Raw genomic sequence first — 144,179 nt, forward strand, 5'->3', positions numbered from 1 at the left:
TGGTCAATAGATTCCAATATGTTGTATTTACATTTTTATTTAAATGAAGAAACTCTTATTGTTTTTTCAATTTTTCTGTGACCCATTTGTTATTCAGAAGTGTGCTGTTCAATTTTCATGTGTTATGTAATTCTTGCAGTTTCTTTGGTTATGGATCTCCAATTTCATCGCACTGTGGTCTGATAATATACAGGGGATAACTTCAATTCCATTGCACTTACTTAAACATGTTCTGTGAACTAGTATGTGGTCTACTTTGGAGAAGGACCTGTGTACAGCTGAAAAGAAAGTGCCTTCTGATTTCGTGGGTGGGACACCGTAAGCACCTGTTAAATTCATGTGTCCAAGAGTTTGATTGAGTGCAGTATTTCATTATTTTCTGTTTAGTAGATGTATCTATTTGTGACAGTGGACTATTAAGTTCCCCGACTACTATTGTATTAGTGTGTACTTAATTTTTCATGTCTGTCTGTATTTGTTTCATTTTGGGGGTGCACTAGTATTTGGTGCATAGATATTTATGATTGTCATCCCTTCCTCTTGGATTGGTCCATTTACAAGGATGTAGTGGCCTTCTTTGTCTCTCTTACTCAGTGTTTGTTTGAAATCCACTTGATCTGCAAAGAGGTTAGTCACTCCTGATTTTTTTCAGTTTCCTATCACATGGAGTATGGTTTTCCACCCTTTAACTTTCAGTCTACAAGTTTCTCTTTTTATAAAGCGTGTTTTTTGTATGCAGCATATCGTTAGATTTTGCTTCTTGAACCATTCTGCCAGTGTATTTCTTTGATTGGTGAATTGAGACCATTAACATTGATGGTTATAACTGACATGTATTCACTTATCCTTGTCATGATTCTTTTTTAATCTCTCATTTTGCATTTAATTTTTTCACATCCCCAATAGATTCATTCTTCTGGACTTCTAAGGGTGATGATCCTCATTATCTTTTCCTAGGGCATTGTTTAAAATTTTTGTAGTGCTGGTTTGGTATTCATGAAGTTTATCAGCTGCTCTTTTTTATGCAAGTATCATGCCTCCATCAATTTTTAAAGATAGTTTTGCAGGGTACATAAATCTGGGTTGGAGGTTGTTTTCCTTTAGAATTTGAAATCTTTCACTGCAGACTCTTCTTGACTTGAGGGTTTCTGTTGAGGTGATTCTGATGATCTCTCCTTTCTATGTGACTCTTTTTTCTTTTTTCTAACTGCTAGTAGAAGTTTGTTCTTCTGTTGGGTTTCTGGAATCTTAACTATTATATGCCTAGGTGTAGATTTGTTTTGTCATGGCTAGTTGGATTCCTATATGTATCACTTATCTGTATTCCAAGTTCTTTTCCCCTGCTTGTGAAATTTTCTGCCATTTCTTCTGTGAACAGTTTTTTTATGTTATCTGCACTCTCCTGTTTCCTCATAGACTCCAATCAGACTTATTTTATTTTTTTATTAACCTTAAACATTTATTGACTGATAGAGAAAATGAACCATTTCTACAGCCCATCACTTAAAAACCTAAGCACACAAAATTTGCTTGGTTGTATTGCATGTGGTGTATCAGATGGCACTAGTGTGCTGGCCAGGGCAGAAGCTGTGGAGAACGGTGGCCATGAGGGCTGAAGGGCACAGGAAATAAAGTGGAGGGAGATATGGGAGAGAGGGTTGGGCATGGGCTGGACAGCAGTGAACAGCTCACACCTGAGCCTCTATATGTGGCGAGTCCAGGCGCAAGACCCAAGGCAGAGCCTGGTAAGCTGGGTGCCACGTGCCAGGGCTTGGGGTGGGGTGGGTGCAGGGCATTGACTGGGGCTGGAAGAGGCATCAGCAGTTCCTGCAGGGTTGCCTACCAGGGCCAAGGGGCTGGGGCTCAGGGTCTAGGACAGAGGACTGGGGTCAGAGTCTAGGATGGGGGACTGGGGCTCAGGGTCTAGGATGGGGGGCTGGGGCTCCAACTCAGGATCTAGCATGGGGACCTGGGGTTCAGGCTCAGGATCTAGCATGGGGGGCTGGGGCTCAGGCTCAGGATCTAGCATGGGGGTCTGGGGCTCAGGCTCCGGATCTAGCATGGGGGACTGGGGCTCAGGCTCCAGATCTAGCATGGTGGGCTGGGGCTCAGGATCTAGCAGGGGGGCTGGGGCTCAGGCTCAGGATCTAGCATGGGGGTCTGGGGCTCAGGCTCCGGATCTAGCATGGGGGACTGGGGCTCAGGCTCCAGATCTAGCATGGTGGGCTGGGGCTCAGGATCTAGCAGGGGGGGCTGGGGCTCAGGCTCAGGATCTAGCATGGGGGGCTGGGGCTCAGGCTCAGGATCTAGCATGGGGGCTGGGGCTCAGGCTCAGGATCTAGCATGTGAGGCTCGGGATCCAGCTCAGGATCTGGCATGGGGGCCAGGAGCAGAGGGCAGAGTTGAGAGCTGGAGGACAGCAGGAGCACCTGTGTGTGTAAGCTGGAGGCCTGGCCCAAGGGACAGCTTTGGGGCCACCTCCAGATTGGAGCACTTCGGGTTGGGCCCCCCACTGCAGCCCAGGGGGCTGAGCTGGCTGGGTCCTGGGCCCTCACCAGGGGACAGTAGGTGGTGTTCCTGACCAGAGCTGGAGAGGGTGGGGAGGATCCGGATCCCCAGGAATGAGGAAGTACGCTGTGGCCCAGGGCAGTCGGGTGCCGGCCGCATGTGTAGGGATTAAAGCTAGAGGTGCCCCTACACCAATCTACAGGCACCGAGGCAGCCAGCAGTGGATGCCCCGTCCAGATACCACCACCCCAGGGCATCCACACATGAGCCCAAGGGTTGAGATAGGGATGTGGCGTGGGCCCCAGGCATGAGTGGAGGGCGTGGGGAGGCCCCAGGACTCCCCCACACAGGGTGGAGTCAGTTACTGGCTGGCAGGTGCAGTGGCCCCATACAGAGCCCTGGACAGGCCAGGGGTGAGGACAGCCCCAGCACACACAGGAGACCTTGGCCACTTCTTCTTTGGGTGCTTCCATGCCCATGTTCATGCTGTCGGGTCTTCCAAGCCTTACGCTGTCCTCGGGTGGATCCTTGGTGTCAGCTTGGTGTGATGAGGATGCCATCAGTAATCCCAGCAGTCTAGGAGGCTGAGGCAGGAGGGTTGCAACTCTGAGTTCCAAGGGCAATTTAGTGACTTCGCAAGACTCCGCTTGGTTTTCCCGGAATGATTCTCTCGAGCAAAGTCTGGGAACACTTGAGGTTTAGGCAACAGCAGCTGAAATGCTCTCCGAGGATGTCTCAGCTTCTGCAGGCCTGGTTGGGTCACAGGGCAGGTTGCTCGCACCCGAGCTGCATGGTGTCCTGGTCACGGCTGATCCCAGCCCCTCCAATCAGTCTTATATTATTCTCCTTTGCATCATGTAGTACCTGCTGGATTGATTCTCATGGTCCCTTGGAATTCTAAAGAAATTTTTCTTTTCCTGGTCACTATTGAAAGTTTGACTTCTATATGTGAAATTCTGTCCCCACACTGGCTCACTCTGCAGCATCAATTTTCAATGAAGTATTTCTTCTGCTGTGTTTTTGTTGAGGTGGTTTTGCTCACACAGTGGTCTTCGATTTTCTGCAAGCCACCTGAAGCCTTATTTCTGTTGTTTTCCCTGATGGCATCCGGGTGGCTTGTGGGGTTCTGGCTGATGCTTGTGCCACTGTGCAGCTCTTTTCCAGGTGGGCCTTTGCCTGGCCCTGTGGGTCCCAGCTGCTGGGATGGGGAAAGGACCCTGGGTAAGGCCTGGCCAAAACCACGCTCCTCTGGTCCCTGTGGGCTTCTCCCTCATATCAGTAGACACTTCATGATGGTGTCAGGGCAGGCCTCTGGCTGTTCCTTGTGATTCGGTGCACTTCTTTCAGGGGACAATGTGCAATCTTTTAAAAATACTGTTAATAGCCTCAATATTAGTTCTTCTATATGTTAGATCCATATTACAATTTTCATGTTAGGAAATGTTAGGAGTAGGCATCACCACAAGAAAAATTTTGCCATCTATTCTCGGAATGAAATAGTGCAGTCTTATTTGTGCACAGGATAGTTGTACCATGTTAGGTGTAATTATGAACTTGTTATTATATTTGGAGATTAAGGTTTAAGCAAATATATCTAGTTGTCAAGTTTTTAAGGCATGGATTGTGATAGTTATCTGTGGGGTCAACTTGACTGAGAAATATCCAGCTGATTGGTTTAGCATTGTTGTGACTGTGCCTCAATGGTGGACTTATTGCAGAGGGAAGTCTCATTCTGGGAAAGAAGGAATTCTTATTTCTGTTTCTTCAGAGAAGCTTCAGTCTTTTCCATCACCTTTAGACATACATCTCCAGGCTTCCAGAGCAGACTCTTAGTGTTGCAACACAGACCTTTCAGCTTCCTAATAATGACTTGCTTGGACCTCTGCAGTGAGCACGAGGTCTTCAATTTTGACAGAATTCTTCAGATTTCCAGAGTGCAGAAGGCCATTTTGCCTTCCTCAGAAACTCACTCTGCAGACAGCTATTGTAAGTTAACCTTTTAAACACACACACACACACACACACACACATATATATATACATATATATATGTATGTATAGATATATAATCTTCTATTAAATCTCTTTTTCTAGTGAACACTGACTGATACAAACTTGGACATCTATGGTGCATTAGCAACTAGGAAAATTCATAGAATTGATAAGTATTACTAAATTTCATAAATTATAGACATGTATAGTGGAAATATATTTTGGAACAGTATTATCCTTTACTAGTTTAGAAGAAACAAGTCACTGCAGGGGAAATTTGTTGCATTTGACTTGATGGAAGAACTATCTTTGTAAAAGAGAAGCTAGAGTGCTTCTTCAGAATGTATAGCAAGGAGAAGCAAGTAGGTTCTGTGTAAGTAAGCACCCCATGTAGAGAAAGTTCTTCCAGAGTGCTAGATCTTTTCAAAGATTTATTTCATGGTCACTGAGAATCATGGTGGCAGTTTGATGCATTGGAAGCTGTGCTGGAGATCTGTGTAATGTCTCCAGTTTCTTGTGCTTGGAGTCTAGAGTCCTGAAAAATGAGGCTTGGTGGCAGCTTCAAAAAATGCCCAATGATCCTTAGTTCCTATTGTTCACGTCCTTGTATAATCTCCTCCTTCTTGACCAAGGGCTGCACTTTGTGATAGTTCGCAATGAAGAGAACACAGAGACTTTAGATTTGAAAAACTTCTCCTAAAAATTTTATGTATTGAAGGCTTGGCCCTCAGGATGGTTCTATTGGGAGGTAATGGAACTTTGAAGAGGTGGAGCCTAGTGTGAGGTCTTCAGGTCACTGGACGAAAGATCCTTGAGAGGATCTGTGGGAACCCATCTCTTCCAACTTCCACGTTATAATCTCCCTTCCAAGGGGGAACAAATTGAAGAAGCCAATAACACATGAGACCTGAAGCCTGTGAAAAGCCACGTGAGTTTGGTTGCAAGTAGATTCTCTTCCAGGGAAGCGCTGAGATGAGTTTAGTCTGGCTTTGATTGGAACCAACTGAAAGGAACCTGTGGATTTCAGTGAAGTATAAAGTTATCAAATATGTAAAAATCAATGCTTTTACAATATTCTAACCTAATCAATCAGATAAAGAAAGTGCAAACTAGATTTTCATTCAAAGTAGTGTAAAACATTAGATCTCCAACCTATCAACCTATCAACAAGAAAGACATATTGGAAGGATAACAAGAACTTGTCCTTAGAAAAAAATAATCAGACAATAGAATATGCTGATTCTTGATACAAACATAATTCTCAAATTTCTTGATAATTTGAATGCTTTAATGATATTGAACTCATATTTTCTTTTGAAAACGTTTTATTTATTTGTGTATGTTTGAAATACATGATAGTCACATTCATTTTGGGGAAGTTGACAGACAAATATAAGATATCTTGTTTATTTTTGATGCCTTTATTTTCCCCCCTACCATCTCAATTTCCCTGTCCCCTTTCCATATCTCAAAAAAAAAAAATCTTGGTTTTTTTTTTTTTCATGCTCCCTCTCTTTATTTTATTATCTTATTTATTTATGATTCAGGTTTTTCACATAGGGAAGCCATACAGTGTCTGATTTATTTCACTTAACATTATAATTGCAATTTCCTCAATTTTCCACAACTGACATGATGCCATTTTTCTTGAAGGCTAAATTATATTCCATGGTGTATACCACTTTTTTAACCAGCCATTCTTGTTGGGAAGTATTTCAAAGTGAGTTGAACCTATACACACTGTATGCATGTACTGAAATATCACAATGAACCTCAGAAATATATGTACAATTAAACATGTTAATACAAATAAGCTTTGAGTGTATGTCTGCACTCCCAGCTACTTGGGAGGCCAAGTCAGGAGGACTGCTATTTTGAGGCTGGCTTGGGCAACTCAGAGAGATCCTGTATCAAATTAAAAAATAAAAAAGGATTTGGTACAGCTCACTGGTGGAGCACATGCCTAGTATCCATTAACCCCTAGTTATAAAAAAATAGATTATGAAAACTGAAAATCAGAAGAGAGGAATGTAGCTGAATAGGCTCTGGGTAAGTAGAAAGTCCCAGACATGACAAAGGGTGCTGACTTTTTCCATGTTCTTATTCCATCAATGTTAACAAGTCCTTACAGACTGAGATATTGTGAACAAATTTATTTAATTATGAGCTGTGCACACTGGGCTCTCGCACACACAGAACTGTGAATAACCAGCCTGTATCCTCCAGGATTTCAGTTTGCTCATCCTTTCCAGTGGGGTGCATGTGTCTTCTCATCATTTGCTTCAGTGGGTCCATGTCTGCATCTGCCTTCCTGCCGTCTCTGAGGACAGAGTCCAACTCTATTGCTCTTCAGGCAGGGGACAGGCAATGATGGATCATTACTCCTTCATCATGCTCCAGTACAGAGGTAGCACAGGCTGCTGAGTGGTGTGGGAGAAACCAGATGCAGGAGGGACTCAGAGAACACTGCTTCTTCCCCGTCAAGCCAAGCAGCTGGAGTAGCTAGATGGGAAGACTCCAAATTGCAAAGGTCTGATTCAGGGTTAAAGGGACATTTTTAACAAATTATCTTTAATTTTAAAAATTAATTGAGATATAAGTATATATTTATGGGGCACACAGTGATAATTTTTGATACCAGGGATCAAACTCAGGACCTTTTGCTTGGCAGGCAGGCATGGCACCATTAAGCTAAATCCTTCCCCCACACAGTGATAATTGTCACACGTGTACAGCATGTAATGATCAGATTAGGGAAATTAGCAGTCCCAGTTCTTTAAATCTATGCCATTTCTTGCATTTGAAACATTCAAACTAATCTCTTGTAGTTATAATAACATACACAGTTAATTGTTATAACTTATTGTCACCCTTGTCTGCTGGAATATATAACACTGGAATATGTTCCCCCATCTAAGTGGATTTTGATCTCTGCTATCCAGGCCCTTCCTCCTCCTATCCATCACTTTCCACCCTATAGTGACCATGATTCTACTTTGCAGTCTTGGATCTGTTGAAGATGCAAGAACCCTCAGTCAGAGCTCTGCTTTCTTCACACACTGGTTCTAGCTTCCTTGGGAATATCTCTTAACAGAGTAGAAAATTAGTCCCCCTAAACTGTCCACTAATTGGTTCAAAATGATCATGAGTGGTGATAAAGATGAAGAGGATTAGGATGATGACATGTCTATAACCATAATATCATCAACATTTATCAAATTTTCCCAAGTGCCAGTCTCAATGTAGTTTATTTAATTTCATCTGCGTAACTGCTTCCAGGCTATAAGTGCACATATTGTTATTCTTTTTCATAAGTAAACCATAGTGCTTTCTCATATAACTTGGTCCATGTCCTGGGATGGAACTGGGGTGAAGACAGGTTTGAACTGAACATTCTTACTGCAGACACAAGGTAGCTGGGCAAGGTTCTCCTGTGACAACACCATCAGCAATTTCTCTTCTCTGTCACCCCAGCAGATACTCTCTGCTCACTGTGCTCTTTTGAGGGCTTCCTGGTACAACTCTGGGGAGAAAAGTTACTGCTCCTTTATACTCTAAACATGGGCAGGAGGGCTGAGATCACAGACAGGAATCACAGAATGAGCTCACAACAATGCAGGGCATATGCCTTCTCATACCTGTTGTGAGTTTCCCTTCAATTGTCCATTTCCTCTCTCATTCTTGAAATTTAGCCTTTCTCCATCTCAAAGGAAGACCTGTAGATCCCTACTTTTAACTTTCTCAAGTTTAGCAAACAGAATAAAAAAGTTTATTTTATGTGTCTCTGTGAATAAAATATGTAAATTTGAAACCTTCACTCTACTTATTCTGTCATTATTTTTGAGCCTCGGTATTATCATCAGAGTTGATTCCTAGTTGATCATATGCCAATGAGTCAGGATTAAAGAGATAATCAAAACTACTTCTGTGAGCAAGTGTGTGTGAACATATCTAAAGGAAAATTAATTATTATTGTTATAATATCAAACTAAAAGTTTTTGTGATGTGAAGATTTGGATTTTTTATTAATACACGTTTTTAGTACATAATGTTTACGTTCATCGTGGGAAAGTGGTACATGTACATAAAGCGTCTTAATTCCTTTTTTCATTCTGTTTTCCTTTTCTCCCTCTCCTATCCATCCATCTCTTTTTAATAGATTCCTGAAAAAAATCATTTTATGTTTTTCCTTATTTCTAATATTTGTATAAGCCGATATAGGAATTTGGAGGAAAATGACTGAGTCACATTCTTTCCCAGAGTGTGTGACACAGAGTTACCTACACAAATAATAAATTCTCTGGTAAATATTGAACACACACACTTCTTTGGCTCACAGAATAAGTGCCATCTGGGTAGCTTGCACACCTTGAGATCTTTTTCTACATCTGCTTACTGGTTTCAGGGATGTTCCATAGGACAAGACACAAGATCCAAGTCTGTTTTATGAATTGTCTTCAGAATTTGTACTTTTCCATGTTGTCATGAAATTGACAGCACTTACATTTTCAAGAATCTTTTCAGATATTTTCATAAACATGAAAAAAGAGTCAGAAAGAGAAAAGGTGTGTGTATGTGTGTGTGTGTGTGTATGTGTGTGTGTGTGTACTGCAGATTGAGCACAGTCTTTGCAGTAACCTATATCCCCAGTCATATTTAAACTTAATTTTATTTTTATGCACTACTAAGCCTTGAACCCACGGTCTTCACATCGAACTATATCCCCAGCACCTTTTAATTTAAAAAATTGGCACAGGGCTCCGCAAGTTGCTAAATTGCCCTGGCTGAGCTTGGACTTTCGATCTTCCTGCCTCAGCCTCTCAGAGTGCTGGGATTACAGACATGCGCTATCATAACTAGCAGAATGGGTAAAAGCTTTTCATGGATTGAGAAATATTTTAAGATTCCAAATCATTCTGTGCCCCAGAGCCCAGAGACGAGAAAAACCTGTTGTCTCAGCCACATAATCAATCACATTGAAGGGGATTATAATTGTTATGCGATTGTATTTCATTAATTAACTTGGAATAAATTCCAATAATGATTCAAGTCTCATTACAAAACAATGCGCAAACATTTATCTTCACCTTCCTTAGGTGCCCTACATGTCTAGAGATAAATATTTCTAGATAAGGAAATTTAGCACAGAGAGGCAGAGTGGCTCACCCATCCTGCATAGGAAATGTTTGAACAATGTGGGACCCAGACTTTGTCTGCTGACTGTATTCTCAGGCTGTGACACATCAAGCAGAGCTGAATGATTGTTTCATTTGTAAAATTTGCCTTACTACCACTGAATGAACCAAAGCAGACTGTTTATTCTTCCTCTTAAGATTCAGTAAGTTGATCTGTGAAGGAGGAGAATGAATCAGTGGTTAGTGGGAGCTTTTATGACATATTAGTTGTAAGAGATTATGTTAATGATAATGGATTTTACAGCCAAGTTTTGATCTCTAACTGGAACTATTACTACTCATATGAATATTTTTATATTGTCCTACCATGGAACAATTGTTAGATAAACTTCAGGAATATTTGTCACTTGATAAGACAGTGTCATTGATAAAAACAGCCATTTCTCTATTGAGAAAACAAATATAGGGAATAAATAGTATCACTGAACATGCACTGGATTTTACCACCCCAACCCCTACAAAATGCACACATACCATGCAGGAAGTCTCTCTTCTGTGACAGGAGAGAAAAGCTCAGAATTTTGGTTGATCATTGCCTAAGAAATTTCTCACTTATGTGATGAGAGAAAAGCTCAGAATTTTGATTGACTATTGCCATAAGAAATTGTATTGGAAAAGTTGTTTAATAAAAAGAAGTCTAATCTTCGGGAATTAGAGTATTGCGCATCAGTTAGAGGAAGATGTTTCAATATGTACACCACAGAAAGGCTTTAATTCAATGTTTAAGTAAAGAAGAAAGTTTTAGATATAATACATATAGTTGTCTACTAGTTACACAAATTTTCAAGAAAACTTACAAATAATTATATTAATTCCCATGTTATGGGATCATTGACAGAAAACACACTCAACAATTTAACAACAGTTGTTGCATCTGAGAGACAGACACATAGAGGAATGGAATTATCCAAGGGTGTAAGAAAACTAAAATATTACTCGTTAATATTTCTAATATCCATAAAATATTAGTTCTGAAACAAATAGTAAACGATAAAAATGCACATGTGCTCTTATCACTTGTTTATTTTTATAAGCCCAAAATATAAATGAAGAGCAAAATAAAAGATAGATAACAGGGTGTAGGGAGATAGTTTCCTCAAATGGGAAGGGGACCAATGATGGAGGGAGGGGGTAAAGAGGGAAGGGGATGAAAAAGGAATTCTGATGTGTTATGTATGTGAACCAAGTCCTCACAAAGAATGCAACCTTTATGGACTGTAAACTTATACTAGGAATGGAGTATTTTCTAGTGCACAACAATATTCGAAAGAGTTGGTGATCAATGCTGAACTACTATAAAACCCTCAAGTAGGGAACATTGTTTAACTGGTTCTAAGCTGGCTAGGACATTGGTGTATTTTCAATACCCACAGGTAAGTATAATGATCAACTAGGACTGATGATGACTGTTCTAAGCATTTTATGCATTTTACTTAATTTAATGTCTTAAGAATACCTCTGTAAGGTAAGGTTATTTATGATTTCCATTTTATTGATGTGGGAACTCCCTGGATATTTGTTAAATTAGGCTCTCTGTACTTTTCTTTTTCTGTTTTCCCCAAAATTAAACTGTATTGACATGTTAAAGAGAAAGGAGAATTGATTGTAGCCTTCAGGGAGATGATTGGAGGACAGAAATCCCTCCCTCAGGAAAGATAGCAGTCTGGTGACTTAGATATAAGAAGGCTAGGTGTCAGGCCTGGCTTTGAGGCTCCCCCTTCTTAATTCCTCAACTGTCAACACGAGGGTTTCATTTGTGGAGGATACAACACTTCCAATTGTCTAAGATTAGAATCAACTTAAGGTGATCTGGTCACTCTACACTATGTACACAAAACTTAAGCTCACTCTTTATCTCACAACTATATATTTATTAAAATTTGTCAATAAAATAAAAGAAATAGATTTAAGCACTTTAACTGAGCCATACAACAACTAAAGTGACAGACAAGTGTCAGATACCAAATGTTTCCTTGGCACTGTGAGATGTGGATATAAGTTAATACTGAGTAAAATGGAAATTAGAAAGAAAATATTTCTACTTTTAATTTTCTTTTCTTTTCTTTTCTTTTTTTTTTTTTGGAGAAAGAGTGTCACTCTGTACCCCTGGATGGCCTTGAACTCATGGTGATCCTCTTGCATCAGCCTCCTGATTGCTGTAATGAAACATATATGCTATCATACCTAGAATCAAAAAATATTTCTTAAATGCTAATTATTATTTAATGACTCATATGTGCAGTATCAATGCCATCTATGGGGTCAGCAATGACGCTATACAGCTTTGTGCATTAAATCAAATTTCAATTTTTGTTAAAATTTGAAGCCCATATGAACAAGGGTAGCTGTTATGTTTGAGGAGCCTTTAAAAAGATAATCTACATTTTTGACTGAGCACTAATTTTCTTTAAAAAACAAAATAAAAACCAAAAAGATAAAAATTCATGAAGATAATTGGCACATAAAAGGCTTTATGGTTATGAACATTTGACTTTAATTCAGAATCCAGATATTATAGCTTTAGCAATTATAAAACTTGTCAATATTCTATAATGGATACTTTGTTTCATATGTGAATAAAATAGGGCTGCATCTTACTGCATTTGAATTAAAATTTTTTCTTATTAATAAGAGACTATTATTCCATTTCATCTATTTTTATTAGTATATCTTTGCCATACAATGACCACATTAATCATGGGGAGTTTGTACCTGTACACAACACATCTGGATTCTTTTTTCCTACTCCCCTCCCCAATTCAACCGTTTTCCCTTCCTCATTTTCAAAAGCTCTGTTTCCATTTTTTTCTTTCCATTCTCCCTTTTTATTTTTATTTTTATTTATTTATTTTTTTTGGTACCAGGGATCGAAGTCAGGACCTTGCGCTTCCGGGGCAGGTGCTGAAACCACTAAGTTAAATCCCCGGCCCTCCAGTCTCTCTTTTTAAAAAGTCTCTTTTCCTCCCTTCTCTTCCACCTCCCTTGTTTCCTTTATCACTTGAATATGTGTTTCCCACTCCCCAATATCTAGCTTCTAAAAGGATAATTTACTGTTATCAAAAATATATCCCTAATGTTTTACCATTTTAAATATACCTTAGTTGATTTTCTCTAGAGTAGATGTATTGAATGAGGTGACCAGTTCAAATATCAATGGTTAAACAATTCTGATAAGATTGAGTTTCTCACATGTGAGAAATGTTAAGCGCACAGGCCTCAAAAGTTAGAACTGTTACCAATGAGGTGTTTTCATCCAACAGATAGACACAGTGCTGGGTACTGTTTAACCTCTTAGCAATCCAATTCTTTAAATATTGGATGATCCAAAATTGCTTATTTTCCCTTATTTTTTATGATAATATAACAGAAAATATAAAAATTACAATTTTATTAAATGTATTCAATAATTTTCTGTATAAGTTATATCTTAAAATAGTTTGTACATAACTCAAAGTTACAATCGGGACAGTAGGAGATAGTCTCTTTCTGAATTCTTTTTACATTAATATATTTCTTTGAACAACTCACTTTACACTGTTGTGTTGGTCTTTCCTTTTTTTCTGTGAGTGATATCATTTCAATAAAACATCTATCCACTAAATGTAATGGTGAAGACATTGATAATGGATGCCGTGGTTGGCATTTTACTATTCCGTATTTTTCAATTACTTGGTCTATTAGACCTAATCTAAACTGTAAATGATTTCTGAACCTCCTTGTTTGGAATAAATAAAAAGCAAGTTTCATATTGTTTGGTCCAGGGGTGCACAAATATTTTATAATAGTATATTCCTCACTTTCTATTTAGAGGAGAGCCTGTTACATGTTGGCTAGCACTGTCAATACCACTCATAAAATTATTATAATCATTGCACACTATTGATATTTTTAAAGTTTTAATTCTTCTCTCAAGTCTATAATTTCTATTATATGAATAGTAAGTTGATAAGGAGAAGTCTTTTTGTCTTCCCATTTCAAAACATAGACTTTTCCTCTCTCATCTGTTACATTCCTACCTTTGTACATTTTTTCTTTTGCAGATACTTTGGCACTTCCTTCCTATTCAGTCTCAGTGTCCCACCATTTTGTACTGTAAAAGACTATCACTGAGTTCTGGGGAAATATAAAACTTAAATCTAATGTACATATGATAAGAGTTTTTATAGATTGTAACAAAAATTTATACATTATTTTTCATGAATAAAATCAAATATCTCAAAAACACCTCAAATTGTTGACATATAATTTTATTATATGAATCAGAAAAATGACACTGAGTAGGGAAGATGCTAATATGAATCAAGAAAGATGCACTTGCCTGAAGAAAGTGGCAGTAATTACTTAATTACATATAACAGTCCATTTCTTTAGCATCATGTGAGAGAAAACAATCATGGCTCTATTTATGGGACCACACAGAAGCTCATCTCCAGATATCAGTGCAGAATTTATTCAGTTCAACTACTCCAACATTACCTCTCAGAAACTGATGCATAAAGAATTGTTAAAATGGAGGACTCAATTCATTTTTCCTTTGAGTGAGTCAGAGCAAAACAACAGCATTTAAAGGTTGAAATCATTTGTCAAACATCACAAAATTGGATAATCAAAGAAAAGCACAAAGTACAAGTTGAAATGTGCTTAGACATCATACTGTGTGGGCACTTTGGAGGATCTTAGTGAGACAGAGCTAGGCTTCTGTCCATCTTCTATTTTTCCCATTTTTTTGCTATTCTACAAACATTAACTCAAAGCTCATGACCCCACCATATAAAAGGCTCCCAAGTAATGAGATGATGCCTCAGAGCTGTATTCATTTCCTTGTTCCTCAAACTATAGATAAAAAGATTCATTTCTTGAAGGATCACAATGTACATCACTAAAGCCACTGTATTCATATTGGAAGAGTTACTAAATGTAGAACTCAAGTGCACACCAAAACCTGTCCCATAGGAAAAGGAAACAACAAAGAGGTGAGACCCAGAGGTAGAAAAAGCCTTATACCTTCCCCCAACTGATGGCATTCTCAAAATACAGGAGACAATTTTAACATAAGAGAAAAAAATTCCAATGAGAAGAACACCAGAAAATGTGTTTCAAGCTGAATATGTCAGCATAGCACTGGTAAAGGTATCAGAACAGGCTAGGTTTAGGATCTGATCAAGTTCACAGAAGTGTGGGGTTTCCACATTTGTGCAAAAGGACAGTGGCAGGGCCACCAGACTGGGGTTTAAACAGTGCACAATGCTCATGAGCAGGGAGAGTAGAACCAGCAAGACACAGAGGTGGGGGTGCATGGTGACCATGTACCCCAGTGGATGACAAATGGCCACATAGTGGTCATGAACCATGATCACAAGGAGACAATTTTCTAAACACGCAGAAACTAATAAAAACAAAGCAGAGAGAAGCAGCCTGTGTAATTGATTCTCCGATCCTGTGTATGGGTGTTCACTAGCATCTTTAAGATCATGCTAGTGCTTATACAGATGTCAGTGAAGAACAGGTTGGAGAGGAAGAAGTACATGGGAGTGTGGAGATGGGAGTCAGAGGTGAAAGCCAGGATGATGAGCAGGTTTTCCAGGATGGTGACCAGGTAGATAACCAGAAATAGTTTGAAGATGAGTGGCTGCATTTCTGGATCATCTGTCAGTCCCAGGAGAAAGAATTCCAAAACAGATGTTTGGTTTTTGAATTTCATGTTGTTGTTGAATCTATCAAAAGGATAGGGTAAAAACAAAATGAAACAAATGGTTTCTGGCTGAGTAACAGACTCTCTTGGGCATGATAGGAATGAAAATTCTTGATACCACTATGGATGTCTGTTGTATACACTCTGGGAATAAGGACCAGCATTCCATGATTAGCATATATTTTCCATGAATTTAATATTTCTGAAGTGTTTGTAACACTTCTTAAAATAAAGAACAAGTAAGAATTCACATTGCAAACCCAAGTGAATATACAGATATTTCTCTTCTGCCTTATTCCTCTACTTTTCTTCTCTCTCTTCTAACCCTGACTTCCTTTATTGAACCCATGGTTTTTCAGAATGGTGGCAAAACATGGGAACAAAATTAAGCATAAGACATGGAGTTTTCTTTCTATCCATGCATTGAAACAAAAAGAAATGTGAGAATAAAAATCAAATTTATCTTGCAAAACAGCAGTCCCCATCCTTTTTGTTAAGAGGGACCAATTTTATAGAAGACATTATTTCTACAGACCGTGGGAGAAGGAGAAGGTTGGGATGATTCAAATGCAATAACTTCTGCTCTGCTTTTTATTTCCATTATTATTAAAATGAAATAATTATGAGTCATTGTAATGCAGAATCAAGTAAATAAAATAATGGGAAGAACTCATGCAAACTGAAATTAGGGTTGGATTCTGACCTAAACCCTGCCACCAGATATAGTTGTACCATTTAAATACATCAACTCACTTCCCACAGTATTCTAGGCTACTGGATACAGCATAATTGCTATGTGTCATGCACTGATAGAGATTTGGTATGTCTGAAAGCACTTGATTTATTATTGTCTCTGAGCAAACATCTCTGCTACTTTTAATCACTATTTATATCCATTTTCCAGCATTAGCATCAGCACATGTGCTCCATCATAGATTATCAGTCCTTACACTGTCTTAAGGAGCATGGACCTAGATTGTTTGCATGCACAGTTCAGGATTGTGTTTGAGCTCCTGTGAGAACCTAAAGCTACTGCTCATCAGACAGGAGGCAGAGCTCAGGCAGTAATGTAAGACATGCTGAGTGGCAGTAAATACAGACAAAGCTTTGATCACCTGCCTGCTGCTTACCTCCTGCTGTGTGGCCTGCCTCCTAACAGGCCATGAACCAGTCCACAGCCCAGGTTTAAGGAGCAATGGTGTACTGTGAAGCAACGGTCTCTTATTTTGGGAAGTCCCAGTATCACCTGATTGTCTTTTCAATTTACAGATGAGACAGTTTATGTTTTAGACCCATGGACCTATCAGCACATGTCATGGAAAAGCCTACACACAGTTTGGCAAATGCTATGTTAAAGATCTCATTGTCAGACTACCTAGCTGATCCTCTTGACTCATCTCTGCAAATCCCCTGGATAATACAGAATCAGCATTTCTAAATATTTCTGTGTTTCTGATTAATTTCCTTTACAATTGCAAGTTTCTTGTTGAAATAGATCCCAAAATTTCCTTGCTTTCAAAGTGTGCCATCTGTTATGCATTAAGTGAGCTGTAGGATGTGGAAGACAGCCATGCTGGTGGACATGAGCAGTGATTGGAAAACACTAGCTTTAGAATTGGAGCTGGTAAGACCCTCCCTTGGAAACACAACCAATGTGCTTAACAATTACTTCTAGGAGAAGCTAGGTAACTATGGGAAACACGTCCCTTAATGAGTCAGAAAACAAATAATTACATAAAATTAAAAAGTAAATGAACTAATAACTAAATTTAAGAAAAATAAAACGCAGAGCCTCTTATGAAAAAAAGATAAAAATAAAAATGAATTATTCCTTTCTAGAAGATAGAGACAAAAAAATTACATGGACTCTGATATTCAGGCATACTAATAGGAGAGTCCCTTGTGAGCATTGCTGTTTCTCCTCCCCCTGGTGAAAACAAAAACAACTACATTAGCAATGATCATTTGGTGATAAATGAGAGTTACAGGCTCTGAATTTATTCTATCCTCTAGCAGTTGCTTTTGGAATGGGAAGAAACTCTTTAACTGGATGTTTTTCATTTGTATAAAGGAAACTGCTCAATGGATGTTTTCACTGGCTGCAGCATGGAGATGTTTTCCAGAGTATGCTTCAGTATGCACTGTATATATGTTAAATGCATAATCTTTATTTTGCAATTATACACCCAATTCTGAGGGTTAAAATCCTCTCAGAGATATTTTAAAGTTATGATAATTAAATTGAGTAAAAGCAGCCTATGTAGTTCTAAGTAAGTTCATCCCTCAATGGACTTTTCCAAACTTTTGTGTCTGTGTATGTGTGAACATGTGTCTGTGTGTGTCTTTCATGAGCAATATCTTACTGCACTTTTCACCAAACAGAAGTAAGTGATGGCTTGGTGTAGTTAAAGAAACAAAAAAGGGAAGACAGGAAAACTATAGCATGAACAATGCAATTATCAATGAAGAATATACATGTTCAAATTACTTTTTGGAATCTTGCTTAAGTAAAAATGTGAGAAAAGAAATTTCAATGATATCAATATTCATTTGGGATCAATATATGATAATATATGTTTGCAAAAAAAACAAATTAAACATTAAAAGAATTAGATATATCACTCACAAAGGTTATGTATAATTTATGAATATATTATCAGAAAAATGCTACCTGAGAAAAAATGTACATTTAACTGAAACTCAACAAGTGTGTACACTTTTCTTAAGGATTATCCATGCATTAAAGAAGCTGAAGAAAATCTTGAAGGGCTGGCACTCCATAGAAATCAACCAAAACGCCACACACTTCACCCTGGCTTTTTTAGATATGTTTATTGTGAGAAATAATAAGGGCATGTTTGAAGCAGTTTCCAGCACATTCTTTTACGAATTTGATTTTTTCCCACAGGGGAAACTTCACTTTAAGTTGGCATACATTACTCTCTTTGAATTTTCAATGAACTTAGCCTTATTCTGCAAAACTACTTCCTGTTGTTGTATTTTAAAATCTTCATATAACAGGACCCTACTGTATATGTGTATCATTTACAATCAGTACACTCAGATAATTTCAATTTCTGATAAGGTTGTAAGTAGTCCTCCTATTTTGATGTTAATTACTAGATTGTTCCACTATATTTACAGCACAATTTACTTGAATATTCTTTTTTTCCCCATTAAGTTTATTGGTACATTTTAGGTATAAAATACAGTTACATATATCATTGGGATCTTGTTGCATTACATGAGTATCTTGGTTCTTATTTTTTTCCCCTTCCCCTGCCCTCCCTTCACCCTCTCCACCCTTCCCTATTTGCAAAGACTTTGTTTCCATGTTTTTCCTTTTCTCAATTTTTTTTTCTTTTCCCTTCTTTCCTTTCCCCTATGCCTCCCACTTTCCCTGTTCATTTAGACCTTTACTTCCTATTATGCAATATCAATTATACATTTTTAAAATTACAATATCAAGGTTTAGAAGACATTACCACAGATTTTACAGAATTTAAAAGGATATAGAAAGCATATTACAAAAATATCTTTTGAAATAAATTTGACAACTTCAAAGAAATACCTTAGAAGACAAATTAATGAAACTAACTCTGGAGGAAATATAAAATTTGAATAGTACCTATTAAAGAAAGTATATTCCTAGCTTGAAAACCTTCCTATATGACAACAGGCTAGTATACATTTTAACTGACAAATTATATCAAACAATTAAAGCAAAAAAAAAGGAACACTTCTCCCCTCATTTTAGGAAATCAACATTGTGCTAATCCTAAAACTGGATAAAGATAATAGAAGAAAAATTATGAACATAGATAGAAATTTGTTTAACAAAACGAACTAATAGAAGTCAGATCTGGCAGCATGTAGACAGTGGTTTTATTATGGGGATCACAGTATTGATTCAGCATTGGAAGATTCACCCTTAAAAGTCATCATTTTAACAGAGGAAAGGGAAAAGCCATATGATCCTGTCATTAGTTGGAGAAAATTCTACAGCTGTGCATGGTAAAAGCTAACAGGAGAGTAGAAGTAGAACAGAACTTTCTCAACAGATTAAAGACATGTACTCCATACTTCCAGCAAATCACCTTATATGAATGGGCAAGATACAATGCTTTCTCCCTAAGGTCGGGAACAAGGGAATATATGCCTACTGTTCATCTATCTATTAAACGTTGAATCATAGGCCTAAACCAAAATAGTCTGGCAATAAAATGACACAATTAGGATAGGATTGGCAAGGTAGAAGCAAAATCTTTATATATAGATGAAATGGTCATCTACGGAGAAAATACTAAGCAATCTCTAGGAGCCCCTAGAATATGTATTTGAATTTAGCAGGATTAGAAAACACAAGGTATATATAAAAATTCAGGTCTCTATATACTTGCTATAAATAAAGAATAAGATATTGAAATTTAAAAGTTATGTAGGAGTACAAAGGACCTAGAAAAGTAAAAGAAAAAGTAAAAAAACAGTGTTGGAAGACATTTAGTACCTAATTTTAAGACTTCTTCTAAAGCTACATCAATCAAGGCAGTGTTCGTGTAAGGAAAGACATATAGATCATTGGAATAAAACAGAGAATCTAGCAATAGAAGCACACATATATGGGCCACTGAGTTTTGAAAGATTATTTAACATTAATATTTTATAGAATATAAACTCAATTCAAGAGCTGAGGCAAAGACAGTGTTTTCAGCAAATAGTACTAGAACACCTGGTATCCGTATATAAAAAATTAACTTCAACCCTTTATTTCCATACATAAAAATAACTTGAAAGGATCTTTGAACCTAAATATGAATGACTAAAATTATAAAATGTTAAGAAGAAATTATAAGGTAAAATGTTTATGAATTCAGGGTAGGCAAGAACTTCCTAGGATACAAAAAACCTGATGTGTAAAAGGAAAAAATTGACAAATGAGATTCCATCAAAACTTAGTAGTTTAAATGACATTGTTAAAATGAAAAGTAGTCCTTAAACAAATCATATTTATAATACATATAACTTATGACTGGAATATATAAAGAACAATTAGAGCTCATTAATATACAACCAAATTAAAAAGTAGACACAAGAAGATGATAAACAGCCAGTACAGCACAAGGAAAGATGTGTAACACTAGAATCAGAAAAATACTAATCAGTACAACAACAAGATTGAACTATACACTCATTAGGGAGATGAAGTTTAAAGTTTTAAAAGCCTTGTCATGACTTTTTCTTTTGGTTGGAATCTCCCCCTTTGCATTTAATTTTCATGCCCAACAGATTAATTCTGCTGGGCTTCCTGGGGTTGTGATCCTCATTGTCTTTTCCTAGGATATTGTCTAAACTTTTTTGGAATTTTGGTTAGGTATTCATGAAGTTCCTAAGGTTCTCTTTATCATGAAAGTATCTTATTTCTCAATCAATTTTGAATGATAGTTTTGCAGGATACATCAATCTGGCTTGGAGGCTGTTTTCCTTTAGGCCTTGAAATACATCACTCAAAGCTCTTCTTGCCTTGAGGGTTTGCATTGAAAAGTCTGCTGTGATTCTGATGGGCTTTCTTTTGTATGTGATTTGTTTTCTTTCTCTCATTGCTTGTAGAATTTTGTTCTTCTATTGGGTTTCTGGAATCCTAACTGTTATTTGCCTATGTGTAGATTTTTTTTGACCAAAACTAGTTGGAGTCCTATATGCCTCACTTATCTGTATGTCAAGTTCTTTTCCTTTGCTTCGGAAGTTTTCTGCCATCACTTCTGTGAACAGTTTTTTTTAATGTTATCTGCACTCTCTGCTGTTTCTTCATTAACTCCAATCAGTCTTATGTTATTCCTCTTTGCATCATCTAGCAGCTGCTGGATTGATTTCTCATGGTCCCTTACACTCTGCTGCATAGACTTTCAATGGAGTTTTTTAATCTCCTGGAAATCCTTTTACATCTATTTTATGGATTCCATTTGTTTCCTATGTTGATATTCCATCATGTTCCTCAAATCCTCTATTTTTTATCTGTGTCCTCTCTGGATTTATTAATCATGTCTTGCACTAAGGGCAAAATCTTTGCTGTTATCTTAGAAATTATTTCTGATTTTATCTTTTCCAGATCCTCTTTTGTTGCCAGTTCTGGGAGTCCAGGTGGTTGAGCATCAGACTGTTCCATCTCGTTTCCCTTTGGAGTTTCTCCAGGTGATCTGCAAGTCTGTTTTTGAGACTTGTTTACATGCCTTCTCATTTCCCTGGGGCAGGGTTCGTGCTGCTGGTGCCCCCTCAGCTCACCTCCTCTGCCTTAGGAGTGGTGGAATGTCAGCAGGGAGCCTCCTCCTTGGTGCTGTGATTATCTCACCCCCTCTGCCCTAAGAGTGGTGGCATGGCAGTGGGGGAGCCTCCTCCTAGGTGCTGGGATTGGCTCACCTCCTTTGCCCTTGGAGCAGTGGAATGGCAGTGGGGGAGCTTCCTCCTGGTTGCTGGGATTGGCTCACTTCCTCTGCCCTAGGAGTGGTGGAATGGCGGTGTGGAGTCTCCTCCTGGGCACTGGGATTGGCTCACCTCCTTTGACCTTGGAGCAGTGGAATGGCAGTAGGGGAGCCTCCTCCTGGATGCTGGGATTGGCTCAGTTCCTCTGCCCTAGGAGTGTTTGAACGGCCTACTTGAATTTTCTTTATCTGATAGATGCTACAGTTACTGCCTCTTGCTTATGACTGCACATCCAATTAAGAGCCATCCATGCAGGACACCATGCCATTCAAGAGGGCTCCTTTGGGGAAAATAGAACAGTGAAAGAGATCATTAAGTTGGTGACTTGCGTATACTTTGCATTTTATTACTCCATTTAATGATACATGAAACAACACAGCATTGTAATAACATTGGTTAAGGGTAGGAGAAAGATGTAAGGTTGTGTTGCAGGTGTTGTTATTTAGGTCATTTCTTCCTATTGGTGTGAAACATGAGGACCGTGAAAGTGCTCAATGAGCTACTCTTTCTCCACCACCTCATCCAAAGAACTTACACTCCTACCTTACTTAAATGTCCAAGAGATTTCTGTAAGGAGGTGAAATTGTACTGCAATAGCTGCACTCATTTCCAAATAATAAAGGAAGAGACTTTGGCTTACCTGGAGAGTTTCTTTGAGAATGGTGCTCAGAAAGTCACCTGCATGTGAAAGTCAAAAAGATCTGTCCTCAGGAGGGGTGGACACATGGACTTACTCAATACTTCGGCACCAAGATCTTTCTCTGGAGAGAGCACAGCTACTGCTGGCTGACTGGGGAGGGTTTTTGAGTGAGGTTGCAGAGCCTGAATTCTAAAGTTTCCATATCCCTCAAGGGTCAATTCCAAAGCTCCTCATTAACCTGATAGTTACCGGAATCACTACTGCCATTCTGATCCCAGGAGCATAGATCCTTAAACATCAACTCTATGGAGGGGAGGAATTCAACACTAGTGATTTTCTCACTCCTGATGCCAGCTATGCATCATCCAGGTCTCTCCACCATTACTGATCAATTTCATTAGACACATAATCCATTGAACTTCTCTAATAAATCCTTACTTTCCACTTTAGCTATGTCAATCCATTTCAACATCTCAGGAAGCTGAACGGAATTTTTATTATAAAAAACATTTACATACATGTTTTTGTATATACAGACTCTGCCAAAAAATGTATACCCATTACAGGAAAAGAAAGCCAATAAGCGTCCGGGAGCTAATGGCCACCACTTTGAGCAATTTTGTAATTGTAGAGCCCAAAGGTAATTTGTGTTAATTTCATGATGCCTCAATAAATTTAGTTTTAGAATATTTATACTGTTTTTCTTTTTGAAGTGTGTAGACATTTTTGGCAGACTCTGTGTATACATAAAATTATGATAATATTGCTAGCATATGGTAAAATTGAAAACACTAAGAAAAATTCTTCATAAATATATTAATGGCAGAATAGTACTCCATTCTATATAAATACTACATTATTTTTTATTCGTTTATTTCTTGATGAGTATATAGTCTATTTCCAAGGTTTTATAAATTGTGTAGCTATAAACATAGGTATGCATATATAACTGTGATATGATGCTATTAACTTTTGGGGGGAGACACCTAGAAGTGGAATAGCTGAGTCAAATAGAACCTTTATTTTTAATTTTTTGAGGAATTTCCATACTGATTTCCATAGTAGTTGTACCAATTCACACACCTACCAACAATGGAAAAGGGTTCTTTTTTTCCTCACATCCTCACCAGCATTTCTTATATATAATAAATAATCCATAAACAATAGAATACTACTTTAGCACAAAGAAGGATAAACTTCAGACAGTTTTAGGTAAATAGATGCATCTCAAGACCTAGGATAGGGTACAACAATGATGTACCTTCAGTTATTTGGAATTGATGGATCAAGTCATAAATTGTTCCTGGGAGAATAATCATTCTGAAGAGACTGAATCAATAATTAAAAACGTTCTAATAGGCAATAAACTCAAGATCTGTGAGCCTTGCCAATGAATTCTACCAAACATTTAAAGAAATTTTATTGACCTTTTGTTTTTTTTAACAGTACTAGGGATCAAACTCAGGATTTTCACATTGAATTCAATCCAGCATTTTAAATTTTGAGACAGGGTCTTTGCAACTTAAATAGGTTTCCCAGATTGTGCTTGAATTTGTGATTCTACTACCATAGCTTTCCAGAGTGCTGGGATTACAGACATACACTAGCTAAGAATTTGTATCAATTATTCTCAAAGTCCTGATAAATGGGAAGCGGAGTGAATGCATCCAAACTCCACTCAGAACGCTGTCTTTATACTCTTATGAAAGCAAGAAAAGACAATAAACTTGAGAAAATTGCAAGCCTGTGTCTTTGAAGAACAAAATGTAAATTCCTTAACAAATATAGCCAACCAAGTTTTTAAAAAATTCTGCAGAGCAAGCAAAACAACCAAACCTGGATTGTCTGTCTCATGGAAGGACTGTTCAACATATGTACTAAATGGATACAAATCAATGAATTGATACACCGCATTTTTCCTTGCGAATTTTCCAAAATCACAAGCTAACAGGAAAACCACAACTTAAAATATTATTTCTGAGTTTCATGATAGTGATTCTCATCTCGCATATTGCATGAGAATCGGCTGGAGGACTTAGAAAAATTGCAGTGTTGAGCTTCATATCTAGAGTGTTAGATTCAGAAAGCTGGACATAGGTTCAAGTTTTCTCTTCTAAAATACTCTGAAAAGCTTCTTCTGCTGGTTTTGATACAACACTTGAAGTCCACCATTCTAAAACATTGACCATTGTGTTCTAAACAAAATTCAAAAATGTAGAATCACCAATGACTTATTTTTTCACCATTTATTTTCTTTTGAGTAAAGAAGATTTCGTATATATTATCTCAGGAGAGTAATGTCTTATCTTCATGTAATCGGTAAGATGTAATATCTTCTAAAATCATGGGCATTGTAAATGGAGTGTCCAGGAAATATATTATCATGTTCTGAATATGCTGCTTTTAAAACAGACCATTCTTAAACCCACTGTAGAACATAGACTCTTTTGTGGCATGGTTAATTAATTTTTCCACAGTTGAAACAGAATCTGAAACTTTCTGAAGAGTGACCCAGCTGGATAATAGCCTGCAAATGGGACTGAGGGGAATCTAAAAGCATGATTCAATATACTATGTTCTGCAAGAGCCAGCCCTCCAAAATGACTAAAATATCCCATGGAACTTCACACTTCCATCACTGGAATATACCTAATTTTTGGAACTAATGAGAATGTTACCATAAATCATAATAAGAAATACAATATTTAAGATAAATGGCTATGATCATCAACACTAACACTAAGAAAATTCTGTTACTAGGTACAGTTTTCAGCACTTTAAAAATATCAACTGATTTTATTTTCAAAACTATTATGAATTACGTATGTTGCTGGCCTCTCACAATCTTATGGAAAAAATATAAAGTGGTAAATTTATGGATATACAAATATATTGACACATGAGACTCTCATATGTCTTGTGTTGATAAAGGGAGTGGAATTTGGAAGTTGGGGCTCCAGAATTGACCATTAACCATAGGAGGTGACCTCAGATTTTATAGGACTAGCCAGCCTAATGAGTTAGTGTTATCATACCATGTGGGGTTTGAAAACTGCCACCAAACTGAAGCCACAGGGGGTTGCTTCTATTTCCAAGGTCTAAAATTTTTGACAGCTCTGAATCAAGTTACAGCTTCAACACAGGACCCACACCTAATGCTGAGAATGTGCTTCCCAGTACCTCCATCTGTAAGGTCTGTTGTGTTGATATTACTTTCACCTGATACTACAAGATGAAATATTACTCACCTGAGATAATATGCAGTAAATCTTCCTTTCCAAAAACAAAAAAAAAAGAGAAAGAAATTAAAGGAAAACAGGATGAGTTGCATGGAATTTTTACAGCAGTAAGTAAAAGAAAAATGTTATTGTATCCTAAGCTGAATCTTATGATGATATAGACAATCAGTCTCTCAACATTAATATTTAGGCTACCTGTGAGGTGTTAGGAGGAGGAGGTGGGGGAATAATAAATGGCAAAATAGGACATTGAATAAACTGTGCTTGGATACTTCAATAACTTATCATTGAGAGACTTCAAAGATTTAAGGCATATAAAAAGCTGAGTACCAAATTCACATGTCAAGTGTAAAGTCCTTCTATGTAATATTATTGATATAATTAGTTGAAGAAATGAGACATAATTTTAGAATTTTCTTTCATTTCACATCTTGCTGCTGTATATCCTTCTCCCTGGGAAACCATGCTTATGATTTCCTTTCTCCCCTCCCCTGTCTTCCTGTTCCCATTCATCACAAATATCTTCAAACATCAACACAGTTCTGTTCTGTAGTGGACTCTGGGTTTCTTTTCTTAGGAACCTCAACAGTCACAACTATGCTAGCCAACAATACCAGGAAGAAGGAAGTCAGTTTAACTCAAAATGAAGATTAGCTCAAAATAGAGGATAGGTTTACTTATCATCTATCTATGTAAATATATCTTCATCTACCTACCTAATACCAGTGATAATGAATGAATGTACCACAAACCCTGCAAATATTTAAGGCAAATTCTATGTAAATTCTCTGACTCTCATTTGCATATTAGAAACAAGTTTCTAATATATTCTTTATAATTTACATGGACTACTTAACAAGTATCTAAAAAGTATTTCTTTTTAGACTTTATCTACCAAGTTTTCCAAACTTCACAGTAGTAACCTAACTTCCTGTATTCCTATATATGTATGAATAATGAAATATATTGTATATATAGTAAGCCACTCCTAAAAAAAATACTAAGCATAACGTATAGTAATACCTCGGTACATGAATGCTGCTGTTTGTCAACAATTTGGCTCACAAACTGAAGTGTTCAGCAAAATTTTTTTAGTATATGTGCTGCCAAAGCAAGCAATGTTCAAAATTTGACTCTGTTTGTGAACTCCATCTCATGTGACAACATGACTACAGCCATCTTCCCCACAGGAACACAAATATGGCCTTCTCTTCCAGAATCATGGAATGAATTGTTTGTGAAATATACATGTGTGTGTGTGTGTGTATACAAATATATATACATATATATATGTGTGTGTGTGTTATGTATAACCTGTCATATATAGATTTAAATTAAATGTTCTGATTGTCAATATTGTTCCATAAAATTGTAAATTAATAGAAAAACATTAATCATATGAACCTGGTAACTACAGGATTGTAAGTACATGTTTCCAGAAAGCTACCATAGTTTAGCTGGAAGATGAGGTACAGTTATTAAAGCATAAATATTTGTGTTGAGATACCACAATTCTAAGTGTTTAGAAAAAAGGATTACAGAAAATGTAAACAGTGAAATGAAATGCTTTGTTAATTGCTGAGCTGGCACTAGAGTAAATGAATAGATTATCCAGTAAAAAGTGCTAAGTAATAAAAATTAATTTTATTTATTTTCCACATGAAAGGCAAAAAATAAATTTTGCATGATAAGCTTCAGCTAAGCCAAGAGCATAAATCCTTCATGGAGCAAAGTAAGGGTTTCAATATTAAGACCTACTTAGTATAGACCATGAGGAAAATAACAAATTTAACCACCTTAAAACTAAGCACTTGAAGAAATCTATTAAATAATGTAACACGAATGCTAAAGGAGACACAGGTCTAAAACTCATTTGCCATATAGATAGCAGTCTTTAATATATACATAAATATATAATATTTAATATAGACTACTATTACAAGTGGATAAAAACTATTAGGAATCGATTTTAAAAAGATAAGGTCAGTGGAAATACCATAAATATGCATATTTCATAAATGGTCCATAATATATGAAGTAATTCTAAACATCACAAGAAAAATGAAAACTAATTAAATGATAGTTTATAATTATTACATTGTCAGGATAACAGAAAATGCTTTGGGCTGGAGTAGTGGGGCTATTTAATGGGAATTTAAAATGGTTCTGTCACTTAGAAAATCTCTTGGGAACTACCCAAAATGTGAACTACCCGAAAAATGTAAAGTTACTCTGCTATAGCCAGTTATTCCAACCCAACTATATAACTATCTTCTTTTTCTTTGGAAGACAAGGAGAAGAATGCTGAAGCAGTTTTATTCACAATGGCTGAAACAGATAACATTGTTTTGTTATCAGGAGTGCATATCATTTTTAAATCACAATACAAAACTTGAAACTATGGACATTGGGCCAGGGATGTAGCTCAGTGGTGATACTCTTGCATGGCAAGACCAAGGTGCTGAATTCAATCTCTGCTACGGGGGAAATTAATGGAGATTGAATAAGAATGCATAACTACTAAGCACACCGTGACTGACTTGGAGATCCTGGAGGAGGGTCACAATAGTACATGAAGTTCATTCACTAAATTTGAACATTAACAAGGTCAAAACGAATCACCTTTATACTGTAAATTGTATAGGGATATCACCAGGGGTGATAAAAAGAATTTGAGTTATATGAAAATGACAGTTTTTTAAGGGCAAAAATGGTTGACTACTGGTAGTCAGACACTTGCTGCAACAATGCAATTTCTGTCTGCATGGTTACGATGTCTCCTTTTTCTCTGTGTGTTCTTGCTCCCCTTCTGTTTTATTCAGAAGGAAACATATGCTTGTACTTAAGACCTACTCTGATAATCCAGGAAAAACATTTTCTCAGCAAATTATTTTCTCTCAAACAAGTAACAGGCACCTATTTAATGTTTAAATTAATCAGAACTTAGTATAAAAGGAACTGGACATATTTTGAGGGCCACAATTCAAAGAATTATGGAGGTACAGTCTACATGATATATGGAAAATGAGTCATCTAAACTGGCCCCAGGAAGGGACCTCCCATTTCTGTCTCTGGCATCATGTCCAGGACAACAGCTGAATTTGTCCCTATCATCTGGTGACCTGGATAAGACAAGGCTTAGGAAGCCGCCACCTCATGGAGGACAGATCGAAGCCCTGCATTGTTACATTCCCTACCTGGGATGTCCTTGTAATGAAAGGTATCACTCTATTATTGGAATATATTGATGGTAGAAATTATTTTCTTACTGGGGCTAAAAGTAGTACCTGTACTAAGGAGTTTCAACAATATAACAATTATCTCAACAAACTGATTATCTCATCATGCAAATTTTTTAAATTAATTTTTTGGCATAGTTTAGGGATACACTATAATGACATTCATCACTGGAAATTTGTACCATTTCATAATATACATGGGTTCTTAATTTTCCCCCATTCCCCTGCCCTCCCTTCAACCGTTCTACCCCTCCCTATTTACAAAGACTTTGTATATACCTATTTGCTTTAGGTATTTTTATTGCAAGAAATAATGAAGGCTAATTTAAGGCCTTTCACTGTGTTTACTTATATGATTTTCAATTTATTCTTTCACAAGGGAAATTACCATACTACCATGATATACATTATTCTCTCATAATTTTTATTATGTTTGGTAATATTTTTCTTAATACATAAAATATATTGCCTTTTAAATGTTTCTATACACAGGGCATATATATATGATTATGCATATATATGTATATATATGCTATTTATATTTGACATTATTTACTAAATGTTGTTATATTTAATGTTGATATATCCTCCCTCGCAAATCTTAACTACCAGATTATTCCACTATATTGTTACAAAATAATTTGTTTTTCATTCCTTATTCAGTGGATGCTATGGCTTCTGCTTTATATTAATGACAAATTTACAATGTACAGTCAAGCATAGGAATAATCCCATATTCATATCATGCCATTGGGAAGGATGAGGCGGAACAAAGAGGATACTGAGGGGGTGAATTCTATATGCTTATTTCATTAATTCATTTTTAAAAACCTGAAATAAATATGACAAAATGTCCACATTCTTCGTATTGGAGAGTGGAGACACATGGTCAAGCTGTTGTTGTTGTTGTTGTTGCTGTTGTCATTGTTGTTAATGACACTAAATCTGCTGCTCTTGCTTAAAGTATTTGGTAATTTTAATAAGTAAATCTTGGGGACTAGGAAGCTACTGAGTGATCCTCTCTGCATCTCTACCTCCTCTCCAGGGTCCTCATTTCCCCCTTTCATGATTGAAACAAAAATTTCTGCATATTATACCTAGAACCAGCATATGGAAGAAGATAAGAATAAATTATAATGGGGTGAAATCTGTCTCCTTCAAAATTCATATGCTCAAGTCCTAATCCCCAATATAGTAGAACATGACTGCAGTTGGAGGTCTATCTTTGGAAAATTTTGAACATGTGCCATCTCCCTAAGATGAATGTAATCATTATGTACTGAAAATATGTACTAAAAAAAATAAAAATTAAGAAATTTAAATCTGGATATTAGACATTAGTAGCTCTATCTTGCTTATGTAAATGCTAACATTATTAGTTACAGAAATAAAGGCAAAATTGCCTTGAAAAAAGAAAAGTTATTTAATTAAGAATGTGATCATTAGAGTGAACACCAATCAAATATGATTGGGTTTCTTTTTTGAAGAGAAAAATTAGGACACGGACACCCACAGAAGGAAGAGCACAGTGAAGACAGCCATCCACATCCCAGGGAGAGAGACCTCAGGAAAAGCCAGCTCTCTCTGTATCCTAATTATTCACCTTTGGCCTCCAGAACTGTGACAAAATAAATTTCTGTTCTTATACTACCCAGTCTGATACTTTGTTAGAGCAGCTTTATGCAAATAATAGGCTCATCAATACACTCCCATCACCACCAAAATAATTCAAATAAACATGAGAATATTTTATGAAACTCATAATTTGAGATGGAAAAGATTTCTGTTCAGGAGGAAAACAGCCCCTGCTGCTGTGAAGAGAGAGCAGGTGTCTTTCAGAATGAGAACTGGGTGAGTAATGGTGAAAATGAAAGTGAGAATGTGTCAGGAAAATGACAGTCAAGTGGGCTCCTGAGGCACCTGCTCCTCATCATCTTTTCTTAAAAAATTCTTTTGTTGGTACATTTTAGGTATACAATACATTTACATTTATCATTAGGTCCTTGTACCTGTACATAATGTATCTTAGTTCTTATTTTTTCCCCATTACCTGTGCACCCTTCACCCCCTCCACCCTTCCCTATTTACATAGATTTCATTTTCATTTTTTTCTATTCTCATAATTTTTCCATTCTCTTCTTCCCTTTCCCCTTCCCCTCCCACCACTCCTACACCTTTGGATCTTTTCCTAGTTCAAATTATCAATTAATCATTTTAATCCTTCTTTACACTTTCAGTTACACTAAAGTAACTATTAGGTATTTACACGTGTGTGCTATTTATTTCACTTAAGAGAATGGCCTCAACATGCACCCATTTAGCTATAAATGTCTCTAGTTTCTCGTTCTTTATGGCTGAGTAGTACTCCATTTTATTTAAAAAAAAACAAAAAACACCACATCTTCTTCATCCAGTTTCCAGTTGATGGGCACTTGGTCTGTTTCCAAGCTTTAGCTATTACAAATTGTGCCTCTATAAACATAGTTGCACATATATCACTGTGGTATGATTCTTTTAAATCTTTTGGGAAGGTACCCAGCAGGAGAATAGCTGGGTCAAATGGGACCTTTAGTCCTAGTTCTTTGATGTGTCTCCTTACTGGTTTCCACAGTGTTTGCACCAGTCTGCACTCCCACCAACAATGGAGAAGGGTTCCTCTCTCCCCAAACCCTTGCCGGCATTTGTTATTTGTTGATTTCTTGAGAGCAGCCATTCTTTCTGGGGTGAGGTGGAATCTCAGGGTTGTTTTCATCTGCCTGACTCAAATGACCAGTGATTTTGAACACTTTTTCATATATTTATTTGCTGCTTTTACTTCTTTGTCTGAGAAATGTCTATTCATTTCAGATGCCCATTTTGAATTGGGTCTTTGAATTTGAGGGGTCTGAATTTTTTCAATTCTTTATGTATTCTAGATGGTAGATCTTTGTCTGAGGTACAGCTGCTAAATTTTTTCCCATATTGTAGGTTGGCTCTTAGCTTTGTTGGTGGTTTCTCTTGCAGTGCAGAAGCTTTTTAATAAGATGAGATCCCAGTTGTTGATTTTTTGTGCTAATTCCCGTGCTACTGAGATTTTGTTCATAACATCTTTTCCTATGCCAATGTCTTCAAGACTTCTACCTAATTTATCTTCCAGCAAGTTTAGTGTTTCTGTCTTAATATTTAGATCTTTAATCTACTTTCATCTTAGTTTAGTACATGGTGATAGGTATGGGTCTAGTTTTAATCATTGGCAAGTTGAAATACAGGTTTTCCAATGCCATTTATTAAATAGGATATCTTTCCTCCAATGAGGGTGGTTGGCTCCTTTGTCAAAGATGAGGTGGCTGAGTATGTCTGTAGTTTTTTCTGGATCTTCTAGTCTATTCCACTGATCCTCAGGTCTGTTTCTTTGCCAGTACCATGCTGCTTTTGTCACAGTAGCTTTGTAGTATATTTGCAAGTTGGGGATTGTGATACCCCCAGCCATGTCTCTGTTGCTTAGAATTGCTTTTGCTATTCTAGGTCTCTTCTGGTTCCAAAGGAATTTTTGGATTGTTTTCTCTAGATCTGTGAAACATATTGTTGGAATTTCAGTCAGCATTGCATTAAATCTGTATAGTAGTTTTGGAAGTATGGCCATTTTCACTGTATTGGTTCTTCCTACCCAGGAACAAGGGATGTCTTTCCATTTCCTTATATCCTCCTCAATCTCCCTTTTCAGAGTGCTTTAGTTTACAGTGGAGAGGTCTTTTGCTTCCTTTGTTTGGTTGATTCCTAGATATTTCATTTTTTGGGTGCCATTGTAAAAGGAATTGTTTCTGGCGTTGCTCTCTCAATGAGTCTGCTATTTGTGTATAAGAAGGCTACTGTTTTTGTTTGGTACTAGGGGATCGAACTCAGGTCCTTGTGGTTGCACAGCAGGCAGCGAAACCACTGAGCTAAATCACCAGCCCATGGCTACTGTTTTTTGAGTGTTGGTCTTATATCCAGGTACTCTACTGAATCTGTCAATTAGGTCTAGAAGTCTTTTGGTGGAGTTTTCTATGTAAAGTATCGTATCATCAGCAAATAATGACAGTTTAACTTCTTCCTTTCCTATCATTATTCCTTTTGTTTCTTTCTCTTTTCTAATTGCTATGGTTAATGTTACCCGAACTGTAGTGAACAGGAGTGGTGACAGTGGGCATCCTTGTCTTGTTCCTGATCTTAGCGTAAAATTTTTCAATTGTTTTCCATTTAGTATGATGTTAGCTGTTGGTTTTTCATAACTAGCCTTAATCAGATTGCAATAAAGACATTCTATTCCAATTTTCTGTAGCATTTTTATCATGAATGTGTGTTGAATTTTGTTGAATGCCTTTTCTTCATCTATTGAGATAATCATATGGTTTTTGTCCTTGACTCTGTTAATACAGTGTATTACATTTATTGATTTATGAATGTTAACTCATCCTTGGATCCCTGGAATAAATCCGATTTGGTCAGGGTGTATAATTTTGATGACATTCTGTATTCTGTTTGCCAGTATCTTATTGAGGATTTTTGCATCTATGTTCATTAGGGAGATTGGCCTGTAGTTCTCTTTTTGGGCTGGGTCTTTCCCTGGTTTTGGAATCAAAGTAGCACTTACTTCCAGGAATGAATTTTGAAGCCTTGATTCCCTTTCAATTTCCTTGATGAGTTTAAAGAGTAGTGGTGATAGTTCTTCTTTAAATGTCTTGTAGAATTCATCAGTGAAGCCATCAGGACCTGGGCTTTTCTTTGTTGGAAAATTTTGTACTACATTTTCAATTTCACTCATTGTAATTGGGGTGTTTAGAATTTCTATATCATCTTCGTTTAACTTTGGAAATTTCTATGTGTCTAGGAATCTGTCAGTTTCTTCTGTGTTGTCCATTTTATTAGAATACAGGTTCTCAAAGTAGGTATTGATGATCCTCTGGATTTCTCTTGGGTCTGTTGTGACTTCACCTTTTTCATTCTTAATTGTATGGATTTGAGCCTTTTCTTTCCTTTTTTTGATAAGGTTGGCTAAAGGTTTATCAAATTTATTTATTCTTTCAAAAATCAACTCTTTGATTCATCAATTTTTGTATCATTCTCTTAGTTTCCATTGAATTGATTTCTGCTCTGATCTTTATTATTTCCTTTCTTGTACAAGCGTTGGCTTTGTTATGCTCTTTTTCTAAGAGCTTGAGGTTCTGCATTAAGTCATTTATTTGAGTTCTCTCTGTTTTCCTAATACGGGCATTCACTGCTATGAATTTCCCATGTCGAACTACTTTCGTTGTGTACCATAGATTCCTGTATGTTGTAATGGCATTGTCATTTACTTGTAGAAATTGTCTAATTTCTTCTTTAATTTCCTCTGTGACCCATTGGTTGTTCAGGACGGTGTTATTCAATTTCCATGTGTTTGTGGGAGTTTTGCAGTTTCTTATGCTATTTACCTCCAATTTTATTGCACCGTGGTGTGATAACATACAGGGGGTAACTGCAATTCTTTTACATTTACTTAGACATGTCCTATGAGCTAGCACATGGTTTATTCTGGAGAACGAGCCATGTGCAGCTGAAAAGAATGTGTATTCTGATTCTGTGGGGTGGAACACTCTATAAACATCTATTAAGTCCATTTGTTCAATAGCTTGGTTCAGTTCTAGAATTTTGTTGTTAATTTTTTGTATCGATAATATGTCTCTTTGTGATAGTGGGGTATTAAGGTCCCCCACTACAATTGTATTAGTGCTTATTTGGTTTTTCACATCCACTAATATTTGTTTTTTATAGTTGGGGCATTCGTATTTGGTGCATATATATTTAGGATTGTCATCTCTTCCTCTTGGATTGTTCTCTTCTCAAGGATGTAGTGATCGTCTTTGTCTCTCTTAATTAGTTTTTGCTTGAAATCTACTTTGTTTCCAAATAAGATTGCTATGCCTGCTTTTTTCTGGGTTCCTGTTACATGGTCCTCATTGTCTTATGTGTGCACTTTTATGATGACTTCCTCTTGATGAAATTGTGGTGAAACACCTCTCTTAGGTCCAAACCATAAACTAAGGGGCTTTCAGCTATCTGATTGAGTTCACTGAGGATAATGCTCAGCATCTCACCTGAATGTGAAAAATAGAGGACCTGGGTCAAGAGAGAAAGACTCATGGACTTAGTGCACTTTGGAGCACCAGGCTCATCTTTAGGAAACAGTGCAGCTGTTTCTACCTGACTGGGCAGTACTATGGGGCAAGATACTCATTGGCCAACTCTTACAGTCTCTTTATCCCTCAGGGCTCAATACCACAAGCTCCTCATTAGATAAAAAATATTTCTATCATTCTGATTCCAGGTGAGATATTCTGAAAAACTGTCAGGATCTCACAATTTCCTGACCCTTGAGGGAAGGTGTGTCTCATCCAAGCCTTGTCATGATTTCTTCTCACCTCAATTTCAGCTACCTTGTTCACATAACACCTGGAACTTTTTAGCTACCTCCCTATATTTCATAATAGGAACGAGCCTAATTCAGTTTCAGGTGTTAAAATAAACACATATAAATTAATTATACAAGTAGCTAAGTATGGTACAATTAGAAACACTCTGAAATATTTCTTCACAAGTTAATCATGTTTTGAACCTTATTTTTGTTCTATATATTTAGCTCAGAATATTCAATTTTGACTGTGTTTATAAAAGGGATATTGTTTCCTAATTATATTTAATGAATATTTTTCAATTCTGTCACATATTTTAAATGTACATTTTTTAACATTAGAAAATGGTGAGCTTCCTTTATGGCAGGGTAATCCTTCATTGTGTATAAATACCACATTTTCTTCATTCATCTGTTCATGAGCATATAGGTCACTGCCAAGATATATTTGTTATAAATTGTGCTGTTATAAACATGAATATATATGTATCACTGTAGTATGATGTCTTTAACTCTTTTGCAAAGAAACCTGGAAGGGGAATAGCTGCATAAAAAGGAATTTCTATGTACTGCAAACTATGAAAAAAAGGGAAGGGAATTAAGAAACAAAGCAGCAAACAAGGGACAGGCAAGGGATTGAAAGAAGGAATGAAGATGTGTTATGTACATGTGCCGATTCCCCATAAGGCATGTAAACTTTATGTACTACAAACATGTATTAAGAAAAACAAAACAAATAAAAAGAAAGAACATGAGCTGAAACTAGCTCTGCATGTTAAATTAACATGATTATGAAATTATCCATGACTGAGTTGTACGGAAATATCTGTATTTCATGAAATTTGATTAGATTCCAAGCTACATTTTATAGTTAATTAATATTTATTTCCAAAACTTCTCTGATTAAAAATGATATACTTTCATTTTATTAACAATTTAGAGTGTATTAAATCTTTCTGTATAAATTTTATTGACCTATAATTTTGAAATGTATTATTGAAAATCACCTTTTAAGAAGACATTGTTGGTCATAAAATGAGAGAGAGAAAAGAAAGTGTCAGAATGTTTTCCATTAACTTCTTTACCCAATTAATTTTACAACTCACAAAATGTAAGACATGTTTAACAGCTAAAACATATAAAAGCATACAAAAACCAATTTTTCCATGTAACATCCATAAAAAGAGTAGGCATAGGGCCAAGGATTTAGCTCAGTGGTTTCACCGCCTGCTGCACAAGCTCAAGGACCTGAGTTTGATCCCAAGAACCAAAAAAAAAAAAAAAAAAGAGTAGGCATAAATATACAATAATATTTTTTGGCTACCAAAAAAAGACATGAAGAATATTGTGTTGATTGGACAGAGGTCAAAGTGCTCAGGTTTTTACCCTCATAAGCCAGAAAATACTTATTTATTCCAGGTCATGAAGAGGCAATATCTTTGGAGGACATTGTTTGCAAAGGGCAGAGAAAAACTTCTTATTTGAGAATGATGGGAAAACATAAGTGTTGAGTTGTTTAGACCCATGACAGTGGCCTAGAACAGCTGAAAGTTTCAGAAAAGCCTCCAAGCAAGAAATAATGGGCTAAAAGATTGGCTTGGTGTATGGATGTGTAAATAAGACAAGATTAGCATCAGAAAGGAAAAACTAAACTGTTTTGGCTCCTGAAAAAAAAAAGAATTTCAAAAATGAATTCAGCCCATCATGGAGGCATGTGACCATAATCAAGTTGTTTGTGAGCCTGAGCCAATCATGAGTTGGAGGACAGAGGATAACATACATTTAGTCTCCTCAAGACTTCCATCATGTCCGTGTTCCTCAGAGCATAGATAAAGGGGTTCAGCATCTGAGTGGCCACAGAATACATCACAGAACCCACTGCAGTCTTCCTCAATGAATCTGCAAATTTAGAGCTGATGTACACCCCCAAATCTGTCCCATAGAACAATGAAACAACAGAGAGATGAGACCCACAGGTGGAAACGGCTTTATACTTTCCTCTTGATGATATCCTCAAGACAGACAGTACAATGTGAATGTAAGAGATAGTCACTCCAGAGAAAGGAACACCAGCAAATAGGCCACGCACCAAATACACTAGCATGTTATTGATGAAGGTATCAGAACAAGCGAGCTTGATGACTGAGCAAGTTCACAGAAGAAGTGTGGGATCTCCAGGTCTGTGCAGATGGACAGCCAAAGTGCCATCATAATGTGGAACAGGGCATGCACAATGCTAATACACAGGGTGAACAAAACCAGCAGGACCCAGAATAGAGGATTCATGATGACTGTGTACCTCAGAGGGTGACAAATGGCTACATAGCACTCATAAGCCATCACTGCAAGGAGGCAACTTTCTAAACTGATAAAAACTAAGAGAAAACAGACCTGGGAGAGGCAGCGTGTGTAGGATATGCTCTGATCCTGTGCTCGGATGTTCACCAGCATCTTTGGGATGGTGCATGTGATTAAACAGATGTCACTAAAGGACAGGACAGAGAGGAAGAAGTACATGGGGGTGTGGAGGTGGGAGTCAGAGCTGACGGCCAGGATGATGAGCAGATTCCCAAGCACAGTGACCAGGTACATGGCCAGGAATAGGTAGAAGGTGAGGAGCAGCAGTTCTGGATAATCTGTCAGTCCCAGGAGAAAAAATTCTGAAACAACTGTTTGTTTTACAGCTTGTATTTTTCCTGACAAATCTGATGGAAAAGAAAGGTGAAAACAAAATAAAACAAACTTTCTATACAAGCAAAAGTGACAATGTCTGAAAACATGGTAGATATAAAACAATTTTGTACCTGCTCTGGACTTGTTTTGGAGCAAGTGTGAGGACAAGAACCAGCACTCTGTTTTTGCAAAAACTCCAAGGGAAATTTATACTTTTAAAGTTTTAAAAGCAAATTTAAACACAAATAAAAATTTTCTCATTCATATCAAGCTACATGAATATTCAAATCTTTGCTTATATTCTCCTATTCCTCTTGACTCACACATCTTGTAACTTCTAATCTCTTTCTTGAGTACTAATAATTTTTCACATTTTCTATCATTTGCTGAGACTGTAGGACACAATATAACATTGATGTTTCTTAGAATTATTTCGTGCTCAAACAAAAATGTAAGGCTCAACTTATCACATACATCTTTTGAGCCATTGTCTCCATATTTAGATGTCTTAGAATCACTTGGAGGCCTTGTCAAAATACAGATGAAGCAATTCATACTATCTGCTCTGTGTACCTGTGAGAACAAGTCTTGAACACAAAGTATGCAGTTAATGGTTAAGAAAGACTTCTTCAGTTATCTGATGGTTTTACTGATGAGTTGATTTTCTGAAAAACTCTTTGTTAATGTCTCTCAATCAGGCAACATTAGCCCTGAATTAGACCCTGAATGTCATGATTTTCCCTTTCTGTATTATTTTAATACTTTCTTCTTGTGTATAACCCCAAATGTTCCATTAACATTTATGTCTTCTTCCACTCATTAAGCTAATTGGAATCAGTGGAGGATATACATCAGGTGGCTGTGAACAAGGACTAGAAAATGTTGCCTATGTATTTGAAGCTTGTAAGACTTCATTGGAAATGAATGAAACCAATCTGCATTAGTATTTAACTGCAAGAGCAGCTGAGTAACAATGTGGATGACTTATTCTGTCTAATCCTCTGGGAAGGTCTTCCTTTAATTACATAAGACCAGGTCATTAATAGAATTAATAAACACAAAACAGATAGCTAAATTAAAGAATGAGGAAATTCAGGGGCCCTTATTAAAACTGATGGCAATAAAACTATTTTTTGTTGTTCAAATGATAGAGATTTACAAGATAATACAGACTTAGATAAATCAGGCTTTTTAACAGTTGTGTCCCTCAAGAGCAACGATATTCATCTCCTGAGGAAGAGAGGGGCCAGCTATGATAATTTGTGACATATTAGACTCACACATTTAATTCGCAAAATTTGTGATTAGGAAAAATATTCAACAAGAAGAGAAGCCTAAACATCCTCATTTGCTTAATGGAAATTGCCTGGTGGATGTGTCGCTTAGCTGTAATGTGACAACCCCTTTATGATTTATATTTCTCTAAGCACCTCATCACATTTCTTAAATATAGATATTTTGTTCATTCAAATAGATCTCAATAAATTTGGAAAGAAAAACTTCATGGGAACATTTTAATGAGGAGAAAGGAACAGAAAAAACAGACAAGTGTGGGCAGGTGGGACTCACATATTGAGCTTTGCAGTGTGTGTGTGTGTGTGTGTGTGTGATGATGTGTATGTGTGTGCATGCACATGAGCAATAGCACATGACATTTTTCACCTCTGGGAAGGAAGTTATGAGGTGAGGCAGTTGAGTCAAACAAAAGAAAGAACATCACTAGTTTGATGAATGCAAATTACTCAGAAAGGTTCTTGTGCTGAAACTACTACTAAGAGACTTGATTATGTAGAAAAGGAAGGGAAATAAGATCAAAGATAAATAATTTGGAGTGTGAGCTCAAAATTGAGCCCTAATCCAGTATGTTGGGGGTCCTTACATTAACAGGAAATTAGGATATGGAAATCAAGAGAGGAAAGGCTGCAGAAGACACAGAAAGAAGACAGCCAGCTAGGAGCTAAGGACAGTACTTAGGAAGATGCTTTCAAGCCATACTCTGATCTTTCAAATTCTAGACTCCAGAATTGCAGGAAACAAATGTCTTATTATTAAGCCACCAAGTCTGTAGTACTTTGTTAGAAACGTTCTAGAAAACGTATAAAATGAATAAAAATCCCTGTGTTCACCCAAAATATTCAAATAAATTTCAGAATATTTTGTGAGAGGCAACATGTTTGAGAACAGGCAGATTTCTCTTCAGGAGGAAAATGTTCACCATGGCTGTGAAGAGAAGCAGATGTCTGGCAGAATGACAGAAATTGTTGAAAGTGTAAAAAACGTGTCAAGAAGGTGATGGTCATCCGAGAGGCTTTTGGGGGACCAGTTTCTCATTGCCTTATTCATGCATTCTCTACACAAACTACCCTGAATTAAATTGTGATAAAATGCCTGCCAGCAGATCCAGATCTTTAACTAAAGGACTTTGCTTACCTGTTGCCTTCAATGAGAATGATGCACAGAAAATCATCTTCCCATTTTTTTCTTTTTCTCATATTAATTACATTATCTTCTTTCTTTTCCCCTGTCACTCCCATTTACCCTTCCCATTGGCACATTTTCTTCCTATTTCACATTATCTATTATACCTTTTAATCCTTATTTACACTTTCAGTTTCTAACACTAGAGAAGCTATTCGGTATTTTCACATGTGTGTCCTATTTATTTCATTTAAGAGTATCACCTCAATGTGCATCCATTTAGCTATACATGTTTCTAGATTCTCATTTTTATGGCTGAGTAATACTCCATTTTATAAAAAAAAATACCCTACATTTTCTATTTACAGACTCCAGTTGTTGGGCAATTAGATTGTTTCCAAGTTTTAGCTATTAGGAATTGTGCTGCCATGAATATGGGTACACATATATCTCTGTGGTATGATTCTTTTAATTCTTTGGGGAAGATACCCAGCATGGAAATAGCTGGGAGAAATGGGACTTCCAGTCCTAGTTTTTTGAGTTATCTCTGTACTGATTTTCACAGTGGATGCACCAGTCTACACTCACATCAGCAGTGGATTAGGGTTCCTCTTTCCACACAGCCCAGCCAGCATTAGTTGTTTGTTGATTTCATGATGTCATCCATTCTTTCTGGGGTCAGGTGGAATCTCAGTGTTGTTTTCATTTGCTTCTCTTGAATGACCAGTGATGTAGAACATGTTTTCATATGTTTATTTGCTATTTCTCCTTCATTGTCTGCAAAAAGTCTATTAATTTCAGATGCCCATTTTTGGATTGGGCTTTAAATTTGGGAGGTCTGGTTTTTTAAAGTTGTTTATAGATTCAAGATAGTAGACCTTTGTCTAAGGGACAGCTGGTGAATTTTTTTTCCCACATTGTGGGTTGTCTCTTCACACCATTGGTGGTTTCTCTTGCTGTGCAGAAGCTTTTATTAAGAAGAGATCCCACTTGTTCATTGTTTGTGCCAGTTCACGGGCAACTGAGTTTTTTTCATAAAATCTTTTCATACACCAATGTCTTCAAGAGTTCTTCCTAAACTCTCTTCCATCCAGTTTAGTGTTTGTTTTAATATTTAGATCTCTAAACCATTTTGATTGTAGTTTAGTGCATGGTGAGAGACATAGGTTTAGTTTTAATCTTTGGCAAGTTGAAACTCAATTTTTCCAGCACCATTTATTGAAGAGGCTATCTTTCCTCGAATGAGGGTGTTTTGCTCCTTTGTAGAAGATGAGGTGGCTATGTCTGGAGTTGTTTCTGCATCTTCTAATCTGTTCCACTGGTCCTCAGGTTCGTTTCTTTTCCAGTACCATGCTGTTTTTATCACAATTTCTTTGTAGTATAGTTTCAAATTGGGGATTGTGATACCCCCTACCTTGTCTTCATTGTGTAGTATTGCTTTTGCTATTCAAGGTATCTTCCTGTTCCAAATGAATTTTTGGAATGTTTTCTCCAGGTCTGTGATGTATGCTGCTGAGATTTCAATTGGGATTGCATTAAATCTAAACCTCAGTTTTGGAATTATGGCCATTTTCAGTATGTTGATTCTTCCTACACAGGAGCAAGGTATGTCTCCATTTTCTGATATCATCTTCAATCTCTCTTTTCAGAGTGCTATAGTTTTCAGAGAAGGGGTCTTTGATTTCTTTTGCTAGATAATTCATAGGTATTTGAATTATTTTGATGCTGCTGTGAAAGGAATTGATTGCCCATTTCTCTCTCAGTAAGTCTGTTTTTGTGTATGGAAAAGCTATTGATTTTTAATGTGTCGACCTTGTATGATAATATGGTTTTTGTCCTTGACTCTGTTAATATAATGTATTACATTTACTGATTATGCATGTTGAATCATCCTGGAATCCCTGGGATAAATCTGACTTGGTCAGGGTGTATTGCCTATTTTGTCCAATTTCTCCATTTGTATTTGCCCAGTTTCTTCTCTCTATGGGTTTTATTTTGCTTTCAGTTACTCAATAATTATTTGAAATTTCACTTCTTACACCAAGATTTCATCTTTTTAGCACAATATTTCATACTCAAAATAATTCCGGAGTAAATATTTGAAGTCATTAATGGTGATGATTGTGTGGTAAACACTATGAAAGAAATTGAATATTTATGTCTCTTTGATGTCCTGGATTTTTAAATAGCCATCTAAAAATGTCAAAACCTAAATGTTATGGACCACCAATTGTGTTTGCTGGGATGAAATCAAGAAGATGTGGGATCTAGATTTGACTATATTTCATTGTAACTTATTGCACTTGTCAGTTTAAATCTCTGTTGGCCTGTTCTATTTGTAAAAAAAAAAATGATTTGATAGAAAAAATACCGAAGCAAAAAGTTGTTTCTTTGAAAGAATAAACAAAAGTGACAAACCCTTAGCCAACCTTATGAAAAAAAGAAAAAAGACCCATATCCATGCCATTAGTAATGAAAGGGATGAAATTATAACAGACCCAGTTGAAATCCAGAGGTGCATCAATACCTCCTTTGAATACCTATATGTCAATGAGATGGAAAACCAAAGAAATTGACATATTTCTACCCTGTTCTCAGGGAGGTAATATGACATCTTCTTCTGTTCTTTTCATGTTACTTTTTCTATTGCTGGGAGTCAACCCAAGGGCCTCCACATATGCTGGACAAATGCACTACCATTGAACTAAGTCCCCAGGAACCCATTTTATCCTTTACTTCAAACAATCTAATATGTTAATTTGACCTCAAACTCACGGGTTGAAGCAATATTCTTGCCTCAGATGCCCAAATAGCTTGGTCTATACAAATATACTACCATGCCTAGATTTTCACTGTGGCTTTGATTTGCATATAAGATTTGGGCATTTTTAATATATCTATTGTCCACGTATCTCTTCTTTTGGATTTTTAAATTCAGATCTTTATCCCATTTACAACTTTCTTGTTTACTTTTCAGCTGTTTGTATTCTTTATATATGCTGGATATTAACCCCTGTCAGTTGTCACTCCACGTTCTCCTTTACTTGAGTATTTGTGTTGAGAAGTCTGCTGTAATTCTAATGGAGTTTCTTTTGCATGTGATTTGTTTCTTTTCTTTAACTGCTTGTAAGGTATTGTTCTGTTGGGCTTCTGGAATCTTTACTAAAATATGGTTCGGTGTAGATATTTTGGGTTACAGGTAGTTGGACATTTTTTTTTTACCTGAATTTTTTTTTATTAAATTTTTTTATTGGTATATTGTAGGTATACAACACAATTACATTTCTCACTGGGAATTGTACCTTTACATAATGCATCTTGGTTCTTATTTTTTCCCCATTCCCAGCCCTCCATTCAACCCCTCCATTCCTACCTATTTACAAAGAATTTGTTCCTATTTTTCCATTTTCTCATATTAATCCCATTCCCTTCTATCCTTTCCCCTAGCCCTCCCACTTCCTTCCCCTTTGCACCTTTTCTTCCTATTTCACATGGCCTATTATACATTTAGTCCTTATTTACACTTTCAGTTTCTCACACCAGAGAAACTATTCGGTATTTATTCATGTGTGTCCTATTTATTTCAGTTAAGATTATCACCTCAATGTGGATACACTTAGCCATAAATGTTTCTAATTTCTCATTTTTTAGGGCTGAGTAGAACTCTATTTTATAAAAAAAAAAAAAAAAAAAACACGTTTTCTTTATCCAGTCTCCAGTTGATGGGCATTTGGGCTATTTCCAAGTTTTAGCTACTACAAACTGCACTGCTATGAACATGGGTGCACATATATCACTGTGGTATGATCCTTTTAATTCTTTGGGGAAGATCCTCAGCAGTGGAATAACGGAGTCAAATGGGACTTCCACTCCTAGTTCTTGGAGGTATTTCCATACAGATTTCCACAGCGCTTGCACCAGTCTACACTCCCACCAGCAGTGGAGCAGGGTTCCTCTTTCCTGACAGCCATGCCAGCATTTGTTATTGGTTGATTTCATGATAGCAGCCATTCTTTCGGGAGTGAAGTGGAATCTCAGCATTGTTTCCATTTGCATCTCTCCAATGACCAGTGATGTTGAACATTTTTTCATGTATTTATTTTCTATTTCTACTTCTTTGACTGAGAAATGTCTGTTCCTTTCAGATGCCCATTTTTGGATTGGTTCTTCAAATTTGGGATATCTGATCTTTTTAAGTTCTTTATAGATTTGAGATAGTAGACCTTTGTCTGAGGAAGAGCAGGTGAACATTATTTCCCACATTGGGGGTTGTCTCTTCACACTGCTGGTGGTTTCTCTTGCTGTGAAGAAGGCTTTTAATAAGAAGAGATCCCACTTGTTGATTGTTTGTGCTAGTTCACAGGCAACTGAGGTTTTTTTCATAAAATCTTTTCCTACACCGATGTCTTCAAGAGTTCCACCTAACCTCTGTTCCAACTGGTTCAGAATTTCTATTTTAATATTTAGATCTTTAATCCATTTTGATTTTAGTTTAGTGCATGGTGAGCGATACAGATCTAGTTTTAATCTTTGGCAAGTTGAAGCCCAATTTTTCCAGCACCATTTATTAAAGAGGCTATCTTTCCTCCAGTGAGGGTGTTCGGCTCCTTTATGGAAGATGACATGACTGAGTGCATCTGGCATTGTTTCTGCATCTTCTAATCTGTTCCACTGGTCCTCAGATCTGTTTCTTTGCCAGTACCATGCTGTTTTTATCACAGTAGCTTTGTAGTAGAGTTGCAGGTTGGGGATTGTGATACCCCCTGCCATGTCTCTGTTACCTAGAAATGCTTTTGCTATTCTGGGTCTCTTCTTGTTCCAAATAAATTTTTGTGTTGTTTTCTTAAGGTCCATGAAGTGTGCTGCAGGGATCTCAATTGGAATTGCATTAAATCTATATTGCAGTTTTGGAAGTATGGCCATTTTCACTATATTAATCCTTCCTACCCAGGAGCAGGGGATGTCTGTCCATTTTCTGATATCATCTTCAATCTCTCTTTTCAGAGTGCCATAGTTTTCAGAGAAGAGGTCTTTGATTTCTTTCGTTAGGATGATTCCTTGGTATTTCAGTTTTTTGGATGCTACTGTGAAAGGAATTGTTTGCCCTATTTCTCTCTCAGTGAGTCTGTCATTGGTGTAGAGGAAAGCTATTGATTTTTGTGTTTTGACCTTGTAACCAGCTACTTGACTGAATTTGGTTATTAAGTCTAGAAGACTTTTGGTGGAGTTCCTGGAGTCTTCTACATAGAGTATCATGTCATCTGCAAATAATGACAATTTGACTTCTTCATTTCCTATCTTTATTCCTTTTATTTCTTTCTCTTGTCTAATTGCCATGGCTAATGTTTCCAGAGCTATATTGATCAAGAGTGGTGATAGTGGACATCCTTGTCTTGTTCCTGATTTTAGTGTGAAGGATTTCAGTTTGTGACCATTTAATATGATATTGGCTGTTGATTTTTCATAGATGGCTTCCATCAGTTTGAGGTAGAGACCATCTATTCCAATTTTTTGTAGGGTTTTTATCATAAATGCACGTTGGATTTTGTCAAATGCTTTTTCTGCACCTGTGGAGATAATCATATGGTTTTTGTCCTTGGCTCTATTGATATAGTGTATTACATTGATTGATTTTCATATATTGAACCATCCCTGCATCCCTGGGATGAGTCTCACTTGATCAGGGTGTATGATCTTCTTGATGGTCTTCTCCATTCTGTTTGCCAGTATCTTATTAAGGATTTTTGCATCTATGTTCATTAGTGAGATCGACCTATAGTTCTCTTTTTCAGTTGGGTCTTCCTCTGCTTTGGGGATCAAGGTGATGCTTGCTTCCAGGAATGAATTTGGGAGTACTGCTTCCCTTTCAATTTCACTGAAGAGTTTAAACAGTAGTAGCAGCAGTTCCTCTCTAAATGTCTTGTAGAATTCAGCAGTGAAGCCATCAGGGCCTGGGCTTTTCTTAGTTGATAAGTTTTTAATTACATTTTCAGTTTCATTGGTTGATATTGGGTTGTTCAGAATTTTTAGGTCTTTATTCAACTTTGGTAATTCATATGTATCTAGGAATCTGTCCATTTCTTCTGTGTTTTCCCTCTTACTGACATATAGGTTCTGGAAGTGGGTATTGATGATCCTCTGGATTTCTGCTGGGTCTGTTGTAATTTCACCCTTTTCATTCCTAATTGCATGGATTTGGGAATTTTCTTTCCTTTTTCTGATAAGTTTGGCTAAAGTTTTGTCAATTTTTTTGATTCTTTCAAAGAACCAATTCTTGGCCTCATTGATTTGTGTATCGTTCTCTTAGGCTCCATTGCATTGATTTCTCCTCTGATCTTTATAATTTCCTCCCTTGTATGAGCTTTGGGATTGTCCTGCTCTTCTTTTTCTAGAAGCTTGAGGTACAGCATCAGGTTGTCTTATTGGGCTCATTCTGTTTTCCTAATATGCATATTCACTGCTATGAATTTCCCTCTTAAGCCTGCTTTCATTGTGTCCCATAGATTCTGATATGTTGTACTGTCATTGTCATTTAATTGAAGGAATTGTCTGATTTCTTCCTTAATTTCCTCTGTGACCCTTGGGTCATTCAGAAGTGTGTTGTTCAATTTCCACGTGCTTGTGAAATTTTTTGAGTTTCTTTTGCTATGGATCTCCAATTTTATCGCACTGTAGTCTGATAATACAGGGGGATAACTTCAATTCCTTTGCACTTACTTAAACATGTTCTACGTGTGAGTTTGTGGTCTATTTTTGAGAATGACCCATGTGCAGCTAATAAGAATGTATATTCTGATTTTGTGGGGTGGAAGACTCTGTAAACATCTGTTAAGTTTATTTGTTCAAGAGTTCGATTGAGTTCTAGTATTTCATTACTTATTTTTAGTCTAATTGATCTATCTATTTGTGACAGTGTGGTGTTGAGTTCCCCCACTACAATTGTATTAGTGCATATATGACTTTTCATGTCTGTCAGTATTTGTTTCATATAGTTGGTCACACTAGTGTTTGGTGCATAGATATTTATGATTGTCATCCCTTCCTCTTGGATTCTTCCCTTCACAAGGATGTAGTGTCCTTCTTTGTCTCTCTTAATCAGTGTTGGTTTGAAATCTACTTGATCTGCAAAGAGGATAGCTACTCCTGCTTTTTTTTTTTTTTTTTTGGTTCCTGTCACATGGAGTATTGTGTTCCACCCTTTAATTTTCAGTCTATGATTTTCCTTTTGAATTAAGTGTCTTTCTTGTATGCAGCATACTGTTGGATTTTTCTTCTTGACCCATTCTTCCAGTCTATTTCTTTTGATTGGTTTATTGAGACCATTAACGTTGATGGTTATAACTGAAACGTATTGACTTGTCATTGCCATGACTTTTTCTTTTTGCTGGGCTCTCCCCCTTTGCATTTAATTTCTTGTCATGCCAATGGGTTCATTCTGCTTTGCTTCCTGGGGTTGTGATCCTCAATGTCTGTTCCTAGGATATTGTGTAAAATTCTTTGGAGTGCTGTTTTTGTATTCACGAAGTTCCTAAGGTGCTCTTTGTCGTGAAAGTATCTTATTTCTCCATCCATTTTGAAAGATAGTTTTGTAGGGTACATCAATCTGGGTTGGAGGCTGTTTTCTTTTAGGGCTTGGAATATGTCACTCCAAGCTCTTCTTGCCTTGATGGTTTGTGTTGAGAAGTCTGCTGTGATTCTTATGGGTTTTCCTTTGTATGTGATTTGTTTCTTTTCTCTGACTGCTTGGAGAAGTTTGTTCTTCTGTTGTGTTTCTGGAATCTTAACAATTATATGCCTATGTATAGATTTGTTTTGATCAAGGCTATTTGGAGTCCTATGTGCCTCACTTCTCTGTATGTCAAGCTCTTTTTCCCTGCTTGGGAAGTTTTCTGTCATTATTTCTTTGAAGAGATTTTTTGTCATCTCCACGCTCTCCTGTTTCTTCATTGAACCCAATCAGTCTTATGTTATTCTTCTTTGCATCATCTAGCAGCTGCTGGTTTGATTTCTCATGTTCCCTTATAATTTTGAAGCAATTTTTCTTTTCCTGTTCACTAATTGCAATCTTATCTTCTCTATCTGAAATTCTGTCCTCACATTGGCTCAATCTGCTGTGTAGACTTTCAATGGAGTTTTTCATGTCCTGGAAATCTATTTGCATTTGTTTTATGGATTCCATTTGTTTCTTATGTTGGGATTCCATCATGTTCCTCAGCTCTTCTCTAGACTTATTAATCATGTCTTGCACTAGGGGCACAATTTCTCCTGTTATCTGAGAAATTATTTCTGATTTCATTTTTTCCAGATCCCCTTTTGTTGGCAGTTCAGTGGGTCCAGGTGGTTGAGTATCAGAGTGTTCCATCTCATTTCCCTTTGAGGTTGCTGTAGGTGATCTGGAAGTCTTTTTTTGAGACTTATTTACCTGTTTTCTCATTTCGACTGGGGCAGGGGGCTGTTAGTGCCTGCACGGTTTACCTCCTCTGAGCTGGGAGAGGTGGGACAGGGGCCGGGAGCAGTGGTAGGGATTGTGAACCAAAAACCCTTTCCTGTGGGCTGGGAGTAGCAGGAGGGATGGTGGTTGGGAAGCCCCTTCCTCTGGACCAGGAGCAGCGGGACAGAAGATGGCCCAAAAGCCCTTTCCTCTCCTTTGGGAGCAGTGGGAGGGATGGTGACTGGGAAGCCCCTTCCTCTGGACCAGGAGCAGTGGAACAGCTGCTCAGAAGCCCCTACCTCTGGGCCAGGAGCAGTGGGACTTGGTACCTTGGTCTGGTGGTCTGGTGTCCTCTGTGTCTTTGTAGTGTGGAACCAGGTGGCTGCCTGTCTCGAGCAGGGTTATTCAGCGTGTTCCACACAACTGGGGACCTCAGTAAGGTGTGGTCAGACCTGCCTGTCTGCTAGTTAGAGTTCTATATGCCTCACCTATCTTCATGTCAAGTACTTTTTCCCTGTTTGAGAAGTTTTCAGCAATTCTGTGAAAAATTTATTTATGTCTTCTGTGCTATGTTGTACTCCTTCATTTATTCTCATAAATCTTGTTATTCTTTTTTCCATCTTCTAGTAGCTGTTGGATTGACTTCTCATGGTCCCCGGCTATTTTTAAGCAGTCTTTCTTTTCATTTTTGCAAACCAGCATTTTGTCTTCTCTCTCTGAAAAACTGTCCTCACATTGATTTATTCTGCTCTGAAAACTTTCAATCAAATTTTTAATTTCTTGGATATCAGCTTTGATGCACTTTATGTTTTCCAATTCTGTCCTATGTTGTGTATTCAATGATTCCATCATTTTCATCAGCTCCTCTATGTTTTTTAACTCTATCTATTCTAGAATTGTTAATCATTTCTTTCATTTTCATCACCATCTCTCTTAGGGTTACCTCTTTGGACGTTTTCTTCCTATTTTGCATTAACAATTATTCATTCAAATTATTGGTACATTTTAGGTATACAATATAATGACATTCATCATTGGAATTTTGCACCTTTACATAATCTCTCTTTGTTCTTATTTTTCACCCTTGCCCAGCCCTCCCTTCAACCCCTCCATTCCTCCCTATTTAAAAAGATTTTGTTCCTATTTTTCCATTTTTTCATATTAATCCCATTCTCTTCTGTCTTTTCCAATAGCCCTCCCACTTCTTTCCCCTTTGCACCTTTTCTTCTTATTTCACATTACATATTAGACATTTTAGTCCTTATTTACACTTTTAGTTTCTCACAACAGAGAAACTATTTGGTATTTATACATCTGTGTCCTATTTATTTAACATTTGAGTATCACCTCAATATGCATCCACTTAGCCATAAATGTCTCTAATTTCTCATTTTTATGGCTGAGCAGTACTCCATTTTATAAAAAAAAAACAAAACAGAATTTCTTTATCCAGTCTCCAGTTGATGGGCATTTGGGGTGTTTCCAAGTTTCAGCTATTACAAACTGTGCTGCTATGAATATGGGCACACATATATCACAGTGGTATGATTCTTGTAATTCTTTGGGGGAAGATCCCAAGCAGTGGAATAGTGGTATCAAATGGGACTTCCACTCCTAGTTCCTTTAGGCATCTCCATACTGATTTCCACAGTGGTTGCACCAGTCTACACTCTCACCAGCAGTGGAGCAGTGTTCCTCTTTCCCCCAGCCGCACCAGCATTTGTTATTGGTTGATTTCATGATAGCAGCCATTCTTTCTGGAGTGAGGTGGAATCTCAGCGTTGTTTTCATTTGCATTTCTCAAATGAAAAGTGATGCTGAACATTTTTTCTTCTATTTATTTGCTATTTCTACTTCTTTGACTGAGAAATGTCTGTTCATTTCAGATGCCCATTTCTGGATTGGGTTTTTAAATTTGGGATACCTGATCTTTTTAAGTTCTTTATACATTTGAGATAGCAGATCTTTGTCTGAGGAAGAACAGGCGAAGATTTTTTCCCACATTGTGGGTTGTCTCTTCACACTGTTGGTGTTTTCTCTTGCTGTGCAGAAGCCTTTTAATAAGAAGAGATCCCACTTGTTGATTGTTTGTGCTAGTTCACGGACAACTGAGGTTTTGTTCATAAAATCTTTTCCTACACCAATGTCTTCAAGAGTTCTACCTAACCTCTGTTTTAACTGGTTCAGAGTTTCTATTTTAATATTTAGATCTTTAATCCATTTTGATTTTATTTTAGTGCATGGCTAGAGATATAGGTCTAGTTTTAATCTTTCACAAGTTGAAGCCCAATTTATCCAGCACCACTTATTAAAGTGGCTGTCTTTCCTCCAGTGAGGGTTTTTGGCTCCTTTATCGAAAATGAGATGGCTGAATGTGTCTGGAGTTGTTTCTGCATCTTCTAATCTGTTCCACTGGTCCACGGATCTGTTTCTTTGCCAGTACCATGCTGTTTTTATCACAATTGCTTTGCAGTACAGTTGCAGGGTGAGGATTGTGATACCCCCTGTCATGTCTCTGTTACCTAGAATTGCGTTTGCTATTCTGGGTCTCTTCTTGTTCCAAATAAATTTTTGCATTGTTTTCTCAAGGTCCATGAAATATGCTGCAGGGATCTCAATTGGAATTGCATTAAATCTAAATAGCAGTTTTGGAAGTATGGCCATTTTCACTATATTAATCCTTCCTACCCACGAGCAGGCGATGTCTGTTTATTTTCTGATAGCATCTTCAATCTCTCCTTTCAGAGTGCCATACTTTTCAAATAAGAGGTCTTTTATTTGTTTCATTAGGTTGATTCCTGTGTATTTCAGTTTTTTGGATGCTATTGTGAAAGGAATTATTTGCCCTATTTCTCTCTCAGTGAGTCTGTCATTGGTGTAGAGGAAAGCTATTGATTTTTGTGTGTTGACCTTGTAACCAGCTGCTTGACTGAATTTGGTTATTCAGTCTAGAAGACTTTTGGAGCTGGGAAGGGAAATAAGCCCTTCAACGTTAGGCCCACACTGGCCTGCCTCTACCTAGGCACTGTCTTCTAATAGCAAGTCAGCTATAACATCCTCATGACCCAATCACCATCCAAAATCTCCAGCTTTGAGAGCATGAGAAATTTTGGTTTTTCTGATTAAATAATAACAGGGCTCAACACTGGAAGGAAGTGCACAGTAAATAGCCAACCATAGTGGTGCAGGGGAAAGAAGATTTAGATCTGAACTATGACAGTGGCATCAAAGACAGAAATGTATGGGCCTGAGAGAGATTTTGAAGCATTGAGTGCTGTGACATGCCATGTCTATAGAGTATCATGTCATCTGCAAATAATTCAAGTTGAACAAAGAAGACATAAAAATTCTGAACAACCCAATATCAGCCAATGAAATTGAACTGAAAACATAATTCAAACTTATGAACTAAGAAAAGCCTGGGCACTGATGGCTTCACTGCTGAATTTTACAAGACATTTAGAGAGAAACTGTTGCCATTACTGTGGATTAAAGAACTAAATATCAAGACAAACAGTAAATTAAGACTTCATCTTACTAAAATGTTTCTGCACTGCCAGAGAAAGTACAAACAGAGCAAACCTGCATCCGAAAGACAGTAGAATAAAACTAGACACATACATATTGTAGGGTGGATTTTCATTTCATTGTTGGGCTTGAGGGAGCTCACCTGCACTACTGTGCAGCCCTCAGGAGCCCAGCTGGCAGCCCTGACTCTGTGCGTGGACAGACAGGGAGCCTGAGGGGGCTCCCTACAGCTCCCAAGTGGTCTCCAGACCCCCTCCACCTCCACCTCCGCCTCAGCCATGGATACAGCACAGCCGGCCAGGAGCAGGGCCCCAGACTCACACCTCCTGCTTCCCCACCCTAGGAACTTTCTTCCCACCAGGGCCACCTCCCCACCTCCTGTGTGGGCTCTCCCACTCCCAGGCCACCGAGTGCACACTGTTACAGCTCCATGGAGCACCTGGGGGCCAGGGCTCACCTCGAGAAGAACACAGAGGCCTTGCAGGACAGGCCTGGCCCTGTTCCAGGAGCATCCCTGTGGGGACCCGAGGAAAAAGACCCAGGAGCCCGCCACACCACCCCCCTCAGAATTCACTCCCAGTTGCGGGTCTCTTATGCTTCCCCCACCCGCACATCTGTGCTGCAGAAGATGGTCTTCTATAAGTGCTTCTGCCAGGTGCCCTCCAACAAGCTGGACACCATCTACAACATGAGCTTCAACCCCGATTGTGTCCTCGACTCATGTTGGAGAAGTGCTCACCTCATGTCCTGCAATCCGGGGCTGGCTGAAAAGACAGATCATTTATGGAAACTTCATTGTCACTGAGACTTCAAAGACCAAAAGCCAGAGAAGCATGAGTCCTGGCGGCAGATGTACCTGGGGTTGCAGAATGCCCAAGCACAGCGACTCCAAGCTCTGATGACCAGGATCCGATTGGCAGGAGCGAATGGGCACCCAGGCCACCAGACCAAGATGATCCCCTTCAGCACTGCGTCCTCCAGGAGGCAGGAGGAGAACTTTGGATTTGGAGGACCAGGGAGAAATGGACGAGGACAAGCAGGAGGACTAGGAGGAGGGGGATGAGCAGAAGGAGAAGCAGGAGGAGGAGCACGAGGAGTAAGAGGAGGAGGAGGAGCAGGAGGAGCAGGAAAAGGAGAAGGAACTGGAGAAGGAAGAGGAGGAGGATCAAGAGCAGGAGAAAGAACTGGAGAAGGAGGAGCCAGAGGAGCAAGAAGAAGAGCAGGAGAACGAAGAGGAGGCAGACAAGAAAGAGGAGGAAGAAGAGAAATACAAAGAGCAGGAGAAGGAAGGGGAGCAGGAAGAATACCAAGAAGACTGGTAGGAGGAGAAGGAAATGGAGGTGGAGAGGGGAGAGGAGCAGGAGAGGAAGGAGGGGGAGGAGGTGGAGCAGGAGAAGGAGGAGGAAGAACAGCAGGAGAAGGAGGAGGAGGAAGAACAGCAGGAGAAGGAAGAGAAGGAGGAGGAGGAGCAGAAGAAGGAGGAGGAGGAAGAACAGCAGGGGAAGGAAGAGCAGGAGAAGGAAGAGGAGGAGCAGGAGGACTAAGCGGAGCAGCGGCATCGGCAGCAGCGGTGGCGGTGGTGGTGGCGGAAGCAGCGGTGATGGTAGCAGTCTCACCAACACTCAGGCTCCAAGGATCAGAGCACCCCACAGGGGAGGGGATCAGCCCCTCCGGCCATGGCAGTGGCAACAGGGCACTCTGCATTCCTCCTGTCAGGCTGTCCAATCCCGCTGCCGGTCCGCATCCTGCCAGGCCTCCTCTGAGGGCAGCACTCAACACCCGGAAACCCACAGCCCAGAAAATCGCCCCTCTGATGGCCAAGACCATTCACGATTACAAGAAAATCCTCTCCAGAAGGTAAACTCCAGGCCTGGCTTGGCCCGGGAGTTGCCCGAGGAACTCCAGCACTGGGAAGAAATCCAATGGGAACAGGCAGGATGGGGTTGGGGTGTGGGTATGAGTGGCGGTGGGGACTGCTGGGCTACACTCAAGGAGCTGGAAGGGATGCTGTGGGCCAGATAGACGCACCGTCCACACTGAAATCACAGTGACAGAGCCATTAGGGCAGAGAAAGGTCCTCCTGCCCCGTGCCTTCATGGGCATGGATCCGCACGTGCTCCTTCATCTGTGCACACCCCCAAGGAGACAGGGTCCCCCAAAGCTGCACACCGACACCCCTTCCAAAGCCCCTTCGTGTATTTGGATCATGGGAAGATATTTTGGCTTTTTTCTACCACCTCCTTACCAACCGAACCATTCCACTTGCTTTGAACAAATGGTAGGGGCGGTCACCTCACCAGCCTCTCAACATGACAGCTGCCAACACATCCTCCCCCGATCAGCACAGGCCCCCTTCATCCTCTCAGGAGCACTTTCTTGTCCTCAAATCTAAGCCTCGTGACTTTTCTTCCAACCCTACAAGGAGGGCAAAGGACACTTGGCTCAATACGCTGGCAAGAAAAGGGGAGAGTCGATGGAGAAAAGTTCCCCAGGCTGGGCCCGGACACTCACTCACACCTTTCATGCCACAATGCTGGAAGGCTGGAGCAGGAGGACTGCCAGTCATTCGAGCCCAGCCCCAACCGCTTAGCGGGTGACGGAGAAGCCATCCCCAAATGAAAACATTTCGCAAAGTGCCCTCGGGGAGAGAGCTCATTTCAAACGTCTCTGGGTACTGGCCCAGCAACAATGGACTCAAAAGAGCTAGCAAGAGAGCGAGAAAGAGAGAAACAAAGAAACCCAGGCAGCCAGCCAGACAGACAGACATACGGACAGAGTGGGGAGAAGAGCACGGTTCGAGATTTCTTTGATCATTACCATAGGGTAAATGAAGACCGACCTGCGAGATCTCCCCAAGTGGGTGGGAGGCCTGGCCAGGTGCACCGTGGGCAACCAGGTCAGAGCAAACCTCCTTTCGTCTGAACCCTTGAGACCAAACTGGGAAAATCTTGGGCTCTTCGGTTTCCAGACCCAGGAGACCAAACACCAACCTCATCCTTCATCCACCCATCCAGCGGCCCATTTGGCCACAAAAACCAAGCATCCACTTATCCATCCACCCATCCCCCTGTCCACCCATCCATCCAGACAGCCAGCCATTCATACATCCACACATCCACCTGGCCAGTTTAGTTTTTGTGTTTTTTTTCTTTTCTTTTTTTGGTCCATTGAAGATGATTCTCTGTGATGCTTATGCAAGAGACGTGTGTTTAAAGACAAGGGAGAAACAGGAAGCCACAGATTGCCCTCGTGGAATTCAGCTTTTTCCTGGAAGAGGAGGCCTCTGTCCAGGGCTCAAGGCTTCCACACACACTGCAATGGATGCAGCTCTGGCTGCCCCTTGTTATTTCCATGTGATGCTATTGGACGCCCGTGCATGGGTGGGTGGTGCCTGAGAACTCGGCTCCCCGGAAGTGTGTGCAAGGGGGCGGGATTGAGGCCGGAGCTGATTGGTCCGTGGGTATGGTCGGGCTCCTGTTGGCTCACAAAGGTAGCCAGTAGCAGGTGTTCGGGTGAAGGGTTCCAGGCGGGGAAGGCGGGGAGGGCGGGGAGGGCGGGGAGGGCGGGGAGGGCGGGGCGAGAGGAGAGGAGAGGAGACCTCCCGAGTTCTGGCAGCCAGGACCAAGCCTCAGCAAGGCTTCTAGCGTCGGTAAGTGCACATCCACATCACGCCCGGCGCACGGGTGATTCCAGGCCTAAGCCTCACACGCACCCCGAGGACACTCAGCTGATCTCCCAGCCGGCGGTGAGCCTCGAGGATAGGCGGGCCGTCCTCCCACTGGCCGTGCGCCCCCTCCCAACCACCACCACCCCAGCGCGCCTACAGGACCCCGCTCGGGCCAACTCAGTGACCCAGGGACGCCAGGCGGAAGCAGCCACCGGGAGCCAGCCAGAGAGCGAGCGAGTGGGCCCTGCGGGGAAGGGGAGGCCTGGAAGGAGGGAGATGGCCAGGGCTGGGGCGACGGAGGAGCGGGTGGCGCGAGCAGTGCGCAAGCTGAGAGGCCACCTGCTGGCCACCAGCGACCCAGACAGGCTTGCCAGGTATTTGCGGAAACTGCGCCCTGCCGATGAGCGCCCAAGTGCGGGCGCAGAGCCGCGTCCGAAAGACAGTCAAGCGCCTGCGCCGACACGCGCTGGTCGGCACCTTGGCCAGCGCCTTGGCGGCGCTCTGGAAAAGCTTGGCTCTTTGCCAGCGAAAGCTGGGGCCTGGGCCCCAGACTTACAGGACAGCAGGGGCTCAGAGGGCGGCGGCGGCAGGGACCGAAGTGGCTACGTCCTGCCGCCAGCGGGAAGGGACCCCTGGGGATCCCCGCACTACCGCGCAGCCCCCGGGAGCGCAGCCGGCAGCCCTGACTCTGTGCGGGGACAGACAGGGAGCCTGAGCGGGCTCCCTACAGCTCCCAAGCGGTCTCCCAACCCCCTCCGCCTCCGCCTCCGCCTCAGCCATGGCCACAGCACAGTCGGCCGGGAGCAGCGCCCCAGACTCGCACCGCCTGCTTCCACACCCTGGGAACTTTCTTCCCACCACGGCCACCTCCCCGCCTCCTGTGCGGGCTCTCCCACTCCCAGGCCGCCCTGCGCGCACTACTATGGCTCCACGGAGCACCTGGGGGCCAGGGCTCATGGCCGGAAGCCCGCTGAGGCCTTGCAGGACAGGCTCCTTGCAGGAGCACCCCTGCGGGGACCCGAGGAACAATACCCAGGAGCCCGCCACACCTCCCCCCTCATGATTCATTCCCAGTTGCCAGTCACTTCTGCTTCCCCCTCCTGCACATCTGTGCTGCAGAAGATGGCCTTCTATGAAAAAAATCAATACAGAAAAATTATGTTGAAATTTATGGACAATCAGTTAGTAATTGGAAGAAAAATCAAGGTAAATTCCTGTGTTAATATTGTGATAGTGAGATGAAGTTGGACCAAAGATCTTCAGTTGTAGTAGATTTCTAGAAGAAGAAGATATAAAGCCCCTGAACACTAGTTCAATAAGACAAGAAAGGAATAAAAGTGAAAACATAATTGTGGATTCAAATAAGTTGAACATGGTTAGGTAAAAAAGAAAATAAATCATAAATTCCAATCTAGAGAACATATTTAGAATATATTTATAACAAAGCATACAAATATAGGCATATAAAATTGTTTAAAATCAATTAGAATAAAAATATCTAATATGAGAAGCAATCAAAGGAGGTGAACCAAAACTTGAGAAAAATAAAAGCAAGTAAATCTAGTAGAATGTGTGTATGATAACAAGTCACTGCACTCTAACCTGGAATATGTGCAACTTTTATTTGTTAATTATACTTCAATAAAGCAGGAACAAAACATACACACAAAACATATAAAAATGTGTCTATCTTAATTATCAAAATAAGTAAAATTAAAATAGCATCATGAACTGCACAAAGACATTTTAGAAAGAACATTTCTTGGTTGAGCCTTGGAATTCCAGAAGTGGAAATTTAGATTAGAGGTTTCCTTTTTTTCTCCAAAGTTTAACTATTATTATCATAAGGTTAGATTCTAGGTTCCACTACACTATGCCAAATTATTCAAGAGAATAACTTGATTTATACATCCCTGAGTTGGAGCTTTGTCACCACACCTGTGACTCAAGCTAGTTACCCAGGTACCATGATTACTTCCTTATGTGTAAATAGGAAAAATAATACACATCACATGCCATGAACTGGAGATGGTTGAAGATTGTTGACACAAGGTTCATGTGTAGGGAAATTGGTCTTCAGTGTGATAATGCTGGAAACTGGTAGAACCTTTCAGAATGAGAGTCTAGGGGCGGGGTTGCTGCCCTGAGAAGGAATTGATGTAGTTCTCGTGAGACCTTTGTGGTTATAAAGAATAAGCCTGGTTATAAAGAATAGACCTCCCTGGTCTATGTTTTCCTGTCTCTTTGTGTGATCTCCCTCTTTTCAAAGTGCTCCTACTACAATGCCATCCTCCATGATGTGATGAAGTCTGAAGTATCCTCACTAGAACCTTAGCCATAATACCTGGATATTTTAGCCTCCAAAACTGTGAGATAAATAAACCTTGTATAAAGTAGGGATCTGTAGCCCCTGGACAATAGATGGTACCAGTCTGTGGGCTGTTAGGAACTGGGCCACAAAGCAGGAGGTGAGTGGTGGGCCAGTGAGTGAAGCTTCCTCTGTATTTCCAGCCACTCCCCATCATTCACAATAGCACTTGAGCTCTGCCTACTATGAGATCAGTGGCATTAGATTCACATAGGAGTGTGACCCCTACTATGAACTGCTCTTGTGAGGTACCTAGGTTGTGTGCTCCTTTGAATCATCCCTAAATCGTCCTCCTTCACTTCTAGAAAAATTGTCTTCCCTGAAACCAGTTCTTCATGCCCATTTTATTGAGGAGTCTCCCAAGAGCACCCTGCATGTCCCTGTTCCTCAGACTGTAGATGAAGGGATTCAGCATGGGGGTGACCATGGTGTACACCACTGAGGGGATCAGACTCATCTTAGAGGATGGTGTGGCTACAGAGCTGAGGTAGACCCCAAGGCCTGTGCCATAGAACAAGGAGACCACCAAGAGGTGAGATGCACAGGTGGAAAAGGCTTTGTATTTGCCCCCTGCTGATGAGATTCTCAGGATGGAGGAGAAAATCTGAGAATAAGAGAAAAGAATCCAATGAGAGGAAAAACAGCTAGGACGATGGTCACAGAATACACCACTATGTTTTTAATGAGGGTGTCAGAATATGGGAGCTTCAGGACTTCAGGAAGATCACAAAAGAAGTGGGGGATTGTGGTATTAGTGCAAAAGAACAACCTCAAAACAGTCAGGGTCTCAGACAGGGGTCCCATGAGACCAATCACCCAGGACCCCAGAGCCATCAGCCCACAGAACCGTGGGGTCATGAAGACCACGTAGTACAGCGGGGGACAGATGGCCACGAAGCGGTCATAGGCCATCGCTGTCAGTAGTGAATTGTCCCGGCAGCCAAACACAATGAAGAAAAACATTTGTGTGATGCAACTTGCAAAGGTGATCACTTTGTTCTGAGTCTGGATGTTCACCAGTGTCTTTGGAATAGTGGTGGAGGTGAAACTGATGTCAGCAAAGGACAGGTTGGAGAGGAAGGAGTACATGGGAGTGTGGAGGTGAGAGTCTGAGATGATGGCCAGGATGATGAGCAGGTTCCCTGTAATGGTGACCAGGTACATGGTCAGGAGAAGCCCAAAGAGGAGGGACTGCAGGCCAGGGTCATCTGTAAATCCCAGGAGGAGGAAGTTTGTGACTCCTGTTTCATTTCCTGTTTCCATGCAGCTGCCAGATTTACCCATGAGGAGGCAAAAAGAAAAACAAAATTCACTCCAAAGGGATTCCCCAGGATGACCCATAATAGCTATTATTCAAATTCACAGAACTCAATAAATTATTCATTTTGGCTGATGTTGGCTCATTGGATGTCTTTGCTGACAAGTTGTAGTTACCATTGCTACCTGAAAAAATCAGCTTTAGTTCAGTGGTTCTCTAACGGTGTTCTCTGAAACAGCAATATGAGCATATTTATGGAACTTGTTAGAAATGTGCATTTTTAGGCTCTCCTGACCAACCTGCTCCCACACTCTGGGTCTAAACAATCTCTCTTGGGATTCTGGTGCACACACACACACACACACACACACACACACACACACACTTGGGAAACAGTCTCCAGTGTTTGTCTACATATCTAAGCAATCTTTTCTTTTGTAGCATCCCTGGTGGTTGCTCTGGTATGTTCTGACTAATGCATTTGGGAATGAGAATTTCCTAATTCTAGGCAGATTCATCAGTCATTGGAAAGGTCTTTGTTTTACTATGCTGGCTTTTTGCAGTTTTTACCTGCCTCATTCTTTGTTCCTTGGATGGTCCTTCTATAGATAATGTTAACAACCTCTCTTAATAGTAACTCCCTTTTCCATTTCATTTTAATTACCACATTCCCAACCTAAGGTGAGAAAACCTGGAGTTGTTAAGTAACATACCCTAAAGTTTCTAAATGTAAAATGGAAAGTTACATTTTTTACCATATGATCCTAACAGGACAAAAATTACCACCATATTGAAATGGCTCTTTATACTTCCCATTTCAGATATTTACTTTCTTGTTAAATTTTATTTATGATGAATATATTTGGGTTAAGTTTAATTTTATGTTTTCTTCTCCTAGGTAATCAGTAAATGGCCACTGCCAGTTTTTCCGAATTCAGATACTATATTTCCTTTTTCATATTCTTGTTAATAAATGATGATAAATGATTCTCTATGTCAATAGCAACAAACTTTCTGGCCTTTTTTCATGTTTTTAATTATTTATCTTCATAATATAATTAAAAGATGAGTCTGAAATTCACCTGGTATTATTTAAACACTATCATTATTTTATTACTGGCCCCAATCTGTTCTTTGGATGAATTTTAGGATCTCTAGGTATGTTGAATGAAAAATACTATTAGAATTTTATTAGAGCCCATTAAAATTATAAATCAATTAGGAAAATTTGACCTCTTTACTATGCTCACATTCTCTTTCCAGTAAGAGATATTTCCCTCTAGATATCTCAATCCCACTTTGAGTATCCTTTCTTGAAGTTTGTTTTTAAACTTATAGATTATATTACTTTCTTGTTAGCAATTTTTAAAGACAATTTATATTTAATGTCATGAAGAATGATACTCCTCCATAGTATATTTCAGCTATTGCAACTATATTAATAAAAGTTTTAATTTTCTGTCTTGATGAAGTGTCATTTTACTTCTGTGTTTCTTTATAAATTTCATTTACTATCAATTTCTAATAGTATAAATTTATGACACTTTTTTTAGGTTTTACTTAATTGTTGCAAAATTCCAGATTCTTGTTAAAATGTATAGTGAGGTTTGGAATTCCTATTTTTTTCTTTGAAAGCGGATAATCTAGAGTTTTGTAATGTAATATGAGCCTTGCTATCACATTAAATATGAAATTTTTAAAATCATATTAACTTATATCTTTGCTTCCTGGTATTTTTACAGGGGACTTGTAAAGCTATGAATAAGTGTTTAATGATTAGTTAAATATTTAGAAAAATGATGTTATACTAATCTCTAAAATGTAAATAATTTTGAAACATTAGATATAGAACAAGACAGTATATCAGTTCTCTGAAGGAAACATAAAGAAATAGTATAAGGAAAATAAATAAATAGTATATACTTGAACTTGGCAACATATTCTTTGAAAGTACCACTATTTCCTGAAAAAAACTTTTGTGTAGAAAGTAGAAAAATAAAAATCAGTAATAGGAGTTATATACTAAAAAACTATCAATGAAAACATTCCTTGGAGAACATCAGAATGCAAGAATAATGTATTTGGTGATAGAGGTTAATAACTTTGATTTACAAAGCCTGCATGACAAAGTGTAGACGAATGCACTGCTGTAGAAAAGGTGCAGCATATTAAATATTCATAAAATAAATGTATAAGAGTAGTAGATGTTTGACACTTTGGATGGAGGAGAATGAAGGCACTTGTAATGAATGGCTTAGGAAAAATGACAAGATCTTGGATAAGAAACGCTTAAGAGATGCTGATGCTAAGGGAAGGCCAATGTCCGTTAGGAAGGTAGAGAGCTTCAGAATTGGCTTCTAGAAGCAAAAGAAAGCAATCTGAGAAGAAGCTGAGAGGAAGAGAAACCAAGAGGGATGCAGAAACTAGCTTCTTAGAATTCCTTTGATGGACTCATTGCATTGCTCTTATTTATCATCTTTTGAGAGCTCTGCCTGCCTCCATACCTGCTGCCCACATCAGGAATTCCTGATGATCCTCTGTTCTTTAGGTGACTTGGGTTCAACTCAGCACCAAGTTTGACAGGGATGTGGCATCAGGCATAAGTCCTCTGCAACGTACAGAGGAACTCACCCTTTCCTGACGCAGTAGAGCTAGCTGAGTGGATGATGGAGGTGTACTTACTATTTTCACAGCCTCAGAAATTACATTCTAATGAATGCTCATTAAATTAATTATCCCATTGTTACTCTATTCTCTGAGCAGTTCGGTTCCCATGAGTGAGGTAACCAAAATAGAATGATATTTTTGTGTGTTGGTAGTTTCGTACCTTTGGGATTATCTTGTTTTGCAAGATATTAATTTCCCTTTCCCTGGGCTCTTTGTTCATGATGTTACTTTTTTCTGGACTCAATCTCCTCTATTCATCATTCTCCGTGGGTATTGCCTCATATATGAAACAGAGTTTCTTTATCTATCAATGATGCGAACAGGCACAGTTTTCAAGACTGTGCAAATCCTGAGCACCTTCACTTAAAGCTGAAGACAGGGAACACATCCAACTGCACATAAAAATTTGCCAATGATGTCAAACATATCCTCAAGGTTAAAGGTGCAGTATACATAAAGTTCCAGGCATGTGGTTCGGGGAGAGGTGGGTTGAGAATGTGAGAGGTGGGTGGGTTGGCTATCCAGGTAGTCCTCTGCAGGTATCTGCAGCTTTCCAAGTTCAAAACTTGCCCACTGGTTAACCTTCAATATTCCAGCCCAGAAATAAAGACTATCTTTAACAAGTTACAAGGCATTGCTTTTACAGCCTGTTGTGGTTTGGACTTGGAATGTCCTCCCAAAGGCTCGTGAGCTCAGAAGTGGGGCTTGTGGAAGGTAGTTGGATTATGAGACACTACAGCTGGCTTGTTTTTAGGAGGCAGAGCTGGATTTGAGGCCAGTGATTGGAGGTGTGTCCTGGAAGGGTACATTTCCCTCCTTGGCTTCTCCTTCCTCTCTCTGGTGGCCATGGTGTGAGCAGCTTTCCTCTATGGCAGACCCTCCCACCATGCCCTTTGTGCCTTGCAGCAGATTGACCATGAACTGAAAATGTGAGCAAAAATAAACTTCTCCTTCCTTAAGTTTATAGGTTTCCAGTATTGTGTGCCAGTAACAAGAAAGTGATCAATACACAGCCCAAATCACAATTTATTAAAACAGTTCAGAATGATGAGAACAACTGGACACAAAGCAACTGTTTTTGAAAGGCTGTCTTTAGCTTAAAGAAGTAATGAGTGGAATGAGAACTTTCTCATCCCTACCATGGAAGGAACCCCTACCATGGAGCTTACAATGCTCATGAATTCATATCTGATCTGTGCTTTATTCCTGGATTGACTCTGTTCATTCGTACCTCTCGGGAATGGGTGACATTTCTGCTTAATATTGGTGTAGAGGCCTCAGCTGCTACAAAATATAAACTGGAAAGAGCCTTGTGAAATCCATTGTTGGACAGAGAGAAAGAAAATTATTGAGGACATTGCAGAGGACTTTTACTTGAGAGGAGTGTTAGAAAGTATTTGTGTTGTCATATAGCAGGAATGTTACTCTTTGGAGAGCTAGCTGATTACTGTTTATTTTGTTAATGCCCTGACTTTTGTGATTAGTATACTCTGTGTTCTTTCTTTTGTCTTTCTTCTGTTTGTCCGTCTTCTGTCTTAAACATTAGACTCCACTTTAACATTGCACAAATAACATTGTGCATGGACTTATGGCCTATGGTAATGACATGTAAACATGTTTTGTGGAAGAGAAGTAGATGTTTCATACAGGCAAGCAGGAGCATCTCAAGTAAACTGATTTAGAACACTAGGGATTCTATGCATTTTCATCTTAGTGATAGTGGATTTTTGAGTGGAGGAATTATTGAACACACTTCTATTTTTAAAGATCATTCTGGCATGCTATGCACAACATAGGAAATGGTACCTTTAATCACTCCAGATAAAGCCATAGAGACAGCTATTTACAAACCTGAAAATGCCAAAGAGGATTAAAAGGCCCATTAAATAATCTAAAGCAAGTGGTAAAAAAAGATAATATTTATATTGAAAGATTGCTGATCATGTCTATATAACTAAGATAATAGGTAATATGGTTTGGATCTTAAATGGCCCCTAAAGACTCATGTGTTGAAGCTTGGTCCCCAGATGACATGCTATTGGGAGGTAATGGGTCCTTGAGGATGTGGGTGCCTGAGGATGTGGAAGGTTGTAGTAAGTACAGTGGCACCTCAGTTCATAAACCCTTTTGTTTGTAAACAACGTGGTTCACAAACAGAAGCATTTGGAAAAATTTTGTTTTTGTTTTTGTACTCTGCATTGGAAGACAAACATGATCATGATCATCTTTTCCAAAAATATGTGGCCATATTTTCCAAAATCATATCACAAATTAAGGTTCTGAACTGTGGTACTACTGTAGTTCGTTGTGGATTTGTCTTTGAAGGGAGTATTAGGATCCCTGTCTTTCCCTTTCTCTCTCCCTCTTTACTTCTTTGCCACTATGAACTGAGCTGCTTTGCTCCACCCTGTGCTCCTCACCATGTTGTTCTGCTTCACTACAGTGCCAGAGAAAATAGGACCAAGTGACAATGGACTAAATCCTCTGATGACAAGCCAACATGAATCCTTTCCTCTGTAAGTTGTTTTTCTTAGGTATTATGTCATGAAAATAGAAAACTAACTCACTAGAAGATGGATAAGGTCAAAGAAGAAGAGTAGATTGATGTGATCATTGATGTTGATTGTATTACTTTGGCCATGGTGATGTAATTGTCCTAGTCAGTTGTGCTTCCTGGTATACCAAGACTGAGATTGCCTAAGGGTCATTACAGACTTAAAACACAGAGGCCAACTAAACCTGGAAGACAATCCAAGAAGTAGCCATTCCCTGAGGGTTCTGAATACTTGCAATAAAGATACTTGCAATAAGCAATTTGCAAGCAGCAACCTAGGAGTTAAACCAAAAACATCATCAACAACAACAAAAACTAGAAATGAGAACGCACATAAGCAAGTCTCAAAACAAGACTTCCAGATCATGTAAAGCAGCCACAAGTGTCAACAAGATGGCATAATCTGAAACTCAAGAACCTCTCATCCCTCAACTGGCAATCAGAGTATGTGGAAAAAAAGTAATCAGAAATAATTTATCAGATAATAACAGAGATGGTATACTCAAGGAAAGACATGCTTAATAACTCTAGAGCAGATACAGATAAAAAAAAATAGAGGAGCTCAGGAACATGATGGAATCCCAGCACAGGAAACAAATGGAATCTTTAAAACAGATGAAAAAAGATATTCAGGAGACTAAAAACTCCATTGAAAGTTTACACAGCAGAAACACCCAATGTGAGGACAGAATATCACATATAGAACAGAGGATTGTGATCAGTGACCAGGAAAAGAAATAGTCTTAAAAATACCAAAGGAAAATGAGAAAACAATCCAGCAGCTGCTAGATGATGCAAATAATAACATAACCCTGAAAGAAGTCAAATAAGAAAGAGTAGAGAGTGCAAATGACATTAAAAAAACTTGTTTACAGAAGTAATGGCAGAAAACTGCCCAAGCAGGGGAAAAGAACTTGACATACAGAGAAGTGAGGCATATAGGACTCCAACTAGCCATGATCAAATAATCCACACCTGGGCATATAATAGTTAACATTCCAGAAACCCAACAGAAGAACAAAATACTACAAACAGGTAGAGAAAAGTAACAAATCATATACAAAGGCAAGCCCATCAGAATCACAACAAACTTCTCAACACAAACCCTCAAGTCAAGAAGATCCTGGAGTGAAGTATTTCAAGCCCTAAAAAACACAACCTCCAACCCAGATCTAAGTAACCTGCAAAACTATCTTTCAATCTTGATGGAGAAATAAGATAGTTTTATGACAAAGAGCACCTGAGGAACTTCATGATTACCAAACTAACATGCAGAAAAATTTTGAACAATATCCTAGGAAAAGAGAGTGAAGATCACAACCAATGAAGCCCAACAGAATGAATTCATCAGACAAGACAATAAATTAAATGCAAAGTGGAAGAATCCAACAAAAGGAAAATGTCATGAATATGATAAGTCGATACATGTCAGTTATAACCACCAATGTTAATGGTCTCAATTCACCAATTAAAGAAATAGACTGGCAGAATAGGTCAAGAAGCAAGATCCAACAATATGCTACATACAAGAAACACACTTAATTAAAAAAGAAACTCATAGACTGAAAGTTAAAGGGTGAAAAATAATGACCCATGTGACAGGAATTGGAAAAAAGCAGGAGTAGCTATCCTCTTTGCAGATCAAATGGATTTTAAACCAACACTAATTAAGAGAGACAAAGAAAGACACTGCATCCTTGTAAGGGAAAAAAATCCAAGAGGAAGACATGACAATAATGAATATATATGCACCAAATACTAGTCCACCCAACTATATAAGACAAATATAAACAGACATGAAAAATCAATAAGCATTAATACTACAGGAAAGGGGACCTCAATACCCACTGTCACAAATCAATAGAACAATTAGACAAAAATAAACAGTGAAATACTAGAACTCAATCAAACTCCTCAACAAATGGACTTGACAGATGTTTACAGAGTGTTTCAATACACAATATCAGAATACACATTCTTTTCAGCTGCACACAGGTCATTGTGCAAAATATACTACATACTTGCTTAAATAAATGTTTAAGTAAATGCAAAGGAATTAAAGTTATCCCCTGCTATTATCAGATAATGGTGCCATGAAATTGGACATCAACACCAAGGAAAATGCAAGAACTTTATAAACATATGCTTCTGAACAATCAATGGTTCACAGAGGAAATTAAAGAAGAAATCAGACAGTTTCTACAAATAAGTGACGTGAATACAACATATTGGAATTTTGGGGACACAGTGAAAGCAGTCTTACAAGGGAAATTCATAGCAGTGAATGACCATATTAGGAAAACAGAGAGAGCTCATATACAAAAACCTGATGCTGAACCTCAAGCTTCTAGAAAAGAAGAGGAGGACAAAGCCAAAGCTCATACAAAGGAGGAAATTATACAGATCAGACCAGAAATCAATGCAATGGAGACTAAGAGATCCATACAAAAAGTCAATGTAGCAAAGAGTTGGTCCTTCAAAAGAATAAATAAAATTCACAAACCTTTTGCCAACCTTATCAAAAAAGAAAAGAAAAGACTCAAATCCAAGCAATTAGGAATGAAGAGTGAAATTACAATTGACAGAGCAGAAATCCAGAGGATCATCAACACATGCTTTGAGAACCTATACACCAATAAGATGGAAAACACAGAAGAAATTGACAGATTTCTAGACACATATGAATTACCAAAGATGAATGAAAAAGATCTAAAAATTCTAAACAATCCAATAGCACACAATGAAATTGAATACATAATTTAAAAATTATCAACAAGTAAAGCTCAGGTCATGATGCCTTCACTACTGAATTCTACAAGACATTAAGAGAAGAACTATTGACACTACAGTTTAAACTTTTCAATGAAATTGAAAGGAAAGCATACTCCCAAATTAATTACTGGAAGAATGCATCACCTTGATTCCAAAAGCAGAGATTGATGCAACCAAAAAAAAAAAAGAACTATAGGCCAACCTCATTAATGAACATAGATGCAAAAATCCTCAATAAGATACTGGCATACAAAATGCAGAAGATCATCAAGTAGATCATACACCCTGACCAAGAGAGATGAATCCCAGGGATACAGGTATGGTTCAACATGTGCAAACCAATAAATGCAAAACACTCTATGAACAGAGCCAAGGACAAACCATATGATAGGCTCAATAGATGCATAAAAAGCATTCAACAAAATCCAATAGAAATTCATGATAAAAAACTACAAAAAATTGGAATAGACAGTCTCTATCTCAACCTGATAAAAGCCATCTATGAAAAACCAATAGCCAACATCACTAAATGGCCAAAACCTAACATCCTTCACACTAAAATCAGGAATAAGAAAAGGATGTCCGCTATCACCACTCCTATTCCATATAGTTTTGCAAATATTAGCCAGAACAATTAGACAAGAGTAAGAAATAAAAGGAATAAAGATAGGAAATGAAGAAGTTAAAGTGTCATTATTTGCTGATGACCTGATATTCTATATAGAATACACCAAGAACTCCACCAAAAGTCTTCTAGACTTAATACCAAAATTCAGTAGAGTAGCTAGATACAAGGTCAACACACAAAAATCATGAGCCAGTATAGTAAAAATGCCCATACTTCCAAAACTGCTATAGAGATTCAATCCAATCCCAATTGACATTGAACAGCATACTTCACAGACCAGGAGAAAAAAAATCCACAAATTCCTTTGGAACAACAAGAGACCTAGAATAGCAAAAGAAATTGCAGGCAACAAAGACAAGGTAGGGGGTACCACAATTCCCAACTTGAAACTATACTGCAAAGCTATTGTAATAAAAACAGCAAGGTAATGGCAATGAAACAGACCTGCAAATCATTGGAACCAATTAGAAGACACAGAAACAACTCCAGACACACTCAGTCACTTCATCTTTGATAAAGGAGTCAAGCACCCTCACTGAAAGAAAGATAATAAATGGTGAGGGATAAATTGGGTTTCAACTTGCCAAAGATTAATACTAAACTTATGTTTCTCAGTATGCACTAAAATAAAATTGAAATGGGTCAAAGATCTAACTACTAAAGCAGAAACACTAAACTGGCTGGAAGAGAGGGCAAAGATTTCATGAACAAAATCTCAGTCACACATGAACTAGCACAATGAATCAATAAGTGGAAACTCTTCTCATCAAAAAGCTTCTGCACAGCAAGAGAAACCAGCAACAACGTGAAGAGATAACCCACAATAGGGAAAAAATTTTTCCAGCCATTCCTCAGACAAAGAACTACTATCTAGAATATATAAAGAATTTACAAAAGTCAGAGTTCACAAATTTAATGACTCAATCCAAAAATGGGCATCTGATATGAACAGATATTTCTCAGAATTAGAAACAGCAAATAAGCATTTAAAAAATGTTCGATGTCACTGGTAATTTGAGAGATCCAAATGAAAATAATGCTGAGATTCCACCTCACCCTGGAAAGAATGGCTTCTATCAAGAAATCAACCAATAACAAATGCTGCCAGGGATGTGGGGGGAAAGAACACCTCTCCACTGTTGATGGAAGGGTAGACTGCTGCAACCACAATTTAAATTAGTATAGAGATACACCAAAAAACTAAGACTAGAGGTCCTAGTTTGACCCAGCCATTCCCCTGCTGGGTATCTTCCCAAAAGTATTAAAAGCATCATACCACAGCAGTATATATGCATCCATGTTGAAAGTGGCACAGTTTTTAATAGCTAAATCATGGAATCAGCCCAAGTGCCAATCAACTGATGCCTGGATAAAGAAGATGTGTTTTTTTATATAAAATGGAGTACTACTCAACCATAAGGAATGAGAAACTAGAGACATTTATAGCTAAATGGATGCCCATTGAGGCAATACTCAAGTGAAATGAATAGGACACATATTTGTAAATACCAAATAGTTTCAGTGGTGTGAGAAACTGTACATGTAAGTAAAGATTAAAATGTGTAATAGATAATGTGAAATAGGAAGAAAAGGTGCAAAGAGGCAGGGGAAGTGGGAGGGGTAGGGGAAAAGAAAGAAGGGAATGGAATTAACATGAGAAAAGGAAAAAAATGGAAACAAAGTCTTTGTACATAGAGGGGGTGGAGGGGTTTTAGGCAGGGCAGGGGAATGGGAAAAATTAAGAATCAAGTTATATTACATAAAGGTATAAATCTCCAATGATGAATGTCATTATATTATATACCTGAAATGTACCAATAAAACTAATTAAAAATAGCTGTGAGAATATTGAAATGAAAATGTTATATGGTAATTATGTAAATGTTTATCATAACATACTACTGCCAGAATATGAAAGTGTGGTACTTCAAGAGGAAAAGGCTTAATGAAATATATTAAGAAATTCAAAATCTACAGTAATCAAGGCAGTGTTGGTGTAAGGAAAGACATATAGATCATTGGAATAAAACAGAGGATCTAGAAATAGAACCACACACATATGGTCCACTGAGTTTTGAAAGATTATTTAACATTAGCATTTTATAGAATATAAACTCAGTTCAAGAGCCAAGGAAGAGATAGTGTTTGCAGCAAATGGAACTAGAACACCTGGTATCCGTATATAAAAAATTAACCTCAACCCTTTTTTTCAATACATGAAAATATCTTGAAGGGATCTATGAATCTAAATAAGAAAGCCTAAAAGTATAAAACTTTAAGAAGAAATTATAAGGGAAAATATTTATGAATTCAGGTTAGGCAAGAACTACGTAGGATACAAAAAACATGATGTATAAAAGAAAAAATTTGATAAATGGGATTCCATCACTGCCTTGATTACTGTAGCTTTAGAAGAAATCTAAAAATTAGGTACTAAATGTCTTACAACACTGATTTTGTTTTTAACTTTTTTAGGTCCTTTGTACTCCTACATAACTTTTAAATTTCAATATCCAATGCTTCATTTATAGCAAGAATACATGGACCTGAATTTTTATATATACCTTGTGTTTTCTAATCCTGCTAAATTCAAATACAAGTTCTAGGGGCTCCTAGAGATTTCTTAGTATTTTCCCTGTAGATGATCATTTCATCTACATATAAAGATTTTGCTTCTGCCATGCCAATCCTATCCTAGTTGTGTCATTTTATTGCCAGACTATTTTGGTGGGGCCTAGGTTTCAAAGTTTAATGGAAAGATGATGAGTAAGCATATCTGCCCTTGTTCCCCACCTTAAGGAGAAAGCATTGTATCTTCTCCATTTATATAAGGCATTCTCACTGGAAGTATGGAGTACATGTCTTAAATCTGTTGAGAAGTTGCTGTTCTACTTCTAGGCTCCTGATATCTTTTACCATGAACAGCTGTAGAATTTAGTCCAATACTTTTTCTCCAACTAGTGGCAGGATCATATGACTTTTTCCTTTCCTCCATTAAAATGATGACTTTTGGGGGTGGATCTTCTAATGCTGAACCAACACTGCCATCCCTATAACAAAACCACTTTGTACATCCTGCCAGATCTTCCTTCCAATAGTTTGTCTTGTTAAACAAATTTCTATCTATGTTCATACTTTTTTCTTCTATTATCTTTATCCAGTTTTAGGATTAGCACAATGTGACTTCCTTAAATGAGGGGAGAAATGTTCCTTTTTTTCTGCTTTAAATGTTTGATATAATTTATCAGTAAAAATGTATATGAGCCTGCTGTTGTCATATAGGTAGGTTTTCAAGCTAGGAATATACTTTCTTTAATAGGTGCTATTCAAATATTATATTTCCTCCAGAGTTAGTTTCATTAATTTGTCTTCCAAGGTACTTCTTAGAAGTTGTCAAATTTATTCAAAAAAGATTTTTACAATATGCTTTCAATATCCTTTTAAATTCTGTAAAATCTGTGATAATGTCTCCTAGATCTTAATATTGTAATTTAAAAAATGTATAACTGATATTGTGTAACTGGAAGAAAAGGTCTAAAAGACCAGGGGAATTGGGAGAGGTAGGGGAAGGGAAAAAAGGGAAAGAAAAAAATATGAAAAGAGGAAAAAAATGGAAACAAGGTCTTTGCAAATAGGGAAGTGTGAAGGGGGTGAAGGGAGGGCAAGGGAAGGGGAAAAAATAAGAACCAAGAAACTCATGTAAAGGTACAAGATCCCAATGATGAATGTAACTGTATTTTATACCAAAAATGTACCAATAAACTTAATGGGAAAAAAAAGAAATTCAGGAACAGCAGCCTACTGACAAAACTGTACATAGTAAAACATGTGGGTTTCCACTTCTGAATATACTCAAAGCCCAGGCATTGGAGGGTATCTGAGGACACTTAATTTCACAACTCAGCTCTTGGGAATATTCACATAATGGGGCACAGTTATCTAAGAATGACTTAACATACTCAACCACACATGTGTAGCATGGACGAGGTCATGCAGCAGCTGTTTAGTCCCACCATGCCTCAGTAAGCTGATAAGAATATAATTGTGAATTGAAGGAAATATAACTTTTTAATAGCTGTAACTGCTGTTTTGCTGAAGGAATAATGGCATGCAGCTCTTGAGCTCTGGACTGGAGCTCCAACTTTCATGCTCTGATGCTGAGGATTAGCTCCCCATGTGTTGTTCTTTATTGGGGAATTAATTAATGAACTTACTCATGCATAAAGGATTATATTGACTAAACAGACCCTTCTCCAGGTGCCTCCCTGAGGAGGCTCGGCTCTCCCAAAATATTAACAAAAGAATGGAGAAAGCCAAAGGAAAACAGTGTAAGAGTCAATAATATAATCAGACTTGAGTACAAGTAATAGGTTTGGTTGGAGATAAAATGAGATTAAAAATTCAGATTAAAATTCAAATTAAAAAACTGACTATTAGAAATGAAAGTTACTTTAAGACTATTAGAGAAGAGGAGTCAGTTGTTCACTGAATTAAACACCACATAGTGGCCTAAAAACAGACTACAATATTGGTGAATATTTGCCTCAGACCCCTCTGTATACTTTAGGAATAAAATTCTTTTTAACTTAGAAATGCTTTTTCCCAGAATGTGACTTATCTCTGAACCTTGAAGAGAGTTCCTATTTGGCTTTCACAAAATAATGTACCACTTGTGGAGAAAGATACATCGTAGGGCTCCTGTACTGGAAGCTAAGATGGAGAAGACCTCCATGGCCACCATGACCTTCCCCTTGGTGCTGTGGTACACAGAGAAGAAGGTGACCTACACACTGCAGAAAACCAGCATGCTGAAGTTAGGAACTTGGCTTCATTGAATGTCAGCAGATTCCTGGCCAGAAAAGCCACAGTGAAGTTCAGGAGGGCCAGGGAGCCCAGGTATCCCGGGACACAGTAGAAGGCAGTGAGTGAGCCCTTGTTGCACATGATGATGATGTGGCCATCATCTGAATGTACATCTGTGTCAATGTAGGGTGGATTTTTTTCCATCCAGATTCCAGAGAGTGAGCTGGATCAGGGAGGAGAAAGGGATGATGGAGTTAGATTCCCCTGATATCAGCAACTGCCTCATGCTGCAGTGGCCTTAAAGGTCAGCATCACAGTAATGCTTTTGGCTAAGATGGTGGAAACAGCCTCAGTGAACACAACTCCAAATGTAGTCTGCTGGAGGATGCAGGTGGCTGTTGGGATCTCCAAGGAAGAGTAAGGAGCAGAGAAAACAGAAGGTGAGGGAGATGAGCAGGGTATAACTGAGAGCCTGGTTGTAGGCCTTGACAACAGGACTGTCTTGGTTCTTCACAAAAAGCCCAGGAACAACACCTGTCTGTGCCAGCCAGAACCTCAAGGGCTCTTCATAATGCAAAGAAGTCACAGACTTTGGGAGAGAGCAATTTCTCTGCATGTTGCTATACTGATTGTCTGGGCATTTCACACACTGCTGCATGTACTGCAATGACCCGTTTTTAACTCACAACCTCACTTTCCTCCAATATTGATACTTTCAATGATGACATGGGCTTAGTTAGACATTTCTTTTCTTTCTCACCATTTGGTAAAAAGGAGAAAGCTGGAGAGCACTCCTGTATTTCCCAGCACAGTAATTATTGTAGACAATGGTCACAGAGTGAAACCCACAGCCCCAAATCTCATGGTTTTATCAAGCAATGAAACTCTTTTATATGATACTGTAATGCTGGCTATTGGTCAATTTACTTTGGCCAAAGTCCAAATAATGTACAACAGAAAAATTGAGCTCTAAGTTGAACCATTGATTTTATTAGTATAAATGTGTGGTGTTGATTTATGAATTGTGACATAAAATTAAACATAATGGTGAAGGAGAAAGAATAGACTATTCAGATGATCTCTTTAATTTTTGTACACTTAAATTGTTCTTAATATCAATTCTCTTCATTTCAAGAAAAACATTTCTCAGAGTGAAAAAATACACATTGAGTCTCACAATTTGTATTAATGTATAATAACTATAACAATTTTTATATTTAGTACATACCAAGATAGGTAGGGGTTGGGATGGTCCTGTAGCAGTGTACTTTAATGCATTCTCCTGTTACGTGCAAGGACCACAGTTTGATCCTTAGCACTACAAAAATGATGAGCCTACATGTTTCTGAATTGTGCACTGCAATATGCACACTCTACACACAGACACATGAAAGTAGAGTAGAGCCAGCATTTCTACATGCTGAGATAACCACACAAGTTTTTGACCTACTAGATACAAACTCTCAGGGCCAGACTATCATTGTGGGTTGTACACTTTGGGGCCATGCTGCTGGCTGGACAGGGATGTCATTTCCTGGATTGTTCTGCTTAGTTAGCACTATTTCTGTGGTCTGATGTGGGAAGATGAGGAGAAATGAATCCTGAGCAGAGGATGATCTTCCTAGTACAACCTAACACTGAGGTAGGGTGAACTAAGGCTTGCTGACCTCATCTCCACTCCCTTTCATGCCCACCTCTTGCAAAAGAACTTGAGATATTCTTATTTGAGAAGAGGGCCTGAGAAAAGACAGAAACCATTTGAAAATTGCATCAGACCTAAATTCACACAGTTCAAAATATTTGGTTTTCCATCAAGCTCATGACCAGAACATGAGATTCTGCTTTTTATAAGAGGTCTTAGAGCAATTGGATGTATCTTTGTTCATCAGCTGACATGCTCTGCCCCATGCTTTGGTCTCAGGCTAAGCCTTTTCACTAGTGAGCATAACCTTATAGAGCTCTCTGGTCTGGTTGCCTCTGTTTTGTACCATGAAGTCCTCACACTGTATCTGCTGTCCAGTGGCATCCACTCTGAGTGACCTTCCCTTGGTCAGGCAATAAGTCCCTGTATGGGGCACAAGTTACTGGAGGCTGACCAGACCCCCAATTGCTCTACCAAGGATACAGCAGAAGGATAAAAAAGACAAGACAAGATCTTTACTGCATAAAGGGGGTCCAGGATGGTCAAAGCTCTTATAAGGCTAAGACACTCTCTCCTAAAGCTTACCATTATTTATTGAATACATAGTTCTTGCAGGGGTAAGGGAAGGGCAGGGAACAGTGAAGTGGAGAGCACTGATACAAGCAGTGTCCTAGCAACAAGGGAACAAGGCATGCTAGCTGGAGCATATCATTGATTAATGAGAAAACTGCTTTTGCCCATAGATTAATTTTTGCTTGTATGCAAGTTGTGTCCATGAGTGATGTTGCCCTTAGTGCAATATTGTCTTGTCATCCAAGATGTCACAGCATCATGGATCATTGAGACCTTTGCTGTGACCAGCAGCATGGGGAGTTGTTACATTCCCACACACCAACTGCTGCCTTTTCAGGCAAGATATTGTGGGCTAATAGACATACTCAAACTTTTAATATGAAAAGCCAATTTATAAATTTCCAGCTCACTCGGGCTGATCTTCATTAATCTTTCACACATGGTGTGAAGTCCATGCTTAGGATAAAGAAAATATCACAGGGCTGAGAATTTCCAACACATTTCCTGATGAATAAATCAGCTACGTGAAAGGGCTGCCTTTCTACAAATATTAGCAGTGAAGAAACCCATCAATAAACTGATAATAAGATTCAGAATGAGGGTTATGAAATTTTATATATACAGGGCCACACAGTAAATATTTTAAGTTTGAAGATCCAGTGGCCTCTATTGGATCTTCTCCCTTTGCAGTTGTACTGGAAATACAGCTGCAGAAAATGGGTGTATACACAATGGGGAAAACTTTTTGCCAGCTACACCTCTGAGGACTAATACCTAGAAAATAAAATGAACTCAGAAAAATTAGACCTCTCCAAAATAAAAGATCCAGTCAAAAAATAGGCAACTGAAATGAATAGATACTTCTCAAAAGATGTACAAAATGTACAAATGGCAATAAATACATAAAAAATGCAAATTAAAACAACACTCAGATTCTGTCTTACTCCAGAAATAATGGCTATCATCAAGAAATCAAATAATAAATGTTGGTGAGGCTGTGGAGAAAAAGGAACCCTTCTACACAGTTGGCAGAATGTAAACTAGTACACCGGTTATGGAAATCAGTATGAGTATTTCTCAAAAAACTAAAAACTAGAAATTCCATTTTACCTACCTATTCTCCTTCTAGGTATTTTCCTGAAAGAGTTAAAGACATAATAGTATACAATGATTAGAATGAATAATTGAAAATGTAAAATAGGAAGAAAAGGTCCAAAGGGGTAGGGGTAGTGGGAGGGGCAGGGGAAAGGAAAGAAGGGAAAGGAAAAATGATGAGAAATGGAAAAAATGGAAATAAAGTCTTTGTAAATAGGGACGGGTTGAGGGCATGAAGGGAGGGCTAGGAATGGAGAAAAAATAAGAACCAAGATGCATTATGTAATGGTACAATTCCCAATGAGAAATGTAATTGTGTTGTATACATACCATGTACCAATAAAAGAATTTAATTTAAAAAAGACATAATAGTACAGTAATGCTTGCATACTTATGTTTATAGCAGCATAATTCAATAGCTAAATCTTTGAAGTAGCCCATATATTCATCAACAGGTGAATGAATGAAGAAAATTATATTCATACAGAATGGGGTACTATGCCATATAGAAGATAAACTTGATCCATGTGTAGGAAAATGGATGCACTTTGAAACTATAATGTTAACTGCAATAAATAAGACATGCAAGCTTAAAAAAAAGAAAGAAAAAAGGCATATAATTTGAAATCAGCTTGGACATCTCAGTGAGAATCCACTTCAGGAAAAGCAAAATAGTATGATGTCTTTTCAACAGATGGTGCCACACTTGTGTGGGGGACCCTAGAGGACATCACATATCATAGAAACCCCACTACACTGCCGGCCCTTAGAGAAGAAATTAAAAATGCACATGCAGCAATCTCGATGGCCAAGGTAACCCAAGCAGCATTTCTCTGTGCTAACTAATGTCTGGAAGATCATAGTCACCCCTTGGTACTGGGGATCCCTGCAGTTAGGTTCCAGTATCCTGTCCAGTATATGATGCCAGCCTGAAAAACATACATTAACATACAGAACTAGCAGAGAGAAATGAGGGTGCCAGGATGATGAATGCTGGTGTAACTGACCAAGCGCCTGGTCAGTCCCAGGCACTAACTTTATTGGCAATCAATTGGGGTAAAAGCAAGCTAAGTGCAGTTTCTATGGAAATTAAAGTAAACAAGGCTTGCAAAGGACAAGACAAAGCATTCTCAAATTAGGAACAGAATAGACAAACTGTATGATTGTAACTAGAATATTGTCCTTTTAGTCAGAAGGTTTTAGTTGTGGGAATTGAATTTGGGTGCAAGTTACTCTGACCTCGGCATGTAGGCAGCAGCCAGGCTCACCTCTATAAACAACACAATTGAGGGGTTAACTCTTTAAACCTGCTTTGGGAATACTCAATATTACAGTCCTTTGCAACTTGGAGCACTTCTTATAATAGCAGAGGCTAAAGTTACCTTGTATTAATCTTATGATCTCAATATAATTGTAGTTTTAAAATATTTATATATTTTATTTTCTTAAAATGTGCACACATTTTATTGGACTCTATCTTATGTCTGATACGTGTTGTGTGATAAAATTATAATGAAAGTATAAATTTTTAAACTTTAAATGATTAAAATACAGTAAAAGACTTTATTTATTTCTCTTGTCTAATTGCTGTGGCTAATGTTTCCAGAACTATATTGAACAAGAGTGGTGATAGTGGACATCCTTGTCTTGTTCCTGATTTTAGTGTGAAGGATTTCAGTTTTTGACCATTTAGTATGATATTGGCTGTTGTTTTTACATAGATGGCTTCTATCAGTTTGAGGTAGAGACCATGTATTCCAATTTTTTGTAGGGTTTTTATCATAGATGCATATTGCATTTTGTCAAATGCTTTTTCTGCGTCTATGGAGATAATAAAGACAGGTAATGAAGAAGTCAAATTGTCATTATTTGCAGATGGCATGATACTCTATATAGAAGAACCCAAGAACTCCACCAAAAGGCTTCTAGACTTAATAACCAAATTCAGTAGAGTACTTGGTTACAAGGTCAACACATAAAAGTCAATAGCTTTCCTCTACACCAATGACAGACTCACTGAGAGAGAAATAGGACAAATAATTCCTTTCACAATAGCATCCAAAAAACTGAAATACCTAGGAATCATCCTAATGAAAAAAAATCAAAGACCTCTTCTCTGAAAACTATGGCATTCTGAAAAGAGACATTGAAGATGATACCAGAAAATGGACAGACATCCCCTGCTCCTGGGTAGGAAGGATTAATATAGTGAAAATGGCCATACTTCCAAAACTACTATATGGATTTAATGCAATTTCAGTTGAGATCCCATCAGCATACTTCATACACCTTGAGAAAACAATCCAAAAATTCATTTGGAACAAGAAGAGATCCAGAATAGCAAAAGCAATTCTAGGTAACAGAGACATGGCAGGGGGTATCACAATGCCCAACCTGCAACTATACTACAAAGCTACTGTGATAAAAACAGCATGGTACTGGCAAAGAAACAGACCTGAGGACCAGTGGAACAGATTAGAAGATGCAGAAACAACTCCAGACACAGCCATCTCATCTTCGATAAAGGAGCCAAACACCCTCACTGGAGGAAAGATAGCCTCTTTAATTAATGGTGCTGGAGAAATTGGGCTTCAACTTGCCAAAAATTAAAACTAGACCTGTATCTGTCACCATACACTAAATTAAAATCAAAATGGATTAAAGATCTAAATATTAAAATAGAAACTCTGAACCAGTTAAAACAGAGGTTAGGAAGAACCCTTGAAAACTTTGGTGTAGGAAAAGATTTTACGACCAAAACCTCAGTTGCCCGTGAACTAGCACAAACAATCAACAAGTGGGATCTCTTCTCATTAAAAATCTTCTGCACAGCAAGAGAAACCACCAGCAGTGTGAAGAGACAACCCACAATGTGGGAAAAAATCTTCACCTGCTCTTCCTCAGACAAAGGTCTACTATCTCGAATCTATAAAGAACTTAAAAAGATCAGTCCCCTGAAATTTAAAGACCCAATCCAAAAATGTGCATCTGAAATGAACAGACATTTCTCAGACAAAGAATGAGAAATAGCAAATAAATACATGAAAAAATGTTCAACATCACTGGCCATTCCAGAGATGCAAATGAAAACAACTCTGAGATTCCACTTCACTCCAGAAAGAATGGCTGCTATCATGAAATCAACCAATAACAAATGCTGATGGGGCTGTGGGGAAAGAGGAACACTGCTCCACTGCTGGTGGGAGTGTAGACTGGTGCAAGCACTGTGGAAATCAGTATGGAGATACCTCAAAGAACTAGGACTTGAAGTCCCATTTGACCCCGCTGTTCCACTGCTGGGGATCTTCCCCAAAGAATTCAAAGAATCATACCACAGTGATATATGTGCACCCATGTTCATAGCAGCACAGTTTGTAATAGCTAAAACTTAGAAATAGCCCAAATGCCCATCAACTGGAGACTGGATAAAGAAAATGTGTTTTTTTTATAAAATGAAGTACTACTCAGCCTTAAAAAATGAGAAATGAGAGACATTTATAGCTAAGTGGATGCACATTGAGGCAATACTCTTAAGCGAAATAAATAGGACCCACATGAATAAATACTGAATAGTTTCTCTGGTGTGAGAAACTGAAAGTGTAAATAAGGACTAAATGTATAATAGGTAATGTGAAATAGGAAGAAAAGGGGAAAGAGGAAGGAAGTGGGAGGGGTAAGGGAAAGGATAGAAGGGAATGGGATTAATATGAGAAAATAGAAAAATAAGAACAAAATCTTTGTAAATAGGTAGGAATGGAGGGGTTGAAGGGAGGGCTGGGTAAGGGTGAAAAATAAGAACCAAGAGAGACTATGTAAAGGTGCAAATTTCCTATGATGAATGTCATTGTATTTTATACCTAAAATGTACCAATGGTTAGAATGAATAATTGATAATGTAAAATAGGAAGAAAAGGTCCAAAGGGGTAGGGGTAGTGGGAGGGGCAGGGGAAAGGAAAGAAGGGAAAGGAAAATGATGAGAAATGGAAAAATTGAAATAAAGTCTTTGTAAATAGGCAAGGGTTGAGCGCATAAAGGGAGGGCTAGGAATAGGGAAAAAATAAGAACCAAGATGCATTATGTAAAGGTACAATTCCCAATGAGAAATGTAATTGTGTTGTATGCCTACAATGTACCAATAAAGGAATTTAATAAAAAAAAAAAAACAGTAAAAGCGACTTTGTCTTCATTTCCCCCAAACGCTTTAGACACACTCAGCCCATTGTTCTTACCTCTTTCTGAAAGAGTCTTGGAAAGTCTGTTTTATGAATGTCTTTATTTGTACCGACCTGGCTGCCTCAATGTTCTGAATTGATTCAAAATGTTTACCTTTCATGGTAACTTTTTACTTTGCTTCAAGACAGAATTGAAATGGTGCTGTATTTGGTAAGTAAGGTGAATTAGGGCACAGAGTAGTGTTCTATGAGCCTGCATTTCTATTGGACAGCACTAAGCAGTAACATTCATTTCATTTTTTATCTCACCTTTTAAAGACACTCAGAGCAGAGAACTTCCAAAACTGCTCAGGAAGTGGCAAGGATCATGGTAGGTGTGCTTGAAGGAAGAGAAATTATTTTAGGTGGATTAATGGCAATGTGTCTGTTACAGTAAAAATTATTTTAATTTGTACAATCACTCCATATTGTAATCACACCTCATATTCATAAGGAGTAACTGGAGTGGACAGAGGAGTAAAAATGGAGAGATGGAAGTGGTTTCCTTATGATGACAAAAATGAGTCATGTGCAGTAATTGTGGGAATTATTTAGAAGATAATATTCCAGGACAAACAGATCTTGTGTGTGTGTTATGGAAATGGAACATGTTTAGAAAATTGAGATCCAGAAAGAGATAGACACATCTAAGTTTATAATCTAGCCATGTCATATTTTATTCATGAATGTCCATCTATTACTAAAAATCAGAGAAATGCATGTTCTCATTTAGAAGTAGGTAGCTAATGCCTACAACAAACTGTATATTGAATGTTCAATGTTCGTTCTGTGTAAAATATGAATATATTCATAATTAACACAATAATACTTTTTTCAGGTACCTCAAAGTGAAAAAACTGAGTCAATCTTCCTTCTTATTATGACACATATCATCATTTATATATACAGTGTATTTTATTATTAACTGAATGGGAACTGTAGCTTAGAAGTATCTCGAATACACTAATGTGCATGAGGGATATTGCAACTCACAGAGATAATTAATGGAGGGCAGGATTGAAGTATTACATTGCTAGTACATCAGATAGAACCAAGGAAATTTCTCTGGACTCCTTCTCTCTATACTTTGTGATCTTTTCTTCTATTCAGGGTCATAGGACACATGGAACAGCACTGGCATAGTGACCTGGTTACACTGTGTCTTTGCTGGGTAACAGATTTGGGAGCGAGGCTTGCCACATAAGAGTGCCAATTCCTCCAACATGTTCTGCCTAACCTTCCATGGACTCTATCCTGGCCTGGGTAATAATACAGAGAGTGGCAGAGGATGCATGTGGCAGAGGTACATGTTAGAATGGATGCATCAGCATTGCCTGAATATCTTACCTGAAAGAACTAACACCACTAAAATTATTTCTCCTCTGAGAAACCCTGGAGCATGTGAGGCTCTGAGCTTCTGGAATCAGTGAGGGATGAAAGTGCTTTTATATCCAGCCAAGATAAAATAAATTTTTAAAAATTGAAAGTGACTTCTTCAATTAGGAGAAAAATGTCTGTGTGCAACATATATCAGGTTATCCTAGGATTTGGCTGTCAGGAGGAAAGATTGAACAATAAGGGAAATTCATTCTGAAAAAATGATTTTCATTTTTTAAATGAAAAATTGGCATAGAAATATATTCTTTTTATAGGTATGAATATTAAACCTCAATGTGCTTTATCACTGACCTACATCTTCAACCATGATCTGTTTTATTTTGTGTGAGTGTATGTATGACAAAACCTCACTCTGTTGCCCATGTTGTTCTCCAACACATGATCCCCCTCAATCAGCATCGCAACAGGCTGTGCCTGCAGGCCTTCACCTCCTTGCACAGATGAACACATTGTTTAGGCACAGTAAGAGCCAAAGTCTGAATTTTGGCACTGGAAGAGAAGAGAGCGCCCTCTGCTTTTCAGAGCAGTCTGAAAGAACATGTGCATGGACTTTGGAGGGGTCAGTCTCAGAGGGTTGGGGGGGAAATTGTAACTGATGTGTCTGGAATTGTTCAAGACTGGAGTTTAGTTCTTCTTGCTTGGTCAGCTCTGCCTGCTTTGACTCAGGCAAAGAAAGGTGGACGCAGGTAGGTTTTTCACAATGAATTCTCCAAAACAAAGGGACCTAGACTGTTTCTTAAAATGCCATTTACTGCCAACAGATGGACAATTTTCTTGTCTTAGCCTGAATTATCCAGTGTTGCCAAGATGCATTCACAAATTTGAGCTCCTGGCAAGATTCCCCAGAACTCTCTCTCTGATTATTACTGTGGCACAGAGTGATACACAAACAATCAGATTCTTAAAATTGATACTACTTGGATCCAAGCCCAATTAAAAATATACTGAAGAGAGATGTGGATTCTCTTGGTTTATTTCTCCTTAGACAAGATGTGCTGTGAAAAGCACAATTAAATACTTAATTTAATGCATAGAGCTTCCTTATATTTTGACAAAGAGAAAATAGAGATAAGTAAAAGAGTGGATGATCATGCCAGGGTTTTAGCTCAGTGGTTCTGCCGCCTGCCTTGCAAGTGGAAGGATCCGAGTTCGCTTCCCAGTACCAAAAAAAAAAAGAGTGGATGATCAATTTCTGGGTAGCGTGAAATTTATTTCCCACAGATGAATCAGTCAGAGGTAAAGGTTTTGCAGGGTTTAGCAAAGAACAAGGATAAGTGTACTTCCGTGGGTATACTTAAAAGAGGAAAGTGATTTTTAAAATTTTAGTGAATAAAAATTTTGATAGGTTAAAATTGAACCTTTTAAAATTATAATAAAAATTAAAATTCTGCATTTCTCTGCTTTATTTTTTGTGCACTCCTTGCCTCTATACTTCCATCTAGTTACGCGTGGACCACTTCCCTTGTTTTGCTGCTAACACTGCCTCTTCCCTCTGCCCACCCATGCTTTCATCATCAGACCCCCCATTCATCCAGTTCCTCCTCTCCTTTAAGAAATGGTTTTTACTGTATATTTAAATGTAAAAATCCAGCAAGAACGGCACTACAAAAAATGCTGTTCATCAAATCATTGATAATGTATCCAAACAGATTAAATTCAAATTTGCTCAAAATTATCTTAGAAAAAAACATTACACTGTGAACAATTAAGTTTTTACTACTTGCTAATAGTGTTAATACTATTAATAAAATTTCTAAATTTAGGCGTGCTGAAAAATGTATTATGAAGTAAGAAATAGTTTGACCATGAACTGATGAAAATTCTGAGGAATATATAATACATATCTGATCATCTTTATAACAAGATGCCATATTGGCAGTGTAATGAAAATCACAAAGAAACTACAAAGAAGGAGTAAAGAAGATAAACACATGATAGATTGCAAGATCATATGCATTAAAAATCCAAGGGATTCAACAAACACAAATGTACACCCAAATAATTTGGTTATTTGATTCAACAAATAAATGTTCCTTTATAAAACATTGAATACATTCAAATATGGCAGATAAAATAATTTCTTTTTGCATTAACAACAAGTTATAAAAACTCAGGAATAAATCTGAGGAGAAAAACTATTGTGTATAATATTTTGGGTGTGTGTAAAATCGTAAAACAAGATATAAACTTGTTGACAGAAGTGTCCCATTATAAAAGGATATTTAAACAAGATAAATAGACTTAGCCAACCACTGATATGAAAATTCACTGTAAGCGCTGCAAAATTATCCTTAATTTAACATAAAAATTCAATTCATTGCTATTTTAAACCCAAGAACATTTGATATCACATATGATCAACCAATCCTAGGATTCTGAAGGAAATGAGAGGGAAATTCTCCAAATAAAGGGCTTCAGAAATGTTGGTAGTCAAGTGTGAGAAAGGAAATACAAACCCAGTTACCAGAATAAAGTTTAATCAGCATATTAAAGGCACACTAATTATCCAAGAGGAAAAACTATAATGAAATACATTAGGGAATTCTGAAATATAATGTTTTGCAGAGAAGAGTTATAATATGAGTAATTCATAAAAGTGATTGAGAAGAACAAATGGATCATGAGATAAAAGTATATAATATAATCATCTTAAGCAAAATTATAAGAATTTATTGCAGAATTTACAAAACAAAACATTTCCAAAATAAAATTCAAAGTAAAAAGGTGATTGTTACAGGTAATGGTAACATTAAGACTATTGTAGAAAAAAATGAGTTCCTTGATTATTGAAGTAAATGCCATGGTTTATTCTAAAACCTGAGACCAAAATGTTGCAGATTTGCCTAGAGACACTCTATATTTTATGAAGAGCATATTTTTTTAACTAATAAATTTTCTTTTTGCTAGAATGTGCTTTATCCCTGAACCCATGCAGATAATTTCTATCTGGTCTTAAAAAAATAATGTAGCATTTAGGAGCAATGATGCAGCCCAGCAATCCTGCACTGGAGGCCAAGGTGGGGAAGACCTCCATGGCCACCATGACCTTCCCCTTGGTGCTGTGGTACACAGGGAGGAAGGTGACCCACACACTGCAGAACACCAGCATGCTGAAGTCAGGAACTTGGCTTCATTGAATGTGTCAGGCAGGTTCCTGGCCAGGAAAGCCACAGTGAAGCTCAGGAGGGCCAGGGAGCCCAGGTATCCCAGGACACAGTAGAAGGCAGTGAGGGAGCCCTTGTTGCACACAGTGATGATGTGGCCATGTTCAGAGTGTGCATCTGTGTCAACCAAGGGAGGAGAGGTTCCCAGCCAGACTGCAAAGAGAATAATTTGGATCAGGGAGCAGATGGGAATGACAAAATTAGAGACTCCTGACACCAGTAACCACCTGATTGATTGTTCTGGTTTCTGAAGGCCAGATTCACAGTGACAGTTTTGGCCGAAACAGTGGAAACAGCCACAGTAAACACAAGTCCAAATGTTATTTGCTGGAGGATGCAGGTGGCTGTGTTGGGATGGCCAATGAAGAGCAAGGCACAGAGAAAGCACAGCAGGAGGGAGATGAGCAGGGTGTAGCTGAGAGCCCTGTTACTGGCCTTGACTATGGGAGTGTCTTGGTGTCTCACAAAGAGCCCCAAAACCAGAGCTGTGAGAACAGAGAAACACAGAGCTGTGCAAATCAGAGCCATCCCTAGGGGATCTGTGAAGGACAGGAAGTCCACAGTCTTGGGGAGACAGCGATTTCTGTCTCTGTTCAGGTACTCATGCGTTGGGCACCATATACACTGATCTGCATCTGGGGAGAAGGCAAAGATTCAGCATTTCTTTTTCACAAATTTTTCATTTCTGCCCAGTTGAACAAAGTGGTTAGCCTTGCAATATCGCTATGAGTTCTGGTGGCTCATATGTAGTTTTGAGATCCATCAGAGTACATGCCTAACCTAGGGAGAAAGCTTTCAGCTGTGACTAATATCAAAGTCCTTCAAATGGACCCTCAATGTTAGAGGGATTTGAGGTCACATCATGCTCTGATTTGTTAATGTCATCAAGGCTATGGGTTGTGGACTTCTCTCAGCCCCTTTGTTACCACCACAGCCTATTCCTCATGAAAATCCATGTGTAGACACACTTGTAATAGTCACTTAGTGCAATTGAATTTAAGGCTTTCCAGTATCTATACTCAGATGGAGAAATATTTATTTGTCTTTTTACAAGCTCAGTGTTTTAACTAATTGATCTTAATTCATGGAAGAACAAGTCTTTCTTCATGTAACATATTTATTTTTCTGTGACTATTCCAGGAAATTTTTCATAAAAATATTGAAAACTGTGAATTGAAAACACTTGTATTTTGTATGCCACTATATTGCTGGTATACAACACTTTAGAGTAACTGATATTTTTATCCAATTAGTGAAGAATATGTGTATTTCTAAAAACTTCATGCACTTACAACTGAAAGTATCATTTCCTAACCTTTTTTTATAATGTGTTATACAATAAGTTGAGAGCTTAGTATATATGATGATCATTGCTGCAAATGTTCATGTCTGCTTTTATAGAGCTTGAAAGCAGTCATGGGGCACAGCTCTATTAATGGGCATTTCTTTGTTCAATTTAAAATTTATTTATAGAAGTAATAAGGAACTTTCCTATTCCCATTTTAAGGGTCCTAAGTGTTTTTTCTTCCCACTCAGGTGGAGATTTAACACATGCATTCACAGTAAACTATATCCCCAGCTTCTTTTGTTTTTCATTTTGAGACAGGGTCTTGATAACTTACTCAGGCCAGCCTCAAATTGCAATCTTCCTGCTTCAGAGCCTCTAAGTAGCTGGTGTTACAAGACTGCACCTCCATGCTGGGCTCTTATTTAGATTTATAGGTAAATATCTTGCAAGAGGACAAGATTATGAACTGTTTATACAGATTGTCTTTCATGTTTCTCCTGTTGGAATACTCATCCCTCTTCATAGTCACCAGGTGCTCCTGGTTTTTGCCCATAGATCTGCTTGACACAGACAAACAGGTGAATATGGCATCACGCACTCCAATCCTTTATTTCTTTTTTTAATGTTATGAATTACTTTGGTGTTTCAAACCTGTCACAAGGAAGAGAATAAGTTTTGGTAACTTATTTTTACTGAAAACAATTACTAGCTTTGCTAAGTGAATACAACCAAATGATGCTTCCTGCTGATATAATTGGAATGGCCCAGTATTTTTTCAGGAATTCAAACAATTACAATGTTTATTCTGTAAACTTTCTAACATTGAAGTATTTTAAAATTGGTCCTACATTTCTTATTTTACAAAAGCATTTTGTTTGATTTGTAACTGCATAAATTTAAATGTGTAGGCATTATTTTCAGAGATATCAGATGATTGTATCTTTCACTGGAATATTGTGTCTTTGTATTTTCTTATTGTACCATAACATAAAAGTTGATATTATACTATCTTTATATTAACTCTGCATACTTAAGACTGAACATGGCACACTGTATAATGGAATATTTCCACAATATTTTATGTAGTTTATTGTTTCATGAGTGTACATTCCTCAGATCAATGCAATTATAAAGCATTCCAAATATATTCCATAAAAAAGCAACAATATATGTACTTATAGTTTGTTATGGAAACTATTGGGTGGGAAACTTCAAAGCACCAGCAGATAGGTAGGGGAATTATACATCTTACATTGCCTGGACAGTCTTTAGAATGGCTCACTATGAGACTCATGTTTTAATGCCATCTGACTCAGCCCTGGATGGCAAAGAAAGGCAACCACTGGAATCAGTGCCTCTGAGAAGCGTAATAGAATGTGCACTGTCAGATGAGAATATGGACATATTTTAGTGATCGAGGTTAAAAAATAAATGTATTGGGGGGGCAATTATCATGGTGTAGCTTAATGTTTTCTACCTGTCTGATTGGAAATGTGTCTCTCTGGGCAAAATACACAAGTAAAGCAGCAGGCAGGTCTTCTTTCCTGTGGAATTTTTCTAAATCCTGGACCACAGCTCTGGCTACACACTGATTGAGGAGTCTTAAGAGGAAGAGAGAAGCACTGGTCATGATTTTGCACATTCTTAGCAACTTAGCTTTGATGTAAATATTTCCCTCCTCATCAGAGAGAAATTTGACTTTATGAGATCATCACTTCCTCTCTCCCATCCTTTTCCAATTTGATACTACCTAGATGTCTAATTCAGGATTACAATAGTTAACTTCCCTTTGTTTGTTTAAGCTATTTGCCAAATATAATACACAGTACTCTGATTAACTTAATATGTCACCAGCAACATGGCTTGACTATTTTCTCTTATTTATCAACTTCTTCCAGAATCATTTTTGTGTGTGTGGTACTGGGGATGGAACTCAGGACCTTGCACTTGCAAGGCCAACATGGTGCCACTGAGCTAAATCCCTGTCTCTTCCAAAATCTTTAGAGTGTTAAGGCTTTATGTGTTAATGCTTCAAAGAGGGTTTACTCTGGAGATTATTTTACAATGGCATCACACTTGATTGAACATAATCTTTTAAGTTCTAAAGAACAGAATGTAATGACATGATAAGTTGGTCAACCACTGAAATTAACTACAGAAAAAATTCCCTCCAAGAAATATAAAGAGCGATGCAATAGAGAAATAAAGAGAATACGTTATGAACTGTATGTGTATTTATTGCCTCTCTGTACTTCAAAATCAAGGCGGGCACCGCTTTCTGCACACTAACAGTCTGTTGCATACAGAGCATGACTGTTATATAAATCGCCTCTACAATTTTGTGGGATAGTTCAAGCATATAAAGGTGACATTACATCCTGTCAGTGCTTTGAGATGCTAACTAGAACAAAAGCTGAAGACTAAATCTTATGCCAAAGGACAAAGGAAAAAAGGAATAGTGTGAAGGTTATTTCAATCTAAGACTTGCCATTTTATAGTCCTTCAAAGTATAGTAAAGACTCTGACAATGTATGGCAAGGGTTTTGGGGTATTTGGATGGATATGTGTGGTATCTACCTATTATTTCATCTCCACCCCTTTTCACTATCTTTATTCCTTTTTCATTCACTGCAATATTAATAAATAAAGCTTGCTAAAATATAATTGTTGGTATAAATTTGCTCTCTCTACCAGAATTAGCTCAGAATATCTGTCAGATGCTAAAGGTGAATTTAGTGCTGAGTTAAAGGCTTACATTTAGTCTGATCTCAGGCTATATTCATATATCTGCTTTATCCACTATTGAAAGGAGTCATAACTCTGTGAATCCACAGGCCATTCTATCATCTCTTTGCTGATGACCAAGGCTTGATTATGTGGACTGTTGGAGACAAATTCTCCTACTTTAACCAGTAACCCAAGACCAGCTGGGAAATTCACAGTGTTCTTAATGTCATATTGTGCCATATGGTGTCTTTTGTCATTTAAGGAAATGTGGATCCTCACACTGTTTCTGAATTCAATTTTCTTCAGGAATGGATGATTCTAGAGGAAAGGCCTCAGTTTGAAAATGAGAAATTCATGCAAATTAGAGGTGGAAAACCAATGTGTACTAAGCAATGCTTTTCCCTCCAACGTACACTCAAGTTGCATCTTTGATAGATGGTCTGTTGTGTTTGGGTGTTCACCACCCCATGGGTCCAACTGAGAACTCTTCTCCCCATTAAAGAGTGGGGGAGTAATGGAAACCAATCACAACAATTCTAGGATATTGGCTCCTGTGCAGCATTTTGCACAATCTTTGTTGCAACTCTGAGCTCTAAGTTCATTTTGGATTTGGTACATGTCAGTCTTTTGCACTGAAAAGGGATCTATATGAGTCAATTAATTTAGGATCTTTTTTTTAAATGTAGTAAATTCTTTTATTGGCACATTGTAGGAATACAACACAATTACATTTCTCATTGGGAATTGTACCTTTACATGATGCATCTTGGTTCTTACTTTTTCCCAATTCCTAGCCCTCCCTTCACACCCTTCACCCTTCCCTATTTACAAAGACTTTATTTCCATTTTTTCCATTTCTCATCATTTTTCCTTTCCCTTCTTTCCTTTCCCCTGCCCCTCCCAATACCCCTACCCCTTTGGACCTTTTCTTCCTATTTTATATTATTAATTATTCATTCTAATCATTGGTACATTTTAGGTATACAATATAATGACATTCATCATTGGAAATTTGCACCTTTACATAGTCTCTCTTGGTTCTTATTTTTCACCCTTGCCCAGCCCTCCCTTCAACCCCTCCAGTCCTCCTTATTTACAAAGATTTTGTTTCTATTTTTCCATTTTCTCATATTAATCCCATTCCCTTCTATCCTTTCCCCTAGCCCTCCCACTTCCTTCCCCTTTGCCCCTTTTCTTCCTATTTCACATTACCTATTATACATTTAGTCCTTATTTACACTTTCAGTTTCTCACACCAGAGAAACTATTCAGTATTTACATATGTGTGTCTTATTTACTTCACTTAAGAGTATCACCTCAATGTGCATCCACTTAGCTGCAAATGTCTCTCATTTCTCATTTTTTATGGCTGAGTAGTACTCCATTTTATAAAAATACCACATTTTCTTTATCCAGTCTCCAGTTGATGGGCATTTGGGCTATTTCCAAGTTTTAGCTATTACAAACTGTGCTGCTATGAACATGGGTGCATATATATCACTGTGGTATGATTCTTTGAATTCTTTGGGGAAGATCCCCAGCAGTGGAATAGCAGGGTCAAATGGGACTTCCAGTCCTAGTTCTTTGAGGTATCTCCATACTGATTTTCACAGTGCTTGCACCAGTCTACACTCCCACCAGCAGTGGAGCAGGGTTCCTCTTTCCCCGCAGCCCCACAAGCATTTGTTATTGGTTGATTTCATGATAGCAGCCATTCTTTCTGGAGTGAGGTGGAATCTCAGCGTTGTTTTCATTTGCATCTCTCAAATGGCCAGTGATGTTGAACATTTTTTCATGTATTTATTTGCTATTTCTCATTCTTTGTCTGAGAAATGTCTGTTCATTTCAGATGCCCATTTTCAGATTGGGTCTTTAAATTTGGGAGGTCTGATCTTTTTATGTTCTTTATAGATTCGAGATAGTAGACCTTTCTCTGAGGAAGAGCAGGTGAAGATTTTTTCCCACATTGTGGGTTGTCTCTTCACACTGCTGGTGGTTTCTCTTGCTGTGCAGAAGCCTTTTAATAAGAAGAGATCCCACTTGTTGATTGTTTGTGCTAGTTCACAGGCAACTAAGGTGTTGTTCATAAAATCTTTTCCTACACCGATGTTTTCAAGGGTTGTACCTAACCTCTGTTCCAACTGGTTCAGAGTTGCTATTTCAATATTTAGATCTTTAATCCATTTTGATTTCAGTTTAGTGCATGGTGACAGATACAGGTCTAGTTTTAATCTTTGGCAAGTTGAAGCCCAATTTTGCCAGCAACATTTATTAAAGAGGCTATGTTTCCTCCAGAGAGGGTGTTTGGCTCCATTATCAAAGATGAGATGGCTGAGTGTGTCTGGAGTTGTTTCTGCATCTTCTAATCTGTTCCACTGGTCCTCAAGTCTTTTTGCCAGTACCATGCTGTTTTTATCACAGTAGCTTTGTAGCAGAGTTGCAGGTTGGGGATTGTGATACCCCCTGCCATGTCTTTGTTACCTAGAATTGGTTTTGCTATTCTGGGTCTCTTCTTGTTCCAAACGAATTTGTGGATTGTTTTCTCAAGGTTTATGAAGTATGCTGCTGGGATCTCAATTGGAATTGCATTAAATCTATATAGCAGTTTTGGAAGTATGGCCATTTTCACTGTATTAATCCTTCCTACCCAGGAGCAGGGGATGCCTGTCCATTTTCTGATATCATCTTCAATCTCTCTTTTCAGAGTGCCATAGTTTTCAGAGAAGAGGTCTTTGATTTCTTTCGTTAGGATGATTCCTAGGTATTTCAGTTTTTTAAGATGCTATTGTGAAAGGAATTATTTGCCCTATTTCTCTCTCAGTGAGTCTGTCATTGGTGTAGAGGAAAGCTATTGACTTTTGTGTGTTGACCTTGTAACCAGGTACTCTACTGAATTTGGTTATTAAGTCTAGAAGCCTTTTGGTGGAGTTCTTGGAGTCTTCTATATAGAATATCATGTCATCTGCAAATAATGACAATTTGACTTCTTCATTACCTATCTTTATTCCTTTTATGTCTTTCTCTTGTCTAATTGCCATGGCTAATGTTTCCAGAACTATATTGAACAAGAGTGGTGATAGTGGACATCCTTGTCTTGTTCCTCATTTTAGTGTGAAAGATTTCAGTTTTTGATCATTTAGTATGATATTGGCTGTTGATTTTTCATAGATGGCTTCTATCAGTTTGAGGTAGAGACCATCTATTCCAATTTTTGTAGGGTTTTTTTCATAAATGCACGTTGGATTTTTGTCAAATGCTTTTTCTGTTTCTATGGAGATAATCATATGGTTTTTGTCCTTGGCTCTATTGATATAGTGTATTACATTGATTGATTTTCATAATTTGGACCATCCCTGCATCCCTGGGATGAATCCCACTTGATCAGGGTGTATGATCTTCTTGATGGTCTTCTCCATTCTGTTTGCCAGTATCTTATTAATGATTTTTGCATCTATGTTCATTAGTGAGATTGGCCTATAGTTCTCTTTTTCAGTTGGGTCTTTCTCTGCTTTGGGGATCAAGGTGATGCTTACTTCCAGGAATGATTTTGGGAGTATTGCTTCCCTTTCCATTTCACTGAAGAGTTTAAACAGTAGTGGCAGCAGTTCCTCTCTAAATGTTTTGTAGAATTCAGCAGTGAAGCCATCAGGGCCTGGGCTTTTCTTAGTTGATAAGTTTTTAATTACATTTTCAGTTTCATTGGTTGATATTGGGTTGCTCAGAATTTTTAGGTCTTCTTCGTTCACCTTTGGTAATTCATATGTATCTAGGAATCTGTCCATTTCTTCTGTGTTGTCCATCTTATTGGTGTATAGGTTCTGGAAGTAGGTATTGATGATCCTCTGGAATTCTGCTGGGTCTGTTGTCATTTCACCCTTTTCATTCCTAATTGCATGGATTTGGGCCTTTTCTTTCCTTTCTTCTGACAAGGTTGGCTAAGGTTTTGTCAATTTTGTTCATCCTTTCAAAGAACCAACTCTTGGCTTCATTGATTTTTTTGCATCATTCTCTTAGTCTCCATTACATTGATTTCTCCTCTGATCTTTACAATTTGCTCCCTAGTATGAGCTTTGGGGTTGTCCTGCTCTTCTTTTTCTAGAAGCTTGAGGTTCGTTCTGTTTTCCTAATATGTGTATTCACTGCTATGAATTTCCCTCATAAGACTGCTTTCACTGTGCCCCATAGATTCCGATATGTTGTATTGTCATTGTCATTTAATTGAAGGAACTGTCTGATTTATTCTTTAATTTCCTCTGTGACCCATTGATTATTCAGAAGTGTGATGTTCAATTTCCAAGTGTTTATGAAATTTTTTGAGTTTCTTTTGCTATGGATCTCCAATTTCATCACACTATGGTCTGATAATATACAGGGGATAACTTCAATTCCTTTGCACTTACTTAAACATGTTCTATGTGTGATTATATGGTCTATTTTGGAGAATGACCCATGTGCAGCTGAGAAGAATGTGTATTCTGATTTTGTGGGGTGAAGACTCTGTAAACATCTGTTAAGTTCATTTGTTCAAGAGTTCAATTGAGTTCTAGTATTTCATTACTTATTTTTTGTCTAGTTGATCTATGTATTTGTGACAGTGGGGTGTTGAGGTTCCCCACTACAATTGTATTAGTGCATATATGACTTTTCATGTCTGTTAGTATTTGTTTTATATAGTTGGGTGCACTAGTGTTTGGTGCATAGATATTTATGATTGTCATCTCTTCCTCTTGGATTCTTCCCTTTACAAGGATGTAGTGTCCTTCTTCATCTCTCTTAATCAGTGTTGCTTTGAAATCTACTTGATCTGCCAAGAGGATAGCTACTCCTGCTTTTTTTCAGGTTCCTGTTGCAAGTAGTATTGTTTTCCACACTTTATCTTTCAGTCTATGAGTTTCCTTTTGAATGAAGTGTGTTTCTTGTATGCAGCATATTGTTGGATTTTGCTTCTTGACCCATTCTGCCAGTCTATTTCTTTTGATTGGTGAATTGAGACCATTAACGTTGATGGTTATAACTGAAATGTGTTGACTTGTCATTGCCATGACTTTTTCTTTTTGTTGGGTTCTCCCCCTTGCCATTTAATTTCTTCTCATGCCAGGTGCGTTCATTCTGCTTTGCTTCCTGGCGTTGTGATCCTCAATGTCTGTTCCTAGGATATTGTGTAAAATTCTTTGGAGTGCTGATTTGGTATTCATGAAGATCCTAAGGTGTTCTTTGTCATGAAAGTATCTTATTTCTCCATCCATTTTGAAAGATAGTTTTGCAGGGTACATCAATATGGGTTGGAGGTTGTTTTCTTTTAGGGCTTGGAATATGTCACTCCAAGCTCTTCTTGCCTTCATGGTTTGTGTTAAGAAGTCTGCTGTGATTCTGATGGGCTTTCCTTTGTATGTGATTTGTTTCTTTTCTCTGACTGTTTGGAGAACTTTGTTGTTCTGTTGTGTTTCTGGAATCTTAACAATTACATGCCTATGTGTAGATTTGTTTTGATCAAGGCTATTTGGAGTCCAATATGCCTCACTTATCTGTATGTCAAGCTCTTTTCCCCTCCTTGGGAGTTTTCTGCCATTATTTCTGTGAAGAGATTTTTTTATGTCCTCTGCACTCTCTGCTGTTTCTTCATTGAGCCCAATCAGTCTTACGTTATTCTTCTTTGCATCATCTATCAGCTGCTGGATTGATTTCTCATGTTCCCTTAGAATTTTGAAGCAATTTTTCTTTTCCTGGTCACTAATTGCAATCTTATCTTCTCTATCTGAAATTCTGTCCTCACATTGGCTCATTCTGCTGTGTAGACTTTCAATGGAGTTTTTCATGTCCTGGAAATCTATTTGCATCTGTTTTATGGACTCCATTTGTTTCTTATGTTGGGATTCCATCATGTTCCTGAGCTCCTCTCTAGATTTATTAATCATGTCTTGCACTAGGGGCACAATTTCTCCTGTTATCTGAGAAATTATTTCTGATTTCATTTTTTCCAGATCCCCTTTTGTTGCCAGTTCATTGGGTCGAGGTGGTTGAGTATCAGAATGGTCCATCTCATTTCCCTTTGGGGTTGCTGTAGGTGATCTGGAAGTCTGGTTTTGAGACTTATTTATGTGTTTTCTCATTTCAACTGGGGCGGGGGCTGTTAGCACCTGCATGGATTACCTCCTCTGAGCTGGGTGAGGTAGGACAGGGGCTGGGAGCAGCCATAGGGATGGTGACCCAAAGCCCTTTCCTGTGGGCTGGGAGCAGCAGGAGGGATGGTGGCCAGGAAGCCCCTTCCTCTGGAACAGGTGCAGTGTGATGGTGGCTCAGAAGCCCCTCCCTCTGGGCCGGGAGCAGTGGGAAGGATGATGGCCTGGAAACCCCTTCCTCTGGGCCAGGAGCAGTGGGACAGAAGGTGGCCCAAAAGCCCTTTCCTCTGGGCTGGGAGCAGTAGGAGGGATGGTGCCCAGAAATTCCCTTCCTCTGGACCAGGAGCAGTGGGATTGTGGCTCAGAAGCCCCTATCTCTGGGCCAGGACCAGTGGGACTCAGTACCTTGGTGTGGTGGTCTTGTGTCCTCTGTGTCTTTGCAGTGTGGAACCAGGTGGCTGCCTGTCTGCAGCGGGGTGATTTGGTGTCTTCTGCATGACTGAGGACCTCGGTAGGGCATGAACCTCATTTAGGATCTTGATCGTGATGGTTGCATGAATGTACAGAGATGTCCAGTCTCATGAAAATAAAGTCACTAAATATGTGCACTTTGTGTATGTCATTACACTCTAGGCAATTCAGAAAGTGTACAGCATAGGTTGTTTTTGTCTATTCCTACAGATTTGTTGGTGAAATTTATTTTTATATCATATGGATGAACCTATGTCTTCTTCCCTCCCCCAAATCTCTTCAGGTTTTAATTGGGATTTTAAATAAGTTACTAAGCCTTGAATCCATGGGGGTCCATGACACTGTATTGTGGAAAATAATAAATTTTTCTTTTAACAACTGTCAAGTTCTTCAATATCTTGAATATAAGCACTCTACACACTCCCTAATTTTAGGAAGGATTTATGTTGGTAAATTCACCTAATTTTCTTAGTGTCAAATAAAGATGCTCAATGAGGTATATCAAATGTTACTGCTATTGAGCCTGGAAATTAGACAATGACTTAAAGTGCATGAGACATTTTTATACGTCTATATTTGTCTTTACGTTTTACATTTATTGATCACATTCAATAATCTGATGAATGTATTTGTCACTTCTACATGAGAAGAGGATTCAAAAAAATGTTTCCCAGTCTTTGCTAACTAGGGGGACCTCAACAGTTTCCATAGCCTTACAGCAGACTAACCTCAAGAGATACTTTTCATGGCCTTATAAGAGACTTACATCAATAAATAGTACTTAAATATGTCATTATAATACATTTACATTGGTTGTCATCAAAGGGTTAAATTCTACATATATTTTTGTGATGAGTTTACATTTGTCATTTTCAAAAGAGTAAATTTTCTGCGAAAAACAACAAGGTTTTTATTGGAAAGATGCTTTTTGTACCAAACTAAATTCAAGGGCATAAGGTTTCATACATATAATTGTGATAATTATTATTGTTAATTTTCTAGTGTACTATTTATTCATGGTTTCTGACTGTACAGGTTTTCTAATATATTGCTTATGATAATAAACTCCTTTTGATTCAGATATTTGCCTTTCTCTTACACTCCAGCTACTTATGATAACAGGTACATTTATAGGCTGATATATTTTCTTTAAATGTTATCCTACCAAAAGATAACAATTTGGGTAAGAGTTTTTGGGTTTTTTGGAGGAGAGAGTGTTTAACAATGGTTATTTTCTACTAAGATAGATGTTTAAGTGTATTACAAATATAATGTCATCATGATTGTTATGCTAAAATGTTATGTGTGGCTCTTGACTGGAAGCTTTTTTTCCTGTTAGAATTTTACAGAAATTCAATTACTAGAACAATCATGATTGATCAAATAAATAAGAGTCTTCTAACTATATTTTATATTTCAAAGTCCTTGATATCAGATAAAATTATAATAATTAAATTCACTACTCATTGCAATGCAAATGTTATGGATCTTCTCTTCTGAGTGTTCAACAACTAAGGTTTAGAGACCAGAATTAGAAAGGTAACTGGGCTAAGAAGACAGCCAATATACTGGCCCTGGCTTTCCAAGGTCAACAAACAAGGCAGGACATGAGAGAACCTTTCCTACATGATCCTACAAATTACTCAATACAATTAATAACATAGGGTCCAAGGTATGCTTATTTTTCAACAGAAAATAAAAAGATGCTGTGGCCATCATGCCAGAATGTATGATCATGGACCAAGATGATGGATTTGCTGCAAGCAGCATGATGTACCACCCCTGCTAAAAGCCATACAATGGATGAATCTGAGAGACTATCCTTGCCAGATATTGCCCTCGGACCTACCAAGATCATCAGACCTGATGCAGCCACAGTTTTCAAACTAAAAGGGAGAGATGCAGAGGACTGTAATATTGATTATGCCCACAGCAGGCTGTAAAGAGTTAACCTCACAATTGGCTTGTTTATAGAAGTGAGCCTGGCTGAAACCTACATGTCAAGATCAGAGTAACTCACACCCAAATTCTGTTCCCACAACTAAAACCTTCTGACTAGAAGGACAATGTTCTAATTGCAATGTTTATTTAGTTTATTCTGTTCCTAATTTGAGAATTCTTTGTCTTGTCCTTTATGAATGTTGTTTACATTAATTTCCATAGAAACTGCACATAGCTTGCCTTTACCCCAATTGATTGCCAGTAAAAGTCAGTGCCTGGGACTGGCCAGGGAGTTTTTTCAGTTGCACCACCATTGGTGGTCCTGGAACCCCACTTTCTCTCTCCTAGTTCTGTCTCAGTGTATTTTTCCGCAGGCTTACATGGTATAGTGGGCTAATGGGTACTGGAACCTAACTGAAGAGGTCCCTGGGACTTCAATACTTGTATTATGAATTCATATAAGCTAGGGATAAAAATCACACCAATTTATACTTGACATTCCGGGGGTGTCATGTACTTACGTACATCTCAGGTTTCTCACATTTAAAAATGAGAACACAGACTCTGCTCCTATGATTCCCCGAGATTTGGAAAAGGGTGATATATACAAACAATTCATTACCATGAAGAAGTTTAGAATATCATGTAGAATCCTTTTCTATTTTTAGTCAAAGTTTCACATTGAGGGCTTTGGCCACAACATATACAGTACTCTGGGTGAAATAGCTGCTGTTGGATATAATCTTCATGACTGTATTTTCTGGCTCCTAATACATTGCAAGAAAAAAATACACAGCTGACCAGTTGTAGTTCTCCTTGTAGTTTGTCATGAGCTCTGTTTAGATATTTTACCACATTTCATTCTATATCTGGAATTTTGGGATATAATATCTAATTAACTGGCTTGGAATCCTAGCCCACAGCAGCAGTGTTCTCCCCATGCAGGTGAATATTACAGATATATCTATATCCAGTGCAAAAGGAGCCCTATTCCATTGGCTTAATTTTGCTGATCTAGACTTGAAAATATGCTTGTGGTTCATCTCATTGAAATACCTGCAAACAACATCAAGCCATCAGTGCATGTCCTGCTTCTGAAGTAGGTTTACCTGCCAAGGAAGAAGCCCAGGATGCTCTGCATCTTCTGGAGAGCACATTTCTATTTTCTCCAAAAGCATTTTATAGAGCACATGGGCCACTGCATACACAGCATTGTAGATTAAATAGCTGGAGTCAGATATGGTCATCAGGTCAATGTATCCTGGCATAAACTCTAAGGAAGTATTTGGTGGGCAAACTCTAATTTTTCCACAAAATGACCCAGGAAGAGAGCATTCAAAAAGTGTAAACCATAATTTACTGAAATAAAAGTCTTCAGGGTATTGGGAAGTGTTGGATGTCCTGAGAAAGTGTCTGAAACCAGGGACTTCAGCATTGTGAGGAGAAAATGAGAAGCTTCCATGGAAGGAGTGCAGCATGTGGTTCATCTCATACATGACTATGTCCCACTTGGCTGTCATGACCCACACCTTCCCTATGGTTAAATAGAATTCTGCTGTGATGTCCACAGTGATGAGGTTCCCGACTTCCCCATACAGGATGTGCACATTTGCAGATGAAACTCTGATCCTGGACATGAAAGTGATGTCACTAGATCTATACATTATCTTAGTGGCAGGGAGCTTCCCTGTGAAGGCCACACAGATACCTTTCTTGAGCATCTCTGCTTTCAGGTCCCTCAAGAACAGGTCACCTTTCATGTCATCAGAGAGAAAGATGGCCACCCACGTCCAGCCAAAATGCAGCAATAATGAGATCATGGCATGGACCAGAGTGCTGTCCATGGGGGCCATCTGATAGAGCAATGGATATTGGTCTTTATCACTGAGCCTGGAATCAAAAGGTCCATATGTTACCTGGGTAAACAAAGAAAAATATCATGATTTTAAATCATAGTTGGATTTGGATTTGTTTCCTTTGCAGAGGGGCTGAGACAGTTCCCTTCAAGATAGGGCTAGTGAGACCACTAATGAATAAAGAGTGAGACTGGGGTAGAGATCCCCAGTCCTCTTATTCTGAACAGACAGAGTTGTGGGTTTTCTTGCTCTGTAGCATTTAGGAAAGGGTGTGTATATGTGATGTTCTATGAAAGAACTCTTAAGATCCACATGTTCTTTTCATTTCTGGCAGATGGGTCAAGAAGGAGTAAATTTTGGCTAGTGTCTACTTCACCCCCTCCCTGTTCCCTTGGGCTCCAGTGCCACCTGCCAGCAGCCAATACTGGATGTAATCTCTGAGAAAGAAACAGATATTTACTGTGTTAATCTCTGAATGTCTTCAAATTATTCCTGCAGTTACCTAGACTGTCTTGAGAAATACAATCACCTACAATGGGTAACTGTGTAAAGACAGTATTTCCAGAATGCTCCCAATGTAACAAATCTATTTATCCATTATGCCCCCTAACTGATCTTCATGTTGTTAGGTTCTTCAGGAAAGAACATATGATACTGATACCTGGTAGTAGAAATTTCTCTGGGAGTCTTCTCAAGATATCTGTGTGGGTGAATTTAAGGCAGGTTTGTGCAAAGTGGATGAATCTCAATAGAGTTGTAGGAGCTTCAGCTACTCTTTGGATCTCTAAAACTTTAAACCCTCAGTGTTGTCTCAAATAAATCAGATGTCCCCGTGTCCCTAGACCCACACTGGAGAGTCACTGGCCCCTGGAGGCTCCTGAGACTGTCATGCTCTGTGATGTGCAGATTGTGCTGTGGAGATTCCCCACAACACACAGCTGTGAGCTGCTAGCAATCAATGGTAAAGGAAGTTGGGAAATCAATGCACTGGCACAAGGCGTAAATATGGATTGAAGCTCACAGTAACTACTTCTTCCCTCTCTCTCTCTCTTTTTAATCTCAATTATCTCCAAAGGCAGGGAGTATCCTATAATCTGTCTTAGGCATTTAAAGGATTTCCATTCCTAGTCTCCATATGTCCTATTGACCAGATGGGAGGGAATGACATTGGAAGCATTAAAAAATTTTTCTTTCCAAAATTCATGGCCCACTTGGCTGTGGGAATTTGTAGAGTTCCAAAAGTGTTCCAATCTCAGCTGAAAATGCTGCCATGGTTCCTGCAACGATGGCAGAAAGTTTACTGTGTGTCTGGCAGTTGTAGTTTGGGAATTCCCTCACTGTTCCAGACAGCCAAAGCAGAGTGCTCCACAAAGAGAAGTGGTCACTGGCAATGGCATTGTAGACGTGGAAACCCAAGCTCACATTGGGGAGGAGCTGAGAGTCCTTGTTGATCTCCTCCATGGCAAACTAGAAAGCCAGTACGTGCTGGTAGCTCTTCCAAAACCATCTATTAAATTAGAAATTATATCAGTTCTACAAATTGTGTCCATAAAATTTTAGAACATAGTATATTTCCTATTTTGTGCAAACAGAAGTTACTTGATTGCCAAATGCACAAAGATACTAAGAGGTTGTAAGATTATGATGTACAGACTAATACATGCTACACTATGAATGAAACCTGAATACACTGCAAAACATGAAATTATCCAGATGGAAATATCACAAATCATATGGATCCATTTATAGGAGATGTTTCAAGTAGGCAAATCTATAGCATTGCAAAGTAAATTATTGCCTTCCAGGAATGGAAGGAAGAATGGTGAGAAACTCTAAATGAATATGTGATAATGAAAATACGCTGGCTTTCCTGTAAGTGTTTAGCATTAAATATCATCAGCTTTGTCAATGAGGATATCTTTGTAACCAATACTTTTATTTTACTTATATTTATCAGGGAAAATGTGCATAGCATAATTTAAAAATATTGGACATTTAGGCATCATGGGTACAGAAATTGAGTCACAACCAAAATGTCCAACAGTAGTTAAATGAATGGTGGCATACTCATGTAAAATGACAGTAGGCCTGGCAAAAATAACAGAAATGTTCATTACTCCTACAAAATTAGGACTGTGATATACTTCTGGTGACTAGAAGACCATTTACAGAATAAAGCTGAGAGTCTGTGCCCATATTGGGCTTGCACAAGTATAGGAATATATTTTTGTATTGTTTTCTAACCATGTTAATTGTAACTGGCTATTTTGCAGAGAAGGAGAGTGGCCTGAGGCTTCCCTGGCTGGAGAACAGATTACAGAGTGCAAACGTGGGCTTCTAGCTTTGGGAAATCGGGTGACAGTTTTTCTTCTTCACCCCCTCTGCTCTCATGAACTCTCTTGACCCACAGGTTCTCAGGAGGTCCACAGAATGCCTGGGTTTTAAATATTCTTTCCTTCTGTATTATTAGTGCCTACCCCCTAACTGAGACAGATGGAAAGCATCAGTAGCTGTCACCTAACCAGAGATTTCATATACATGAAGCAATGGCCAGAAAATGGTCCATTTTATATTTTTGGTAAAGGAAGAGAAAGAGATAAAAGGAAGGGAAACTCAAAATTAAAACATGAAAAGGAAGGATAACAGGCAGGATGTGTCAGAATACTAAAGACAGAGAGTCAGAAAACTAAAATTCTTCCCACAAGTTGGCAGCCCAATATCTTCTCTTCTTATTGAATGTGGTTTTGCTGAAATGACAAGACTTAAAATGATGTCAGCAGATACTGGTAAGAATAGAGACACCCATGGAATCAAGTTGCATAATGACCAACTCTCTTGGGATATGGATATATTGATGTGTTGAGCCATTCTTTTAGTATGCTCTACTGTTGCACTAGCAAACCATGTAAGGAGAAACATGGTAATCTACAATTAAACCCTTAATAAAATCAATCTGGGAACCAGTTATTACAAACACATGCCATACTGTTGAGTAAGTCTAGAATGAATGAATTTCTGCTTTTTTTCTGGAACAAATAACAATGAGGTTCCTGGAGTAAGGCATTAACCCCATTTAAAAGATGGTTTCATTTCTTCTCGTGAACATCAAGCTTAGGGGAATGAATGTCTCATGTTTGATAAGATTCAATTATGGGGACCAGTGAGCAGACAGTGAGGACCTCACCACATGGAGCTGGGCTCCCTCCTGCCTGTGTCCCAGCCCCCAGTGACTAGTTTAGCCATGTGGGGACCTGCTGCACCCTTCCCTCACCTCTGGCCTCCTGGCTGTGCCGGTTCCTGGTTCCACACTACAGAGGCAAAGCGGGGTATAAAGGCCATTGTCCTGAACTGCAGAAGATACAGCAGAAGTGAACAACAAAAAGAGGGCCTTTCTCAGGCTCCTTGATGAAAATTAAAGCCTATTAGAAAAGTGAAGAGAATCTTTGCAATAAAGGCACACCAGACCACCATACTTGGTAAGGTGGACAGATCATCACCTCCCATCAGAACCTGGACTATCCTATAGGGAAGGGCAGCTGGAGCCTGCAGTAGAGCCTTGCAGAGTTCAACCCTGCAGGAGGACAGGGAGCTCAACTTGGCCCTTGGAGCCAGAAATCTGCCTGAATCTCATGGGTCTGCTACTGTCTTGCTGAGACTCATTGACTTACATCTGCACAATGCTGCCTGCATTGCCTATTGTGACAGCAGAGACATACCCTAAAGGAGGCCCTTCATTTTTATTTTTTATTTCTTATTTTCAAAAACATCTTTTGCTCTTATTTTTAATTTTTAATTTTTAGTTTTTATTTTTTCTACTCTTCAATTTTTTCTTTTTTCTTTTTCTTTTTTATTCTTTTTTCTTTCTCTCTCTCACTCTCTCATTCTCTTGCTGTCTTACTTTGTACTTCATCTTCTTTTTTGTTTCTTTTCTGGCCCTAATTTGGATTTCTTCTTTATTTTTCTCTTCTTCTATTTTTCCTCCTCTCGATTGTCATTAGTTTTAAAAGAAAGTAAATAAAATTTCTAGCCACCCTGTTGCTGTTAGGTTGTTCTGGTCTCTTTGTTCTTTAATTCTGTCTTTTACTCTTGTCTTCAACAGTTTCTTAGAGTTTGCATGATCTTCCTGTGTCCTCTGGCCTCATTGCTAACCTTTCCCTATCCTTCTACTTATCTATCCCTCCCTCCCTCAGCCAACTAATTTTTAACAAAGGACCCAACCACCCTCATTGGAGGAAACATAAATATTTAATAAATGGTGTTGGAAAAACTGGATTTCAACCTGCCAATGACTAAAATTAGACCCATATCTATCACCATGCACTAAACTAAACTCAAAGGGGATTAAAGAGCTAAATATTAAAACAGAAACACTAAACTTGCTGGAAGATTAGTTGGATAAAACTCTTGAAGACATTTGCATAGGAAAAGACTTTATGAACAATTCCTCAGTAGCATGGGAACTAGCATAAAGAATCAACAACTGGGATCTCATCTTATTAAAAAGCTTCTGCACTGCAAGAGAAACCACCAACAGAGCTAAGAGACAACCTACAATATGGGAAACAATTTTTAGCAGCAGAACCTCAGACAAAGGACTACTATCCAAAATATATAAAGAACTTAAAAAAATCAGACACCCCCAATTAAAAAACTCAATTCAAAAATGAGCATCTGAAACGAACAGATATTTCTCACAGAAAGAAGTAAAAACAGCAAATACACACATGAAAAATCTTTCAACATCACTGATCATTCGAGAGATGCAGATGAAAACAACACTGAGATTCCACCTCTGTTGGGAGCAATGCTACATAATTTTGGAGGAAAATCATTTGATTAGGTCTAGTTCTCTTGCCTACATGCCAACTATGGCAATTCAAGACATAATTCCATTTTGGTCTCTGGTAACAACTGAGACTTCAATGATCCAGTGATGCTGTGATGCTCCAGGACAAGATTACAGCAGCTGAAGATATCCTTGGAGGAGCAAAATCTTCATCTGCATAGTTCCTCATTTATCTAGATATTCCACTGCACTTCAGGTACTGAACTCTCTGTCCTGAGTTGTCTGTTACATTTGTTTCTCCCAATGTACCAAATGCTCTATCCTGAGTCATTTGTTATATTTATTTCTCCCAATGTACTGAATAAAAGGTGCAGTGAACTCAGGGGGCTTTTTCTTTGCCACCCAGAGCAGCACTGAACAGGTCTAAAGCTCAACTTCTTCTCAAAGTCTCATTTTTTCTACCTTTCCTATGTAATAAGTTAATTCACCTTGTGCTCCCGTGGCTCACAGGAGACTAGGACTTACTGCAGAAGTTCTAGTAACGTCCTCTTTCCCTGTTCCCTACACACCTCACCCTAGAAAGAATGGCTGCTATCAAGAAATGAACCAAAAACAAACGTTGGTGGGGTTATGGGGAGAAAGGAACCTTCTTCATTGTTGGTGGGAGTGCAGACTGATGCAACCACTGAGGAAATCAGTATGGAGATACCTCAAAGAACTAGGGCTAGAGGTCCTATTTGACCCAGCTATTCCCCTGCTGGGTATCTTCCCCAAAGAATTAAAAGAATCATACCACAGCGATACATGTGCACCCATGTTTATAGCAGCACAGTTTGCAATAGCTAAAGCTTGGAAACAGCCCAAGTGCCCAACAACTGGAAACTGGATAAAGATGATGTGGGTTTTTTATAAAATGGACTACTGCTCAGCCATAAAGAATGAGATACTACAGACATTTGTAGGTAAGTGAATGCATATTGAGGCCATACTCTTAAATGAAATAAATAGGACAGACATGTAAATACTGAATAGTTTCTCTGGTGTGAGAAACTGAAAGTGTAAATAAGGATTAAAATGATTAAAATGAATGATTGATAACTTGAAATAGGAACAAAAGGTCCAAAGGAGTAGGGGAAGTAGGAGGGGAAGGGGAAAGGAAAATTATGAGAAAAGGAAAAAATGGAAACAAAGTTTTTATAAATAGGGAAGGGAGGAGGGGATGAAGGGAGGACAGGAATTGTGGAAAAATAACCAAGATATGTCATGTAAAGGTACAAGTATGCAATGGTAAATGTAAATATATTGTATACCTAAATGTACCAATAAAAGGATTTAAGGAAAGAAAAGATTCAATTATGGATCTTTTGGGGGACATGGTCTGTTTTGGCTGGTGGATCTCAGCTACAATTGGCTTCACCATGAGACATAGTTCAACAAGGTCCTTGTCCAAATTGGGCACCTAGAGTGAATCACTGATTTTAAAATTAATGTCAGGCCAGGGCTAAGTTTCTAGGGTGCCTATGGCTGTCACATCATAGATGCTCAAGAAGTAGGTTCTGAGGCAGCAACAATTTCATTCATTTGAAGGATCCCCTGCTTGGTAATGAGCATGCATCTGATGGACTAGACACAAGGATAAGGAATTCTATCATCTGTTTTTATGGAGAGGAGAGCAAAAGATAAGTGAAAAAATATGCAAGTATTGGGAAGTAAAAGAACCTCAGAAATCATGCTTTTCTGCCATGTCTTTACATTTTTTAAAGCACAGTTCTCTATACATATGAACCACAGATTTGCACATACACAAGCACTTCCAAAGAGTTAATAGTGTATTTAATACACACACACACACACACGCACACACACACACAACCAGGAACTTACCTATTGGCTCTCATGCTAGTTTTAGGCTGGAATAAAAAAGATAGATGGGATATTTCTGGGTCCTGGCTCATGTAGTACAGAGGGAAAAACCCACCAAGCACAAAGTGTCCATCTCTGTAAACACTTGGACTCAGGTATCCTAAACACCATGAAATGTCCCACTAGGATGTGTGTAGTGGTTCCAGGAGTAGGAAGAGCAAAATTGGGAAGAGCATGTTAGGCTCTGCCCAAATGGAGACCAAGTTCTTTTTGTAGTCTAGGGTGAGGAAATGGAGCAGGGTCGTGTCTGTTGACTCAGCCCTCTGTAGGGAGAATCAATCTCTGTGTAAGGCACAGAGGAGGCCCACAGTCATCATATGCCCCCCCAATGTGGAGAACATGAAAAACCAGCTTCTACACAGGAGCAGAGCTAGAGGCACAGTGATGTTTTAGTAATGTAGCCATGGTGGCGACGTGTCACCCATGATGACATGATGGCCAGAGCATTGCTGGCTCCCTCTTTTCAGTGCTTCATGTCTCCTCAGCTAGGAGCTCTGGGGATCAACCTACCCTGGGGCTCTGCACCTGTCACCCCCAACTTGGTGGAAAAACATTTTTGAAAAACACGTTTGGGGCTCCTTCCCTTGGCTTTGTTTTTTCATCATGGTCCATCAAGGATTTGGAGATGCCCCCTCCTGAAACAGAGGGATTTGTATTTTTTTGTCATCAGGGACAACAGTCTGTTTGTCAGAGCCTGTTTTGAGGAATTGGGCATATTTTGAAAGTTGGTTTTGAAATCAAGAAAACATCTATTGGCAAAATCCCATATGATGTCTTAAGAAGAAAGTGCATGATGGAGGTTAAGCATTGATGAGCAGTTGTGCAGCCCCCAGAATACACTTTACATCATTTAGTGTCAGTCTCACGCCTGTGGTACACTCCTGGAATAAATCCTGGACCTCACAATTTGCAATGGTGTAAGCCGCATTACAGAGAAGACCAGGAGCCCTCCCACATCTCAGAATTTCCATTGTTATCTCTGAGCTTGATCTGTACTCTTCCCACTTTGAATTCTCACACTATTACATTGTTCCTTTCATTTTTTCTTTTTGTTTTTCTGTAACTGGGATTCAAGCTCAGGACTTTGCACTTGCTAGGCAGGTACAGTGCCATAGAGCTACATCCCTGGCCCCACATTGTTTTTTGGTGTCACAATGAACAGAAACTTTACTTCTGACCCAATACTTACGACCTGCATTCTTACCTTTGTGTTCCACAACTCTTCATGGAAAACTTTTATGTTTCCTGTTTATGTATTAATTAATAGTTTGCTGTTGACAAGTACAAATTGAATATATTCATGCAACTGAACTAGATATATTGTCATTAGTATATGGTGTGGGATTGTTCTATCAAACTATGCATCTCATATATCAGTGTGGTAAAAGATACAAAGTGCAGTGTTTTATTGTCACCTATATTGAGTATGATGTAAAACAGAACTGTTAAAATTATTCCTGTTGTCTGACTTAAATTTTATGTCCTTTGCCCTATATCTTCCTAAATACCTCCAATTTTTGGTTTACTCCCTTTTTCTATGAGTTTGACTTTTTAACCCTTGGTGTGAGTGAGATCTACAGAGTTTTCCTCTCAGTGCCTGGCTTATTTCATCTAACATATCCTGTAGATTTATTGATATTGTTGAAAATTACCAAATTCCTTTTTTAAAAGGCATAATATTTTACAGTGAATATGTACAACAGTTTTGTTTTGCATTCACCTGTGGATGGATGCTCAGCTTGATTCCATATCTTGGCTACTTGAATATCGCTACAAAGAAGTGGCAGTGCAAGTACCTCTTAAACAAAGTCATTTTTTAATTTTGTGCATATATACCCAGTTGAGGAGTTGCTCAATCATATGGTAGTTCTATTTTTAATTTTGGGAGAAGCCTCCAAACTGTTTCTTTAATAGTCCACTACTTTACATTCCCTTCAGCATTGTACAAGTGTTCCCTTGTCAGTACATGTCAAATAACTTTTACTACATTTCAAGCTTTTTATTAATGCATATTTGTAGGACAGAAAAAGTTTGTGATTGTATATTACTACGTGTGTTTAATGTTATTTATTTTCTTCCCCATTACCTCCCTCTCTCTTCCTTTTCCCTCTCCCCCAAATACCCCTTCCCATCAGAAGAAGAATATCATTTAGTTTTCTGTACTCTTTCCTTGGTGTTAGCATTCATTTTTACTTATTTGGAGGTTTATTACTTGAGAAGAGCATGCCATTTTTAACTTTCTGAGACTGGCTTATTTGATTTAAGTACACTGTTTTCAGTTCTATCCATTTTCCTTCAAATGAAATGATTTTTCTTTTTTTAATGGCCATTGTGTATTTATACCACTTTCCCTTTATCCACTAATCTTTTGAGCATCACATTTCCTTAGCTTACTTATTGTCATTTATGCCACTATAAAATTGGAAATGCATATATCATAATATACTCTTTTAATATTTTCATGAATAGAAGAGTGGTATGGCTTGATCAAAGTTTTATTTTTTGAAGAATACTCATGCTGCTTTCTATATGAGTTGGCTTCATCTCAGGGCTCCCAGTGTTAAACTCCCACAGTGACTGGGTGAGAGACAACCACAGGAGATTGTCAGTGGCCAGGGGACTGTAGCAGGTGGGCAAGAGATACCAAAGTGTTATATGCTAAACAACTCAGGCCCTAACCCTGTGACCAGAGGCCAGGGTCAGCCTGAAGTTCCATGGATTTGAAAGTCACAGTACTGTCATCCTGCCTAATCTTATGGCAGTGCTGGGGATCAAACTCAGAACCCTGCACTTGCGAGGTGGGTGCAATGCCACTGAACTACATCCCTGGCCACCCCACCTAATCTTACTATCAGCTTGCTGGTGTTTACTCAGCATGGATCTGGGCTGTGACTGCCTCCCACGTCTGCCAGTGAGAGTAGAGTCATGCTTTGCAGTTGACATTGCCCAAAATACTAGAGCCCAGAAGATAACTATAGCCTTGAAATCCCAGAGAAAGTGTTTTTTCTTTGCTTTTTGTTTTGCTTTTGTTTAAATTTTCCTTTTTTTTTTTTAGTGTGAACATAATTTTTAGGTTTTTTTATGTTACAGTTGTGCTTTTGTTTTTTCTTCTTTCCTCCCCTCCTGTCTACTTCATCAGTTTCCCAAGGCTTGGGTAATCTTCCTTCATCCTTCAGACTTGCTTCCAATTGCTTCCTTTCTTTTTCTATTTTTTTCTCTTTTCCTTTTTACATTTTTTACCCTTGATTACTTTTCTTTTGTTTTTTTCCCTCCATATAATTTTTTTCTTTTTTGTCCTTTTTCTTGTATCTTCCCTTTCTTGCTGGTTTTTCTCTTACCTCTACCTCATTTTATAGACATAATTCTACTCCACAATAAGATCCTTTGTACCACTTCTCTCTCCCTCTTCTCATATCATAGAGTTTGTTTCAAGATTTTCCTTTTGCATCCTCCATTCCCAAGCCTTAAATCTTTAATAGTATAACTATAAACCTTTGTTGATTTTTAATTACTATTTAATTAAAATTAATGTTTACATTTAAAATTACTGTTGAATTATTTTTCCATTAGTAGAGATATAGTGGTTCCATTTAGTACATATTAGCTATAAGTCAGTATCTGGGTTGCAATAATGTTTACATCTTAATTGACATTTTCCTCTATAGGAATAAGGACTGGTTATTCCTGGTTCTTATGGTATGTTAATATCTAAGTTGTCATGGGTGGGCTGGGGGTTTGGCTCAGTGGTGCCACTGGTGTCTTGCAAGTCCAAGGTCCTGAAGTTTGAGCCCCAGTGCTGAGCAAATAATTGGTCATGGGCAACACCACTATAACTGATTCACTTTATATGAACAGTGTTACATAATTATTGCAATTTCTCTGTAAGCCAACACTCTGATTGCCTTTGTAACATCAACAGCACTGGAGTACATTTCCAGAGAACTTTGTTGCTGGACTAACTACATTGTATCCTTTCCCAAAATAACAAAGGTGGGTGAACCTTGGGGCTGTGGCCAAGGATTATACTTAGCAATGCCCAAACTACAACACTGGAAAGCAACTAAGGACATCTCTGGAGTGGCAAAAAGGCTTTAGACAATTAAGTATCCACAAACCTCAGCCCAAAACAAAATACACAAATAAATAAAAACGATAGAAACACAGGAAGAAAATGCAACAAAATACCTCAGTCTCACCCTAGAAAGAATGGCTAATATCAAGAAATCAACCAACAAGAAATGGTGGCAGGGCTGTGGGGTAAAAGGAACCCTTCCCACTGTTTGTGGGAGTGTAGACTGGTACAATGACTATGGAAATCAACGTGAAGATTCCTTTAAAAATTAGGATTAGAGGTCCTATTTGACCTAGATATTCCCCTTCTGGGTGTGTTTCCCAAAGAATTAAAAGCATCATAACACAGTGATATGTGCTCACCCCTGTTAACAGTGACATCATTTGTAATATCTAAATCTTGGAAACAACCCAAATGCCCCTCAACTGGTGACTGAATAAAGATTTTTTTAATAAATGGAGTACTACTCAGCCATAAAGAAAGATAAACTTGAGACACTTATAGCTAAATGGATGCACCTGGAGACTACAGTCTTAAGTGAAAAAAATTGGACACTTGTAAATGTTGCATTGTGTGTCTGGCATGAGAAACTAAATCAGTAAATAAGAACTAAAATGTTTAATAGATAATGTAAAATAGGAAGAAAGTTTTCAAAAGGAAAAGAAAATTGTGTAAGGGGATGGGGAAAAAAAGGAAGGGAAAATATAAAAATAAGAAAAGATTGAAAAATGGAAACAAAGCTTTTGTAAATAAGGGGAGGGGGTTGAAGGAAGGGAAGGGGATTGGAACAAAAATAGGAATCAAGATACATCATGTACAGGTACAAACTCTTTTTGATGAATGTGATCATTACATATATTTAAATTATACCAATAAAATTAATGAAAGAAAACAATTACAAAAAAATCCCACCTCTCTAAACCCCAAACTTTCCCAAAACCAGTCCATAAAGCACCAAGGGGCAGAATAGTATAAGTCACTCACCTGAATTACCCAAAAGCATAGAAGAAAGGGTTAGAAAACAGCTCAGAGACAGAATTAGAGACTATAGAAATAAACATGAAATGAAAGTAATAACCAAAAGGATGCAGGAGCTCTCAGAAGACACTAATAGAAAGCTAGATGAGCTAGTTTTAATCTTTGGCAAATTGAAATCCAGTTTTTCTAGCACCATTTATTAAAGAGGCCATCATTCTTCCAGTGAGGGTGTTTGGCTCCTTTGTCAAAGACGAGGTGGCTGAGTGTTTCTGGAGTTATTTCTGCATCCACTAATCTATTCTACTGGTATTCAGGTCTGTTTTGTTGCCAGTCCCATGCAGTTTCTATCACAGTAGCTTTGTAATATAACTTTAAGTTTGGGATTGTGATACCTCCTACTTTGTCTTTGTTGCCTAGAATTGCTTTTGCTATTCTAGGTCTCTTCTTCTTCCAAATGAATTTTTGGATTATTTTCTCAAGGCCTGTGAAGTATGCTGTTGGAATTCCAATTGGGATTCTATTGAATCAATATAGCAGTTTTGGAAGTATAGCCATTTTCACTATACAACTTCTTCCTACTCAGGAGCAAAGGATGTCTTTTCATTAAATGTTCAACATCACTGGCCATTAGAGAGACACAGATGAATACAATGCTGATATTCCACCTCATCCCAGAAAGAATGGCTGCTGTTGTGCAATCAACCAATAACAAATGCTGGTGGGGCTGTGGGGAGAAAGGAACCTTCTCCATTGTTCATGGGACTGTAGTGTGGTGCAACCACTGTTTCAATCAGTATGGAGATATTTCAAAGAACTAGGATTAGAGGTCCCATTCAACCTAGGTATTCCCCTACTGGGTACATTCCCAACAGAATTAAAAGAATCACACCACAGAGATATATGTGCATATTTGTTCATAACAACACAGTTTACAATAGATAAAACTTGGAAACTGCCCAGTTGTCCATCCACTGGAGACTGGAGAAAGAAACTGTGGTTTGTTTGTTTTTTATAAAATTTAATACTACTCAGTCATAAAGAATGAGAAACTAGTGACATTTATAGATAAATGGATGCACATTGAGGTGATACTCTTAAGTGAAATAAATAGGACAGGCATGCATAAATACCAAATAGTTTCTCTGGCATGAGAAAATGAAAGTGTAAATGAGGATCAAAATGCATAATAGATAATAGAAAATAGGAATAAAAGGTCCCAAAGGGAAGGGGAAGTGGGAGGGGTAGGGGAAAGGAAAGAAGGGAAAGGAATAAATATGAGAAAAAGAAAAAATGGACACAAAGTTTTTGTAAATAGGGAGGGGCAGAGGGGTTACAGGGAGGACAGGGGAATGGGGAAAAAAATAAGAACCAAGATATATTCCCATTGATGAATGTCATCATATTGTACACCATAAATGTATAAACTTAATAAAAATATTGAAAAAAATAAAGAAGAGCAGAGTCCATTGGCATGACCATTGTATAAGGAGCCATCAGCATTCCCTGCAGCCTACTCCAGGGAGGACACCAGAATATTTGCCACTGAGGTCACCAGTGTCCATTTCCATGGTGAATCCAGGACCGGGAGATATGGTCGCACACCTCTCCTCATCCAGAGGAGTGGCTGCTTGTTAATATGATTGGGAAAGAGCTTTCCCCTCTGAAAATGCTGTGATTCTTCTACTGCAGCTGTCCTACAGCTGAAGACCCTTTACTGAAGACCCTGTCTTTGTGGCTGAAATAATCACAAGCACATCTCAGACACCACAGCCATTGCTCAGTGACATAGCTTGCAGTCTGGTTACCAGACCTCATTGTATGTGGTCATGCTCTTCTCACTGCCTTAGTGGCCAGATAAAGCTATGACCTAGTCTCACCTCAAAGCCACTGTACCTCTGTACATGCTTGTGCTTCCATTTTCAGACCATGAGTAACTTCACAAACATCCACATCTTGCATGTGGGGGCACATACACCATGTGCCTATACCCTGTGCCCTATTATCTTTTTTGATGGCAGAACTATAGCCTTCCACTCATGCTTTTGATTCAGGTGCCAGCTCCATTGCTACTTTCTGTGGGGTGTCACAGTTACTCATGTCACTGGGCTCAAGAGTGAAACTACAAGCCACGCTCATTTCCAGAAGGGATATCCTTAGACACATCTTCCTCAGTGGGAGAAAAGTCATTGGGAGGACTTCAGGAGCCATCACCACTGAGGTTTCCATTACCTCCCAACTCACTGACATTGCAGACATGGACAGCACTGGCCACTGAACATCCCTGCTGTTTGTCAACTCCAACAGGAGTTGAAAGAGCTTCACAGAGATTTACATCTCTACCTTCGTGATAGCCAGAGTCATTGCATCCTCCCACCAAGTATCTTTTAACCTCCCCTCTTCTTTAGGAGAAAATATTTTCACAGAAAAATTAGCTTGTACAGTTTGGAAGAAGTGACTGCTTTACAAAATATATGGACATCAACCAAAGATAATTTAAGACATAAAAAAGCAAAGTCACAACATCCCAAAATAACTGCCCAGAGGCTAACTCTATTAAAATGGAGACGTATGAATTGTTTGACAAAGAATTCAAAACAATTGTTTGAAGAAAGCTTAGCAAACTACAAGAAATACAGAAACAATTAAAAAAAAACCCATAAACCACAAAGAGGTGAAAGGCCTCTACAATAAAAATCATAGTACTCTGAATAAAGATGGAAGAGGATGATAGAAAATGGAAAGTCATCCCTGTTCCTGGATAGACAGAATTAATAGCATTAAAATGGCCATATTACAAAAAATGATCCATAGATGACTGCAATTCCTATTAAAATACCAAAAAGCTTTTTCACATCTAAACAAAACAATCCTAAAATTTATATGAAACCAGACGAGGCCCAGAATACCAAAAACCACCCTGAAAAATAAGAACACAGTGGGAGTTATTGCAATCCTAATTTTAAGATATATCCCAAAGCTACAGTAACAAAATAGAATGGTACAGCACAAAAGTAGGCACATAGACCAATGAGATAGAACAGAAGACACATAAACACCATGTACTTTTAATCATCTGATTTTTGACAAAGGGGCTAAAAATATACACAGGAGAAAAATATACACTGGAACCTCTAACAAATAGTACTGGGAAAATTATTTATCTATGTGCTAAAGAACAAAACCCAAACCTCTCACCTTGCACTAAAATTGAGTCAAAATGCATCAAAGTCCTAGTTATAAGAACAGAAACAGTGAAACTTATGGAAGGTATAGAAGGGAAATCACTTGAAAACAGGCATAGGCAAGGACTTCCTGAACAATTCAAATAGCACAAAAATATGACCAAGAATCAACAAATGGGATTAGATTGTATTAAAACTACTGCACAACAAAGGAATCAATCAACAGAGTAAAGAACCAATCTTTAGAATGGAAGGCCTAGTGACTAGAGTATATGAAAACGCTCAAAAATTGGACTCCACAAAAAAAAAAACAGTCAAAAAATGAGAGTTCAATAGACATTCTCAAAAGAAGTGGAAATGACCAATGAGTACCTGAAAAAAATATTCCACACTTTTAGCTAGTAGTGTAATGTAAATTAAAACACTAAGATTCCATCTTACTCCCATCAGAGTAGCTATCATCAAGAAACACACACAGTAGGCAGGGGATTTGGCTCAGTGGTTCTGCCACCTGCCTTGCAAGCAAAAGGTCCTGAGTTTTATCCCCATACCAAAAAAAAAGAAAAAAAGAAAGAAAGAAAGAAAGAAAGAAAGAAAGAAAGAAAGAAAGAAAGAAAGAAAGAAAGACACAAACACTATAAAACAACAAATGCTGGTGAGGATGTAGGGAAAAAGAAATCTTCCTGCATTGTTAGGGGAATGTAACCTAGTACCACAGCTATGAAAAACAGTATGGAGGCTCCTCAAAAAATTAAAAATAGAAGTTCCAGTTGACTCAGCTATACCTCTCCTAGGTATTTTCCAAAAAGAGTTAAAGACATCATACTATAGAAATACATGAGTACCTGTGCTTATAGCAGCCATGATTTACTGGTAAAAATATTTCTAGAGCCACTAACAAAACCTTGCATTTACAAAGTACTGTGGTTGATAAAAATATTCCTCTGGATTGTACAAGAAGGGAAACAGAGACCACTGATAGACACAGTGTGCAATTAATGAGACTTGGATTCTTTCTCTTCTGCTTTGTCAGAGGCTGCAGTCTCCTTGTTTTTAGTTTCTCTCCTTTCATAGGTGTATTTTCTTTAATTTCCTGGGTAGCATTTGGGCCTGTTTTCTCTTAGCTCCGTTTCCCCCACACACATTTTTTGTGTGTGTTTTTGTCAGAGTTATCAAGACCCGCCATCTTGGGAGTGGTTCCAACAGCCCTAAGGCAGAAGACAGCCTTGCAGAGGGTAGCCTCCTGGGATAGACCCCACACATACTCCCCCTCCCACCTGGAAGAGGCAGCCCAACAAGGACTTTAACTCCAGGTAGGGCCCCAGGGAAGCTGTGGATCACAACCAGAGAAAGGGAGAGACACCAACCAAAAAGAAGCAATCCCTCCTCCCCATCACTGGCCCATGCACCAGGGAGCACTGTGTCCCTGCAGGATCCTCCTACCACCCACCACTCAGTGTCAACAAGGAAAGCTCCTTGCCCTAAGCAGACAGAGGCTGAACACTGCAAATTGTGGGTGGTGTGGAGTGTACTGTCTGGAAGTCACAGAGCCCATCCTGGAGACACGGGGAAAGGGGAGAGATTCAGTGAAACCACACTGAGTGGGTGATTCCCTAGTGTTTCTCCAAACACCAGAAAGATCTGAGACAATGGGAAATCTTGCCCACTGCCCATGATCCCATACAGGCAATGAAGGCCCTCTGCTGAACCTGGGGGCTGCAACAAGTTGCTCTGGAAAGTAGAGCTCTTGAGACAGGGTCCAGGGATGGATAAAGGTCTGAGGGTGAAAGGACAGAAAGCATCGCTTGAGAGCTTCTGCTGATAACTGTGCAGAGCCCTGGAAGGAGAGCGCAGAGCTGACCATGGATTTGTCCTGGATTGCGGGGAGCAGGAGGTCACTAGTGGAAGCCAATGTAAAAATAGGTGTTGGGAAACTATCACACCTGCTGTTCCCAATTTAATCAAATTGATCGAATCCTGGGACAGAGACAGAGGTCTGTAGTTATCCATGCCCAAGGCAGAGCTTGCATCTAGGAGGCAGGTCCAGAGGCCCTGTGAGCTCTCAAGACTCTCATGCAGGTAGTTAAGCAGTCCACAGAGGGAAATGGGCTTGGCTGCCTGGTACTGAACTGTGATTACAGCATGAATGCATCTGTGTGGACACTCTGGTTCTATGGTATAGTGTCTGCATGTTTGTTCGATTGTTTCCTTGCTAGTGTTTCTGACCTGATTTTTTCTTTGTGTTTTTGCTTTTATATTATTATTTTTCCTTTTTCTCAAAGTTTTTCCCATTATTCTGCTTTTTCAGTTTTTTCTCTTTTCTTAACTTTCTTTCCTCCCTATGATTTTCTTTTTTACTTCTTCCCTTTCCCTATCTTCTTGTCTTCCTTCTTTCCTTGACCTTTCATGCAACATCTATACAGCAGGTGACTGGATATATACAAAAGAGAATAAGAACTGAGCAGTGCTTTAATTTGAATGGTACTGTTCAGGGTCATATTAGGGTAACCCTTACCAGAATTGTGCTTAGAGGATCCAAACAAAACTAACTACAAATATATTAACAGATTCTGAGAACCTCACAGCATTTCTCAATCTCTAGTTACATTTCTCTTCCTCTGCATGATTCCTCCCACCTCCACTAATATTCTCTCAAACCCCCTCAACACTAGCCCTTTACTCTAGCTATAAAATGCCTCCCAATGACTTCTACCTTCTGTCTATTTTTCACCTACTGATGTTTCTATTATCTCCCTCTCTTGTTATTGACATATCCCCCTCCTTTTCTCCTTTCTCTTTCCTTAACCCCATCTCTCCACATGGAAGACTAATGACTAGCAGCACTATAGTACAGTCTATAAGGGTTCATGTTAAAAGGGAAAACTTGTCTAAATGAGTTTTTATGATTATGACTGGTGTATGATTGGAAATGTGGATACTGCTCTAACCAGTAGGACTTCTACCCTTAAAACACAGTCGTTTGATCTAACCCAATTGAACTGAATAGACTGAAGTGATAGACAATGGATCTTGACAAATTAATCCAAAGTCACATCACTGGGAAACCGAATTTAACTAAAGAGTTTTTCATACTAAAATCAAAGTCTCTTTGCTCTTTTTGACCTCAACTCTCAGCACAAAAAATATAGGCACATGAAAAAAGAAGGTAACAAAATGCTTCCAAACAATCCCTACTCCCCCAAAACAGATTCAAGAGGTATAGATGAAGAGGAAATTTAAAAAATCAAATATGGCAGCTGAACTGCACAAAATGATCAATGAGGAAGCAAAGAAATTTGATGAGCTCAAAGACGATATAACCAAACAGATAGTGGAATTAAACAAATTGCCTAATGTGGTTAAGGAAGAGTCAAATAAAAAAATCAAAGGAGCTAATAAAAACCATTCAAAAGATGAATGACAAACTTACTAAAGAAATAGAGTCTCAGAAAATGTCCTAAACAGGCCCAGGGATTTAGCTCAGTGGTTTTGGCCCCTGCTGTGCAAGCACAAGGACCCGAGCTCCATCCCTGGTAGAAAGAAAGGAAAAAAAGAAAGAAGAAAGAAAGAAAGAAAGAAAGAAAGAAAGAAAGAAAGAAAGAAAGAAAGAAAGAAAGAAAGAAAGATGTCCTATGTGGAAAATGGTAGAATTCAGCTATATAGTTGTAAGAATAGATCACAAGAAGTTTGTTAACTAAGAGAATTAAGTCATTTCTGGGAAATTCCACAAGTCTGTTTGTTAAAAGAATGCCAGAAAACTTTGAGACCTTGTAAAAGTCTCACAGGAGAAAAACAGGTTTTCCTAGTTTTCTTATTTACCATTTTCTGGAATCAGAGGACCCTGACCCAATGACTCCATGGGTGGTAAGAGAGATAAGACTCACTATGCACATCTGTGATGTTTATGGTGGGCCAGTAGGCTTGATTTTTGGCTAAAGTCCTAGTGCTCTCTTGATACTATCTGATAAGAAGAGGGCTGCAGTGTGCTCTTTGTTGTATGAGATTGGTGAATGGAAACAGGGGACTTGTGAATTCTCCTGTAGCTTTTATGAGTCACTTAAAGTCACTGGTTATCATCAGAGGTGAAAATCAGAAAGACAATAGCCAGAATAACTAAGCTGCTTTCATACATGTATAAAAGCCTTGATTCTTTCCTTTGTGATTGTCAAATAGTGCCAGAGGAATTAAACTGCTGTTCACCCCCCAGGCTGTCTCCTTTTCTTTCTTTAAAAGTCGGTGCTTTCTGGGGTTCCAGATCTCCCTCAAGAGAGACCAAGGACAGTCCTAAACAGAAATTCTGGAAGCAAAGAATTCTATTGAATATATGAACAGCAGAAACGACAGTGTGAGGAGAAAATGTCAGATCTCAGAGATACATCAGAAGGACAAGACCATACACTCAGACATACCTCAAAAACAGCAAAAGAGTAAGGAAAATTGATCCAGCCACTACTAAATAGTGCTAAGAAGACTGACCAAAGGTAGAGAAAAATTAGCAGCACATATGAAATAAAAATATGTTTACAGAAACCTTACAAGAAAATTTTCTAAGTATGGAGGGTAACTACACATACAGGTAAGCAAGGCTCGTAAAATTCCAAATTACAAGAGAAGTGGTTCCTCATGACACATCACAGTCAAAATCCCAGAGTTTCAACACAAGGACAGAATCTTCAAAGCTGTCGGTGAAAAGCAAAAAATCCATTATAAAGATAGACCCATTAGATCTATAGCACTTTTCAACACACAATTTAAAGACCAGGAGAGCATGGGGGAATTTATTCAAGCCCTAAGAATACAACATTTTGGGATTTTTTAAAAGACATGGTGTCATTTGTAGTTAAGGGTATCCTTGAACTCACTACATAGCCCTGGCTGGCCTCAAACTCATGGTGATCCTCTTGCTTCAGCTTCTCAACTGCTGGGATTACAGGCATGCACTACCTCAGCCAGCTAGAAAATGACTTTTAACTGTAATATATCTGGCATTATACAACAAGGATATATGCACACCCATGTTTATAGCAGCACAGTTTGTAATAGCTAAAGCAATCAAGTACTACTCTGCCATAAAAAGGATAATCTTGAGACATTTCTAGGAAAATGGGTGCATCTTAAGACCATACTCTTAAGTGAAATAAATCAGACACACACGTGTAAATATCACATTGTCTCTCTTGTGTGAGAAATTGAAATGGTAAATAAGAACTAAAATATATAATAGATATTGTGAAATAGGAAGTAAATGTTCAAATAGGAAGGGGAAATAAGGAGGGAGAAAGAGAGAAAGGAAGGAAAGGGAAAGGAAAAACAGAGTAGAAGGAAAAAATGGAAACAAAGAACTGGGCATGGTGACATACACCTATAATCTCATCACTTGGGAGGCTGAGGCAGGAGAATTATGTTGAGTTCAAGGCCAGCTTTGGCTACAGAGTGACTTCAAGGACAACCTGAACTACAGAGTGAGACCCTGTCTTTCAAAAACTAGTTATCTACAGAGTATTCGACCCTACTGCCATAGAATACACATTCTCAGCAGCATATTGATCTTTCTGCAAAATGCACCACAAAGCCCAAAAATCTTTCTTAAATAAATACACAAGAATCAAAATTATCCCATGTACATTATCAAATCATAGGACACTGAAACTAGAAATCAATTTCAAAAGAAACAACATAAATTTTGCAAACACCTGGACATAAATAACACAGGCTGGAAAACTCAATGGATCACAGAAGAAATCAGGAAGAAATTAAAGAATTCCTAGAAACAAATGATAATATCAGGGGCCGGGGATTTAGCTCAATGGTTGTGCCACCTGCCTTGCAAGCACAAGGTCCCCAGTTCAAACTATGGTGCCAAATAAATGACACCAGAACAACATGCCACAACCTACGGGACACAATGAAAGCTCTCCTAAGACAGAAATTGATTTCTGAGAATGCTCACACTAGAAAAACATAGTGAGCCCAAATAAATAATCCAATGATGCACACGAAGGTCCTAGAAAAGGAGAAACAATCCAAACCCAAATCTAGGACAAGGAGGAAAATCACAAAGGTCAGAGTGGAAATTAATGAAATTGGGACAAGACAAAAAGATATACTAGAAAGAATCAGTGAGTTGAAGAACTGATTCTTCAAAAGAATAAACAAAATAGACAAATCTTGAGGTAAACTTACCAAAGAAGGAAAAAGACCTACATCAGTGATGGTGAACTTTTTAGAGACAAGTGCCCAGACTGCAACCCAGAAAACCACTTGTTGACCACAAAGTGCCACCATTGCAATTAAACTCAAACATTAGAGCTTAGTTTAGAAGAAATAACCATACATCAATATCTTTTGTCTTAAAAGAAAAAACAAATTACACATGTGCTTCAGGTTCACCACCACTGACCTGTATCAAGGCAATTGGAAATTAAAAAGGCAAAAATACAACAGATACCACTGAAATGCAGAAGATCATTTGTAAGTAATGTGAAAATTTACACTCCAGCAAATCACGGTCTATAGAAAAAATGGACAGATTCCTAGATACATATGAATTATCAAACTGAATGAAGATGAAAAATCCTGAATGGTCCAGTAACAGGGAATAAAATTGGGTCAGTAATAAAATGACTTACCAATAAAGAAATCTCAAGACCCAGAGAATTCGCTGCTGGATTCTACAAAAACTTCATGAAAGACCCAATGCCAGTACTCCTCAAACTCTTTAATAATGTGGAAAAGAAAGGAGTACTTCCAAACATTTTCTTGGAAGTGGCATTACCCTGATTCCAAAACCAGATCCAGTGAGAAAAGAATCCAATGAGAATTGGATCCAATGATCCAAGAATCCAATGAGAAAAGAATAATACAGGCCAATCTTTTACTGCATACAGGTGCAAAAATGTCCAACAATATATTGGTAGTGAGAGTGCAACACATTGTCGAAAAGATCATACATCATGACTGACTAGGTTTCATCACAGAAATGTAACTTGGGTTCAACATGTGTAAATCAATAAATGTAGTACTCAACATAAACAGAAGCAAGGATAAAATATCATCTCAGAAGATGCAAAAAAAATCCCTTTGATAAAATACAATATATATTTGTGATTTTAAAAAACCTTATATAATCCATTCATGACAACATCATATTACATGGGGAAAAACTCAAAACATTTCTTCTGAAATCAGGAACAAAAGAAGGATGTCTACTATCATTATTCCTGTTTAATGTACTACTTGAAACATTTGCCAGAGCAATTAGCCAAGAGAAAGAAATATAAGGGATATGTATAGGAAATGAAGAAGTCAAACTATCATTATTTACAGATGATATGATCCTCTACATGGAAGATCAAAATAATGACACCAAAAGATTCCTAGAATTAATAACAAAATTCATAAGTGTAGCAAGATATAAATACAACACACAAAAATGAATAGCATTCCCGCATATCAATAATGAATTCAATGAGAAAGAGATTAGAAAAGCAGTAACATTCACTGTAGCATCAAGAAAACTTAAGCACTTAGTAACTAACCTAACCAGGAAGGTGTAAGATTTAAATGCAACAACAGTAGTCTGAAAAATGAGAACAAAGAGGGAATGAACAGATTGCCCTCTGTTCCTGAATAGGTAAAACCAATATTGTCAAAATGGCTATTCTTCCAAAACTTATTCATTGGTTTAATGCAATCCCAATAAAAATATCAACTGCATTGCTCACAGAACTAGAAAAAAAATTCTAAAATTTATATAGAATCCCAAAAGACACAAAATAGCAAAAGCAGTCCTGGGCAACTTAAACAAAGAAGGAGGCATCACAATCCCAGATTTCATGTTATACTACAAAGGCACAGTGATTTAAAAAAAACAGCATAGCACAGGTATGAAAACAGACATGTAGCTCAGTGGAACAGATTGAGGTTGAAGAAACAAATCCATGGACACTAAGTCATCTGATCTTTGACCAATGATCCAAAAGCACATGCTAGAGGAATTATAGTCTCTTTAAAAATAGTCCTGGAAAAGCTGTTTACACAAAGGCAAAAGACTGAATCTAGAACCATATCTATCACCTTGTATCATAGCAAAATCAAAATGGATCAAAAACATAAATATTAAAACAGAAACACTTAATCTGCTGGAAGTTAAAATAGGTAAAACCTCTTAAAGTCATAGGCACAGGAAAAGAATTTCTAAAGAGAATCCCAGTTGCACAAGAAATAACTTCAAGAATACCCAAATGGAATTATATCAAATTAAAAAGCTTTTACACAGCAAAGGAAATAACCAGTAGAGTAAAATGACAACATATGAAATTGGAAAACATCTGTGGTAGCTACTCTTTGAAGAGAGGACTAATGAAAGAACACATGAAGAACTAAAATAAAAAAGACCCCTCAAATAAAATACCCAATCAAAAACTAGGTCACTGAAATGAATAGACATTTCAAAGTAAAACTACAAATGGACACAATAAATATATGAAAAATGTTCAGTATCTCTGGCATTAGAGAAATGCAAATTGAAACACCATAGAGATTCCCTCTTGTACAAGGAAGAAAGGCTGTCATCAAAAAATCAAATAATAAGAAATGCCAATAAAGGTGCAGGAAAAGAAGCCTTCTACATTGTTGGTGGGAATGTACATTAGTACAATCACTATAGAAATTAGTATAGAGTTTCCTCAAAAAGCTAAAAGTAGAAATTCCATTTGATCCAGCTATTGCCCTTTTAGGTATCTTCTTGATAAAGTTAGACATCATATCACAGTGTTACATTCATGCCCATGTTTATAACAGCATAACTCATCTAAATCTTGGAAGCAGCCTTATGCTCACCAACAGATTAATGGATAAGGAAAACGTGGTATTTGTACATAATTGAGTAATACTCTGCCATAAAGGAGAAATTTTAAGTAGTTGTAGAAAAATGGATGCACTTGGAGACCATGTTAAGTGAAATATACTTGACACACAAGCTTAAATATCACATGACTTCTCTTATATGAGAAACTCAAAATGCACATGATTTCAAAATCTAAATAAAAAGAAATGGGAAATGGGGAGATAGATCTTTTGCAAATAGGAACAGCATCTAGAGATGAAGGGTATAGAGAGAGTTGAGAGTAGTGGAAGAAAATGAATAAAGAGATTTTAAGTAGGTGCACCTACACCCTAAGATGAATGTAAACATTATATATTCCAAAATGTACTAATAAAATAAATAAATATAAACTACTGAAAAAATCAATAACATTCCTGTATACCAACAATGAACATACAAAAAATAAGGAAAATCATCCATTCCTAAAATAGTTTTGGGAACTGTTTCATTCTTAGTAGATACTTAGCACCCTCTTGTCAAACATCAAATATTCCTGGGGGAATTATATCTCTCATAGAGAACCACTGGCCCAGAGTTTTAGAACTGATATTATGATTTCAGAATTCAAACCAAGGTCCTATTTCTTACTTGATTTATAACATTTGTTAGCATTGTTTCTGCAGGAGAGATTGGAGCACTACAATCTCATAGAATAGACATTCTAAAAATCAAAGTTACACAATCTGTATCAGGTGGGGAGCTCAGTTTACAGTGCAAAAAAGAACTAAATGCATCTCTTCTAATTAAACATTTCAAAAGGAGAAACTACGGATTTGTTATTTTAAAATCTTATAAGTTTTGGAAAAAAGAAGGCGAGAAGCAGTTCAAGGTTTTATACCAAAGAAACACTATTCTCTCCCTTGATAAAGGAGGAAATGGTGATTTTTTTGGAGATACCAGGTGCTTTTACACACCAGGAAACAATGCTTTGAAGATCCAGTAGATGTAACTGAGCTAGGTTCGTGTGTTAGACTTATAAAAATACTTAAAGGAGTGATAAGGTGCTAGGAGGTTATACCTGTAAAGGGTAGGTGAGTTCATAGAGCTGTAAGAATAAAAAGTAGCTTTCCTGGATTATAAACTGGTAACTTGGGAACAGAGAATCAGCAGGAAAAATTTCTTGTTTTTCCAGGCCAGTTTTCCACAGAGACACCAGGCAGATAGAGGATGATGAAAAAGTGGGGAAAGTGCCTAGTGAGCAGTTATAGGGAGCTGCAACCATTTATTTTGATGTCCCCAGTGTGTATCAGCTTGGAATGGACTGGACCTGATGGTTTCTACTAGGGAACCAACACCTGACTCTTTACATTTGTCTTTTCTGGAGATAGAACTTCAGTATTTATGTCAACCATCCAGGGGAGAATTGGCACTTTTATGAGACTTTCCTCTCAGAAATTGTATCCAGGTGAGTCAAATCCAACAGATACTGCAGGTGAGGATCAAAGAGAATAGAATGCAAGAATGTTTATCTGAGGTCACCTGAAAGCCACTCAGACCTAACTGAGAGCAGGGAGTGCTGTGTTTCCTTGCTATTCTGATGTATTAATTATTCATAATTATGAATTTATAATGCTAAAATGTGCAATGAATATTGAACTGATTAAAGCAAGTTTCATTGGTGACAGTGAAATTATGGTCACAGAGGCCTGAATGGAATAGGGAATGTGAGACAAAAAGTCCTTCCAGGAAAAGAATGAAAATCCAAAGATCTTTGCAACTAGGATGCGTAGATAAATGGGGTGTTAGTTAAGGAGAGAAATGCAGTGTATCCAGGGCATTTTTTTATGTTTGAGGTGAGACATATGTTTCTCTATCGATGAGAAAGATTCAGAGAAAAATTCTTGCAAATTTTACCTTGCAACAAAAATTCATGAGACATACTTTTCAAAGTATGAATTTTGGAAGGCCTCCTGTCATATGTAATATTTTGAAGTCTCTGGCATCTTAATCATGAATTAGCAATCCATGTTGAGATCATTAAATAATTACCATTTTTATCTTTTCTGTTAGATCTTTTAGATTTTCCTTCCATTTTGCTTAAATTGGCACATGCTATATACATATCTATAAATACCACACTGAGCCATTCTAACATATATAATGAATGTATCCTAGTCAAAAGTTAAAAAAATAAAAAAAATTCGGTACAGGGTACATTACAGACCTCTTGAAATTAGGCAGGCTAGGGGGAAGTGAGAATGGGAGTTTGAAAAAGGGGCATCCAAATATATTTATATTGAAGAAATAAGTTCTAGAGTTAATAGCATTGTAGGGCAATAATAGTTCACAATTTATTACATATATTTTTCTGTGAATGATTTTTATAATCATATAAAACAATTATAAAATTACTTCTAAGGGGTTATGCTAGGTTTTTATTATATACTTAAAAAATTAGAAAAGAGAAATTCAAAGTTCCCCAACACAGAAAATTCATAAGTATTTAAGGAAAGGGAAATACCACTTTCTGAAAATAAAATACTCATTTTCACTGCATAAAGAAATATACTTAATTCCAATGTACTTAAACTAATTTAATTGTCACAGTCATTCTTTGTTCTGTAAGTTTGTGGTTTATTTTACAGATGTACAAATTGGATTATGTGCACTTTGTAGATGCTATGTTAAGTTGTTCCCTTACAGTCTCACTCAATAATTCCTTACTGACTTCTCCGCAACTATCATAATGCGGGAACAAATATTTTAGAGCATGTATAATATTTCATAATGGGCTTGTATTATTCACACTTTTGATAGTTTTTCATGTTTTTTCTCACTAATTTGCTATTATATCAACGTTGCAATAATGTTTTGCTATTTTTAACTTCAAAGTTCTGAGACAGGAGTGATTTTGCTCCCCAAGGGACAACAAGTAATGTCCAGAGAAATGATTGACTTCTACCTAGGGCCAGAGTCATTTGAGGTCAGCCATGCTGCTGACCATCCTATTATGTACAGATTACTCCATCCCCAACACACACACACACACGCGTGCACGCGCGCGCACACACACACACACACACACACGACAGGAGAATAGTCTGGCCAAGAATGTCCACAGTGCTGAGATTGAGAACCCTTGAATTATATACTTGCAATTATAGTATTCACAGCTCTCTTCATAGTGTGCCCCAACACAGGGTACCAAATCATGTTCCAACACCAAATTAGACAGTACCCCCTTTCCTATTTTACTTGAAATTCTACTCCCAATCAATCTAACAGCTCTTGAGGTTTGTTTTTCTCTAGGCTGGAGGTTATGAGTAAACATTTCTTGGCCCCCTTAAACTATTTTTTGCTTTAAGCAAATATATATATTTCATCACCATGCTGAGTTTTCTATTACCATTATTCTTTCTTTTTTTTTTTTTGTACCGGGGATCAAACTTGGGACCTTGCACATGCGAGGCAGGTGCCGGAACCACTGAGCTAAATCTCCAGCACTCCATTATTATTTCATATGACTTCTATTTTACAAATTATTGTTTCTCCATTGACTTGCAGGGTGATAATTTTGATCCGAAAAAGGTTTTAAATTATATTTAGGTATACATGTATGTCTTCTTACTCTTGAAGTTTTTTTTTTTTTGCCTCCACATGATTTTGCTCAGTGGATTATATACACAGTATAATTTCCGGGTGTTCACCTAAATGAAGTGTGTGTTTTCAGATGAAGTCATTCGGCCCTGTCATTATTGGGTGAGACCGGATTGTGAGATGGGGGATCAACTTTACTTTCTTCTAGAACTATAGGCACTTCCGTTTGCTTTCACTCCACAAGGCAACCGTTTCTTATTACATTGAAACATAATCTTTCATATGTTGAGAGCCCTCATACATGGAGACTTAATTACTGCTTTTTTCAACAAATGACAACTGAGTATCTGTTACAAGCCAGAATGATAGGGTCATTCTATGTCATACGCTAATATTTCAGAGCTTTTGTTAATTTCATTGTTAGCGTGTGTTACTTGTAATGTCTTTCACTTAGTTCCTTAAGGAATGGCGGTGTTGAGGGTGGAAGCCAGAGCCTCACCCATGCTAGGAAGGCACTTTGTCGCTGAGCTACGCCACAGCCCCCATTTCAGTTAGTTGTTGAGGCTCCATGACATTTTATTTGTCCTTTTTTTTTTTTTTTGGTATAGGGGATCGGAATCAAACTCCGGTTCTTGAGCTTGCGCAGCAGGCGGCGAAACCACTGAGCTAAATCCCTGGCACAACACAGTCATTTTGAATCAACTCTATTCAACCTGATTTCATTTACATGACTTCTTATTGTCTTAAAATGCATACATATTTACATAGGTTTGGAAAAATACAAAGATGAACAAAGCAGGTGAGTTTCTGCTCATTTGGATCTTGTAACAGAATGGCGTAAACTGAGTACAGTGAAATAAATGTGTGAATGACACTACCCCCAGGCATAAATTAGACAGGTCAAGGTATCCTGGTCATGACATGTGCATGACCTTATAGAATGCCCTGGGGAGGTCATTTCATCTTAGACAGAGACCCAAATGAGGGCTAGAGTGTACATGGGATTTGTTGAAAAATAAATTAAAATTGAAAGCCCAAAAATAACAAAGAAAATATACCACTAGAGATATATCAAACCCCTTGCTGAATTTATTCATTTTTGTATCACAAATATACACTAATAAAAAATTGAGAAAAGGACCTGCCTCAGTCATCACTGGGCTGTATCAAAACTGAAAGATGAAATAAATATGAAATAAGTATAAGAAAATGTTTTGTTCACATAAAAATGTGCTGAACTTTTGTTTTACTTTGTGCTGTATGATTTTGGGAGAAATATTTATTCTCCTTGATCATTTTTTTGTCTTAGAGTCATTTTTATATGGTGTTTAAAACCATGAAAATTTCACAGTGTTAGAAAAGATATAAGCTTATTTTTTCTGCCTTCTTGTTTTTGCAGGGAATCCAGGAGATGGAAATTTGGTTGGAATTTTGCCAAAGCCAAGGGAGCACTTTTTTCCCTTAGTCTCTCAGGAAATGTCTGAGTTTCTTTCTTGCTTAATCTTTTGTGTCCCTTTCATTCTTCTCTTATTCTCACTCTGTGTTTATTGAACTGATTTTTTTGGTGTGTGTTTCTATAAATACAGAGCAGGAGTGTGAAAATGAAGCAAAAGTTAGCTCATACTTGTTGTTTATTGGAGGCTTACCAAATGGGAAGTCTGGGCCCCATTTCCACCTTAGAGGAAAGACAACCCAGTCTGCCCAGTCCACTAGTACCTCCCACGGGGTGGAGAGAAGACCAAACGGCCACAGTGTAAAGATGGCGGTTTGTGCCCAGTCCTGACACTGCAGATACCTGGGCTCTGGATTCCAAGGCGCCTCTGCTAATACAGAGGTAAAACTCAAACATTGGTAGTAGTCGGGAGAGTTTCTATTTGAACTCACAGGGTGCTCTTGCCATAAAATTAATAATGTGCATTCGGTATGTAGTGTGGATGAGGTTGTCCCTGAGTCTTGCAGCTTCAGCACGACGCATTGCTCAGCATCCTCTGACACCACCTCTTTCACTCCCCCTCTTTCCCACTGACCTCCACACACTGGCTCTCCAAAGGCCTTGAACATGTTAAACAAGCACTTGCCACTGGGCTTTTGCACTGGCTTCTCCCTACATCACGTAACATTTCTGGAGAGGACCTTTCAGCTCCTGTTGTCTTCTTGAGCTCCCTGTTCAAATGGCTCCTTGTTGATCTGGCCTAGATACCCATGACAAATGACATCCTCAGGGTTGGGCATAAGGATCAATGGTAGAGAAACTGCATTGCATTCATGATGTCCGGGGTTCTAAATAAAGGTACTCTGAGCACTTCACAAAAAGGAACTTCCTATATACCTGCTTTCATTCTCTATATGGTAACTTCACTGTCTGGCATATTACATGATTATTCCTTTTACTAATGGCTTCATTGAGATATACTTCACATTCAGTTAATGTGTTATCATTTGATGAATACTTGCATATACAAATGTGATGCCTTTCCCACAAAAGTGAATAGATATGTGATTCCTTGTTTGCATATATTCTTAGTTCATCTTTGGAATGTAAAAACTTCTGTTTTACAGCAGCCTAGTCAGAGCTGGAGCATAGTCAATACTCACTATCCCTAAAATGTGAGAAATAGTTTCTCAGTACAACTGTACATGACATGACTTCCTGGGGAAAAGGCTTATAGTGGGACAGATATTCCTAATTAGGAATGGCACTAGGATCGTCTAAGGGGAAAAGATCTTCAAAAAAAGTAGAAGTTAATTTATAGACTGGAAAATATAAATTGGAGCATTACAACTATAGAAGTAACATCCATTTGTGTGAATAGTACTCATGCTATTTTTTTTCCTGGTAGTTGCATCCACCATATGCAACTAGGAAACAACACAAGAATTTCAGAATTTCTTCTACTGGGATTTTCAGATGATCCAGAACTGCAGCCCCTCATATATGCACTTTTCCTGTCCATATACTTGATCGCTGTGCTTGGGAACCTGCTCATCATCCTGGCCATCATCTCTGACTCACACCTGCACACTCCCATGTACTTCTTCCTCTCCAACCTGTCCTTTGTGGACATCTGTTTCACCTCCACCACCGTGTTCAAGATGCTGGTGAACATCCAGACCCAGAGCAAGATCATCAGCTATGCAGGCTGCATCGCCCAGATGCACTTCTTCTTGCTCTTTGGAGGGCTGGACAAGTTCCTCCTGGCTGTGATGGCCTATGACAGGTTTGTAGCCATCTGTCACCCCCTGCATTACACAGTCATCATGAACTGCCCACTCCGTGTGGTGCTGGTGTTAGTGTCCTGGGTCATGAGTGTCCTGCACGCCTTGTTACAAAGCCTGATGGTGCTGCGGCTGTCCTTCTGTACTGACTTGAAAATCCCCCACTTCTTTTGTGAACTCAATCAGGTAGCCCAACTTGCCTGTTCTGAAAACTTTTTAAATGACCTTGTGATGCATTTTGCACCTGTGCTTCTGGGTGCTGGTTCCCTTGCTGGTATCATTTACTCTTACTCCAAGATCGTTTCCTCCGCATGTGCAGTCTCATCAGCTCAAGGGAAGCATAAAGCCTTTTCCACCTGTGCATCTCACCTCTCAGTTTTCTCCTTATTTTATGGCACTGGCCGAGGTGTGTACCTTAGTTCTGCCACACCCCGTAGCTCACACTCAAGTGCAGCAGCCTCAGTGATGTGCACTGTGATTACTCCTAGGCTGAACCCCTTCATCTACAGTCTGAGGAATAAAGATGTAGAGATAGCTCTGAAAAGACTCTCTGGAGGGGAACTTTAGAAGGGCCCATTGGACATGGCTGAAGAAGTGCCCTTGCTGGCTGCATTCTAATCCTCAGAGTTGGAAATTGTGATTCTTGGATTCAATTGTGAATGCAAACTTAGTCTTTCTATTAATTTCCTGGTGTTTTCATTATTCTGATTACAATCTTTCTTTTTAAACATTTAGTAGTACACATTTGCTGTACATAATGATTACATTCATTGTGAGGAATTGGTACATGTACAGAACACACCTTAATTCTTTTTATTTCTCCTTCCTTGGCCCTCCTCCCATCTCTAGAACCTCTTCCAGTTTAAAAGAATCTATCTCCCCATTTCCTACTATCTATCTTTTATTTTATTCTTTAATCAGTTATACTTTGTGTTTCTTATATAAGAAAAACAATGTGATATTTAGCCTTGTGCATCTGATTTTTTTTAATGTTACCTTCTCCAGGGGCATCCATTTTCCTCCAAGTGGCTCAATTCATCCCTCTTTATGGCTGAGAAGTACTCTACTGTGTATATATACTACATATGCTTTCTGATGTCAACTTTCTTAGAAATATGAACTCAATTTTAATTAATTAATTAATTTATAGTAGTGTGTATTAGTTTACAGATTAATGGGTTTCATTTTGACATATTTGTACATGAGTGAAGCATACTTCATTCATTTCCAGCTCCTTTTACTTCTGCCTTTCCATCCCATGATTTTTTCTCTCCTCTAATAGTCTCCTTTCTACCTTAAAGTCATTTTTTAATGGATTCCACATACGAGAGAAAACTTACAATGGCTTTCTTTCTGAGTCTGGCTTATTTTGCTGAACACAGTGGTCTCTAAGTCCATTTATTTTTTCTCAAAATACCTGATTTCATTGTTGTTTAGGATTGTATAATGCCCTATTCTGTCTGTCTGTCAGCTATCTATCTATCCTCTATCTATCTGCCTATCATCTATATCTTCTATCATCTATCCATCTTTATCACATTTTCTTTGCTGTTCATCTTTTAATGGGCATTTAGGCTGATTCCATAGCTTGAGTGTTCTGAATGAATTGTGCTACAATAAGCATAGTTCTGCAGGTATCTCTATAGAGCTGTGACTAATTTTTTTTGGTAAATACTGAGGATTGTTAGAGTTTGATCATATGGCTGGCCTATGTTCATATTTTGAGGACTCCCCATACTGATTTCCATCGTGGCTGTACTAATTCATATTGCCTCCAATAGTACATACATGTTCCTTTCTCTTTCCACATCCATACCAGCATTTATTTATTGCATTCTTTTTTTGTATATCCTTTTAGTGGTACATTTTAGGTGTATATAATGACATTCACCTTTAGAGATATGCACCTTTACATACTCTCTTGGTTCTTATTTGTTCCCCCTTCCCCTGCCCTCCCTTCAACCCCTCCATTCCTCCCTATTTACAAAGACTTGTTTCCATTTTCTCATATGGCTTCCATTCTCTTCTTTCCTTTCCCCTACCCCTCCCACTTCCCCCTCCCCTTTGCCCCCTTTTGCCTATTATTTATTGTATTCTTGATGATACCTATAAGAGATATGTAAAGAAAAAGTACATTGAGATTTTATTTTATGCTGTCTCATAAATCCCATAAGCTTTTTTCCCTCCTTTTCACTCTTTTTCTTTGTTTCTTCTGACTGTGTTTGTTTACAAATAACCCATGTTTGAGTTCTCGGATGTTTTTTCTTCTGCTTAATAAATACTCTGGCTAACAAAGTATATTGCACTTTCATTATAGTCATTGCATCATTTAGTCCCAGCATTCGTCATTTTTTAAAAAATTTTATTTGCACGTTTTAGATATACATTTGTACCTGTGCATGATTTATCTTGGTTCTTATTTTTCCCCATTCCCCTGCCCTCCCTTAAAACCCTCTTTCCCTCCCTATTTACAGACTTTGTTTCCACTTTTTCCTTTTCTCATATTTTTTCCTTTCCCTTCTCCTCCCCCCCCCCCCTTTCGCCTTCCTCATAGGACTTTTTCTTCCTACTTCATGTTTTCTGCTGTACATTTTGGTCCTTATTTAGATTTTCAGTTTTCACACCACAGAAACTATTCAGTACTTACACATGTGCATTCTATTTTTTTCACTTAAGAATATCACCTCAATGTGCATCCATTTAGCTATAAATGTCTCTAGTTTAGCATTCTTTATGGTGAGTAGTACTCCATTTTATTAAAAAGAAAACCCACATCTTCTTTATTCAGTTACCAGTTAACAGGCAATTGGGCTGTTTCCATGATTTAGCTGTTATGAAATGTAACACCATAAACATGGGTGTACATATATCACTGTGGTATGGTTCTTTTAATTCATTTGGGAAGATAGCAGGTGAATAGCTAGGTCAAATGGGACCTCTAATTCTAGTTTTGTGAGGTATGGCCATACTCGTTCCATACTGATTTTTACAGACTGGTGGTTGCACCAGTCTGCACTCCCAACAATGGAGAAGGGTTCCTTTTCCTCCACCAACCTGCCAGCATTTGTTATTGGTTGATTTCATGATAGCAGCCATTCTTTCTGGATTGAGGTAGAATATCAGTATTGTTTTCATTTGCATTTCTCCAATGACCAGTGATGTTGAATATTTTTTTCATATGTTTATTTGCTGTTTCTACTTCGTCTGAGAAATGTCTGCTCATTTCAGATGCCCAGTTTTGGATTCAGTCTTTAAATTTGGGAAGTCTAATGTTTAAAACTTCTTTATATATTCTAGGTAGTAAACTTTTGTCTGAGGAACAGCTGGTAAAATTTTTTTGCCACATTGTGAGTTGTCCCTTTACACAGTTGGTGGTTTCTCTTGCTGTGCAGAATCTTTTTAATAAGATGAGACCCCAGTTGTTGATTCTTTGCTCCAGTTCCTGTGGGATTCAGGGGTTTTTTATAAAGTCTTTTTGTATGTCAATATCTTCAAGTATTCTATTTAACCTCTCTTCCAGCAGGCTTAGTGTTTCTGTATTAATTTTTATATCTTTGATGCATTTTGATTTTAGTTTAGTGCATGGTGAGAGATATAGGTATAGTTTTAATCTTTGGAAGTTGAAACCCAATTTCTCCAGCACCATTTATTAAAGAGGTTATCTTTCCTCCAGTGAGGGTGTTTGGTTCCTTTGTCGAAGATGAGTGGCTGAGTGTGTCTGGAGGTGTTTCTGCAACTTCTGATATGTTCCACTGGTCCCTGGGTCTGTTTCATTGGCAGTACCATGCTGTTTTTCTCACAGTAGCTTTGTAGTATAGTTTCAAGTTGGTGATTGTTATACCCCATACCTTGTCTTTTTTGCCTAGAACTGCTTTTGCTATTCTAGGTCTCTTCTGGCCATTTTCCCCTTTTATACTCTTTTGCTTTCCCTTCCTTAATTTCCCCCTCCCCTTCCTTCTTTTCCTTCCCATTTGAACATTTTTTTTTCCTATTTCCCAATATCTTCTATACATTTTGGTCCTTATTTACCCTTTCAGTGTCTCAGGCCAGAGAGGCAATGTGATATTTAAATATATGTGTTTTATTTATTTCATTTAAAAGTATGCTCTCATGATTCATCCATTTATCTAGAAATGTCTCAAGTTTATCTTTCTTTATGGCAGAGTAGTACTCCATTCCATTAAAAAACTACATCCTCTTAATCCATTCATCCTTTAATTTGAATTTGGGCTGTTTTCACGTTTTAGATATCACAGATTGTACTGCTAAAAACATTGGCATCCACATCACTGTACTAAGATGCTTTTAATTCTTTTAGAAAGATATGAAGAAAGGGAGAAGTTGGGTTAAATGGAACCACTAGTTTTAGTTTTTGAGGAATCTCCACACTGATTTACACAGTGGTGGCACCAGTTTACATTTTCACCAGCAGTGGAGCAGTGTTCCTCTTTCTCCACAGCCCAGCCAGCATTTGTTACTGGTTGATTTCATGATAGCAGCCATTCTTTCTGGAGTGAGGTGAAATCTCAGCGTTGTTTCCATTGGCATCTCTACAATTAACAGTGATGTTGAACATTTTTTCATGTTTGTTTGTTGTTTTCACTTTGTGTGAGAAATGTCTGTCCATTTCAGATGCCCATTTTTGGATTGAATGTATAACTTTGGCAGGTCCAGTTGGCTTAAGCTCTTTATAGATTTTAGATGGTAGACCTTTGTCTGAGGAACAGCTGGTGAAAAATATTTCCCACATTCTGGGTTGTGTTTTCACACTGTTGGTGGTTTCTCTTGCAGAAGCTGTTTAATAAGAAGAGATCCCACTTGTTGATTGTTTGTGCTAGTTCATGCACAACTGATGTTTTGTCCATAAATCTTTTCCTACACCAATATCTTCAAGAGTTCTACCTAACTTATCTTCCAGTCAGTTTAGCATTTCTGTTTTAATATTTACATCTTTAATCCATTTCAATTTTAGATTAGTGCATGGTGAGAGACATAGGTCTTGTTTTAATCTTTGGCAAGTTGAAACCTAGCTTTTCCAAAACCATTTATTAAAGAGGCTATCTTTCCTCTAGTGAGGGAGTTCGGCTCTTTTGTCGAAGGTGAGGTGACTAAGTGTGTCTGGAGTTGTTTGTGCATTTTCTAATCAGTTCCACTGGTCCTCAGATCTGTTTCTTTGACAGTATTATGCTGTTTTTCTCACATCAGCTTTGTAGTATAGTTTCAAGTTAGGGATTGTGATACGTCCAACCTTCTCTTTATTGTCTAGAATTGCCATTCTAGGTCTGGTCTTCTTCCACATGAATTTGTGGATTGTTTTCTCTAGGTCTGTGCAGTATGCTGCAGGAATTTTAATTGGGATTGCATTGAATTTATATAGCAGTTTTGGAAGTATGGCCATTTTCTCTGTGTTGTTTCTTCCTACCTATGACCAAGGGATGTCTTTCCATTTTCTTTTTTTTCCTATTAAATTTATTGGTACATTTTAGGTATAAAATACAGTTACATTCATCATTGGGATCTTGTACCATTACATGAGTCTCTTGGTTCTTATTTTTTCCCCTTCCCTTGCACTCCCTCCACCCCCTCCACCCTTCCCTATTTGCAAAGACCTTGTTTCCATTTTTTTCCTCTTCTCATATTTTTTCCTTTCCCTTTTTTCCCTTCCCCTACCCCTCCCACTTCCCCTGCTCTTTTAGACCTTTTCTTCCTCTTACACAATATCAGTTATACATTTTAAAAATTACAATATCAAGATCTAGGAGACATTATCACAGATTTTATAAGAATTTAAAAGGATATAGAAAGCATATTACAAAAATCTTTTTTGAAATAAACTTGACAACTTCTAAGAAGTAACTTGGAAGACAAATTAATGAAACTAACTCTGGAGGAAACATAAAATTTGAATAGCATCTATTAAAGAAAGTATATTCCTAGCTTGAAAACCTACCTATATGACAACAGCAGGCTCATAAACATTTTAACTGATAAATTATATCAAACAATTAAAGCAGAAAAAAGAAGGAACACTTCTCCCCTCATTTTAGGAACTCAACATTGTGCTAATCCTAAAACTGGATAAAGATAATAGAAGAAAAAAGTATGAACATAGATAGAAATTTGTTTAACAAAACAATCAGAAGTCAGATCTGGCAGGATGTAGAAAGTGGTTTTGTTATAGGGATGGCAGCGTTGGTTCAGCATTGGAAGATCCACCCCCAAAAGTCATCATTTTAACAGAGGAAAGGAAAAAAAACCCATATGATCCTGTCACTAGTTGGAGAAAAAGTATTGGACTAAATTCTACAGCTGTTCATGGTAAAAGCTATCAGGAGATAGAAGTAGAACAGAAGCTTCTCAACAGATTAAAGACATGCACTACATACTTCCAGCAAGAACTTCTTATATGAGTGGAGAAGATAAAATGCTTTCTCCTTACGGTGGGGAACAAGGGAAGATATGCTTACACTTTATCTGTCCATAAATCTTTGAAACCTAGTCCCCACCAAAATAGTCTGGCAATAAAATGACACAACTAGAATAGGATTGTCACAGCAGAAGAAAAATCTTTATATGTAGATGAAATGATCATCTACAGAGAAAACACTAAGAAATCTCTAGGAGCCCCTAGAACCTGTACTTGAATTTAGCAGGATTAGAAAACACAAGGTATATATAAAAATTCAGGTCTGTATATACTTGCTATAAGTGAAGAACTGGATATTGAAATTTAAAAGTTATGTAGGAGTACAAAGGACCTAAAAAAGTTAAAAACAAAGACAAAAACAAAAAACAAAAACAGTGTTGGAAGACAATTAGTACCTAATTTTAAGACTTCTTCTAAAGCTACAGTAATCAAGGCAGTGTTGGTGTAAGGAAAGACATATAGACCATTGGAATAAAACAGAGAATCTAGAAATAGAACCACACATATATGGTCCCCTGAGTTTTGAAAGATTATTTAACATTAGCATTTTATAGAATATAAACTCAATTCAAGAGCCAAGGAAGAGATAGTGTTTTCAGCAAACAGCACTAGAACACCTGGTATCCGTATATAAAAAACTAACCTCAACCCTTTTTATCCATACATAAAAATAACTTGAAGGGATCTATGAACCTAAATAAGAAAGCCTAAAAGTATAAAATTTTAAGAAGAAATTATAAGGGAAAATATTTATGAATTCAGGTTAGGCAAGAACTACCTAGGATACAAAAAACATGTATAAAAGAAAAAAAATGATAAATGAGATTCCATCAATATTTAGAACTTTAGGGCCGGGGGTTTAGCTCAGTGGTGTCACTGCCTGCCTCACAAATGCAAGGACCTGAGTTCGATCCCTGGTACCAAAAAAAAAAATTAAAAAATTTAGAACTTTAAATGACATCATTAAAATGAAAAGTAGTCCTTAAACAGACCATATTTACAATGCATATAACCTATGACCAGAATATATAAAGAATTCTTGGAGCTCATTGATAGACAACCCAATTAAAATGTAGACATAAGAAGATGATAAATAGTCAGTATAGGCCAAGGAATGGTGTGCAACTCTAGAATCAGAAAAATACTAACCAGTACAATAATAAGATTGAATTATACACTCATTAGGGAGATGAAGTTAAAATTTTTAAATGCCTTGTCATGACATTTTCTTTTTGTTGGATTCTCTCCCTTTGCATTTAATTTGTCATGCCCAATGGATTCATTCTGCTGGGTTTCCTGGGGTTGTGATCCTCATTGTCTTTTCCTAGGGTATTGTCTAAAATTTTTTGGAGTGTCTGTTTGGTATTCATTAAGTTCCTGAGGTGCTCTTTATCATGAAAGTCTCTTATTTCTCCATCCATTTTGAAAGATAGTTTTGCAGGGTACATCAATCTGGGTTGGGGGCTGTTTTCCTTTAGGACTTGAAGTACATCAGTCCAAGCTTTTCTTGCCTTGAAGGTTTGTATTGAGAAGTCTGCTGTGATTCTGATGGGCTTTCCTTTGTATGTGATTTGTTTCTTTTCTCTCACTGCTTGTAGAATTTTATTCTTTTGTTGGATTTCTGGAATCCTATTACATGCCTAGGTGTAGATTTTTTTTGATTAAGACTAGCTGGAGTCCTATATGCCTCACTTATCTGTATGTCAAGGTCTTTTCCCCTCCTTGGGAAGTTTTCTGCCATCACTTCTGTGAACAGTTTTTTTTATGTCATCTGCACTCTCTCCTCTTTCTTCATTGACTCCAATCAGTCATGTTATTCTTCTTTGCATGGTCTAGCAGCTGCTGGATTGATTTCTCATGTTCTCTCACAATTTTAAAGCAATTTTTCTTTTCCTCCTCACTAATTGCAATCTTATCTTCTATATGTGAAATTCTATCCTCACATTGGTTCATTTTGCTGCACAGACTTTCCATGGAGTTTTTAATCTCTTGGAAATCTGTTTGTATCTGTTTTATGGATTCCATTTGTTTCCTATATTGGGATTCTATCATGTTCCTCAGATCCTCTATTTTTTTATCTGTGTCCTCTCTAGATTTATTAATCATGTCTTGCACCATGAGCAAAATCTTTGCTGTTATCTGAGTAATTATTTCTGATTTCATTTTTCCCAGATCCTCTTTTGTTGCCAGTTCAGAGAGTCCAGGTGGCTGAGTATCAGATTGTTCCATCTCTTTTCCCTTTGTGGTTGCTGTAGGTGATCTGGAAGTCTGTTTTTGAGACTTGTTTACATGTCTTCTCATTTCCATGGGAGGGAGTGATTGTGGGGCTCACAAAGTTCACCTTCTCTGCCCTAGTAGCTGGGTTGGCAGCAGGGGAGCTTCCTTCTGGGTCCTGGGACCAGCTGAGCTTCTATGCCCTAGGAGTCTGGGATGGCAGCAGGGGAGCTTCCTTCCGGGTGCTGGGATTGGCTGAGCTTCTCTGCCCTAGGAGCCTGGGATGGAGGCAGGGAGCTTCCTTCCAGGTGCTGGGACCAGCTGAGCTTCTTTGCCTTAGGACAATACTGGATTTCTAAGCAGGGAAATGTGCTAGGAGATCATTTCTCTGATGATGTGAGTTAACACAGAGAGAGGAACAAGAAGTAGGTTTACTGGCTCATAAACTGGTGACATGGAAATGTAGAACGAACAAAAATAATTCTTGCCTTTACAGGGCAGTTTTCCACAGGGAAATCAAGGACTTAGAAGATGATGCAACAAGTGAGAAAGGTGTCCACCGAGCAGTTATAGGCAGCTGCAACCATCTCTTATGACGCTCCTCAGAGTGTGCAGACCTAAGTTGCAGAGGGCAAAGTGCTTTCTTTTTGAGGTCTCAAGGGTATGTAGGGAAGAAATATTCTTTTTTGCTGTATCTTTTTGGGGGATAGAACTCAACCGTCCAGAGAGGAATTTTCATTTCTGCATAGAGAACTTCCTCCTAAAGATTTTATCCAGGTGAGTCTGAGGTCACAGTAGATACTGCAGGACAGAGCCAAAAAGAATGGTGCCCAAGAAGGTTTATGTGAAGTCATTTGAGACCCAGCCTGACCTAAACCTTGCTACAATTGCTTGCTTTTCTGATGAACAATTCATAATGCTGCATTAATTCATAATGTTAAAACAAATTTTAATAATGCAGATTCATTGGTAACAATGACTTGGTGGCAACAGGAACTCAAAAGGAAGAGGAAATAGTACCTAAAAGTGCTTCCGGGAAAAGAACATAAGTTCAAGGATCCTTAAAATTAAGGAGTGGATCAATGGAGTGTTAGTAATGGAAGAAAAGGAAGTGTAATGAAGTTGTTGTTATGCTTAAGTTGAAATATATTTGACTACATTTCTGTATTGAGGAGAATGATGCAGAGAAAATAATTCTTACATATCACATCTTGCAACAGCAGTTCATGAAACCACATTTTCAAAATTTTATCTCTATTTTTGGGTATTCACATAAAAATTGTTTAATAAGGTAATAAAGGCTTTCCTAAAAGCTTTTCTTTGCTTCAATACTTGTGAGGCTAAATATACCATGGGTTAGTTAGACAGGTCTTTTCTCTATTACAAAGCATCTATGCCAGTCTTTCCCTTTCATTCTCTGTGGGAGTGTTTTTGTTTCTGCTTTTTCCAATATATTTTTCAAATGAAGTATTGGAGTATTAAAATTTTCTTATACAAACATTTTGCCATTTAGTTCTCTTATGTATAGATGCATGTATAGGGTATGAAAATATATACTTCTTTTTGTCAAATGTATCGATTTGCCATACAATATCCCCATATCACTTATTTTTCTGAAAGAAGTAATTCAATAGTGTTCAGGTGTAAGTCCTTGGTTTTAATAAAAACATAATGAAGGTTTTTCTGCGTTTCTAGGTCTAGAAAGTCATATTTTGTACAAATATTCAACTTTTTATCTCTGTTCTTTCTTACTGAGTCTTTTGTCTTTTTGAGCTAGAAATACTTCTAAAAGAGGCAACAGATTCAGTCATCATCTGGAAGGCTTTCCTTTTTTACCATTTGAGGTTAAGGATGTATTTGAATACACATCTTTATAAAAGACAAATTATAACTCTAGATAATGTTACTTCTATGTATTTTAGAAGACTTCCTGTCATATTCCATTATTTCCAAGTCTCTGACAATATAATCTTGAATTAGTAACTCATATTCCTATCATTAAATTATTATTATTTTATTATCATTCTTTTAGGTGTTTTAGATTTTCATTTGTTTTAAGAGTGATACTTTATGCACTTATTTAAATATCACAGTCAATCTTAATATAGGTAATTAATACATATTAATAAATTTTTTTCAGAAATTAAAAATCACTGTAGTAGAGAATATAATACTGGTCACTAGAAGTTAATATAAAACTTGTCTTGATAGTTTTTTTCCCTTTCCCCACTCCATACCTTTCATCCCTTCTTCTATTCTAAGAAGTCTGCCTTTATTTTATTGTTTAATTTATTTACAATTGGGTTTGTCACATAAGATATTTAACGTTCTGCGTCTCGCTTATTTTACCTTATATCATGGTCTCAACATCATCCATTTTCCTGCAAATGACTTAAGTTCATTCTTCTTTATGGCTGAATAAAATTCCATTGAAATCATAGTACTTACACTAATTTAATTAACATGGTCACTGTCTGTTGTGTAAATTCTTAGTTTAAGATTTTTCTCTATTATGTATTCATTGATACTCATATGATTTTTAAGTGAATGCATAAATAGAATTGGTTATAATTGCACATTGTAAATGGACTCTATGATCAGTGGAGTATTCATTCTTTAATAGAACACTCTTCCTTTACACATAAAACCTATGAACTGCCTTTAAATCAAGTGTCATAGTGTGGATTATTTATTTCAAAGGCTGTATAATATTTCACAATAGGGCTTTGCTATTTACACGTTTGATATCTTTCATATTCTTTCTCCTTAATTTACTGTTTTTTAAGTATTTCTTTTTATTTTATTCATCGATGTTTACACAACTAATACATTTTGCATTTCTCTTGGGAAATAGGTAGATGTATGTAACACAGCTTGTTACCTATTAAATTTCTTAAAATTTAGTTTGTTAGCACAGTTTCCTTTTTAGTTTCTTTCCCTTTCCCACCCACCTCGCTCCTTCTGTCTCTAAATCCCCTTTCCACATTTTCATTCTTGTTATTATTCTTAGTTCATATTTATGACTTTTAATGTTTATGTTTATTGTGATTGATAACTTTTGTGCATGGCGTATCTTAAGCCTTCTTATATCAATGCTGCAAGAATAATTTATTCTTGTTAGGTTCAAACTGCAGTTCTTCTTTAGGAGTAATTTTGTCCTCTATGCAGCATTGAGGAATTCCTAGAAACATTTTTCATTGTCACACAGGGAAGGTGTCATTAGAAGTCAAGAATGGAGTCGTACAGAACACGCCGAATGAGCCTGCTGCAGACAGGCAGGTCTGTGCATGCCCTACCAAGGTCCCGAGTCATGCGGAAGAGGATGAATCACCCCGCTGAAGACAGGGAGTCACCTGGTTCCACACTACAAAGATGCAGAGGACACCAGACCATCAGACCAAGGTACTGAGTCCCGTTGTTCCCGGCCCAGAGGTAGGGGCTTCTGAGCCGCTGTCCCACTGCACCTGGTCCAGAGGAAGGGGCTTCCCGGTCACCATCCCTCCTGCCGCTCCCAGCCCACAGGAAAGGGCTTTTGGGTCACTATCCCTACCGCTGCTCCCGGCCCCTGTCCCACCTTACCCAGCTCAGAGGAGGTAATCTGTGCAGGCACTAGCAGGCCCCCACCCCAGACAAAATGAGAAAACATGTAAATAAGTCTCAAACCAGACTTCCAGATCACCTACAGCAATCCCAAAGGGAAATGAGATAGAACACTCTGATATTCAAACACTTGGACCACTGAACTGGCAACAAAAGGGGATCTGGAAAAAATGAAATCAGAAGTAATTTCTCAGAAAACAAGAGAAATTGTGCCCCTAGTGCAAGACATGATTAATAAATCTAGAGAGGAGCTCAGGAACATGATGGAATCCCAACATAAGAAACAAATGGAATCCATAAAACAGATGCAAATAGATTTCCAGGACTTGAAAAACTCCATTGAAAGTCTACACAGCAGAATGAGCCAATATGAGGACAGAATTTCAGATATAGAAGATAAGACTGCAATTAGTGAACAGGAAAAGAAAAATTGCTTCAAAATTATAAGGGAACATGAGAAATCAATCCAGCAGCTGCTAGATGATGCAAAGAAGAATAACATAAGACTGATTGGGCTCAATGAAGAAACAGGAGAGAGTGGAGATGACATAAATAATCTCTTCACAGAAATAATGGCAGAAAACTTCCCAAGGAGGGGAAAAGACCTTGACATACAGATAAGTGAGGCATATAGGACTCCAAATAGATCAAAAAAATCTACACATAGGCATATAATTGTTAAGATTCCAGAAACACAACAGAAGAACAAAGTTCTTCAAGCAGTCAGAGAAAAGAAACAAATCACATACAAAGGAAAGCCCATCAGAATCACAGGAGACTTCTCAACACAAACCATCAAGGCAAGAAGAGCTTGGAGTGACACATTCCAAGCCCTAAAAGAAAACAGCCTCCAACCCAGATTGCTGTACCCTGCAAAACTATCTTTCAAAATGGATGGAGAAATAAGATACTTTCATGACAAAGAGCACCTTAGGAACTTCGTGAATACCAAACCAGCACTCCAAAGAATTTTACACAATATCCTAGGAACAGATATTGAGGATCACAACCCCAGGAAGCAAAGCAGGATGAACTCATCTGGCATGACAAGAAATTAAACGTAAAGAGGGAGAACCCAACAAAAAGAAAAAGTCATAGCAACGACAAGTCAATACATTTCAGTTAGAACCATCAACATTAATGGTCTCCATTTACCAATCCAAAGAAATAGACTTGCAGAATGGGTCAAGAAGCAAAATCCAACAATATGCTGCATACAAGAAACACACTTAATTCAAAAGGAAACTCATAGAATGAAAGTTAAAGGGTGGAAAACAGTACTCCATGTGACAGGAACCCAAAAAAAGCAGGAGTAGCTATCTGCTTGGCAGATCAAGTAGATTTCAAACCAACACTAATTAAGAGAGATGAAGAAGGACACTACATCCTTGTAAAGGGAAGAATCCAAGAGGAAGAGATGACAATCATAAATATATATGCACCAAATAGTAGTGCACCCAATTATATAAAATAAATACTAATGGACATGAAAAGTCATATGTGCACTAAGGCAATTGTAGTGGGGGACCTCAACACCCTATTGTCACAAATAGATAGATCAACTAGACTAAAAATAAGTAATGAAATACTAGAACTCAATCGAACTCTTGAACAAATGAACTTAACAGATGTTTACAGAGTGTTCCACCCCACAAAATCAGAATACACATTCTTCTCAGCTGCACATAGGTCATTCTTCAAAATAGACCACATA

The 144,179-nt window shown here is 38.1% G+C and overlaps 2 protein-coding genes and 3 pseudogenes across 2 annotated transcripts; 1 reads left to right on the plus strand and 4 right to left on the minus strand.

The window, feature by feature from the left end:
- Positions 1-2,306: 2,306 nt before the first annotated feature.
- LOC147828168 (proline-rich protein 23E-like) lies at positions 2,307-3,068 on the minus strand. Its single transcript, XM_087210981.1, has one exon. The coding sequence runs from the start codon at positions 3,066-3,068 to the stop codon at positions 2,307-2,309; it is 762 nt and encodes a 253-aa protein (XP_087067107.1).
- Positions 3,069-37,141: 34,073 nt separating this feature from the next.
- LOC147828169 (olfactory receptor 7G1-like) lies at positions 37,142-52,721 on the minus strand (annotated as a pseudogene).
- A 6,056-nt stretch (positions 52,722-58,777) lies between these two features.
- LOC147828170 (olfactory receptor 7C2-like) lies at positions 58,778-59,739 on the minus strand (annotated as a pseudogene).
- A 25,222-nt stretch (positions 59,740-84,961) lies between these two features.
- Positions 84,962-101,116, minus strand: LOC147828171 (vomeronasal type-2 receptor 116-like; annotated as a pseudogene).
- Positions 101,117-129,861: 28,745 nt separating this feature from the next.
- On the plus strand, positions 129,862-130,791 carry LOC147828172 (olfactory receptor 7A10-like). The gene has a single exon (XM_087210979.1). It carries the CDS (start codon positions 129,862-129,864, stop codon positions 130,789-130,791), a length of 930 nt encoding a protein of 309 aa, XP_087067105.1.
- Positions 130,792-144,179: the final 13,388 nt, after the last annotated feature.

Source organism: Heterocephalus glaber, unplaced genomic scaffold (genome assembly GCF_053883595.1).
Source record: "Heterocephalus glaber isolate CG9 unplaced genomic scaffold, H.glaber_assembly_v1.0 deba00001244, whole genome shotgun sequence".
NCBI lineage: Eukaryota > Metazoa > Chordata > Mammalia > Rodentia > Bathyergidae > Heterocephalus > Heterocephalus glaber.

Excerpts from the sequence above, each read along its gene's own strand:
- LOC147828172 (XM_087210979.1), top strand. The coding sequence starts at position 129,862 with ATGCAACTAGGAAACAACACAAGAATTTCAGAATTTCTTCTACTGGGA.
- LOC147828168 (XM_087210981.1), bottom strand. The coding sequence starts at position 3,068 with ATGGCATCCTCATCACACCAAGCTGACACCAAGGATCCACCCGAGGAC.